Here is a 144,179-nt window from a genome sequence, read left to right as displayed (position 1 = left end):
GCAGTGCACTAGTAATGGTATATTTACAGTGAGTGCAGTGCACTAGTAATGGTATATTTATAGTGAGTGCAGTGCACCAGCAATGGTATATTTAAAGTGAGTGCAGTGCACTAGTAATGGTATATTTATAGTGAGTGCAGTGCACTAGTAATGGTATATTTACAGTGAGTGCAGTGCAATAGTAATGGTATATTTATAGTGAGTGCAGTGCACTAGTAATGGTATATTTACAGTGAGTGCAGTGCACTATTAATGGTATATTTATAGTGAGTGCAGTGCAGCAGTAATGGTATATTTACAGTGAGTGCAGTGCACCAGTAATGGTATATTTATAGTGAGTGCAGTGCACCAGTAATGGTATATTTATAGCGACTGCAGTGCACTAGTAATGGTATATTTATAGTGAGTGCAGTTCACTAGTAATGGTATATTTACAGTGAGTGCTGTGCACTAGTAATGGTATATATAGTAATGGTGCAGTGCACTAGTAATGGTATATTTATAGTGAGAACAGTGCAGTGCACTAGTAATGGTACATTTACAGTGAGTGCACTGCACTAGTAATGGTATATTTACAGTGAGTGCAGTGCACTAGTAATGGTATATTTATAATGAGTGCAGTGCACTAGTAATGGTATATTTATAGTGAGTGCAGTGCACTAGTAATGGTATATTTACAGTGAGTGCAGTGCACTAGTAATGGTATATTTACAGTGAGTGCAGTGCACTAGTAATGGTATATTTACAGTGAGTGCAGTGCACTAGTAATGGAATTTTTACAGTGAGTGCAGTGCACAAGTAATTAGTAATGGTATATTTATAGTGAGTGCAGTGCACTAGTAATGGTATATTTACAGTGAGTGCAGTGCACTAGTAATGGTATATTTATAGTGAGTGCAGTGCACCAGTAATGGTATATTTATAGTGAGTGCAGTGCACTAGTAATGGTATATTTATAGTGAGTGCAGTGCACTAGTAATGGTATATTTACAGTGAGTGCAGTGCAATAGTAATGGTATATTTACAGTGAGTGCAGTGCACTAGTAATGGTATATTTACAGTGAGTGCAGTGCAGTAGTAATGGTATATTTATAGTGAGTGCAGTGCACTAGTAATGGTATATTTATAGTGAGTGCAGTGCACTAGTAATGGTATATTTATAGTGAGTGCAGTGCACTAGTAATGGTATATTTATAGTGAGTGCAGTGCACTAGTAATGGTATATTTATAGTGAGTGCAGTGCACCAGTAATGGTATATTTATAGTGAGTGCAGTGCACTAGTAATGGTATATTTATAGTGAGTGCAGTGCACAAGTAATGGAATATTTACAGTGAGTGCAGTGCAATAGTAATGGTATATTTATAGTGAGTGCAGTGCACTAGTAATGGTATATTTACAGTGAGTGCAGTGCGCTATTAATGGTATATTTATAGTGAGTGCAGTGCAGCAGTAATGGTATATTTACAGTGAGTGCAGTGCACCAGTAATGGTATATTTATAGTGAGTGCAGTGCACCAGTAATGTTATATTTATAGCGAGTGCAGTGCACTAGTAATGGTATATTTATAGTGAGTGCAGTGCACTAGTAATGGTATATTTACAGTGAGTGCTGTGCACTAGTAATGGTATATATAGTAATGGTGCAGTGCACTAGTAATGGTATATTTATAGTGAGTGCAGTGCAGTGCACTAGTAATGGTACATTTACAGTGAGTGCACTGCACTAGTAATGGTATATTTACAATGAGTGCAGTGCACTAGTAATGGTATATTTATAGTGAGTGCAGTGCACCAGTAATAGTATATTTATAGTGAGTGCAGTGCACTAGTAATGGTATATTTATAGTGAGTGCAGTGCACTAGTAATGGTATATTTACAGTGAGTGCAGTGCACTAGTAATGGTATATTTATAGTGAGTGCAGTGCACCAGTAATAGTATATTTATAATGAGTGCAGTGCACTAGTAATGGTATATTTATAGTGAGTGCAGTGCACTAGTAATGGTATATTTATAGTCAGTGCAGTGCACTAGTAGTGGTATATTTACAGTGAGTGCAGTGTACTAGTAATGGTATATTTATAGTGAGTGCAGTGCAGCAGTAAAGGTATATTTACAGTGAGTGCAGTGCACCAGTAATGGTATATTTATAGTGAGTGCAGTGTACCAGTAATGGTATACTTATAGTGAGTGCAGTGCACTAGTAATGGTATATTTATAGAGAGTGCAGTGCACTAGTATAGGTATATTTACAGTGAGTGATGTGCACTAGTAATGGTACATATAGTAATGGTGCAGTGCACTAGTAATGGTATATTTATAGTGAGAGCAGTGCAGTGCACTAGTAAAGGTACATTTACAGTGAGTGCAGTGCACTAGTAATGGTATATTTACAGTGAGTGCAGTGCACTAGTAATGGTATATTTATAGTGAGTGCAGTGCACCAGCAATGGTATATTTAAAGTGAGTGCAGTGCACTAGTAATGGTATATTTATAGTGAGTGCAGTGCACTAGTAATGGTATATTTACAGTGAGTGCAGTGCAATAGTAATGGTATATTTATAGTGAGTGCAGTGCACTAGTAATGGTATATTTACAGTGAGTGCAGTGCACTATTAATGGTATATTTATAGTGAGTGCAGTGCAGCAGTAATGGTATATTTACAGTGAGTGCAGTGCACCAGTAATGGTATATTTATAGTGAGTGCAGTGCACCAGTAATGGTATATTTATAGCGAGTGCAGTGCACTAGTAATGGTATATTTATAGTGAGTGCAGTGCACTAGTAATGGTATATTTACAGTGAGTGCTGTGCACTAGTAATGGTATATATAGTAATTGTGCAGTGCACTAGTAATGGTATATTTATAGTGAGAACAGTGCAGTGCACTAGTAATGGTACATTTACAGTGAGTGCACTGCACTAGTAATGGTATATTTACAGTGAGTGCAGTGCACTAGTAATGGTATATTTATAATGAGTGCAGTGCACTAGTAATGGTATATTTATAGTGAGTGCAGTGCACTAGTAATGGTATATTTACAGTGAGTGCAGTGCACTAGTAATGGTATATTTACAGTGAGTGCAGTGCACTAGTAATGGTATATTTACAGTGAGTGCAGTGCACTAGTAATGGAATTTTTACAGTGAGTGCAGTGCACAAGTAATTAGTAATGGTATATTTATAGTGAGTGCAGTGTACTAGTAATGGTATATTTACAGTGAGTGCAGTGCACTAGTAATGGTATATTTATAGTGAGTGCAGTGCACCAGTAATGGTATATTTATAGTGAGTGCAGTGCACTAGTAATGGTATATTTATAGTGAGTGCAGTGCACTAGTAATGGTATATTTACAGTGAGTGCAGTGCAATAGTAATGGTATATTTATAGTGAGTGCAGTGCACTAGTAATGGTATATTTACAGTGAGTGCAGTGCACTATTAATGGTATATTTATAGTGAGTGCAGTGCAGCAGTAATGGTATATTTACAGTGAGTGCAGTGCACCAGTAATGGTATATTTATAGTGAGTGCAGTGCACCAGTAATGGTATATTTATAGAGAGTGCAGTGCACTAGTAATGGTATATTTATAGTGAGTGCAGTGCAGTGCACTAGTAATGGTACATTTACAGTGAGTGCACTGCACTAGTAATGGTATATTTACAGTGAGTGCTGTGCACTAGTAATGGTATATATAGTAATGGTGCAGTGCACTAGTAATGGTATATTTATAGTGAGTGCAGTGCAGTGCACTAGTAATGGTACATTTACAGTGAGTGCAGTGCACTAGTAATGGTATATTTATAGTGAGTGCAGTGCACTAGTAATGGTATATTTATAGTGAGTGCAGTGCACCAGTAATAGTATATTTATAGTGAGTGCAGTGCACTAGTAATGGTATATTTATAGTGAGTGCAGTGCACTAGTAATGGTATATTTACAGTGAGTGCAGTGCACTAGTAATGGTATATTTATAGTGAGTGCAGTGCACCAGTAATAGTATATTTATAATGAGTGCAGTGCACTAGTAATGGTATATTTATAGTGAGTGCAGTGCACTAGTAGTGGTATATTTACAGTGAGTGCAGTGCGCTAGTAATGGTATATTTATAGTGAGTGCAGTGCAGCAGTAATGGTATATTTACAGTGAGTGCAGTGCACCAGTAATGGTATATTTATAGTGAGTGCAGTGTACCAGTAATGGTATACTTATAGTGAGTGCAGTGCACTAGTAATGGTATATTTATAGAGAGTGCAGTGCACTAGTATAGGTATATTTACAGTGAGTGATGTGCACTAGTAATGGTACATATAGTAATGGTGCAGTGCACTAGTAATGGTATATTTATAGTGAGAGCAGTGCAGTGCACTAGTAAAGGTACATTTACAGTGAGTGCAGTGCACTAGTAATGGTATATTTACAGTGAGTGCAGTGCACCAGAAATGGTATATTTATAGCGAGTGCAGTGCACCAGTAATAGTTTATTTATAGTGAGTGGAGTGCACTAGTAATGGTATATTTATAGTGAGTGCAGTGCACTAGTAATGGTATATTTATAGTGAGTGCAGTGCACTAGTAATGGTATATTTACAGTGAGTGCAGTGCACTAGTAATGGTATATTTATAGTGAGTGCAGTGCACTAGTATTGGTATATTTACAGTGAGTGCAGTGCACTAGTAATGGTAAATTTATAGTGAGTGCAGTGCAGCAGTAATGGCATATTTACAGTGAGTGCAGTGCACCAGTAATGGTATATTTATAGTGAGCGCAGTGCACCACTAACTGTATATTTATAGTGAGTGGAGTGCACTAGTAATTGTATATTTACAGTGAGTGCAGTGCACTAGTAATGGTATATTTACAGTGAGTGCAGTGCACTCGTAATGGTATATTTACCGTGAGTGCAGTGCACTCGTAATGGTATATTTATAGTGAGTGCAGTGCAATAGTAATGGTATATTTACAGTGAGTGCAGTGCACTAGTAATGGTATATTTACAGTGACTGCAATGCACTAGTAATGGTATATTTATAGTGAGTGCAGTGCTACAGTAATTGTATATTTACAGTGAGTGCAGTGCACTAGTAATGGTATATTTATAGTGAGCGCAGTGCAACAGTAATGGTATATTTATAGTGAGTGCAGTGCACTAGTATTGGTATATTTACAGTGAGTGCAGTGCACTAGTAATGGTATATTTATCGTGAGTGCAGTGCACCAGTAATGGTGTATTTATAGTGAGTGCAGTGCACTAGTAATGGTATATTTACAATGAGTGCAGTACACTAGTAATGGTATATTTATAGTGAGTGCAGTGCACTAGTAATGGTATATTTATAGTGAGTGCAGTGCACTAGTAATGGTATATTTACAGTGAGTGCAGTGCACTAGTAATGGTATATTTACAGTGAGTGCAGTGCACTAGTAATGGTATATTTACAGTGAGTGCAGTGCACTAGTAATGGTATATTTATAGTGAGTGCAGTGCTCCAGTAATTGTATATTTACAGTGAGCGCAGTGCACTAGTAATAGTATATTTATAGTGAACGCAGTGCACCAGTAATGGTATATTTATAGTGAGTTCAGTGCACTAGTATTGGTATATTTACAGTGAGTGCAGTGCACTAGTAATGGTATATTTATAGTGAGTGCAGTGCACCAGTAATGGTGTATTTATAGTGAGTGCAGTGCACCAGTAATGGCATATTTACAGTGAGTGCAGTGCACTAGTAATGGTATATTTATAGTGAGTGCAGTGCACCAGTAATGGCATATTTACAGTGAGTGCAGTGCACCAGTAATGGCATATTTATAGTGAGTGCAGTGCACCAGTAATGGTATATTTATAGTGAGTGCATTGCACTAGTAATGGTATATTTATAGTGAGTGCAGTGCACAAGTAACGGTATATTTACAGTGAGTGCTGTGCACTAGTAATGGTATATTTATAGTGAGTGCAGTGCACTAGTAATGGTATATTTATAGTGAGTGCAGTTCACAAGTAATGGTATATTTATAGTGAGTGCAGTGCACTAGTAATGGTATATTTATATTGAGTGCAGTGCAATAGTAATGGTATATTTACAGTGAGTGCAGTGCACTAGTAATGGTACATATAGTAATGGTGCAGTGCACTAGTAATTGTATATTTATAGTGAGTGCAGTGCAGTGCACTAGTAATGGTACATTTACAGTGAGTGCAGTGCACTAGTAATGGTATATTTACAGTAAGTGCAGTGCACTCGTAATGGTATATTTACAGTGAGTGCAGTGCACTCGTAATGGTATATTTATAGTGAGTGCAGTGCACTAGTAATGGTATATTTACAGTGAGTGCAGTGCACTAGTAATGGTATATTTACAGTGAGTGCAGTGCACTAGTAATTGTATATTTATAGTGAGTGCAGTGCTCCAGTAATTGTATATTTACAGTGAGTGCAGTGCACTAGTAATAGTATATTTATAGTGTACGCAGTGCACCAGTAATGGTATATTTATAGTGAGTGCAGTGCACTAGTATTGGTATATTTACAGTGAGTGCAGTGCACTAGTAATGGTATATTTATAGTGAGTGCAGTGCACCAGTAATGGTGTATTTATAGTGAGTGCAGTGCACTAGTAATGGTATATTTACAATGAGTGCAGTGCACTAGTAATGGTATATTTATAGTGAGTGCAGTGCACTAGTAATGGTATATTTATAGTGAGTGCAGTGCACTAGTAATGGTATATTTACAGTGAGTGCAGTGCACTAGTAATGGTATATTTACAGTGAGTGCAGTGCACTAGTAATGGTATATTTATAGTGATTGCAGTGCACTAGTAACTGTAAATCTATAGTGAGTGCACTGCACTAGTAATGGTATATTTACAGTGAGTGCAGTGCACTAGTAGTGGTATATTTATAGTGAGTGCAGTGCACTAGTAACGGTATATTTACAGTGAGTGCAGAGCACTAGTAATGGTATATTTACAGTGAGTGCAGTGCAACAGTAATGGTACATTTATAGTGAGTGCAGTGCACTAGTAATGGTATATTTACAGTGAGTGCAGTGTACTAGTAATGTTATATTTACAGTGAGTGCAGTGCACCAGTAATAGTACATTTAGAGTAAGTGCAGTGCACTAGTAATGGTATATTTATCGTGAGTGCAGTGCACCAGGAATGGTATATTTATAGTGAGTGCAGTGCACTAGTAATGGTATATTTAAAGTGAGTGCAGAGCACTAGTAATGGTATATTTACAGTGAGTGCAGTGCACTAGTTATGGTATATTTACAGTGAGTGCAGTGCACTAGTAATGGTATATTTACAGTGAGTGCAGTGCAGTAGTAATGGTATATTTATAGTGAGTGCAGTGCACTAGTAATGGTATATTTATAGTGAGTGCAGTGCACTAGTAATGGTATATTTATAGTGAGTGCAGTGCACTAGTAATGGTACATTTACAGTGAATGCAGTGCACTAGTAATGGTATATTTACAGTGAGTGCAGTGCACTAGTAATGGTATATTTATAGTGAGTGCAGTGCTCCAGTAAATGTATATTTACAGTGAGCGCAGTGCACTAGTAATAGTATATTTATAGTGAGCGCAGTGCACCAGTAATGGTATATTTATAGTGAGTTCAGTGCACTAGTATTGGTATATTTTCAGTGAGTGCAGTGCACTAGTAATGGTATATTTATAGTGAGTGCAGTGCACCAGTAATGGTGTATTTATAGTGAGTGCAGTGCACCAGTAATGGCATATTTACAGTGAGTGCAGTGCACTAGTAATGGTATATTTATAGTGAGTGCAGTGCACCAGTAATGGTATATTTACAGTGAGTGCAGTGCACCAGTAATGGTATATTTATAGTGAGTGCAGTGCACCAGTAATGGTATATTTATAGTGAGTGCATTGCACTAGTAAAGGTATATTTATAGTGAGTGCAGTGCACTAGTAACGGTATATTTACAGTGAGTGCTGTGCACTAGTAATGGTATATTTATAGTGAGTGCAGTGCACTAGTAATGGTATATTTATAGTGAGTGCAGTTCACAAGTAATGGTATATTTATAGTGAGTGCAGTGCACTAGTAATGGTATATTTATATTGAGTGCAGTGCAATAGTAATGGTATATTTATAGTGAGTGCAGTGCACTAGTAATGAAATATTTACAGTGAGTGCAGTGCACTAGTAATGGTATATTTACAATGAGTGCAGTGCACTAGTAATGGTATATTTATAGTGAGTGCAGTGCACTAGTAATGGTATATTTATAGTGAGTGCAGTGCACTAGTAATGGTATATTTACAGTGAGTGCAGTGCACTAGTAATGGTGTATTTACAGTGAGTGCAGTGCACTAGTAGTGGTATATTTATAGTGAGTGCAGTGCACTAGTAATGGTATATTTACAGTGAGTGCAGTGCACCAGTAATGGTATATTTATAGTGAGTGCAGTGCACCAGTAATGGTACATTTATAGTGAGTGCAGTGAACTAGTAATGGTATATTTACAGTGAGTGCAGTGTACTAGTAATGTTATATTTACAGTGAGTGCAGTGCACCAGTAATACTACATTTAGAGTAAGTGCAGTGCACTAGTAATGGTATATTTATCGTGAGTGCAGTGCACCAGGAATGGTATATTTATAGTGAGTGCAGTGCACTAGTAATGGTATATTTACAGTGCGTGCAGAGCACTAGTAATGGTATATTTACAGTGAGTGCAGTGCACTAGTAATGGTATATTTACAGTGAGTGCAGTGCACTAGTAATGGTATATTTACAGTGAGTGCAGTGCACTAGTAATGGTATATTTACAGTGAGTGCAGTGCACTAGTAATGGTATATTTACAGTGAGTGCAGTGCACTAGTAATGGTATATTTATAATGAGTGCAGTGCACTAGTAATGGTATATTTATAGTGAGTGCAGTGCACTAGTAATGGTATATTTACAGTGAGTGCAGTGCACTAGTAATGGTATATTTACAGTGAGTGCAGTGCACTAGTAATGGTATATTTACAGTGAGTGCAGTGCACTAGTAATGGAATTTTTACAGTGAGTGCAGTGCGCAAGTAATTAGTAATGGTATATTTATAGTGAGTGCAGTGCACTAGTAATGGTATATTTACAGTGAGTGCAGTGCACTAGTAATGGTATATTTATAGTGAGTGCAGTGCACCAGTAATGGTATATTTATAGTGAGTGCAGTGCACTAGTAATGGTATATTTATAGTGAGTGCAGTGCACTAGCAATGGTATATTTATAGTGACTGCAGTGCACCAGTAACGGTATATTTACAGTGAGTGCAGTGCACCAGTAATAGTACATTTATAGTAAGTGCAGTGCACTAATAATGGTATATTTATTGTGAGTGCAGTGCACCAGGAATGGTATATTTATAGTGAGTGCAGTGGACTAGTAATGGTATATTTATAGTGAGTGCAGTGCACTAGTAATGGTATATTTACAGTGAGTGCAGTGCACTAGTAATGGTATATTTACAGTGAGTGCAGAGCACTAGTAATGGTATATTTACAGTGAGTGCAGTGCACTAGTAATGGTATATTTATACTGAGTGCAGTGCACTATTAATTGTATATTCATAGTGAGTGCAGTGCACCAGTAATGGTATATTTATAGTGAGTGCAGTGCACTAGTAATGGTATATTTATAGTGAGTGCAGTGCACCAGCAATGATATATTTAGAGTGAGTGCAGTGCACAAGTAATGGCATATTTATAGTGAGTTCAGTGCACTAGTAATGGTATATTTAGTGAGTTCAGTGCACTAGTAATGGTATATTTATAGTGAGTGTAGTGCACTAGTAATGGTACATGTATAGAAAGTGCAGCGCACGAGTAATGGTATATTTATAAAGAGTGCAGTGCACCAGTAATGGTATATTTAGTGAGTGCAGTGCACTAGTAATGGTATATTTATAGTGAGTGCAGTGCCCTAGTAATGGTATATTTATAGTGAGTGCAGTGCACTAGTAATGGTATAGTTACAGTGAGTGCAGTGCACTAGTAATGGTATATTTATAGTGAATACAGTGCTCCAGAAATGGTATATTTATAGTGAGTGCAGTGCACTAGTAATGGTATATTTATAGTGAGTGCAGTGCACTAGTAATGGTATATTTACAGTGAGTGCAGTGCACTAGTAATGGTATATTTACAGTGAATGCAGTGCCCTAGTAATGGTATATTTACAGTGAGTGCAGTGCAATAGTAATGGTATATTTATAGTGAGAGCAGTGCAGTGCACTAGTAAAGGTATATTTACAGTGAGTGCAGTGCACTAGTAATGGTATATTTATAGTGAGTGCAGTGCACTAGTAATGGTATATTTACAGTGAGTGCAGTGCAATAGTAATGGTATATTTATAGTGAGTGCAGTGCACTAGTAAGGTATATTTACAGTGAGTGCAGTGCACTATTAATGGTATATTTATAGTGAGTGCAGTGCAGCAGTAAAGGTATATTTACAGTGAGTGCAGTGCACCAGTAATGGTATATTTATAGTGAGTGCAGTGCACCAGTAATGGTGTATTTATAGCGAGTGCAGTGCACTAGTAATGGTATATTTATAGTGAGTGCAGTGCACTAGTAATGGTATATTTACAGTGAGTGCTGTGCACTAGTAATGGTAAATATAGTAATGGTGCAGTGCACTAGTAATGGTATATTTATAGTGAGAACAGTGCAGTGCACTAGTAATGGTACATTTACAGTGAGTGCAGTGCACTAGTAATGGTATATTTATAATGAGTGCAGTGCACTAGTAATGGTATATTTATAGTGAGTGCAGTGCACTAGTAATGGTATATTTACAGTGAGTGCAGTGTACTAGTAATGGTATATTTACAGTGAGTGCAGTGCACTAGTAATGGTATATTTACAGTGAGTGCAGTGCACTAGTAATGGAATTTTTACAGTGAGTGCAGTGCACAAGTAATTAGTAATGGTATATTTATAGTGAGTGCAGTGCACTAGTAATGGTATATTTACAGTGAGTGCAGTGCACTAGTAATGGTATATTTATAGTGAGTGCAGTGCACCAGTAATGGTATATTTATAGTGAGTGCAGTGCACTAGTAATGGTATATTTATAGTGAGTGCAGTGCACTAGTAATGGTATATTTACAGTGAGTGCAGTGCAATAGTAATGGTATATTTATAGTGAGTGCAGTGCACTAGTAATGGTATATTTACAGTGAGTGCAGTGCACTATTAATGGTATATTTATAGTGAGTGCAGTGCAGCAGTAATGGTATATTTACAGTGAGTGCAGTGCACTAGTAATGGTATATTTATAGTGAGTGCAGTGCACCAGTAATGGTATATTTATAGCGAGTGCAGTGCACTAGTAATGGTATATTTACAGTGAGTGCAGTGCACCAGAAATGGTATATTTATAGCGAGTGCAGTGCACCAGTAATAGTTTATTTATAGTGAGTGGAGTGCACTAGTAATGGTATATTTATAGTGAGTGCAGTGCACTAGTAATGGTATATTTATAGTGAGTGCAGTGCACTAGTAATGGTATATTTACAGTGAGTGCAGTGCACTAGTAATGGAATATTTATAGTGAGTGCAGTGCACTAGTAATGGTATATTTACAGTGAGTGCAGTGCACTAGTAATGGTAAATTTATAGTGAGTGCAGTGCAGCAGTAATGGTATGTTTACAGTGAGTGCAGTGCACCAGTAATGGTATATTTATAGTGAGCGCAGTGCACCACTAATTGTATATTTATAGTGAGTGCAGTGCACTAGTAATTGTATATTTACAGTGAGTGCAGTGCACTAATAATGGTATATTTACAGTGAGTGCAGTGCACTCGTAATGGTATATTTACAGTGAGTGCAGTGCACTCGTAATGGTATATTTATAGTGAGTTCAGTGCAATAGTAATGGTATATTTACAGTGAGTGCAGTGCACTAGTAATGGTATATTTATAGTGAGTGCAGTGCTACAGTAATTGTATATTTACAGTGAGTGCAGTGCACTAGTAATGGTATATTTATAGTGAGCGCAGTGCAACAGTAATGGTATATTTATAGTGAGTGCAGTGCACTAGTATTGGTATATTTATAGTGAGTGCAGTGCACTAGTAATGGTATATTTATCGTGAGTGCAGTGCACCAGTAATGGTGTATTTATAGTGAGTGCAGTGCACTAGTAATGGTATATTTACAATGAGTGCAGAACACTAGTAATGGTATATTTATAGTGAGTGCAGTGCACTAGTAATGGTATATTTATAGTGAGTGCAGTGCACTAGTAATGGTATATTTACAGTGAGTGCAGTGCACTAGTAATGGTATATTTACAGTGAGTGCAGTGCACTAGTAATGGTATATTTACAGTGAGTGCAGTGCACTAGTAATGGTATATTTATAGTGATTGCAGTGCACTAGTAACGGTAAATCTATAGTGAGTGCACTGCACTAGTAATGGTATATTTACAGTGAGTGCAGTGCACTAGTAGTGGTATATTTATAGTTAGTGCAGTGCACTAGTAATGGTATATTTACAGTGAGTGCAGTGCACTAGTAATGGTATATTTACAGTGAGTGCAGTGCACCAGTAATGGTACATTTATAGTGAGTGCAGTGCACTAGTAATGGTATATTTACAGTGAGTGCAGTGTACTAGTAATGTTATATTTACAGTGAGTGCAGTGCACCAGTAATAGTACATTTAGAGTAAGTGCAGTGCACTAGTAATGGTATATTTATCGTGAGTGCAGTGCACCAGGAATGGTATATTTATAGTGAGTGCAGTGCACTAGTAATGGTATATTTACAGTGAGTGCAGAGCACTAGTAATGGTATATTTATAGTGAGTGCAGTGCTCCAGTAATTGTATATTTACAGTGAGCGCAGTGCACTAGTAATAGTATATTTATAGTGAGCGCAGTGCACCAGTAATGGTATATTTATAGTGAGTTCAGTGCACTAGTATTGGTATATTTACAGTGAGTGCAGTGCACTAGTAATGGTATATTTATAGTGAGTGCAGTGCACCAGTAATGGTGTATTTATAGTGAGTGCAGTGCACCAGTAATGGCATATTTACAGTGAGTGCAGTGCACTAGTAATGGTATATTTATAGTGAGTGCAGTGCACCAGTAATGGCATATTTACAGTGAGTGCAGTGCACCAGTAATGGTATATTTATAGTGAGTGCAGTGCACCAGTAATGGTATATTTATAGTGAGTGCATTGCACTAGTAATGGTATATTTATAGTGAGTGCAGTGCACTAGTAACAGTATATTTATAGTGAGTGCTGTGCACTAGTAATGGTATATTTATAGTGAGTGCAGTGCACTAGTAATGGTATATTTATGGTGAGTGCAGTTCACAAGTAATGGTATATTTATAGTGAGTGCAGTGCACTAGTAATGGTATATTTATATTGAGTGCAGTGCAATAGTAATGGTATATTTATAGTGAGTGCAGTGCACTAGTAATGAAATATTTACAGTGAGTGCAGTGCACTAGTAATGGTATATTTATAGTGAGTGCAGTGCACTAGTAATGGTATATTTATAGTGAGTGCAGTGCACTAGTAATGGTATATTTACAGTGAGTGCAGTGCACTAGTAATGGTGTATTTACAGTGAGTGCAGTGCACTAGTAGTGGTATATTTATAGTGAGTGCAGTGCACTAGTAATGGTATATTTACAGTGAGTGCAGTGCACCAGTAATGGTATATTTACAGTGAGTGCAGTGCACCAGTAATGGTACATTTATAGTGAGTGCAGTGAACTAGTAATGGTATATTTACAGTGAGTGCAGTGTACTAGTAATGTTATATTTACAGTGAGTGCAGTGCACCAGTAATAGTACATTTAGAGTAAGTGCAGTGCACTAGTAATGGTATATTTATCGAGAGTGCAGTGCACCAGGAATGGTATATTTATAGTGAGTGCAGTGCACTAGTAATGGTATATTTACAGTGCGTGCAGAGCACTAGTAATGGTATATTTACAGTGAGTGCAGTGCACTAGTAATGGTATATTTACAGTGAGTGCAGTGCACTAGTAATGGTATATTTACAGTGAGTGCAGTGCACTAGTAATGGTATATTTACAGTGAGTGCAGTGCACTAGTAATGGTATATTTACAGTGAGTGCAGTGCACTAGTAATGGTATATTTACAGTGAGTGCAGTGCACTAGTAATGGTATATTTACAGTGAGTGCAGTGCACTAGTAATGGTATATTTATAGTGATTGCAGTGCACTAGTAACGGTAAATCTATAGTGAGTGCACTGCACTAGTAATGGTATATTTACAGTGAGTGCAGTGCACTAGTAGTGGTATATTTATAGTGAGTGCAGTGCACTAGTAATGGTATATTTACAGTGAGTGCAGTGCACCAGTAATGGTATATTTACAGTGAGTGCAGTGCACCAGTAATGGTACATTTATAGTGAGTGCAGTGCACTAGTAATGGTATATTTACAGTGAGTGCAGTGTACTAGTAATGTTATATTTACAGTGAGTGCAGTGCACCAGTAATAGTACATTTAGAGTAAGTGCAGTGCACTAGTAATGGTATATTTATCGTGAGTGCAGTGCACCAGGAATGGTATATTTATAGAGAGCGCAGTGAACTAGTAATGGTATATTTACAGTGAGTGCAGAGCACTAGTAATGGTATATTTACAGTGAGTGCAGTGCACTAGTAATGGTATATTTACAGTGAGTGCAGTGCACTAGTAATGGTATATTTACAGTGAGTGCAGTGCAGTAGTAATGGTATATTTATAGTGAGTGCAGTGCACTAGTAATGGTATATTTATAGTGAGTGCAGTGCACTAGAAATGGTATATTTATAGTGAGTGCAGTGCACTAGTAATGGTATATTTATAGTGAGTGCAGTGCACTAGTAATGGTATATTTATAGTGAGTGCAGTGCACTAGTAATGGTATATTTATAGTGAGTGCAGAGCACCAGTAATGGTATATTTATAGTGAGTGCAGAGCACCAGTAATGGTATATTTATAGTGAGTGCAGTTCACAAGTAATGGTATATTTATAATGAGTGCAGTGCACTAGTAATGGAATATTTATATTGAGTGCAGTGCACTAGTAATAGTATATTTACAGCGAGTGCAGTGCACTAGTAATGGTATATTTACAGTGAGTGCAGTGCACAGTAATAGTACATTTATAGTAAGTGCAGTGCACTAGTAATGGTATATCTATAGTGAGTGCAGTGCACTAGTAATTGTATATTTATAGTGACTGCAGTGCGCCAGTAACGGTATATTTACAGTGAGTGCAGTGCACAGTAATAGTACATTTATGGTAAGTGCAGTGCACTAGTAATGGTATATCTATATTGAGTGCAGTGCACTAGTAATTGTATATTTATAGTGACTGCAGTGCGCCAGTAACGGTATATTTACAGTGAGTGCAGTGCACCAGTAATAGTATATTTATAGTGAGTGTAGTGCAATAGTAATGGTATATTTACAGTGAGTGCAGTGCACCAGTAATAGTACATTTATAGTAAGTGCAGTGCACTTGTAATGGTATATTTATAGTGAGTGCAGTGCACTAGTAATGGTATATTTATAGTGACTGCAGTGCACCAGTAACGGTATATTTACAGTGAGTGCAGTGCACCAGTAATAGTACATTTATAGTAAGTGCAGTGCACTAATAATGGTATATTTATTGTGAGTGCAGTGCACCAGGAATGGTATATTTTGTAGTGAGTGCAGTGGACTAGTAATGGTATATTTATAGTGAGTGCAGTGCACTAGTAATGGTATATTTACAGTGAGTGCAGTGCACTAGTAATGGTATATTTACAGTGAGTGCAGAGCACTAGTAATGGTATATTTACAGTGAGTGCAGTGCACTAGTAATGGTATATTTATACTGAGTGCAGTGCACTATTAATTGTATATTCCTAGTGAGTGCAGTGCACCAGTAATGGTATATTTATAGTGAGTGCAGTGCACTAGTAATGGTATATTTATAGTGAGTGCAGTGCACCAGCAATGATATATTTAGAGTGAGTGCAGTGCACAAGTAATGGCATATTTACAGTGAGTTCAGTGCACTAGTAATGGTATATTTAGTGAGTTCAGTGCACTAGTAATGGTATATTTATAGTGAGTGTAGTGCACTAGTAATGGTACATGTATAGAAAGTGCAGCGCACGAGTAATGGTATATTTATAAAGAGTGCAGTGCACCAGTAATGGTATATTTAGTGAGTGCAGTGCACTAGTAATGGTATATTTATAGTGAGTGCAGTGCCCTAGTAATGGTATATTTATAGTGAGTGCAGTGCACTAGTAATGGTATAGTTACAGTGAGTGCAGTGCACTAGTAATGGTATATTTATAGTGAATGCAGTGCTCCAGAAATGGTATATTTATAGTGAGTGCAGTGCACTAGTAATGGTCTATTTATAGTGAGTGCAGTACACTAGTAATGGTATATTTACAGTGAGTGCAGTGCACTAGTAATGGTATATTTACAGTGAATGCAGTGCCCTAGTAATGGTATATTTACAGTGAGTGCAGTGCAATAGTAATGGTATATTTATAGTGAGAGCAGTGCAGTGCACTAGTAAAGGTACATTTACAGTGAGTGCAGTGCACTAGTAATGGTATATTTACAGTGAGTGCAGTGCACTAGTAATGGTATATTTATAGTGAGTGCAGTGCACCAGCAATTGTATATTTAAAGTGAGTGCAGTGCACTAGTAATGGTATATTTATAGTGAGTGCAGTGCACTAGTAATGGTATATTTACAGTGAGTGCAGTGCAATAGTAATGGTATATTTATAGTGAGTGCAGTGCACTATTAATGGTATATTTATAGTGAGTGCAGTGCAGCAGTAATGGTATATTTACAGTGAGTGCAGTGCACCAGTAATGGTATATTTATAGTGAGTGCAGTGCACCAGTAATGGTATATTTATAGCGAGTGCAGTGCACTAGTAATGGTATATTTATAGTGAGTGCAGTGCACTAGTAATGGTATATTTACAGTGAGTGCTGTGCACTAGTAATGGTATATATAGTAATGGTGCAGTGCACTAGTAATGGTATATTTATAGTGAGAACAGTGCAGTGCACTAGTAATGGTACATTTACAGTGAGTGCACTGCACTAGTAATGGTATATTTACAGTGAGTGCAGTGCACTAGTAATGGTATATTTATAATGAGTGCAGTGCACTAGTAATGGTATATTTATAGTGAGTGCAGTGCACTAGTAATGGTATATTTACAGTGAGTGCAGTGCACTAGTAATGGTATATTTACAGTGAGTGCAGTGCACTAGTAATGGTATATTTACAGTGAGTGCAGTGCACTAGTAATGGAATTTTTACAGTGAGTGCAGTGCACAAGTAATTAGTAATGGTATATTTATAGTGAGTGCAGTGCACTAGTAATGGTATATTTACAGTGAGTGCAGTGCACTAGTAATGGTATATTTATAGTGAGTGCAGTGCACCAGTAATGGTATATTTATAGTGAGTGCAGTGCACTAGTAATGGTATATTTATAGTGAGTGCAGTGCACTAGTAATGGTATATTTATAGTGACTGCAGTGCACCAGTAACGGTATATTTACAGTGAGTGCAGTGCACCAGTAATAGTACATTTATAGTAAGTGCAGTGCACTAATAATGGTATATTTATTGTGAGTGCAGTGCACCAGGAATGGTATATTTATAGTGAGTGCAGTGGACTAGTAATGGTATATTTATAGTGAGTGCAGTGCACTAGTAATGGTATATTTACAGTGAGTGCGGTGCACTAGTAATGGTATATTTACAGTGAGTGCAGAGCACTAGTAATGGTATATTGACAGTGAGTGCAGTGCACTAGTAATGGTATATTTATACTGAGTGCAGTGCACTATTAATTGTATATTCATAGTGAGTGCAGTGCACCAGTAATGGTATATTTATAGTGAGTGCAGTGCACTAGTAATGGTATATTTATAGTGAGTGCAGTGCACCAGCAATGATATATTTAGAGTGAGTGCAGTGCACAAGTAATGGCATATTTACAGTGAGTTCAGTGCACTAGTAATGGTATATTTAGTGAGTTCAGTGCACTAGTAATGCTATATTTATAGTGAGTGTAGTGCACTAGTAATGGTACATGTATAGAAAGTGCAGCGCATGAGTAATGGTATATTTATAAAGAGTGCAGTGCACCAGTAATGGTATATTTAGTGAGTGCAGTGCACTAGTAATGGTATATTTATAGTGAGTGCAGTGCCCTAGTAATGGTATATTTATAGTGAGTGCAGTGCACTAGTAATGGTATAGTTACAGTGAGTGCAGTGCACTAGTAATGGTATATTTATAGTGAATGCAGTGCTCCAGAAATGGTATATTTATAGTGAGTGCAGTGCACTAGTAATGGTATATTTATAGTGAGTGCAGTGCACTAGTAATGGTATATTTACAGTGAGTGCAGTGCACTAGTAATGGTATATTTACAGTGAATGCAGTGCCCTAGTAATGGTATATTTACAGTGAGTGCAGTGCAATAGTAATGGTATATTTATAGTGAGAGCAGTGCAGTGCACTAGTAAAGGTACATTTACAGTGAGTGCAGTGCACTAGTAATGGTATATTTACAGTGAGTGCAGTGCACTAGTAATGGTATATTTATAGTGAGTGCAGTGCACCAGCAATGGTATATTTAAAGTGAGTGCAGTGCACTAGTAATGGTATATTTATAGTGAGTGCAGTGCACTAGTAATGGTATATTTACAGTGAGTGCAGTGCAATAGTAATGGTATATTTATAGTGAGTGCAGTGCACTAGTAATGGTATATTTACAGTGAGTGCAGTGCACTATTAATGGTATATTTATAGTGAGTGCAGTGCAGCAGTAATGGTATATTTACAGTGAGTGCAGTGCACCAGTAATGGTATATTTATAGTGAGTGCAGTGCACCAGTAATGGTATATTTATAGCGACTGCAGTGCACTAGTAATGGTATATTTATAGTGAGTGCAGTTCACTAGTAATGGTATATTTACAGTGAGTGCTGTGCACTAGTAATGGTATATATAGTAATGGTGCAGTGCACTAGTAATGGTATATTTATAGTGAGAACAGTGCAGTGCACTAGTAATGGTACATTTACAGTGAGTGCACTGCACTAGTAATGGTATATTTACAGTGAGTGCAGTGCACTAGTAATGGTATATTTATAATGAGTGCAGTGCACTAGTAATGGTATATTTATAGTGAGTGCAGTGCACTAGTAATGGTATATTTACAGTGAGTGCAGTGCACTAGTAATGGTATATTTACAGTGAGTGCAGTGCACTAGTAATGGTATATTTACAGTGAGTGCAGTGCACTAGTAATGGAATTTTTACAGTGAGTGCAGTGCACAAGTAATTAGTAATGGTATATTTATAGTGAGTGCAGTGCACTAGTAATGGTATATTTACAGTGAGTGCAGTGCACTAGTAATGGTATATTTATAGTGAGTGCAGTGCACCAGTAATGGTATATTTATAGTGAGTGCAGTGCACTAGTAATGGTATATTTATAGTGAGTGCAGTGCACTAGTAATGGTATATTTACAGTGAGTGCAGTGCAATAGTAATGGTATATTTATAGTGAGTGCAGTGCACTAGTAATGGTATATTTACAGTGAGTGCAGTGCACTATTAATGGTATATTTATAGTGAGTGCAGTGCAGCAGTAATGGTATATTTACAGTGAGTGCAGTGCACCAGTAATGGTATATTTATAGTGAGTGCAGTGCACCAGTAATGGTATATTTATAGCGAGTGCAGTGCACTAGTAATGGTATATTTATAGTGAGTGCAGTGCAGTGCACTAGTAATGGTACATTTACAGTGAGTGCACTGCACTAGTAATGGTATATTTCCAGTGAGTGCTGTGCACTAGTAATGGTATATATAGTAATGGTGCAGTGCACTAGTAATGGTATATTTATAGTGAGTGCAGTGCAGTGCACTAGTAATGGTACATTTACAGTGAGTGCAGTGCACTAGTAATGGTATATTTATAGTGAGTGCAGTGCACTAGTAATGGTATATTTATAGTGAGTGCAGTGCACTAGTAATGGTATATTTACAGTGAGTGCAGTGCACTAGTAATGGTATATTTATAGTGAGTGCAGTGCACTAGTAATGGTATATTTACAGTGAGTGCAGTGCACTAGTAATGGTATATTTATAGTGAGTGCAGTGCACCAGTAATAGTATATTTATAATGAGTGCAGTGCACTAGTAATGGTATATTTATAGTGAGTGCAGTGCACTAGTAGTGGTATATTTACAGTGAGTGCAGTGCGCTAGTAATGGTATATTTATAGTGAGTGCAGTGCAGCAGTAATGGTATATTTACAGTGAGTGCAGTGCACCAGTAATGGTATATTTATAGTGAGTGCAGTGTACCAGTAATGGTATACTTATAGTGAGTGCAGTGCACTAGTAATGGTATATTTATAGAGAGTGCAGTGTACTAGTATAGGTATATTTACAGTGAGTGATGTGCACTAGTAATGGTACATATAGTAATGGTGCAGTGCACTAGTAATGGTATATTTATAGTGAGAGCAGTGCAGTGCACTAGTACAGGTACATTTACAGTGAGTGCAGTGCACTAGTAATGGTATATTTACAGTGAGTGCAGTGCACCAGAAATGGTATATTTATAGCGAGTGCAGTGCACCAGTAATAGTTTATTTATAATGAGTGCAGTGCACTAGTAATGGTATATTTATAGTGAGTGCAGTGCACTAGTAGTGGTATATTTACAGTGAGTGCAGTGCGCTAGTAATGGTATATTTATAGTGAGTGCAGTGCAGCAGTAATGGTATATTTACAGTGAGTGCAGTGCACCAGTAATGGTATATTTATAGTGAGTGCAGTGTACCAGTAATGGTATACTTATAGTGAGTGCAGTGCACTAGTAATGGTATATTTATAGAGAGTGCAGTGTACTAGTATAGGTATATTTACAGTAAGTGATGTGCACTAGTAATGGTACATATAGTAATGGTGCAGTGCAGTAGTAATGGTATATTTATAGTGAGTGCAGTGCACTAGTAATGGTATATTTATAGTGAGTGCAGTGCACTAGTAATGGTATATTTATAGTGAGTGCAGGGCACTAGTAATGGTATATTTACAGTGAGTGCAGTGCACTAGTAATGGTATATTTATAGTGAGTGCAGTGCACTAGTAATGGTATATTTACAGTGAGTGCAGTGCACTAGTAATGGTAAATTTATAGTGAGTGCAGTGCACTAGTAATGGTATATTTATAGTGAGTGCAGTGCACTAGTAATGGTATATTTACAGTGAGTGCAGTGCACTAGTAATGGTAAATTTATAGTGAGTGCAGTGCAGCAGTAATGGTATATTTACAGTGAGTGCAGTGCACCAGTAATGGTATATTTATAGTGAGCGCAGTGCACCACTAATTGTATATTTATAGTGAGTGCAGTGCACTAGTAATTGTATATTTACAGTGAGTGCAGTGCACTAGTAATGTTATATTTACAGTGAGTGCAGTGCACTCGTAATGGTATATTTACAGTGAGTGCAGTGCACTCGTAATGGTATATTTATAGTGAGTGCAGTGCAATAGTAATGGTATATTTACAGTGAGTGCAGTGCACTAGTAATGGTATATTTACAGTGAGTGCAATGCACTAGTAATGGTATATTTATAGTGAGTGCAGTGCTACAGTAATTGTATATTTACAGTGAGTGCAGTGCACTAGTAATGGTATATTTATAGTGAGCGCAGTGCAACAGTAATGGTATATTTATAGTGAGTGCAGTGCACTAGTATTGGTATATTTACAGTGAGTGCAGTGCACTAGTAATGGTATATTTATCGTGAGTGCAGTGCACCAGTAATGGTGTATTTATAGTGAGTGCAGTGCACTAGTAATGGTATATTTACAATGAGTGCAGTACACTAGTAATGGTATATTTATAGTGAGTGCAGTGCACTAGTAATGGTATATTTATAGTGAGTGCAGTGCACTAGTAATGGTATATTTACAGTGAGTGCAGTGCACTAGTAATGGTATATTTACAGTGAGTGCAGTGCACTAGTAATGGTATATTTACAGTGAGTGCAGTGCACTAGTAATGGTATATTTATAGTGATTGCAGTGCACTAGTAACGGTAAATCTATAGTGAGTGCACTGCACTAGTAATGGTATATTTACAGTGAGTGCAGTGCACTAGTAGTGGTATATTTATAGTTAGTGCAGTGCACTAGTAATGGTATATTTACAGTGAGTGCAGTGCACTAGTAATGGTATATTTACAGTGAGTGCAGTGCACCAGTAATGGTACATTTATAGTGAGTGCAGTGCACTAGTAATGGTATATTTACAGTGAGTGCAGTGTACTAGTAATGTTATATTTACAGTGAGTGCAGTGCACCAGTAATAGTACATTTAGAGTAAGTGCAGTGCACTAGTAATGGTATATTTATAGTGAGTGCAGTGCACCAGGAATGGTATATTTATAGTGAGTGCAGTGCACTAGTAATGGTATATTTACAGTGAGTGCAGAGCACTAGTAATGGTATATTTACAGTGAGTGCAGTGCACTAGTAATGGTATATTTACAGTGAGTGCAGTGCACTAGTAATGGTATATTTACAGTGAGTGCAGTGCAGTAGTAATGGTATATTTATAGTGAGTGCAGTGCACTAGTAATGGTATATTTATAGTGAGTGCAGTGCACTAGTAATGGTATATTTATAGTGAGTGCAGTGCACTAGTAATGGTATATTTATAGTGAGTGCAGTGCAGTAGTAATGGTACATTTACAGTGAGAGCAGTGCACTAGTAATGGTATATTTAGAGTGAGTTCAGTGCACTAGTAATGGTATATTTACAGTGAGTGCAGTGCACTAGTAATGGTATATTTATAGTGAGTGCAGTGCACTAGTAATGGTATAGTTACAGTGAGTGCAGTGCACCAGTAATGGTATATTTATAGTGAGTGCAGTGCACCAGTAATGGTATATTTATAGTGAGTGCAGTGCACTAGTAATGGTATATTTATAGTGAGTGCAGTGCAATAGTAATGGTACATTTACAGTGAGTGCAGTGCACTAGTACTGGTATATTTATAGTGAGTTCAGTGCACTAGTAATGGTATATTTACAGTCAGTGCAGTGCTCTAGTAATGGTATATTTATAGTAAGTGCAGTGCACTAGTAATGGTATATTTATAGTGAGTGCAGTGCACTAGTAATGGTATATTTACAGTGAGTGCAGTGCACTAGTAATGATATATTTATAGTGAGTGCAGTGCACTAGTAATGGTATATTTTCAGTGAGTGCAGTGCACCAAAAATGGTATATTTATAGCGAGTGCAGTGCACCAGTAACAGTATATTTATAGTGAGTGCAGTGCACTAGTAATGGTATATTTATAGTGAGTGCAGTGCACTAGTAATGGTATATTTAAAGTGAGTGCAGTGCACTAGTTATGGTATATTTACAGTGAGTGCAGTGCACTAGTAATGGTATATTTATAGTGAGTGCAGTGCACTAGTAATGGTATATTTACAGTGAGTGCAGTGCACTAGTAATGGTAAATTTATAGTGAGTGCAGTGCAGCAGTAATGGCATATTTACAGTGAGTGCAGTGCACCAGTAATGGTATATTTATAGTGAGCGCAGTGCACCACTGATTGTATATTTATAGTGAGTGCAGTGCACTAGTAATGGTATATTTACAGTGAGTGCTGTGCACAAGTAATGGTACATATAGTAATGGTGCAGTGCACTAGTAATTGTATATTTATAGTGAGTGCAGTGCAGTGCACTAGTAATGGTACATTTACAGTGAGTGCAGTGCACTGGTAATGGTATATTTACAGTGAGTGCAGTGCACTCGTAATGGTATATTTACAGTGAGTGCAGTGCACTCGTAATGGTATATTTATAGTGAGTGCAGTGCACTAGTAATGGTATATTTACAGTGAGTGCAGTGCACTAGTAATGGTATATTTACAGTGAGTGCAGTGCACTAGTAATAGTATATTTATAGTGAGCGCAGTGCACCAGTAATGGTATATTTATAGTGAGTGCAGTGCACTAGTATTGGTATATTTACAGTGAGTGCAGTGCACTAGTAATGGTATATTTATAGTGAGTGCAGTGCACCAGTAATGGTGTATTTATAGTGAGTGCAGTGCACTAGTAATGGTATATTTACAATGAGTGCAGTGCACTAGTAATGGTATATTTATAGTGAGTGCAGTGCACTAGTAATGGTATATTTATAGTGAGTGCAGTGCACTAGTAATGGTATATTTACAGTGAGTGCAGTGCACTAGTAATGGTATATTTACAGTGAGTGCAGTGCACTAGTAATGGTATATTTACAGTGAGTGCAGTGCACTAGTAATGGTATATTTATAGTGATTGCAGTGCACTAGTAACTGTAAATCTATAGTGAGTGCACTGCACTAGTAATGGTATATTTACAGTGAGTGCAGTGCACTAGTAGTGCTATATTTATAGTGAGTGCAGTGCACTAGTAACGGTATATTTACAGTGAGTGCAGTGCACTAGTAATGGTATATTTACAGTGAGTGCAGTGCAACAGTAATGGTACATTTATAGTGAGTGCAGTGCACTACTAATGGTATATTTACAGTGAGTGCAGTGTACTAGTAATGTTATATTTACAGTGAGTGCAGTGCACCAGTAATAGTACATTTAGAGTAAGTGCAGTGCACTAGTAATGGTATATTTATCGTGAGTGCAGTGCACCAGGAATGGTATATTTATAGTGAGTGCAGTGCACTAGTAATGGTATATTTACAGTGAGTGCAGAGCACTAGTAATGGTATATTTACAGTGAGTGCAGTGCACTAGTAATGGTATATTTACAGTGAGTGCAGTGCACTAGTAATGGTATATTTATAGAGAGTGCAGTGTACTAGTATAGGTATATTTACAGTGAGTGATGTGCACTAGTAATGGTACATATAGTAATGGTGCAGTGCACTAGTAATGGTATATTTTTAGTGAGTGCAGTGCACTAGTAATGGTATATTTATAGTGAGTGCAGTGCACTAGTAATGGTATATTTATAGTGAGTGCAGTGCACTAGTAATGGTATATTTACAGTGAGTGCAGTGCACTAGTAATGGTATATTTATAGTGAGTGCAGTGCACTAGTAATGGTATATTTACAGTGAGTGCAGTGCACTAGTAATGGTAAATTTATAGTGAGTGCAGTGCACTAGTAATGGTATATTTATAGTGAGTGCAGTGCACTAGTAATGGTATATTTACAGTGAGTGCAGTGCACTAGTAATGGTAAATTTATAGTGAGTGCAGTGCAGCAGTAATGGTATATTTACAGTGAGTGCAGTGCACCAGTAATGGTATATTTATAGTGAGCGCAGTGCACCACTAATTGTATATTTATAGTGAGTGCAGTGCACTAGTAATTGTATATTTACAGTGAGTGCAGTGCACTAGTAATGGTATATTTACAGTGAGTGCAGTGCACTCGCAATGGTATATTTACAGTGAGTGCAGTGCACTCGTAATGGTATATTTATAGTGAGTGCAGTGCAATAGTAATGGTATATTTACAGTGAGTGCAGTGCACTAGTAATGGTATATTTACAGTGAGTGCAATGCACTAGTAATGGTATATTTATAGTGAGTGCAGTGCTACAGTAATTGTATATTTACAGTGAGTGCAGTGCACTAGTAATGGTATATTTATAGTGAGCGCAGTGCAACAGTAATGGTATATTTATAGTGAGTGCAGTGCACTAGTATTGGTATATTTACAGTGAGTGCAGTGCACTAGTAATGGTATATTTATCGTGAGTGCAGTGCACCAGTAATGGTGTATTTATAGTGAGTGCAGTGCACTAGTAATGGTATATTTACAATGAGTGCAGTACACTAGTAATGGTATATTTATAGTGAGTGCAGTGCACTAGTAATGGTATATTTATAGTGAGTGCAGTGCACTAGTAATGGTATATTTACAGTGAGTGCAGTGCACTAGTAATGGTATATTTACAGTGAGTGCAGTGCACTAGTAATGGTATATTTACAGTGAGTGCAGTGCACTAGTAATGGTATATTTATAGTGATTGCAGTGCACTAGTAACGGTAAATCTATAGTGAGTGCACTGCACTAGTAATGGTATATTTACAGTGAGTGCAGTGCACTAGTAGTGGTATATTTATAGTTAGTGCAGTGCACTAGTAATGGTATATTTACAGTGAGTGCAGTGCACTAGTAATGGTATATTTACAGTGAGTGCAGTGCACCAGTAATGGTACATTTATAGTGAGTGCAGTGCAATAGTAATGGTACATTTACAGTGAGTGCAGTGCACTAGTACTGGTATATTTATAGTGAGTTCAGTGCACTAGTAATGGTATATTTACAGTCAGTGCAGTGCTCTAGTAATGGTATATTTATAGTAAGTGCAGTGCACTAGTAATGGTATATTTATAGTGAGTGCAGTGCACTAGTAATGGTATATTTACAGTGAGTGCAGTGCACTAGTAATGATATATTTATAGTGAGTGCAGTGCACTAGTAATGGTATATTTTCAGTGAGTGCAGTGCACCAAAAATGGTATATTTATAGCGAGTGCAGTGCACCAGTAACAGTATATTTATAGTGAGTGCAGTGCACTAGTAATGGTATATTTATAGTGAGTGCAGTGCACTAGTAATGGTATATTTAAAGTGAGTGCAGTGCACTAGTTATGGTATATTTACAGTGAGTGCAGTGCACTAGTAATGGTATATTTATAGTGAGTGCAGTGCACTAGTAATGGTATATTTACAGTGAGTGCAGTGCACTAGTAATGGTAAATTTATAGTGAGTGCAGTGCAGCAGTAATGGCATATTTACAGTGAGTGCAGTGCACCAGTAATGGTATATTTATAGTGAGCGCAGTGCACCACTGATTGTATATTTATAGTGAGTGCAGTGCACTAGTAATGGTATATTTACAGTGAGTGCTGTGCACAAGTAATGGTACATATAGTAATGGTGCAGTGCACTAGTAATTGTATATTTATAGTGAGTGCAGTGCAGTGCACTAGTAATGGTACATTTACAGTGAGTGCAGTGCACTGGTAATGGTATATTTACAGTGAGTGCAGTGCACTCGTAATGGTATATTTACAGTGAGTGCAGTGCACTCGTAATGGTATATTTATAGTGAGTGCAGTGCACTAGTAATGGTATATTTACAGTGAGTGCAGTGCACTAGTAATGGTATATTTACAGTGAGTGCAGTGCACTAGTAATAGTATATTTATAGTGAGCGCAGTGCACCAGTAATGGTATATTTATAGTGAGTGCAGTGCACTAGTATTGGTATATTTACAGTGAGTGCAGTGCACTAGTAATGGTATATTTATAGTGAGTGCAGTGCACCAGTAATGGTGTATTTATAGTGAGTGCAGTGCACTAGTAATGGTATATTTACAATGAGTGCAGTGCACTAGTAATGGTATATTTATAGTGAGTGCAGTGCACTAGTAATGGTATATTTATAGTGAGTGCAGTGCACTAGTAATGGTATATTTACAGTGAGTGCAGTGCACTAGTAATGGTATATTTACAGTGAGTGCAGTGCACTAGTAATGGTATATTTACAGTGAGTGCAGTGCACTAGTAATGGTATATTTATAGTGATTGCAGTGCACTAGTAACTGTAAATCTATAGTGAGTGCACTGCACTAGTAATGGTATATTTACAGTGAGTGCAGTGCACTAGTAGTGCTATATTTATAGTGAGTGCAGTGCACTAGTAACGGTATATTTACAGTGAGTGCAGTGCACTAGTAATGGTATATTTACAGTGAGTGCAGTGCAACAGTAATGGTACATTTATAGTGAGTGCAGTGCACTACTAATGGTATATTTACAGTGAGTGCAGTGTACTAGTAATGTTATATTTACAGTGAGTGCAGTGCACCAGTAATAGTACATTTAGAGTAAGTGCAGTGCACTAGTAATGGTATATTTATCGTGAGTGCAGTGCACCAGGAATGGTATATTTATAGTGAGTGCAGTGCACTAGTAATGGTATATTTACAGTGAGTGCAGAGCACTAGTAATGGTATATTTACAGTGAGTGCAGTGCACTAGTAATGGTATATTTACAGTGAGTGCAGTGCACTAGTAATGGTATATTTATAGAGAGTGCAGTGTACTAGTATAGGTATATTTACAGTGAGTGATGTGCACTAGTAATGGTACATATAGTAATGGTGCAGTGCACTAGTAATGGTATATTTTTAGTGAGTGCAGTGCACTAGTAATGGTATATTTATAGTGAGTGCAGTGCACTAGTAATGGTATATTTATAGTGAGTGCAGTGCACTAGTAATGGTATATTTACAGTGAGTGCAGTGCACTAGTAATGGTATATTTATAGTGAGTGCAGTGCACTAGTAATGGTATATTTACAGTGAGTGCAGTGCACTAGTAATGGTAAATTTATAGTGAGTGCAGTGCACTAGTAATGGTATATTTATAGTGAGTGCAGTGCACTAGTAATGGTATATTTACAGTGAGTGCAGTGCACTAGTAATGGTAAATTTATAGTGAGTGCAGTGCAGCAGTAATGGTATATTTACAGTGAGTGCAGTGCACCAGTAATGGTATATTTATAGTGAGCGCAGTGCACCACTAATTGTATATTTATAGTGAGTGCAGTGCACTAGTAATTGTATATTTACAGTGAGTGCAGTGCACTAGTAATGGTATATTTACAGTGAGTGCAGTGCACTCGCAATGGTATATTTACAGTGAGTGCAGTGCACTCGTAATGGTATATTTATAGTGAGTGCAGTGCAATAGTAATGGTATATTTACAGTGAGTGCAGTGCACTAGTAATGGTATATTTACAGTGAGTGCAATGCACTAGTAATGGTATATTTATAGTGAGTGCAGTGCTACAGTAATTGTATATTTACAGTGAGTGCAGTGCACTAGTAATGGTATATTTATAGTGAGCGCAGTGCAACAGTAATGGTATATTTATAGTGAGTGCAGTGCACTAGTATTGGTATATTTACAGTGAGTGCAGTGCACTAGTAATGGTATATTTATCGTGAGTGCAGTGCACCAGTAATGGTGTATTTATAGTGAGTGCAGTGCACTAGTAATGGTATATTTACAATGAGTGCAGTACACTAGTAATGGTATATTTATAGTGAGTGCAGTGCACTAGTAATGGTATATTTATAGTGAGTGCAGTGCACTAGTAATGGTATATTTACAGTGAGTGCAGTGCACTAGTAATGGTATATTTACAGTGAGTGCAGTGCACTAGTAATGGTATATTTACAGTGAGTGCAGTGCACTAGTAATGGTATATTTATAGTGATTGCAGTGCACTAGTAACGGTAAATCTATAGTGAGTGCACTGCACTAGTAATGGTATATTTACAGTGAGTGCAGTGCACTAGTAGTGGTATATTTATAGTTAGTGCAGTGCACTAGTAATGGTATATTTACAGTGAGTGCAGTGCACTAGTAATGGTATATTTACAGTGAGTGCAGTGCACCAGTAATGGTACATTTATAGTGAGTGCAGTGCACTAGTAATGGTATATTTACAGTGAGTGCAGTGTACTAGTAATGTTATATTTACAGTGAGTGCAGTGCACCAGTAATAGTACATTTAGAGTAAGTGCAGTGCACTAGTAATGGTATATTTATCGTGAGTGCAGTGCACCAGGAATGGTATATTTATAGTGAGTGCAGTGCACTAGTAATGGTATATTTACAGTGAGTGCAGAGCACTAGTAATGGTATATTTACAGTGAGTGCAGTGCACTAGTAATGGTATATTTACAGTGAGTGCAGTGCACTAGTAATGGTATATTTACAGTGAGTGCAGTGCAGTAGTAATGGTATATTTATAGTGAGTGCAGTGCACTAGTAATGGTATATTTATAGTGAGTGCAGTGCACTAGTAATGGTATATTTATAGTGAGTGCAGTGCACTAGTAATGGTATATTTATAGTGAGTGCAGTGCAGTAGTAATGGTACATTTACAGTGAGAGCAGTGCACTAGTAATGGTATATTTAGAGTGAGTTCAGTGCACTAGTAATGGTATATTTACAGTGAGTGCAGTGCACTAGTAATGGTATATTTATAGTGAGTGCAGTGCACTAGTAATGGTATAGTTACAGTGAGTGCAGTGCACCAGTAATGGTATATTTATAGTGAGTGCAGTGCACCAGTAATGGTATATTTATAGTGAGTGCAGTGCACTAGTAATGGTATATTTATAGTGAGTGCAGTGCACTAGTAATGGTACATTTACAGTGAGTGCAGTGCACTAGTACTGGTATATTTATAGTGAGTTCAGTGCACTAGTAATGGTATATTTACAGTCAGTGCAGTGCTCTAGTAATGGTATATTTATAGTAAGTGCAGTGCACTAGTAATGGTATATTTATAGTGAGTGCAGTGCACTAGTAATGGTATATTTACAGTGAGTGCAGTGCACTAGTAATGATATATTTATAGTGAGTGCAGTGCACTAGTAATGGTATATTTTCAGTGAGTGCAGTGCACCAAAAATGGTATATTTATAGCGAGTGCAGTGCACCAGTAACAGTATATTTATAGTGAGTGCAGTGCACTAGTAATGGTATATTTATAGTGAGTGCAGTGCACTAGTAATGGTATATTTAAAGTGAGTGCAGTGCACTAGTTATGGTATATTTACAGTGAGTGCAGTGCACTAGTAATGGTATATTTATAGTGAGTGCAGTGCACTAGTAATGGTATATTTACAGTGAGTGCAGTGCACTAGTAATGGTAAATTTATAGTGAGTGCAGTGCAGCAGTAATGGCATATTTACAGTGAGTGCAGTGCACCAGTAATGGTATATTTATAGTGAGCGCAGTGCACCACTGATTGTATATTTATAGTGAGTGCAGTGCACTAGTAATGGTATATTTACAGTGAGTGCTGTGCACAAGTAATGGTACATATAGTAATGGTGCAGTGCACTAGTAATTGTATATTTATAGTGCAGTGCAGTGCACTAGTAATGGTACATTTACAGTGAGTGCAGTGCACTAGTAATGGTATATTTACAGTGAGTGCAGTGCACTCGTAATGGTATATTTACAGTGAGTGCAGTGCACTCGTAATGGTATATTTATAGTGAGTGCAGTGCACTAGTAATGGTATATTTACAGTGAGTGTAGTGCACTAGTAATGGTATATTTACAGTGAGTGCAGTGCACTAGTAATTGTATATTTATAGTGAGTGCAGTGCTCCAGTAATTGTATATTTACAGTGAGTGCAGTGCACTAGTAATAGTATATTTATAGTGAGCGCAGTGCACCAGTAATGGTATATTTATAGTGAGTGCAGTGCACTAGTATTGGTATATTTACAGTGAGTGCAGTGCACTAGTAATGGTATATTTATAGTGAGTGCAGTGCACCAGTAATGGTGTATTTATAGTGAGTGCAGTGCACTAGTAATGGTATATTTACAATGAGTGCAGTGCACTAGTAATGGTATATTTATAGTGAGTGCAGTGCACTAGTAATGGTATATTTATAGTGAGTGCAGTGCACTAGTAATGGTATATTTACAGTGAGTGCAGTGCACTAGTAATGGTATATTTACAGTGAGTGCAGTGCAACAGTAATGGTACATTTATAGTGAGTGCAGTGCACTAGTAATGGTATATTTACAGTGAGTGCAGTGTACTAGTAATGTTATATTTACAGTGAGTGCAGTGCACCAGTAATAGTACATTTAGAGTAAGTGCAGTGCACTAGTAATGGTATATTTATCGTGAGTGCAGTGCACCAGGAATGGTATATTTATAGTGAGTGCAGTGCACTAGTAATGGTATATTTACAGTGAGTGCAGAGCACTAGTAATGGTATATTTACAGTGAGTGCAGTGCACTAGTAATGGTATATTTACAGTGAGTGCAGTGCACTAGTAATGGTGTATTTACAGTGAGTGCAGTGCAGTAGTAATGGTATATTTATAGTGAGTGCAGTGCACTAGTAATGGTATATTTATAGTGAGTGCAGTGCACTAGTAATGGTATATTTATAGTGAGTGCAGTGCACTAGTAATGGTACATTTACAGTGAGTGCAGTGCACTAGTAATGGTATATTTACAGTGAGTGCAGTGCACTAGTAATGGTATATTTATAGTGAGTGCAGTGCTCCAGTAATTGTATATTTACAGTGAGCGCAGTGCACTAGTAATAGTATATTTATAGTGAGCGCAGTGCACCAGTAATGGTATATTTATAGTGAGTTCAGTGCTCTAGTATTGGTATATTTACAGTGAGTGCAGTGCACTAGTAATGGTATATTTATAGTGAGTGCAGTGCACCAGTAATGGTGTCTTTATATTGAGTGCAGTGCACCAGTAATGGCATTTTTACAGGGAGTGCAGTGCACTAGTAATGGTATATTTATAGTGAGTGCAGTGCACCAGTAATGGCATATTTACAGTGAGTGCAGTGCACCAGTAATGGTATATTTATAGTGAGTGCAGTGCACCAGTAATGGTATATTTATAGTGAGTGCATTGCACTAGTAATGGTATATTTATAGTGAGTGCAGTGCACTAGTAACGGTATATTTACAGTGAGTGCTGTGCACTAGTAATGGTATATTTATAGTGAGTGCAGTGCACTAGTAATGGTATATTTATAGTGAGTGCAGTTCACAAGTAATGGTATATTTATAGTGAGTGCAGTGCACTAGTAATGGTATATTTATATTGAGTGCAGTGCAATAGTAATGGTATATTTATAGTGAGTGCAGTGCACTAGTAATGGTATATTTACAGTGAGTGCAGTGCACTAGTAATGGTATATTTACAATGAGTGCAGTGCACTAGTAATGGTATATTTATAGTGAGTGCAGTGCACTAGTAATGGTATATTTATAGTGAGTGCAGTGCACTAGTAATGGTATATTTACAGTGAGTGCAGTGCACTAGTAATGGTATATTTACAGTGAGTGCAGTGCACTAGTAGTGGTATATTTATAGTGAGTGCAGTGCACTAGTAATGGTATATTTACAGTGAGTGCAGTGCACCAGTAATGGTATATTTACAGTGAGTGCAGTGCACTAGTAATGGTATATTTACAGTGAGTGCAGTGTACTAGTAATGTTATATTTACAGTGAGTGCAGTGCACCAGTAATAGTACATTTAGAGTAAGTGCAGTGCACTAGTAATGGTATATTTATCGTGAGTGCAGTGCACCAGGAATGGTATATTTATAGTGAGTGCAGTGCACTAGTAATGGTATATTTACAGTGAGTGCAGAGCACTAGTAATGGTATATTTACAGTGATTGCAGTGCACTAGTAATGGTATATTTACAGTGAGTGCAGTGCACTAGTAATGGTATATTTACAGTGAGTGCAGTGCACTAGTAATGGTATATTTACAGTGAGTGCAATGCACTAGTAATGGTATATTTATAGTGAGTGCAGTGCTACAGTAATTGTATATTTACAGTGAGTGCAGTGCACTAGTAATGGTATATTTATAGTGAGCGCAGTGCAACAGTAATGGTATATTTATAGTGAGTGCAGTGCACTAGTATTGGTATATTTACAGTGAGTGCAGTGCACTAGTAATGGTATATTTATCGTGAGTGCAGTGCACCAGTAATGGTGTATTTATAGTGAGTCAGTGCACTAGTAATGGTATATTTACAATGAGTGCAGTACACTAGTAATGGTATATTTATAGTGAGTGCAGTGCACTAGTAATGGTATATTTATAGTGAGTGCAGTGCACTAGTAATGGTATATTTACAGTGAGTGCAGTGCACTAGTAATGGTATATTTACAGTGAGTGCAGTGCACTAGTAATGGTATATTTACAGTGAGTGCAGTGCACTAGTAATGGTATATTTATAGTGATTGCAGTGCACTAGTAACGGTAAATCTATAGTGAGTGCACTGCACTAGTAATGGTATATTTACAGTGAGTGCAGTGCACTAGTAGTGGTATATTTATAGTTAGTGCAGTGCACTAGTAATGGTATATTTACAGTGAGTGCAGTGCACTAGTAATGGTATATTTACAGTGAGTGCAGTGCACCAGTAATGGTACATTTATAGTGAGTGCAGTGCACTAGTAATGGTATATTTACAGTGAGTGCAGTGTACTAGTAATGTTATATTTACAGTGAGTGCAGTGCACCAGTAATAGTACATTTAGAGTAAGTGCAGTGCACTAGTAATGGTATATTTATCGTGAGTGCAGTGCACCAGGAATGGTATATTTATAGTGAGTGCAGTGCACTAGTAATGGTATATTTACAGTGAGTGCAGAGCACTAGTAATGGTATATTTACAGTGAGTGCAGTGCACTAGTAATGGTATATTTACAGTGAGTGCAGTGCACTAGTAATGGTATATTTACAGTGAGTGCAGTGCAGTAGTAATGGTATATTTATAGTGAGTGCAGTGCACTAGTAATGGTATATTTATAGTGAGTGCAGTGCACTAGTAATGGTATATTTATAGTGAGTGCAGTGAACTAGTAATGGTATATTTATAGTGAGTGCAGTGCAGTAGTAATGGTACATTTACAGTGAGAGCAGTGCACTAGTAATGGTATATTTATAGTGAGTTCAGTGCACTAGTAATGGTATATTTACAGTGAGTGCAGTGCACTAGTAATGGTATATTTATAGTGAGTGCAGTGCACTAGTAATGGTATAGTTACAGTGAGTGCAGTGCACCAGTAATGGTATATTTATAGTGAGTGCAGTGCACCAGTAATGGTATATTTATAGTGAGTGCAGTGCACTAGTAATGGTATATTTATAGTGAGTGCAGTGCACTAGTAATGGTATATTTATAGTGAGTGCAGTGCACTAGTAATGGTATATTTATAGTGAGTGCAGTGCAGTAGTAATGGTACATTTACAGTGAGAGCAGTGCACTAGTAATGGTATATTTATAGTGAGTTCAGTGCACTAGTAATGGTATATTTACAGTGAGTGCAGTGCACTAGTAATGGTATATTTATAGTGAGTGCAGTGCACTAGTAATGGTATAGTTACAGTGAGTGCAGTGCACCAGTAATGGTATATTTATAGTGAGTGCAGTGCACCAGTAATGGTATATTTATAGTGAGTGCAGTGCACCAGTAATGGTATATTTATAGTGAGTGCAGTGCACTAGTAATGGTATATTTATAGTGAGTGCAGTGCACTAGTAGTGGTATATTTATAGTGAGTGCAGTGCACTAGTAATGGTATATTTATAGTGAGTGCAGTGCACTAGTAATGGTACATTTACAGTGAGTGCAGTGCACTAGTACTGGTATATTTATAGTGAGTTCAGTGCACTAGTAATGGTATATTTACAGTCAGTGCAGTGCTCTAGTAATGGTATATTTATAGTAAGTGCAGTGCATTAGTAATGGTATATTTATAGTGAGTGCAGTGCACTAGTAATGGTATATTTACAGTGAGTGCAGTGCACTAGTAATGATATATTTATAGTGAGTGCAGTGCACTAGTAATGGTATATTTTCAGTGAGTGCAGTGCACCAAAAATGGTAAATTTATAGCGAGTGCAGTGCACCAGTAACAGTATATTTATAGTGAGTGCAGTGCACTAGTAATGGTATATTTATAGTGAGTGCAGTGCACTAGTAATGGTATATTTAAAGTGAGTGCAGTGCACTAGTAATGGTATATTTATAGTGAGTGCAGTGCACTAGTAATGGTATATTTACAGTGAGTGCAGTGCACTAGTAATGGTAAATTTATAGTGAGTGCAGTGCAGCAGTAATGGCATATTTAGAGTGAGTGCAGTGCACCAGTAATGGTATATTTATAGTGAGCGCAGTGCACCACTGATTGTATATTTATAGTGAGTGCAGTGCACTAGTAATGGTATATTTACAGTGAGTGCTGTGCACAAGTAATGGTACATATAGTAATGGTGCAGTGCACTAGTAATTGTATTTTTATAGTGAGTGCAGTGCAGTGCACTAGTAATGGTACATTTACAGTGAGTGCAGTGCACTAGTAATGGTATATTTACAGTGAGTGCAGTGCACTCGTAATGGTATATTTACAGTGAGTGCAGTGCACTCGTAATGGTATATTTATAGTGAGTGCAGTGCACTAGTAATGGTATATTTACAGTGAGTGCAGTGCACTAGTAATGGTATATTTACAGTGAGTGCAGTGCACTAGTAATTGTATATTTATAGTGAGTGCAGTGCTCCAGTAATTGTATATTTACAGTGAGTGCAGTGCACTAGTAATGGTATATTTACAGTGAGTGCAGTGCACCAGTAATAGTACATTTATAGTAAGTGCAGTGCACTAGTAATGGTATATTTATAGTGAGTGCAGTGCACTAGTAATGATATATTTATAGTGAGTGCAGTGCACTAGTAATGGTATATTTATAGTGAGTTCAGTGCACTAGTAATGGTATATTTATAGTGAGTGCAGTGCAATAGTAATGGTATATTTATAGTGAGTTCAGTGCACTAGTAATGGTATATTTACAGTGAGTGCAGTGCACCAGTAATGGTATATTTATAGTGAGTGCAGTGCACTAGTAATGGTATATCTATAGTGAGTGCAGTGCACCAGTAACGGTATATTTATAGTGAGTGCAGTGCACTAGTATTGGTATATTTACAGTGAGTGCAGTGCACTAGTAATGGTATATTTACAGTGAGTGCAGTGCACTAGTAATGGTATATTTATAGTGAGTGCAGTGCACTAGTAATGGTATATTTACAGTGAGTGCAGTGCACCAGTAATGGTATATTTATAGTGACTGCAGTGCACCAGTAATGGTATATTTATAGTGAGTGCAGTGCACTAGTAATGGTATATTTACAGTGAGTGCAGTGCACCAGTAATGGTATATTTATAGTGAGTGCAGTGCACTAGTAATGGTATATCTATAGTGAGTGCAGTGCACCAGTAACGGTATATTTATAGTGAGTGCAGTGCACTAGTAATGGTATATTTATAGTGAGTGCAGTGCACTAGTAATGATATATTTACAGTGAGTGCAGTGCACCAGTAATTCTATATTTATAGTGAGTGCAGTGCACTAGTAATGGTATATCTATAGTGAGTGCAGTGCACCAGTAACGGTATATTTATAGTGAGTGCAGTGCACTAGTAATGGTATATTTACAGTGAGTGCAGTGCACTAGTAACGGTATATTTATAGTGAGTGCAGTGCACTAGTAACGGTATATTTATAGTGAGTGCAGTGCACTAGTAATGGTATATTTACAGTGAGTGCAGTGCACTAGTAACGGTATGTTTATAGTGAGTGCAGTGCACTACTAATGGTATATTTACAGTGAGTGCAGTTCACTAGTAATGGTATATTTACAGTGAGTGCAGTGCACCAGTAATAGTATATTTACAGTGAGTGCAGTGCACCAGTAATGGAATATTTATAGTGAGTGCACTGCACCAGTAATGGTATATTTATAGTGAGTGCAGTGCACCAGTCATGGTATATTTATAGTGAGTGCAGTGCACTAGTAATGGTATATTTATAGAGAGTGCAGTGCACTAGTAATGGTATATTTATAGAGAGTGCAGTGCAATAGTAATGGTATATTTATAGTGAGTGCAGTGCACCAGTAATGGTATATTTATAGTGAGTGCAGTGCACTAGTAATGATATATATATATTTTTTGAGTGCAGTGCACTAGTAATGGTATATTTACAGTGAGTGCAGTGCACTAGTAACGTTATATTTATAGTGAGTGCAGTGCACTAGTAATGGCAAATTTATAGTAAGTGAAGTGCTCTACAAATGGTATATTTACAGTGAGTGCAGTGCACTAGTAATGGTATATTTACAGTGAGTCCAGTGCACCAGTAATAGTACATTTATAGTAAGTGCAGTGCACCAGTAATGGTATATTTATAGTGAGTGCAGTGCACTAGTAATGATATATTTATAGTGAGTGCAGTGCACTAGTAATGGTATATTTATAGTGAGTGCAGTGCACTAGTAATGGTATATTTACAGTGAGTGCAGTGCACCAGTAATGGTATATTTATAGTGAGTGCAGTGCACTAGTAATGGTATATCTATAGTGAGTGCAGTGCACCAGTAACGGTATATTTATAGTGAGTGCAGTGCACTAGTAATGGTATATTTACAGTGAGTGCAGTGCACTAGTAACGGTATATTTATAGTGAGTGCAGTGCACTAGTAATGGTATATTTACAGTGAGTGCAGTGCACTAGTAATGGTATATTTATAGTGAGTGCAGTGCACTAGTAATGGTATATTTACAGTGAGTGCAGTGCACCAGTAATGGTATATTTATAGTGAGTGCAGTGCACTAGTAATGGTATATCTATAGTGAGTGCAGTGCACCAGTAACGGTATATTTATAGTGAGTGCAGTGCACTAGTAACGGTATATTTACAGTGAGTGCAGTGCACTAGTAACGGTATATTTATAGTGAGTGCAGTGCACTAGTAACTGTATATTTATAGTGAGTGCAGTGCACTAGTAATGATATATTTACAGTGAGTGCAGTGCACTAGTAATGGTATATTTACAGTGAGTGCAGAGCACTAGTAACGGTATATTTATAGTGAGTGCAGTGCACTAGTAACGGTATATTTATAGTGAATGCAGTGCATTAGTAACGGTATATTTATAGTGAGTGCAGTGCACTAGTAATGGTATATTTACAGTGAATGCAGTGCACCAGTAATGGTATATTTATAGTGACTGCAGTGCACCAGTAACGGTATATTTATAGTGAGTGGAGTGCACTAGTAATGGTATATTTATAGTGAGTGCAGTGCACTAGTAATGGTATATTTACAGTGAGTGCAGTGCACCAGTAATGGTATATTTATAGTGAGTGCAGTGCACTAGTAATGGTATATCTATAGTGAGTGCAGTGCACCAGTAACGGTATATTTATACTGAGTGCAGTGCACTAGTAATGGTATATTTACAGTGAGTGCAGTGCACTAGTAACGGTATATTTATAGTGAGAGCAGTGCACTAGTAATGGTATATTTACAGTGAGTGCAGTGCACTAGTAATGGTATATTTATAGTGAGTGCAGTGCACCAGTAATGGTATATTTACAGTGAGTGCAGTGCACCAGTAATGGTATATTTATAGTGACTGCAGTGCACCAGTAACGGTATATTTATAGTGAGTGCAGTGCACTAGTAATGGTATATTTATAGTGAGTGCAGTGCACTAGTAATGGTATATTTACAGTGAGTGCAGTGCACCAGTAATGGTACAATTATAGTGAGTGCAGTGCACTAGTAATGGTATATTTACAGTGAGTGCAGTGCACTAGTAATGGTATATTTACAGTGAGTGCAGTACACCAGTAATGGTACATTTATAGTAAGTGCAGTGCACTAGTAATGGTATATTTATCGTGAGTGCAGTGCACCAGGAATGGTATATTTATAGTGAGTGCAGTGCACTAGTAATGGTATATTTATAGTGAGTTCAGTGCACTAGTAATGGTATATTTATAGTGAGTGCAGTGCACTAGTAATGGTATATTTATAGTGAGTGCAGTACACCAGTAATGGTACATTTATAGTAAGTGCAGTGCACTAGTAATGGTATATTTATAGTGAGTGCAGTGCACTAGTAATGGTATATTTATAGTGAGTGCAGTGCACTAGTAATGGTATATAGTGAGTGCAGTGCACTAGTAATGGTATATTTATAGTGAGTGCAGTGCACCAGTAATGGTATATTTATAGTGAGTGCAGTGCACCAGTAATGATATATTTATAGTGAGTGCAGTGCTCTAGTAATGGTATATTTATAGTGAGTGCAGTGCACTAGTAACGGTATATTTATAGTGAGTGCAGTGCACCAGTAATGGTATATTTATAGAGTGCTGTGCACTAGGAATAGTATATTTATAGTGCGTGCAGTGCACCAGTAACGGTATATTGATAGTGAGTGCAGTGCACTAGTAACGGTATATTTACAGTGAGTGCAGTGCACCAGTAACGGTATATTTATATTGAGTGCAGTGCTCTAGTAATGGTATATGTACAGTGAGTGCAGTGCACTAGTAATGGTATATTTACAGTGAGTGCAGTGCAACAGTAATGGTATATTTATAGTGAGTGCAGTGCACCAGTAATGGTATATTTATAGTGAGTGCAGTGCACTAGTAATGGTATATTTATAATGAGTGCAGTGCACTAGTAATGGTATATTTATAGTGAGTGCTGTGCACTAGTAATGGTATATTTATAGTGAGTGTTTTGCACTAGTAATGGTATATTTACAGTGAGTGCTGTGCACTAGTAATGGTATATTTATAGTGAGTGCAGTGCGCTAGTAATGGTATATTTATAGTGAGTGCAGTGCACCAGTAATGGTATATTTACAGTGAGTGCAGTGCACTAGTAATGGTATATTTATATTGAGTGCAGTACACTAGTAATGGTATATTTATAGTGAGTGCAGTGCACTAGTAATGGTATATTTACAGTGAGTGCTGTGCATTAGTAATGGTATATATATAGTGAGTGCAGTGCACCAGTAATGGTATATTTATAGTGAGTGCAGTGCACTAGTAATGGTATATTTATATTGAGTGCAGTACACTAGTAATGGTATATTTACAGTGAGTGCAGTGCAGCAGTAATGGTACATTTATAGTAAGTGCAGTGCACTAGTAATGATAAATTTATAGTAAGTGAAGTGCACTAGTAATGGTATATTTACAGTGAGTGCAGTGCAGCAGGAATAGTACATTTATATTAAGTGCAGTGCACTAGTAATGGTATATTTATAGTGAGTGCAGTGCACTAGTAATGATATATTTATAGTGACTGCAGTGCACCAGTAACGGTATATTTATTGTGAGTGCAGTGCACTAGTAATGGTATATTTATAGTGAGTGCAGTGCACTAGTAATGGTATATTTACAGTGAGTGCAGTGCACTAGTAATGGTACATTTATAGTGAGTGTAGTGCACCAGTAATGGTACATTTATAGTGAGTGCAGTGCACCAGTAATGGTATATTTATAGTGAGTGCAGTGCACCAGTAATGGTATATTTATAGTGAGTGCAGTGCACTAGTAATGGTATATTTATATTGAGTTCAGTACACTAGTAATGGTATATTTATAGTGAGTGCAGTGCACTAGTAATGGTATATTTACAGTGAGTGTTGTGCACTAGTAATGGTATATTTATAGTGAGTGCAGTGCACTAGTAATGGTATATTTATAGTGAGTGCAGTGCACCAGTAATGGTATATTTATAGTGAGTGCAGTGCACTAGTAATGGTATATTTATATTGAGTGCAGTACACTAGTAATGGTATATTTACAGTGAGTGCAGTGCACTAGTAATGGTATATTTACAGTGAGTGCAGTGCACCAGTAATGGTACATTTATAGTAAGTGCAGTGCACTAGTAATGATAAATTTATAGTAAGTGAAGTACACTAGTAATGGTATATTTACAGTGAGTGCAGTGCACCAGGAATAGTACATTTATAGTAAGTGCAGTGCACTAGTAATGGTATATTTATAGTGAGTGCAGTGCACTAGTAATGATATATTTATAGTGACTGCAGTGCACCAGTAACGGTATATTTATTGTGAGTGCAGTGCACTAGTAATGGTATATTTATAGTGAGTGCAGTGCACTAGTAATGGTATATTTACAGTGAGTGCAGTGCACTAGTAATGGTATATTTACAGTGAGTGCAGTGCACCAGTAATGGTACATTTATAGTGAGTGCAGTGCACCAGTAATGGTATATTTATAGTGAGTGCAGTGCACCAGTAATGGTATATTTATAGCGAGTGCAGTGCACCAGTAATGGTATATTTATAGCGAGTGCAGTGCACTAGTAATGGTATATTTATAGAGAGTGCAGTGCACTAGTAATGGTATATCTACAGTGAGTGCTGTGCACTAGTAATGGTATATTTATAGTGAGTGCAGTGCACTAGTAATGGTATATTTATAGTGAGTGCAGTGCACCAGTAATGGTATATTTATATTGAGTGCAGTGCACTAGTAATGATATATATATATATTTTTTGAGTGCAGTGCACTAGTAATGGTATATTTACAGTGAGTGCAGTGCACTAGTAATGGTATATTTAGTGAGTGCAGTGCACCAGTAATAGTACATTTATAGTAAGTGCAATGCACTAGTGATGGTATATTTATAGTGAGTGCAGTGCACTAGTAATGGTATATTTATAGTGACTGCAGTGCACTAGTAATGGTATATTTATAGTGAGTGCAGTGCACTAGTAATGGTATATTTATAGTGAGTGCAGTGCACTAGTAATGGTACATTTATAGTGAGTGCAGTGCACTAGTAATGGTACATTTACAGTGAGTGCAGTGCACTAGTAATGGTATATTTACGGTGAGTGCAGTGCACTAGTAATGGTATATTTACAGTGAGTGCAGTGCACCAGTAATGGTACATTTATAGTGAGTGCAGTGCACCAGTAATGGTACATTTATAGTGAGTGCAGTGCACCAGTAATGGTATATTTATAGTGAGTGCAGTGCACCAGTAATGGTATATTTATAGCGAGTGCAGTGCACCAGTAATGGTATATTTATAGTGAGTGCAGTGCACTAGTAATGGTATATTTATAGTGAGTGCAGTGCACCAGTAATGGTATATTTATAGTGAGTGCAGTGCACTAGTAATGGTATATTTATAGTGAGCGCAGTGCACTAGTAATGGTATATTTATAGTGAGTGCAGTGCACCAGTAATGGTATATTTATAGCGAATGCAGTGCACCAGTAATGGTATATTTATAGTGAGTGCAGTGCACTAGTAATGGTATATTTATAGTGAGTGCAGTACACCAGTAATGGTACATTTATAGTGAGCGCAGTGCACTAGTAATGGTATATTTATAGTGAGTGTAGTGCACTAGTAATGGTACATGTATAGTAAGAGCAGTGCACTAGTAATGGTATATTTATAGTGTGTGTAGTGCACTAGTAATGGTATATTTATAGTGAGTGCAGTGCACCAGTAATGGTATATTTATAGTGAGTGCAGTGCACTAGTAATGGTATATTTATAGTGAGTGCAGTGCACTAGTAATGGTATATTTATAGTGAGTGCAGTGCACCAGTAATGGTATATTTATAGTGAGTGGAGTGTACCAGTAATGGTCTAGTAATGGTATATTTATAGTGAGTGCAGTGCCCTAGTAATGGTATATTTATAGTGAGTGCAGTGCACTAGTAATGGTATATTTATAGTGAGTGCAGTGCACTAGTAATGGTATATTTATAGTGAGTGCAGTACACCAGTAATGATATATTTATAGTGAGTGCAGTGCACCAGTAATGATATATTTATAGTGAGTGCAGTGCTCTAGTAATGGTATATTTATAGTGAGTGCAGTGCACTAGTAATGGTATATTTATAGTGAGTGCAGTGCACTAGTAATGGTATATTTATAGTGAGTGCAGTGCACCAGTAATGGTATATTTATAGAGAGTGCAGTGCACTAGTAATAGTATATTTATAGTGAATGCAGAGCACCAGTAACGGTATATTTATAGTGAGTGCAGTGCACTAGTAACGGTATATTTACAGTAAGTGTAGTGCACCAGTAACTGTATATTTATATTGAGTGCAGTGCACTAGTAATGGTATATGTACAGTGAGTGCAGTGCACTAGTAATGGTATATTTATAGTGAGTGCAGAGCACTATTAATGGTATATTTATAGTGAGCGCAGTGCACTAGTAATGGTATATTTATAGTGAGTGCAGTGCACTAGTAATGGTATATTTATAGTGAGTGCAGTGCACTAGTAATGGTATATTTATAGTGAGTGCAGTGCACTAGTAATGGTATATTTATAGTGAGTGCAGTGCACTAGTAATGGTATATTTATAGTGAGTGCAGTGCACCAGTAATGGTATATTTATAGCGAGTGCAGTGCACCAGTAATGGTGTATTTATAGTGAGTGCAGTGCACCAGTAATGGTATATTTATAGTGAGTGCAGTGCACTAGTAATGGTATATTTATAGTGAGTGCAGTGCACTAGTAATGGTATATTTATAGTGAGCGCAGTGCACTAGTAATGGTATATTTATAGTGAGTGCAGTGCACCAGTAATGGTATATTTATAGTGAGTGCAGTGCACCAGTAATGGTATATTTATAGCGAGTGCAGTGCACCAGTAATGGTATATTTATAGTGAGTGCAGTGCACTAGTAATGGTATATTTATAGTGAGTGCAGTACACCAGTAATGGTACATTTATAGTGAGCGCAGTGCACTAGTAATGGTATATTTATAGTGAGTGTAGTGCACTAGTAATGGTACATGTATAGTAAGAGCAGTGCACTAGTAATGGTATATTTATCGTGAGTGCAGTGCACTAGTAATGGTATATTTACAGTGAGTGCTGTGCACAAGTAATGGTACATATAGTAATGGTGCAGTGCACTAGTAATTGTATATTTATAGTGAGTGCAGTGCAGTGCACTAGTAATGGTACATTTACAGTGAGTGCAGTGCACTAGTAATGGTATATTTACAGTGAGTGCAGTGCACTCGTAATGGTATATTTACAGTGAGTGCAGTGCACTCGTAATGGTATATTTATAGTGAGTGCAGTGCACTAGTAATGGTATATTTACAGTGAGTGCAGTGCACTAGTAATGGTATATTTACAGTGAGTGCAGTGCACTAGTAATTGTATATTTATAGTGAGTGCAGTGCTCCAGTAATTGTATATTTACAGTGAGTGCAGTGCACTAGTAATGGTATATTTACAGTGAGTGCAGTGCACCAGTAATAGTACATTTATAGTAAGTGCAGTGCACTAGTAATGGTATATTTATAGTGAGTGCAGTGCACTAGTAATGATATATTTATAGTGAGTGCAGTGCACTAGTAATGGTATATTTATAGTGAGTTCAGTGCACTAGTAATGGTATATTTATAGTGAGTGCAGTGCAATAGTAATGGTATATTTATAGTGAGTTCAGTGCACTAGTAATGGTATATTTACAGTGAGTGCAGTGCACCAGTAATGGTATATTTATAGTGAGTGCAGTGCACTAGTAATGGTATATCTATAGTGAGTGCAGTGCACCAGTAACGGTATATTTATAGTGAGTGCAGTGCACTAGTATTGGTATATTTACAGTGAGTGCAGTGCACTAGTAATGGTATATTTACAGTGAGTGCAGTGCACTAGTAATGGTATATTTATAGTGAGTGCAGTGCACTAGTAATGGTATATTTACAGTGAGTGCAGTGCACCAGTAATGGTATATTTATAGTGACTGCAGTGCACCAGTAATGGTATATTTATAGTGAGTGCAGTGCACTAGTAATGGTATATTTACAGTGAGTGCAGTGCACCAGTAATGGTATATTTATAGTGAGTGCAGTGCACTAGTAATGGTATATCTATAGTGAGTGCAGTGCACCAGTAACGGTATATTTATAGTGAGTGCAGTGCACTAGTAATGGTATATTTATAGTGAGTGCAGTGCACTAGTAATGATATATTTACAGTGAGTGCAGTGCACCAGTAATTCTATATTTATAGTGAGTGCAGTGCACTAGTAATGGTATATCTATAGTGAGTGCAGTGCACCAGTAACGGTATATTTATAGTGAGTGCAGTGCACTAGTAATGGTATATTTACAGTGAGTGCAGTGCACTAGTAACGGTATATTTATAGTGAGTGCAGTGCACTAGTAACGGTATATTTATAGTGAGTGCAGTGCACTAGTAATGGTATATTTACAGTGAGTGCAGTGCACTAGTAACGGTATGTTTATAGTGAGTGCAGTGCACTACTAATGGTATATTTACAGTGAGTGCAGTTCAATAGTAATGGTATATTTACAGTGAGTGCAGTGCACCAGTAATAGTATATTTACAGTGAGTGCAGTGCACCAGTAATGGAATATTTATAGTGAGTGCACTGCACCAGTAATGGTATATTTATAGTGAGTGCAGTGCACCAGTCATGGTATATTTATAGTGAGTGCAGTGCACTAGTAATGGTATATTTATAGAGAGTGCAGTGCACTAGTAATGGTATATTTATAGAGAGTGCAGTGCAATAGTAATGGTATATTTATAGTGAGTGCAGTGCACCAGTAATGGTATATTTATAGTGAGTGCAGTGCACTAGTAATGATATATATATATTTTTTGAGTGCAGTGCACTAGTAATGGTATATTTACAGTGAGTGCAGTGCACTAGTAATGGTATATTTAGTGAGTGCAGTGCAATAGTAATGATATATTTATAGTGAGTGCAGTGCACCAGTAATGGTATATTTATAGTGAGTGCAGTGCACTAGTAATGATATATGGTATATTTACAGTGAGTGCAGTGCACTAGTAACGTTATATTTATAGTGAGTGCAGTGCACTAGTAATGGCAAATTTATAGTAAGTGAAGTGCTCTACAAATGGTATATTTACAGTGAGTGCAGTGCACTAGTAATGGTATATTTACAGTGAGTCCAGTGCACCAGTAATAGTACATTTATAGTAAGTGCAGTGCACCAGTAATGGTATATTTATAGTGAGTGCAGTGCACTAGTAATGATATATTTATAGTGAGTGCAGTGCACTAGTAATGGTATATTTATAGTGAGTGCAGTGCACTAGTAATGGTATATTTACAGTGAGTGCAGTGCACCAGTAATGGTATATTTATAGTGAGTGCAGTGCACTAGTAATGGTATATCTATAGTGAGTGCAGTGCACCAGTAACGGTATATTTATAGTGAGTGCAGTGCACTAGTAATGGTATATTTACAGTGAGTGCAGTGCACTAGTAACGGTATATTTATAGTGAGTGCAGTGCACTAGTAATGGTATATTTACAGTGAGTGCAGTGCACTAGTAATGGTATATTTATAGTGAGTGCAGTGCACTAGTAATGGTATATTTACAGTGAGTGCAGTGCACCAGTAATGGTATATTTATAGTGAGTGCAGTGCACTAGTAATGGTATATCTATAGTGAGTGCAGTGCACCAGTAACGGTATATTTATAGTGAGTGCAGTGCACTAGTAACGGTATATTTACAGTGAGTGCAGTGCACTAGTAACGGTATATTTATAGTGAGTGCAGTGCACTAGTAACTGTATATTTATAGTGAGTGCAGTGCACTAGTAATGATATATTTACAGTGAGTGCAGTGCACTAGTAATGGTATATTTACAGTGAGTGCAGAGCACTAGTAACGGTATATTTATAGTGAGTGCAGTGCACTAGTAACGGTATATTTATAGTGAATGCAGTGCATTAGTAACGGTATATTTATAGTGAGTGCAGTGCACTAGTAATGGTATATTTACAGTGAATGCAGTGCACCAGTAATGGTATATTTATAGTGACTGCAGTGCACCAGTAACGGTATATTTATAGTGAGTGCAGTGCACTAGTAATGGTATATTTATAGTGAGTGCAGTGCACTAGTAATGGTATATTTACAGTGAGTGCAGTGCACCAGTAATGGTATATTTATAGTGAGTGCAGTGCACTAGTAATGGTATATCTATAGTGAGTGCAGTGCACCAGTAACGGTATATTTATACTGAGTGCAGTGCACTAGTAATGGTATATTTACAGTGAGTGCAGTGCACTAGTAACGGTATATTTATAGTGAGAGCAGTGCACTAGTAATGGTATATTTACAGTGAGTGCAGTGCACTAGTAATGGTATATTTATAGTGAGTGCAGTGCACCAGTAATGGTATATTTACAGTGAGTGCAGTGCACCAGTAATGGTATATTTATAGTGACTGCAGTGCACCAGTAACGGTATATTTATAGTGAGTGCAGTGCACTAGTAATGGTATATTTATAGTGAGTGCAGTGCACTAGTAATGGTATATTTACAGTGAGTGCAGTGCACCAGTAATGGTACAATTATAGTGAGTGCAGTGCACTAGTAATGGTATATTTACAGTGAGTGCAGTGCACTAGTAATGGTATATTTACAGTGAGTGCAGTACACCAGTAATGGTACATTTATAGTAAGTGCAGTGCACTAGTAATGGTATATTTATCGTGAGTGCAGTGCACTAGTAATGGTATATTTATAGTGAGTGCAGTGCACTAGTAATGGTATATTTATAGTGAGTTCAGTGCACTAGTAATGGTATATTTATAGTGAGTGCAGTGCACTAGTAATGGTATATTTATAGTGAGTGCAGTACACCAGTAATGGTACATTTATAGTAAGTGCAGTGCACTAGTAATGGTATATTTATAGTGAGTGCAGTGCACTAGTAACGGTATATTTATAGTGAGTGCAGTGCACCAGTAATGGTATATTTATAGAGTGCTGTGCACTAGGAATAGTATATTTATAGTGCGTGCAGTGCACCAGTAACGGTATATTGATAGTGAGTGCAGTGCACTAGTAACGGTATATTTACAGTGAGTGCAGTGCACCAGTAACGGTATATTTATATTGAGTGCAGTGCTCTAGTAATGGTATATGTACAGTGAGTGCAGTGCACTAGTAATGGTATATTTACAGTGAGTGCAGTGCAACAGTAATGGTATATTTATAGTGAGTGCAGTGCACCAGTAATGGTATATTTATAGTGAGTGCAGTGCACTAGTAATGGTATATTTATAATGAGTGCAGTGCACTAGTAATGGTATATTTATAGTGAGTGCTGTGCACTAGTAATGGTATATTTATAGTGAGTGTTTTGCACTAGTAATGGTATATTTACAGTGAGTGCTGTGCACTAGTAATGGTATATTTATAGTGAGTGCAGTGCGCTAGTAATGGTATATTTATAGTGAGTGCAGTGCACCAGTAATGGTATATTTACAGTGAGTGCAGTGCACTAGTAATGGTATATTTATATTGAGTGCAGTACACTAGTAATGGTATATTTATAGTGAGTGCAGTGCACTAGTAATGGTATATTTACAGTGAGTGCTGTGCACTAGTAATGGTATATATATAGTGAGTGCAGTGCACCAGTAATGGTATATTTATAGTGAGTGCAGTGCACTAGTAATGGTATATTTATATTGAGTGCAGTACACTAGTAATGGTATATTTACAGTGAGTGCAGTGCACCAGTAATGGTACATTTATAGTAAGTGCAGTGCACTAGTAATGATAAATTTATAGTAAGTGAAGTGCACTAGTAATGGTATATTTACAGTGAGTGCAGTGCAGCAGGAATAGTACATTTATATTAAGTGCAGTGCACTAGTAATGGTATATTTATAGTGAGTGCAGTGCACTAGTAATGATATATTTATAGTGACTGCAGTGCACCAGTAACGGTATATTTATTGTGAGTGCAGTGCACTAGTAATGGTATATTTATAGTGAGTGCAGTGCACTAGTAATGGTATATTTACAGTGAGTGCAGTGCACTAGTAATGGTACATTTATAGTGAGTGTAGTGCACCAGTAATGGTACATTTATAGTGAGTGCAGTGCACCAGTAATGGTATATTTATAGTGAGTGCAGTGCACCAGTAATGGTATATTTATAGTGAGTGCAGTGCACTAGTAATGGTATATTTATATTGAGTTCAGTACACTAGTAATGGTATATTTATAGTGAGTGCAGTGCACTAGTAATGGTATATTTACAGTGAGTGTTGTGCACTAGTAATGGTATATTTATAGTGAGTGCAGTGCACTAGTAATGGTATATTTATAGTGAGTGCAGTGCACCAGTAATGGTATATTTATAGTGAGTGCAGTGCACTAGTAATGGTATATTTATATTGAGTGCAGTACACTAGTAATGGTATATTTACAGTGAGTGCAGTGCACTAGTAATGGTATATTTACAGTGAGTGCAGTGCACCAGTAATGGTACATTTATAGTAAGTGCAGTGCACTAGTAATGATAAATTTATAGTAAGTGAAGTACACTAGTAATGGTATATTTACAGTGAGTGCAGTGCACCAGGAATAGTACATTTATAGTAAGTGCAGTGCACTAGTAATGGTATATTTATAGTGAGTGCAGTGCACTAGTAATGATATATTTATAGTGACTGCAGTGCACCAGTAACGGTATATTTATTGTGAGTGCAGTGCACTAGTAATGGTATATTTATAGTGAGTGCAGTGCACTAGTAATGGTATATTTACAGTGAGTGCAGTGCACTAGTAATGGTATATTTACAGTGAGTGCAGTGCACCAGTAATGGTACATTTATAGTGAGTGCAGTGCACCAGTAATGGTATATTTATAGTGAGTGCAGTGCACCAGTAATGGTATATTTATAGCGAGTGCAGTGCACCAGTAATGGTATATTTATAGCGAGTGCAGTGCACTAGTAATGGTATATTTATAGAGAGTGCAGTGCACTAGTAATGGTATATCTACAGTGAGTGCTGTGCACTAGTAATGGTATATTTATAGTGAGTGCAGTGCACTAGTAATGGTATATTTATAGTGAGTGCAGTGCACCAGTAATGGTATATTTATATTGAGTGCAGTGCACTAGTAATGATATATATATATATTTTTTGAGTGCAGTGCACTAGTAATGGTATATTTACAGTGAGTGCAGTGCACTAGTAATGGTATATTTAGTGAGTGCAGTGCACCAGTAATAGTACATTTATAGTAAGTGCAATGCACTAGTGATGGTATATTTATAGTGAGTGCAGTGCACTAGTAATGGTATATTTATAGTGACTGCAGTGCACTAGTAATGGTATATTTATAGTGAGTGCAGTGCACTAGTAATGGTATATTTATAGTGAGTGCAGTGCACTAGTAATGGTACATTTATAGTGAGTGCAGTGCACTAGTAATGGTACATTTACAGTGAGTGCAGTGCACTAGTAATGGTATATTTACGGTGAGTGCAGTGCACTAGTAATGGTATATTTACAGTGAGTGCAGTGCACCAGTAATGGTACATTTATAGTGAGTGCAGTGCACCAGTAATGGTACATTTATAGTGAGTGCAGTGCACCAGTAATGGTATATTTATAGTGAGTGCAGTGCACCAGTAATGGTATATTTATAGCGAGTGCAGTGCACCAGTAATGGTATATTTATAGTGAGTGCAGTGCACTAGTAATGGTATATTTATAGTGAGTGCAGTGCACCAGTAATGGTATATTTATAGTGAGTGCAGTGCACTAGTAATGGTATATTTATAGTGAGCGCAGTGCACTAGTAATGGTATATTTATAGTGAGTGCAGTGCACCAGTAATGGTATATTTATAGCGAATGCAGTGCACCAGTAATGGTATATTTATAGTGAGTGCAGTGCACTAGTAATGGTATATTTATAGTGAGTGCAGTACACCAGTAATGGTACATTTATAGTGAGCGCAGTGCACTAGTAATGGTATATTTATAGTGAGTGTAGTGCACTAGTAATGGTACATGTATAGTAAGAGCAGTGCACTAGTAATGGTATATTTATAGTGTGTGTAGTGCACTAGTAATGGTATATTTATAGTGAGTGCAGTGCACCAGTAATGGTATATTTATAGTGAGTGCAGTGCACTAGTAATGGTATATTTATAGTGAGTGCAGTGCACTAGTAATGGTATATTTATAGTGAGTGCAGTGCACCAGTAATGGTATATTTATAGTGAGTGGAGTGTACCAGTAATGGTCTAGTAATGGTATATTTATAGTGAGTGCAGTGCCCTAGTAATGGTATATTTATAGTGAGTGCAGTGCACTAGTAATGGTATATTTATAGTGAGTGCAGTGCACTAGTAATGGTATATTTATAGTGAGTGCAGTGCACTAGTAATGGTATATTTATAGTGAGTGCAGTACACCAGTAATGATATATTTATAGTGAGTGCAGTGCACCAGTAATGATATATTTATAGTGAGTGCAGTGCTCTAGTAATGGTATATTTATAGTGAGTGCAGTGCACTAGTAATGGTATATTTATAGTGAGTGCAGTGCACTAGTAATGGTATATTTATAGTGAGTGCAGTGCACCAGTAATGGTATATTTATAGAGAGTGCAGTGCACTAGTAATAGTATATTTATAGTGAATGCAGAGCACCAGTAACGGTATATTTATAGTGAGTGCAGTGCACTAGTAACGGTATATTTACAGTAAGTGCAGTGCACCAGTAACTGTATATTTATATTGAGTGCAGTGCACTAGTAATGGTATATGTACAGTGAGTGCAGTGCACTAGTAATGGTATATTTATAGTGAGTGCAGAGCACTATTAATGGTATATTTATAGTGAGCGCAGTGCACTAGTAATGGTATATTTATAGTGAGTGCAGTGCACTAGTAATGGTATATTTATAGTGAGTGCAGTGCACTAGTAATGGTATATTTATAGTGAGTGCAGTGCACTAGTAATGGTATATTTATAGTGAGTGCAGTGCACTAGTAATGGTATATTTATAGTGAGTGCAGTGCACCAGTAATGGTATATTTATAGCGAGTGCAGTGCACCAGTAATGGTGTATTTATAGTGAGTGCAGTGCACCAGTAATGGTATATTTATAGTGAGTGCAGTGCACTAGTAATGGTATATTTATAGTGAGTGCAGTGCACTAGTAATGGTATATTTATAGTGAGCGCAGTGCACTAGTAATGGTATATTTATAGTGAGTGCAGTGCACCAGTAATGGTATATTTATAGTGAGTGCAGTGCACCAGTAATGGTATATTTATAGCGAGTGCAGTGCACCAGTAATGGTATATTTATAGTGAGTGCAGTGCACTAGTAATGGTATATTTATAGTGAGTGCAGTACACCAGTAATGGTACATTTATAGTGAGCGCAGTGCACTAGTAATGGTATATTTATAGTGAGTGTAGTGCACTAGTAATGGTACATGTATAGTAAGAGCAGTGCACTAGTAATGGTATATTTATCGTGAGTGCAGTGCAGTAGTAATGGTATATTTATAGTGTGTGTAGTGCACTAGTAATGGTATATTTATAGTGAGTGCAGTGCACCAGTAATGGTATATTTATAGTGAGTGCAGTGCACCAGTAATGGTATATTTATAGTGAGTGCAGTGCACTAGTAATGGTATATTTATAGTGAGTGCAGTGCACTAGTAATGGTATATTTATAGTGAGTGCAGTGCACTAGTAATGGTATATTTATAGTGAGTGCAGTGCACTAGTAATGGTATATTTATAGTGAGTGCAGTGCACCAGTAATGGTATATTTATAGTGAGTGGAGTGTACCAGTAATGGTCTAGTAATGGTATATTTATAGTGAGTGCAGTGCCCTAGTAATGGTATATTTATAGTGAGTGCAGTGCCCTAGTAATGGTATATTTATAGTGAGTGCAGTGCACTAGTAATGGTATATTTATAGTGAGTGCAGTGCACTAGTAATGGTATATTTATAGTGAGTGCAGTGCACTAGTAATGGTATATTTATAGTGAGTGGAGTGCACCAGTAATGGTATATTTATAGTGAGTGCAGTGCACCAGTAATGGTATATTTATAGTGAGTGCAGTGCACTAGTAATGGTATATTTATAGTGAGTGCAGTGCTCTAGTAATGGTATATTTATAGTGAGTGCAGTGCCCTAGTAATGGTATATTTACAGTGAGTGCAGTGCACCAGTAATGATATATTTATAGTGAGTGCAGTGCACCAGTAATGATATATTTATAGTGAGTGCAGTGCACTAGTAATGGTATATTTATAGTGAGTGCAGTGCACTAGTAATGGTATATTTATAGTGAGTGGAGTGCACCAGTAATGGTATATTTATAGTGAGTGCAGTGCACTAATAATGGTATATTTATAGTGAGTGCAGTGCACCAGTAATGGTATATTTATAGTGAGTGCAGTGCACTAGTAATGGTATATTTATAGTGAGTGCAGTGCACCAGTAATGGTATATTTATAGTGAGTGCAGTGCACCAGTAATGGTATATTTATAGCGAGTGCAGTGCACCAGTAATGGTATATTTATAGTGAGTGCAGTGCACTAGTAATGGTATATTTATAGTGAGTGCAGTACACCAGTAATGGTACATTTATAGTGAGTGCAGTGCACTAGTAATGGTATATTTATAGTGAGTGTAGTGCACTAGTAATGGTACATGTATAGTAAGAGCAGTGCACTAGTAATGGTATATTTATCGTGAGTGCAGTGCAGTAGTAATGGTATATTTATAGTGTGTGTAGTGCACTAGTAATGGTATATTTATAGTGAGTGCAGTGCACCAGTAATGGTATATTTATAGTGAGTGCAGTGCACCAGTAATGGTATATTTATAGTGAGTGCAGTGCACTAGTAATGGTATATTTATAGTGAGTGCAGTGCACTAGTAATGGTATATTTATAGTGAGTGCAGTGCACTAGTAATGGTATATTTATAGTGAGTGCAGTGCACTAGTAATGGTATATTTATAGTGAGTGCAGTGCACCAGTAATGGTATATTTATAGTGAGTGGAGTGTACCAGTAATGGTCTAGTAATGGTATATTTATAGTGAGTGCAGTGCCCTAGTAATGGTATATTTATAGTGAGTGCAGTGCCCTAGTAATGGTATATTTATAGTGAGTGCAGTGCACTAGTAATGGTATATTTATAGTGAGTGCAGTGCACTAGTAATGGTATATTTATAGTGAGTGCAGTGCACTAGTAATGGTATATTTATAGTGAGTGGAGTGCACCAGTAATGGTATATTTATAGTGAGTGCAGTGCACCAGTAATGGTATATTTATAGTGAGTGCAGTGCACCAGTAATGGTATATTTATAGTGAGTGCAGTGCACTAGTAATGGTATATTTATAGTGAGTGCAGTGCTCTAGTAATGGTATATTTATAGTGAGTGCAGTGTCCTAGTAATGGTATATTTACAGTGAGTGCAGTGCACCAGTAATGATATATTTATAGTGAGTGCAGTGCACCAGTAATGATATATTTATAGTGAGTGCAGTGCACTAGTAATGGTATATTTATAGTGAGTGCAGTGCACTAGTAATGGTTTATTTATAGTGAGTGGAGTGCACCAGTAATGGTATATTTATAGTGAGTGCAGTGCACTAGTAATGGTATATTTATAGTGAGTGCAGTGCACCAGTAATGGTATATTTATAGTGAGTGCAGTGCACTAGTAATGGTATATTTATAGTGAGTGCAGTGCTCTAGTAATGGTATTTTTATAGTGAGTGCAGTGCCCTAGTAATGGTATATTTACAGTGAGTGCAATGCACCAGTAATGATATTTTTATAGTGAGTGCAGTGCACCAGTAATGGTATATTTACAGTGAGTGCAGTGCACTAGTAATGGTATATTTATAGTGAGTGCAGTGCACCAGTAATGGTATATTTACATTGAGTGCAGTGCACCAGTAATGGTATATTTATAGTGAGTGGAGTGCCCCAGTAATGGTCTAGTAATGGTATATTTATAGTGAGTGCAGTGCCCTAGTAATGGTATATTTATAGTGAGTGCAGTGCACCAGTAATGATATATTTATAGTGAGTGCAGTGCACCAGTAATGGTATATTTATAGTGAGTGCAGTGCTCCAGTAATGGTATATTTATAGTGAGTGCAGTGCACTAGTAATGGTATATTTATAGTGAGTGCAGTGCACTAGTAATGGTCTAGTAATGGTACATTTATAGTAAGTGCAGTGCACTAGTAATGGTATATTTATAGTGAGTTCAGTGCACTAGTAATGATATATTTATAGTGAGTGCAGTGCACCAGTAATGGTATATTTATAGTGAGTGCAGTGCACTAGTAATGGTATATTTACATTGAGTGCAGTGCACTAGTAATGGCATATTTATAGTGAGTGCAGTGCACCAGTAATGGTATATTTATAGTGAGTGTAGTGCACTAGTAATGGTATATTTATAGTGAGTGCAGTGCACTAGTAATGGTCTAGTAATGGTATATTTATAGTGAGTTCAGTGCACTAGTAATGGTATATTTATAGTGAGTGTAGTGCACCAGTAATGATATATTTATAGTGAGTGCAGTGCACCAGTAATGGTATATTTATAGTGAGTGTAGTGCACTAGTAATGGTATATTTATAGTGAGTGGAGTGCACCAGTAATGGTATATTTATAGTGAGTGTAGTGCACTAGTAATGGTATATTTATAGTGAGTGCAGTGCACTAGTAATGGTCTAGTAATGGTATATTTATAGTAAGTTCAGTGCACTAGTAATGGTATATTTATAGTTAGTGTAGTGCACCAGTAATGATATATTTATAGTGAGTGCAATGCACCAGTAATGGTATATTTATAGTGAGTGTAGTGCACTAGTAATGGTATATTTATAGTGAGTGCAGTGCACCAGTAGTGATATATTTATAGTGAGTGCAGTGCACCAGTAATGGTATATTTATAGTGAGTGTAGTGCACTAGTAATGGTATATTTATAGTGAGTGGAGTGCACTAGTAATGGTCTAGTAATGGTATATTTATAGTGAGTTCAGTGCACTAGTAATGATATATTTATAGTGAGTGCAGTGCACCAGTAATGGTATATTTATAGTGAGTGCAGTGGACCAGTAATCGTATATTTATAGTGAGTGTAGTGCACTAGTAATGGTATATTTATAGTGAGTGCAGTGCACCAGTAATGGTATATTTATAGTGAGTGCAGTGCACTAGTAATGGTATAGTTATAGTGAGTGCAGTGCACCAGTAATGGTATATTTATAGTGAGTGTAGTGCACTAGTAATGGTATATTTATAGTGAGTGTAGTGCACTAGTAATGGTATATTTATAGTGAGTGCAGTGCACTAGTAATGGTATATTTATAGTGAGTGCAGTGCACCAGTAATGGTATATTTATAGTGAGTGCAGTGCACTAGTAATGGTATATTTATAGTGAGTGCAGTGCACTAGTAATGATATATTTATAGTGAGTGCAGTGCACCAGTGATGGTATATTTATAGTGAGTGCAGTGCATCAGTAATGATATATTTATAGTGAGTGCAGTGCACCAGTAATGGTATATTTATAGTGAGTGCAGTGCACTAGTAATGGTATATTTATAGTGAGTGCAGTGCACTAGTAATGGTATATGTATAGTGAGTGCAGTGCACCAGTAATGATATATTTATAGTGAGTGCAGTGCACTAGTAATGGTATATGTATAGTGAGTGCAGTGCACTAGTAATGGTCTAGTAATGGTATATTTATAGTGAGTGCAGTGCACTAGTAATGGTACATATAGTAATGGTATATTTACAGAGAGAGCAGTGCACTAATAGTCCTATTTACAGTACTCTAGTGATGGATATATACAAGAGAGCACTAATAATGGTAACTGTACAGCGAGTGCAGCGCTCTAGAACTGGTGTATTTACAGTGAGTGCAGAACACTAGTAATGGATAGAAATCGGCTGGGGAGACAATGAAGCGCAAATAGGGTCTTATCCGGTATAAAAGAGGGGAAAACAGAAAATCGGTTTATGCTCACCTTGTGGGGTTCTGACAGTCACAACTCCTGTTTTACCTTGTGAGAGCAGAAGGCGGCTCCGGATCCATCGAGGCAGATAAAATGTAGACAAATGGAAACATTGATCTAAAATTGTTCTGCCAATCTCCCACCAGACGATGAAGGGTATTTGGAGCGGTTTTGTAATACATTTCGAAGCATACAACACTTCTTCATAGGGACAAAGCGCTATATTATAGAATAGAAATACGGTATTCTATAATACAGTGGTTTGTCCTGATGGAAGAAGTGTTGTATGCTTTGAAATGTGTTGACAAAAAAAAGCTTCCAAATACCCTTCATCGTCTGGTGGGAGATTGGCAGAACAATTTTAGATCCATCTTTCCATTTGTCTACAGAACACTAGTAGTAATAGTAATTTTTTTCATGAGTGCACTATAATTCCTAGAAATATGAATAGTCATTAACACTTATTGTATCATATTTTGTCCTCAGATTGGATTCCTGCCAGTGTCCTTCATGTAGTCAGGACAGTCTCTGTGATCGGAGTCTGTATAGTCATGACTATGACACTACTCTGAACTCTCTGGGAACAATGTGGTGAATATAATCATCAGCAGAGATCATCTAAAGAGTTTTCAGAAACTTGTGATTTCTGATGTAGATTTCAGGCAAAAGGGACGTGGATCGCATCCTTCATACAGAACTTTATCGCCACTTTATGTGTTTCATCAGCTGCACTTTATATCTCAGCGACAGAGGTGTCTTTTGGAATAATTTGTGTTTCTGGTTTTCTGTTGCCTCAAAGGAGCTGAAAATCGAAAAAAAAGGCAGTTTTGGAGCTGTGTACAATAGATCCTATTGACTATAATGCAGTCTATGGGGTTTCATTAATTAATAATGCAATAATTAGTCTGATTCTATTAATGCCTAATTTTTGTTAGCTTTGGGTTGTGGGAGCGTCCATGATCGGGGTATGAGATCTTGGGTATCAGGGTCCGTCTACTAAAGTGCATATGATTATGGCCTCGGTAACAATGATGAATGGGAGCTTTCTAGTAATTGCACATTTCTCATTGTGTCTGGTGATAACGCTCCGGGTCTGAGGTGGACGGAAATCCAGGATTTGTCATTTTAATATTGAGTAATAAAATCTACAGTAATAAATGTCTGGATCTGGGTGTCAGCACCATCATTCCCCTGACACAAGGCAGGAACATCTGTGCCCTGAGTGTCTGCTGGGGGCAACAATACAGAGTTTCCCTACAGTGATAGAGAAGAGAGACAGATGAGAGGAAAGAGACAGAACAGCCTCACATGGAGAGACAGAGGGTGGGAGGAGGAGGAGACAGGCAGGAGGGGAGCAGAGGAGGAATAAAAGCAGATGAAAGGTGCAGGGAGAAGTGGGAGAGACAGGAGCAAAGTGCTGAACCAGCTCCAGCTGCAAACTAGTGTCTGACTGCCCAGGAGACAGGACAGCCGGGCAGGGGCAACAGAGACCAAGCAAGGGCAAGAGAGCAGGCAGGGGCAAGAGCGAGAGCGAACAGGGGCAACAGAGACCAAGCAAGGGCAAGAGAGCAGGCAGGGGCGAGAGAGAGCAGGGGCCAAGCAAGGGCAACAGAGACCAGGCAGGAGCGAGAGAGAGCAGGGGCAACAGAGACCAGGCAGGAGCGAGAGAGAGCAGGGGCAACAGAGACCAAGCAAGGGCAACAGAGACCAGGCAGGGGCAACAGAGACCAAGCAAGGGAACAGAGACCAGGCAGGGGCAAGAGAGAGCAGACAGGGGCAACAGAGCAGGCAGGGGCAACAGAGCAGGCAGGGGCAAGAGCGAGCAGGTAGGGGCAACAGAGAGGGGCAGGGGTAAGAGAGCAGACGGACAAAGGAGAGCAGTCGGAGGAAACAGAGAGCAGGCAGGGGCAACAGAGACAGGCAGGAATATCAGAGAGCAGGCAGGGGCAAAAGTCCAAAGTAAGGTGGGAATAACAGAGAGCAGACAGGGGCAGCCACAGACAGGAGCAGGGGTACCAGACTGCTGATATAAAGGGGCAGTAAAGTGCAGACTGCAGGCAGAGGAGAGACAGTGGTAAATTGCAGAATCAAGAAAGAGCAGAGATAGCAGAAAGCCAGGGAGCGAGTGTGGAGAGGAAACAGAGAGCAGAGATAGAGAAGAGCAGGGGGTAACAGGCAGAAGCCAGTGGCAGGCAGAGAGAGGGGCAGTAGTGGGACCCCGGTGCAGACAGAGCAGGTCAGGTTGCTGCCAGCCAGTGGACTCCGTGAGCTGCAGGATGTATCTCCCCGGGCACCTGCTGCTCTTCTTGGCCTCGGTGGGCGCCCCATCTTCCTCGGAGGTCCTGTTCCGCTGCCCGCAGTGCACCCCGGAGCGCCTGGCCGCCTGCCCCGCAGCCTCCTCCCGCCCCGCCTGTGTGGAGCTGGTGCGGGCTCCGGGCTGCGGCTGCTGCTCCGTGTGCGCCCGGCTGGAGGGAGAGTCGTGCGGGGTGTACACTGCGCGCTGCACCGCCGGACTGCGCTGCTACCCCAACCCCGGCGCAGAGCTCCCCCTGCAGGCGCTGGTGCAGGGGCAGGGGACGTGCGGCAAGAGGAGGGACGCGGAGTACGGGGCCAGCCAGGAGCGACTCACAGGTACGGGGCGGCCGGGGATGGAGGGTGCAGGGGCCACTGAACTCCAGGGACCCCCTAGTGTAGCAGCATCATCACATTGTCTTCTCTGGGGCATGAGAGCATTTTGGGGTCTTCCTGTTGCTGTGAGAACATTGGGGTTCAGGGCTCCACATACACAGACCTGGTGATATGACAGCACAATTGACATCCTGACTGAGGGTACTGGGTAGTTCAGGGGTCACATTGCAGCTGTACATATTGGGGGGCAGCTGTACCCCTCCCTCTATACTGCAGGTTATGTATTCCCACCATGCAGAATATTATTAGGTTTATTAATGAACAGGATGGAATGGGGGGCAATTAATTTTAGGGGATATTATATTATTGTAAAGTATTATGGGGGGCATTATACTAATCCAGATGCACCCCCAATACAAGCCATAGGCACCTGCACTACCTGCATGCATGACAATATTGGGGTCCTCATGCTGTACCCTCTGTATCTATGATGTAATAATGGATGGTGGAGGGTGTCGGGGGTGGATGCCCACTCGGGTACGTGCTTTAATGCTAGACTTTTATATGACCGTGTGCTCCAGGAGGCAGCGCTGGAATCTGTGCCGTCATTTTCCTACTTTGGTGCTTATTTGTTCCCACAATGAGTTTCTGGTGAGTTTTTAACGTTGTGTATTTTTGAAATAATTGCAAATAACTGGGTACAGAAATGGTGCAGAAAATCTGCAACATCGAATACTCCCCAAAAGCTGATCATGGAAACGTAGCTTCATTCTGTAGGGTTTGTGCTTTAAAGCCCCTGGACAGAGAGGGTCCTGTCCTCATCGTTTGATCCCCTCGGATATGGGATGGAGGTAACAGTGCAGGATTCCCCTCCGCAGAAGCTGCATTGTTGGCCAACAGACGGCCATGAATAGTGAGTGGCACCAGCCCCTGGTCCTGAATTATTAAACCGACCACCATAATGGAGGCCACATTTTCTCTATGGGGGTCTCCTCATCTCATGTTTATATAGGTTGCATTTGCATTAAAGTCAATGAGGAAATAGCTCCACAAAATATGAGACCGGTGGCTGCACTGACACGATATTTGCCAAAAAATGAGCCTCATAACGTTGACGTGCAGATAAAAGAAACAAGATGAGACCAAACTGCCCCCAAGTGCAAAGTGTGAGCAAGACCTAAAGATAATGGGACCCTGCTGAGTAAAGAGGGATAAGGAATGAAGACATCGTTGTGTTCCTGTGCAGTTCAGGTGCATGCAGCGCTCCCCATCAGTGACTTCTATGTACCCCCTTCTTTACAGGGTAGATGCATCCTTCCAAATAGTCATCCATTCTTTTGTTACCTCTTGTTGGGTTATCTCCCGGTGATACATTTCATAGGGGCAGCAGTTTTGGGGGCATACAGTCTATCACTTCACTTTCTTATCTTTGCTGTGGAGGGAGGGAGAATAATTTTCCTTTTCATCCCAGACAACAAAACTTTAGCAGCACCTCTGCCCGGATACCTGGAGGTGCATAGATTGCAGTTATTCCTGAATGTTGGTGCCTGTAGGAGAACTTTGGACCCTGTGTGGACATTAGCACCTTAATAAGCAGGTGAGGAGACCTGATGGGTAGGGATGAGCGGACCCATTAAAGTTTGGGTTCTGGTACCTGACCGAACTTTAGTCCAAAGTTTGGTTCAGGTACCAGAACTTCAGCCTGAACCCAAACCACATTGAAATCAATGGGGACCCAAACTTTGGAGCTGGACAATCAATCTTTCTCTCCTCCATTGACTCCCAAACTGTAAAACGGACTTCCAAGAGAAGTCCATGTTCAGAGTTCAGCATCGGACACTAGATGAACGATATTAACCCCAAACTTTACAGTTCATCTCTACTGATGGGGCCTTATAGAAAAATGTCTTGCCTAGCTATTATTCGTGCCATTGACTTACACAGGAGATTTACCTTTAAACAAGGTAAACAGCACAAAAGTCCAAACCCAGGACTGACCTCATCATCAGGTGAAATGACCTGGAGAGATCAGGTGTTTGGGACAAGAGCTGGACACTGGATGATTGTCCGGTCCTCATTGCTGTAATGTGTCTGTACACTTGTATATGGGGGGGCATATATTTATCTGCTCTGTCTCTCTGCTCCGAATATAATCTGGCATTGCAGCAGTGCAGGGGCGACCTCGATGATGCTGCAGTACAGTCTTTTACTCCAGGCTTCCTTTGTTTCAGTCCTTAGACTGTCTGGCTTTCTTTATAGCGTCTGGAGCAATGTGAGGTGATTTATAAGGTGTTTGCAAATTACTGTACAGAATGGTGCCAGGTGCTCGCCCCATATACAGCGCCTGGATGGTGCCCAGTGCAGATACAGACTAGGGCAATGCATTTATCACTCAGCTTCTTTGTTCTGTTATGTGATTCTAATTGTAGCAAAATACAGAGACTTGGACAAAAATTTTGGGGAATCATGTAACAAAGAAAAGTTATAGTAAATGTCAGAGTCTTGGGGACCATGAGTAGTAACACTGGACACACAGCTCAATGTCCCAGGCCCTGGTGGCCAGTGGTTTGGGAACTCCGGGCTTTAGTTCTTATCTGATAGTTTAATGCCCAAGTCTCTGGTGACCTGTGGACAGTTTAGAGCTCCAGTCTCTGGTGACCTGTGGACGGTTTAGAGCTCCAGTCTCTGGTGACCTGTGGACGGTTTAGAGCTCCAGTCTCTGGTGACCTGTGGACGGTTTAGAGCTCCAGTCTCTGGTGACCTGTGGACGGTTTAGAGCTCCAGTCTCTGGTGACCTGTGGACGGTTTAGAGCTCCAGTCTCTGGTGACCTGTGGACGGTTTAGAGCTCCAGTCTCTGGTGACCTGTGGACGGTTTAGAGCTCCAGTCTCTGGTGACCTGTGGACGGTTTAGAGCTCCAGTCTCTGGTGACCTGTGGACGGTTTAGAGCTCCAGTCTCTGGTGACCTGTGGACGGTTTAGAGCTCCAGGCTCTGGTGACCTGTGGACGGTTTAGAGCTCCAGTCCCTGTGGATGGTTTAGAGCTCCAGTCTCTGGTGACCTGTGGACGGTTTAGCGCTCCAGTCTCTGGTGACCTGTGGACGGTTTAGAGCTCCAGTCTCTGGTGACCTGTGGACGGTTTAGAGCTCCAGTCTCTGGTGACCTGTGGACGGTTTAGAGCTCCAGTCTCTGGTGACCTGTGGACGGTTTAGAGCTCCAGTCTCTAGTGACCTGTGGACGGTTTAGAGCTCCAGGCTCTGGTGACCTGTGGACAGTTTAGAGCTCCAGTCCCTGTGGATGGTTTAGAGCTCCAGTCTCTGGTGACCTGGGGACGGTTTAGAGCTCCAGTCTCTGGTGACCTGGGGACGGTTTAGAGCTCCAGTCTCTGGTGACCTGGGGACGTTTAGAGCTCCAGTCTCTGGTGAACTGTGGTCGGTTTAGAGCTCCTGTCTCTGGTAACATGGGGACAGTTTAGAGCTCCAGTCTCTAGTGACCTGGGGACAGTTTAGAGCTCCAGTCCCTGGGGATGGTTTAGAGCTCCAGTCTCTGGTGACCTGTGGACAGTTTAGAGCTCCAGTCCCTGTGGATGGTTTAGAGCTCCAGTCTCTCGTGACCTGGGGACGGTTTAGAGCTCCAGTCTCTGGTGACCTGGGGACAGTTTAGAGCTCCAGTCTCTGGTGACCTGTGGACGTTTAGAGCTCCAGTCTCTGGTGAACTGTGGTCGGTTTAGAGCTCCAGTCTCTGGTGACCTGTGGACAGTTTAGAGCTCCAGTCCCTGTGGATGGTTTAGAGCTCCAGTCTCTGGTGACCTGGGGACGGTTTAGAGCTCCAGTCTCTGGTGACCTGTGGACGGTTTAGAGCTCCAGTCTCTGGTGACCTGGGGACGGTTTAGAGCTCCAGTCTCTAGTGACCTGTGGACGGTTTAGAGCTCCAGTCTCTGGTGACCTGAGGATGGTTTAGAGCTCCAGTCTCTGGTGACCTGTGGACAGTTTAGAGCTCCAGTCTCTGGTGACCTGTGGACGGCTTAGAGCTCCAGTCTCTGGTGACCTGGGGACGGTTTAGGGCTCCAGTCTCTGGTGACCTGGGGACGGTTTAGAACTCCAGTCTCTGGTGAACTGTGGTCGGTTTAGAGCTCCAGTCTCTGGTGACCTGTGGACGGTTTAGAGCTCCAGTCTCTGGTGACCTGTGGACGGTTTAGAGCTCCAGTCCCTAGGGATGGTTTAGAGCTCCAGTCTCTGGTGACCTGTGGACAGTTTAGAGCTCCAGTCCCTGTGGACGGTTTAGAGCTCCAGTCTCTGGTGACCTGAGGACAGTTTAGAGCTCCAGTCTCTGGGGACGGTTTAGAGCTCCAGTCTCTGGTGACATGTGGACAGTTTAGAGCTCCAGTCCCTGGGGACGATTTAGAGCTCTAGTCTCTGGTGATTTGTGGACGGTTTAGAGCTCCAGTTTCTGGTGACAGTTTAGAGCTCCAGTCTCTGGTGATTTGTGGACAGTTTAGAGCTCCAGTCTCTGGTGATTTGTGGACGGTTTAGAGCTCCAGTCTCTGGTGACCTGTGGTGGTTTAGAGCTCCAGTCCCTGGAGACGGTTTAGAGCTCTAGTCTCTGGTGATTTGTGGACGGTTTAGAGCTGCAGTCTCTGGCGACCTCTGGACAGTTTAGAGCTCCAGTCTCTGGTGACCTGTGGATGGTTTAGAGCTCCAGTCTCTGGTGACTTGTGGACGGTTTAGAGCTCCAGTCTCTGGTGACCTGTGGGCGGTTTAGAGCTCCAGTCTCTGGTGACCTGTGGGCGGTTTAGAGCTCCAGTCTCTGGTGACCTGTGAACGGTTTAGAGCTCCAGTCTCTGGTGACCAGTGGACAGTTTAGAGCTCCAGTCTCTGGTGACCAGTGGACAGTTTAGAGCTCCTGTCTCTGGTGACCTGTGGAGAGTTTAGAGCTCCAGTCTCTGGTGACAGTTTAGAGCTCCTGTCTCTGGTGACCTGTGGAGAGTTTAGAGCTCCAGTCGCTAGTGACCTGTGGGTGGTTTAGAGCTCCAGTCTCTAGTGACCTGTGGACGGTTTAGAGCTCCAGTCTCTACTGACCTGTGGATGGTTTAGAGCTCCTGTCTCTGGTGACCTGTGGACGGATTAGAGCTCCAGTCTTTGGTGACCTGTGGACGGTTTAGAGGTCCAGTCTCTGGTGACCTGTGGACGGTTTAGAGCTCCAGTCTCTAGTGACCTGTGGACAGTTTAGAGCTCCTGTCTCTGGTGACCTGTGGACGGATTAGAGCTCCAGTCTCTAGTGACCTGTGGACAGTTTAGAGCTCCTGTCTCTGGTGACCTGTGGACGGATTAGAGCTCCAGTCTCTGGTGACCTGGGGACGGTTTAGAGCTCCAGTCTTTGGTGACCTGGGGACGGTTTAGAGCTCCAGTCTCTGGTGACCTGTGGACGGTTTAGAGCTCCAGTCTCTGGTGACCTGTGGACGGTTTAGAGCTCCAGTCTCTGGTGACCTGTGGACAGTTTAGAGCTCCAGTCTCTGGTGACCTGTGGACGGTTTAGAGCTCCTGTCTCTGGTGACCTGTGGACGGATTAGAGCTCCAGTCTTTGGTGACCTGTGGACGGTTTAGAGCTGCAGTCTCTGGTGACCTGTGGACGGTTTAGAGCTCCAGTCTCTGGTGACCTGGGACGGTTTAGAGCTCCAGTCTCTGGTGACCTGTGGATGGTTTAGAGCTCCAGGCTCTTGTCTCTTACCATTAAAGTTCCAGTTTTTTCAGTCTCCGTTGTCATGTCGTTTATTGCTTCAGTCCATAGTATCCAGTTATTATTTAGTTATTATTTAGCATGTTAATTGCTGGTTTCCATTGTTTTTGTTCCTCGATGTCTGTGGTATCATAGCCCCTGGTATCCAGTGCTGTAGTATTATTGTCTCTGCTGTTCAGCAGTTCAGTATCATAGTCCTGATATTCAGTGTTTAGTTTCCTAGTCCCTGGTATACAGTGGTGTAGTATTATAGTCCTGGTATACACTGGTGTAGTATTATAGTCCTGGTATACAGTGGTGTAGTATTATAGTCCCTGGTATACAGTGGTGTAGTATTATAGTCCTGGTATACAGTGGTGTAGTATTATAGTCCTGGTATACACTGGTGTAGTATTATAGTCCTGGTATACACTGGTGTAGCATTATAGTCCCTGCTATATAGTGCTGTAGTATTATAGTCCTGGTATACAGTGCTGTAGTATTATAGTCCCTGCTATACAGTGCTGTAGTATTATAGTCCTGGTATACAGTGGTGTAGTATTATAGTCCTGGTATACAGTGCTGTAGTATTATAGTCCCTGGTATACAGTGGTGTAGTATTATAGTCCCTGCTATACAGTGCTGTAGTATTATAGTCCTGGTATACAGTGGTGTAGTATCATAGTCCTGGTATACAGTGGTGTAGTATTATAGTCCCTGCTATACAGTGGTGTAGTATTATAGTCCCTGGTACAGTGGGGGAAATAAGTATTTGATCCCTTGCTGTTTTTGTAAGTTTGCCCACTGACAAAAACATGAACCGTCTATAATTTTAAGGGTAGGTTAATTTTAACATTGAGAGCTAGAATATCCCCAAAAAAATCAAGAAAATCACATTGTATAAATTAGATAAATTTATTTGCATTTTGCAGTGATAAATAAGTATTTGATCCCTCTGGCAAACCACACTTAATACTTGATGGCAAAACCCTTGTTGGCAGCACCACAGTCAGACGTTTTTTGTAGTTGATGATGAGGGTTGCGCACATGTTAGGAGTAGTGATGAGTGAGCATGCTCAATACTGCTCGGAGCTCGCCGAGTACTTGCGAGATGCTCGGGCGGGAGCTCGGGTCTCCTCCCTGCATGTTTGGCGCTCTTTACAGAGCCAATGAACATGCAGGGATTGCCTGCCACTCACTGTAATGCCATAGCCATGTTGGTTGTGGCATTACAGTGATTGGCCGCACAGCGTCATCAGGTGTATATCAGACCTGGCGCCGCCATGCTTGTCACAGTCACTCCGGATCAGACAGTGTAGGGAGAGCTGCTGCTGTGTAAGGGAGAGATTTGCTTGTTTCTAGTTAGTGTAGGTGTACAGACTATATTAGAGACACATATCTATCTTAACAAACAGTCCTTCTGAGGACTAATCCATCTGCAGAGATATCAGGCAGGCAGGGTATACAGTTATATGAAAAAGTTTGGGCACCCCTATTAATCTTAAGCTTAATGTTTTATAAAATTGGTGTTTTTGCAGCTGCTCTTTCAGTTTGATCTATGTAATAACTGTTGGACACAGTAATGTTTCTGCCTTGAAATGAGGTTTATTGTACTAACAGAAAATGTGCAATCTGCATTCAAACAAAATGTGACAGGTGCATAAGTATGGGCCCCTCACCAGAAAAGTGACATTAATATTTAGTAGATCCTCCTTTTGCAAAAATAACAGCCTCTAGTCGCTTCCTGTAGCTTTTAATGGTTTCCTGGATCCTGGATGAAGGTATTTTTGACCATTCCTCTTTACAAAACAATTCTAGTTCAGTTAAGTTTGATGGTCGCCGACCATGGACAGCCCTCTTCAAATGATCCCACAGATGTTCAATGATATTCAGGTCTGGGGACTGGGATGGCCATTCCAGAACATTGTAATTGTTCCTCTGCATGAATGCCTGAGTAGATTTGGAGCGGTGTTTTGGATCATTGTCTTGCTGAAAGATCCATCCCCTGCATAACTTCATCTTTGTCACTGATTCTTGAACATTATTGTCAAAAATCTGCTGATACTGAGTGGAATCCATGCATCCTCAACGTTAACAAGATTCCCGGTGCCGGCATTGGCCACACAGCCCCAAAGCATGATGGAACCTCCACCAAATTTTACTGTGGGTAGCAAGTGTTTTTCTTGGAATGCTGTGTTTTTTTGCCGCCATGCAGAACGCCTTTTTGTTTGACCAAACAACTCAATCTTGGTTTCATCAGTCCACAGGACCTTCTTCCAAAAAGAAATTGGCTTCTCCAAATGTGCTTTTGCATACCTCAGCCGACTCTGTTTGTGCCGTGCTTGCAGAAACGGCTTCTTTCGCATCACTCTCCCATACAGCTTCTCCTTGTGCAAAGTGCGTTGTATAATTGACCGATGCACAGTGACACCATCTGCAGCAAGTTGATGCTGCAGCTCTCTGGAGGTGGTCTGAGGATTGTCCTTGACTGATCTCACCATTCTTCTTCTCTGCCTTTCTGATGTTTTTCTTGCCCTGCCACTTCTGGCCTTAACAAGAACTGTCCCTGTGTTCTTCCATTTCCTTACTATGTTCCTCACAGTGGAAACTGACAGGTTAAATCTCTGAGACAGCTTTTTGTATCCTTCCCCTGAACAAGTATGTTGAATAATCTTTGTTTTCAGATCATTTGACGGTTGTTTTGAGGAGCCCATGATGCCACTCTTCAGAGGAGATCCAAACAGGAGAACAACTTGCAAGTGGCCACTTTAAGTAGCTTTTCTCATGATTGCATACACCTGGCTATGAAGTTCAAAGCTCAATGACGTTACAAAACCAAAAAAAGTGCTTTAGTAAGTCAGTAAAAAGTAGGTAGGAGTATTTAAACCAGAAAATGATAAGGGTGCCCATACTTATGCACCTGTCAAATTTTGTTTGAATGAAGATTGCACATTTTCTGCTAGTACAATAAACCTCATTTCAAGGCAGAAACATTACTGTGTCCAACAGTTATTACATATATCAAACTGAAATAGCTGTTGCAAAAACACCAATTTTTATAAAACATTAAGTTTAAGATTAATAGGGGTGCCCAAACTTTTTCATATAACTGTATAGGCAGGCAGGCAGTGTATATAGCTGACTGCAGTGCATATAGCACAAGAGGCTCCATTCCAGTTCTGCCTTCTGCTGCTGTTAGATATTTCTAGAAATAGGCCCAGGTCTCAGGGGCCAGGAATAATTTTTTTTTAATCTTAATCCTGATTATTTGCTTAAAAGCAATCCAGAGAACACCGCTTTTCTGCGCCATTTGCTTGTTGGCACTGCAGAATACAGCCCGGTCCTTTCCATATTACAGCGCTAAAAATCCAGCTATTTAAAACTGTGGTTTGTCTGTCACACGGATCACATATAATTGCGCTGAAAATACTGCCATTTCTGGCCTCCATTAAAATTTTGTTTCAGTGTTTTGTTTCATTTAAAATGGGCAAGGTGCATGGCAAAGGACGGGTAACTGGACGTAATGGTGATGATGGTGCATGCAGAAGACGAGGCCGTGGGCAAGCTGAAATTGTGCCACAACAAACACTCACATCTTCTCGCCTGACCTTCCTGTCCCAATTAATAGGGGACCGCAGAACACCACTATTGAACCCTGAGCAGTGTCAAAAGGTTGTTGGTTGGATAGCAGATAATGCTTCCAGTCACTTAGCCACCACCACCCTGTCTTCCACACGGTCAAGTCTCAGTAGCCGTGAGTCTGGACCCCATATTCCTCACCCTGATCCTCCTTCTTCCCACCATGCCGAGTGCCCGGAGACAACTGATCCCACATTTGGACACTCTGAAGAGATGTTCACTTTTCCATTTATAGATTCGGGCCTCTCGCCCGGTCCACTTGAAACGGGGCAAGAGGAGATCGCGTGTAGCGATGCCCATATATTTGAGCAGCCACGGTCACACAAAGGCGACGGTGGGAAAGTGTCACAAGAGGTAGACGATGATGAGACACAATTGCCAGAAAGTCAGGAGGAGGACCAGGGGGCGGAAGTGGAAGACGAGGTGGTGGATGATATAGTAACTGACCCAACCTGGCAGGAGGACATGCAGAGCGAGGACAGCAGCACACAGGGGGAGGGAGGCAGAGCACCCCAACAGGCAGGAAGAAGCAGTGTGGTGGCTGCAGACAGAAGGCAGGCAACCGTTCCCTCGTAACACCAACACGAAGGAAGTTGCCAGTACAACTGTTAGGTCTTCCTGAGTCTGGTTATTTTTTAAAGACTCTGCCGATAACTCGAAAAAGTCCATTTGCACCACCTGCCAGGCCAGCATCAGCAGGGGTAGCAAAACTACCAGCCTGACCACCACCAGCATGATCAGGCACATGGCAGCAAAGCACCCGACTTTGTGGGCCGAACCCCAGGGTCCAAGAACAGTGTCTGCCGGTGGCACCACTGCTTGTTCCGCTGTTGTGCATGCAAGCCAATCCCCTGTCCATGGTGCATGCGAAGACTCCTCCTGCCCTGCACCTGTCGTTGCGCACTCTCAAGTAGCAGCATCAGGAATAACGTCCACGTCCTTGTCCCAGCGCAGCGTTCAGTTGTCCATACCCCAGTCCTTGGAACGCAAGCGCAAATACGCAGCCAACGCCCCACAGGCTACACTACTAAATTCTCACATTTCGCAACTGCTTGCACTCGAAATGTTGCCTTTTAGGCTCGTGGAGACGGAAGCATTCCACAACCTGATGGGGGCGGCCGTCCCTTTGTACTCGGTCCACAGCCGCCACTATTTCTTCCGGTGTGCCGTCCCCGCATTACACAAGCATGTGTCCCACAACATTAGCCGTGCCCTCAACAATGCAGTTACAGGGAAAGCCGGAACCTGGTGGCGGCTCTGAGGCGAGGCGAGCTCACACACGTACCATGCCTGGCCCATGTGCTTAACCTCGTGGTTCAGTGCTTTCTCAAATCCTATCCGGAGCTGCCGGATCTGCTTGTTAAAGTACGCCGCCTGTGTACCCATTTTAGAAAGTCAGCTACAGCTTCCGCCGCCCTTGCCGTGCTTCAGCAGCGTTTGCAGCTTCCGGCTCACAGATTTTTGTGTGATGTCCCCACGCGTTGGAACTCTACACTGCAGGTGTTGGGAAGGATTTGTGAGCAGAAGAGGGCAGTTGTTGAGTAACAGCATCAACAAGGCCGTCGGTATTCAGTTCAGACTCCACACATAAGACCTCAGGCGTGGACATGGATGTCAGACATATGTACCATCCTCCAAAACTTTGAGGACTCCACCAAGATGGTGAGCGGCGATGACGCCATAATTAGCGTCACCATCCCGCTTCTCTGTCTTCTGAAACGCTCTCTGCTCACAATCAAAGAGGATGCATTGCAGGCGGCACACAATGAGATGGAGCAAGGAACCATACAGGGTGATTACACACAGCCCAGCCTCATCTCATACCAAGGTGGATTTGGTCACAATGAGGAAGAGGAGAAGGAGGAAGGACAGGAGCTAGTTTCATGCGCTATAGACGGTACTACCTGCACAGCTGTCATACTGTCTGTTCAGCGTGGATGGCCTGAGGACAGAGAGGAGGAGGAGGAGAAGAAGAGCATGGTCAGTCATCCTCTTGGTGAGGACATGGAAGTCTTGCCTGTTAGTAGTCTGGCACGCATGGCTGAGTTTATGTTACGCTGCCTTTCCTGTGACCCTCGCGTTCTCAAAATTTTGGATGACAGTCATTACTGGTTGGTGACACTTCTAGACCCACGCTACAAGGAGAACTTTATATCTCTTATTCCTGAGGCGGACAGGTCTACAAAAATGGGGCAGTACCAGAAAGCCCTTGTTGCGGAACTATTAAAAAAATTCCCATCTGAAAACGCTGGCGGCAGGGGGCACACTTTGTTGGACAACCAAGGAGTACAGGCGAGAGAGACACAACTTTAATCCAGCAGAGGCAGGGGAACACTGTCAAAGTTCTGGGAGAGTTTTCTCAGCCCCTCCCATCGCACAGGCCCTGACGCGCGGGGTACTCTCACAAGGAGTGCGAAGTTTGGGAAGATGCTGAGGGAGTACCTTGCCAACCGTACCAACGTCCTCCGTGATTCCTCTGTGCCTTATAATTATTGGGTATCCAAGCTGGATACGTGGAATGAACTGGCTCTCTATGCCTTGGAGGTCCTGGCCTGCCCTGTTGCCAGCGTTTTATCAGAGCGGGTTTTAGTGCCGCTGGTGGAATTATAACTGATAAGCGCATCCGCCTGTCAACTGAAAATGCTGACAGGCTGACTCTTATAAAAATGAACAAGGGCTGGATTGGGCCAGACTTCTCAACACCACCGAATGATAGCAGCGTAACTGTTACGGATCCGGGTGGTGGAACCTCTGTGCTGCGGTGCAAGGAGGGACCAGAGGGGTGTAACTAGGTATCAACTCGGACCGACCAAGGTCGTACGGCGGCTCAATCGACTCCGTGACCAGGGAAGGACCGAGCAGAGGGACCAGGTGCTACTCTGGGGACCGACCTTGTATGAGAGCAGGTGACTCCCACGGGTCAGAAGGCAGGGACTGACCGGTACAGCAGATGAGCACGGCAGGCAGGCTGACGGACTGTCAGGCACGGCAGGGAACAAGCAGGAGCCTCCAGGTAGGCTGGCTGGTAGGCACGGAAGGTAACAAGCAGGTGCTTCTAGGTAAGCAAGCTGGCAGGCATGGCAGGTAACAGGCAGGAGCCTCCAGGTAGGCTGGCTGGTTGGCACGGCAGGTAACAGGCAGGTGCTTCCAGGTAGGCGGGCTGGCAGGCACGGCAGGTAACGGGCAGGTGCTTCCAGGTAAGCGAGCTGGCAGGCACGGCAGGTAACGGGCAGGTGCTTCCAGGTAAGCAGGCGGACAGAGCCCATAGACAGACAAGCAGGCATACTGGACTTGTAGTCAGGCTGGCGGACTGGACTTGTAGTCAGGCTGGCGGACTGGACTTGCAGTCAGGCTGGTGGACTGGATTTGCAGTCAGGCTGGAGGACTGGACTTGCAGTCAGGCTGGCGGACTGGACTTGCAGTCAGGCTGGCGGACTGGACTTGTAGTCAGGCTGGCGGACTGGACTTGTAGTCAGGCTGGCGGGCTGGACTGGTAGTCAGGCTAGCAGAGGGACCTGAGGGCTGAAGCAGAGTATAACACACAAAGCTACAACCTTGCACGGGCACCTCCATATTGGAGGAGGTGCCTTATATAGGGGAAGTCCTCCGGCCATTGGCCGGGGACTTTTTAGGACTGCGTGTGTGGCCCTTTTAAGAGGGAGGGAGCGTGCGCTCCCTAAGCACAGAGCCGGGGAGGCTGCGTGCACCAGCAGCAGCTGCAGGAAGGCCAGAAGACTCCGGAGCAGGACCGCGGCGGTAAGGGGGACGGCGCCTCTGCCGGGCAGAAGGCAGAGATGCCGATGCTAAAGTAACATAAACTCCAATCCAGTGTCTTTTCTTGGGAGGTGTATTCCCACGCACCTTTTCACACCCACACATGGGTATACGCTTCCTGATTTTGTCTATTTGCTCTTGTCATCCTCCTTCTCCTCATCCACCACCATATCACCAGGATGACCGTGGTCCGTGTTGCAACGCCCACATAATTTTTTTAAAGGGTGTTTATGATGCCCTTAAAAAAAATTTTTTATACTGTATGCTCATATATACCCCCCAAGGGTAAATGTTTGTTAGCCCATACACTTAGTGCATGGGCATTACAAGTATAGGAGGCCCGCTCCTTTCTAATGGGAAAAAAAAATTATGAGGCCCTCCTCCACATCTTTTCCAATGGGCATTGGAGTGCTTCCCAATTTTTGTCAGCCCTTGCATTGACTGCATAGGCTAACACTATGGGAGACCCACTTCCTAATAATGGGAACATTGTTTTCAGGAGGCCGTCCTCTAAGTCTCTTCAAAGGGGTATTGGGGTGCGACCAAATTTTTGGCAGCCCTTGCAGTCACTGGATACGCAATAACAGTATAGGAGACCCACTTTTTAATAATGGGAACAACAAAGCATAGCCGACTGCTGGCCCTTTAAGAATAGTAAGGCTGTAAAAATAGTGTTTGTGACTTTCAGAGTCCCTCCTTCATAAATCAAACACAATGTGTCTGATGATGTGTCACAAACCACTTATGGTTTTGTAGCCCATTCCAGCTTTGTGCAGGTCTATGATCTTGTCCCTGACATCCTTAGAAAGCTCTTTGGTCTTGCCCATGTTGTAGAGGTTAGAGTCTGACTGATTAATGGAGTCTGTGGACAGGAGTCTTTTATACAGGTGACTATGTAAGACAGCTGTCTATAATGCAGGTAACGAGTTGATTAGGAGCGTCTAACTGGTCTGTAGCAGCCAGAACTCATAATGGTTTGTAGGGGTCAAATACTTATTTCTCATTGCAAAATGCAAAAAAAAAAAATGTATCTAATTTATACAATGTGAAATAGAATATCCCAAAAAAATCAAGAAAATCACAATGTTAAAATTAACCTACCCTTAAAATTATAGACTGTTCATGTCTTTGTCAGTGGGGAAACTTACAAAAACAGCAAGGGATCAAATACTTATTTCCCCCACTGTATACAGTTGTGTAGTATTATAGTCCTGGTATACAGTGGTGTAGTATCATAGTCCCTGGTTTACAGTGGTGTAGTATTATAGTCCCTGTTATACAGTGGTGTAGTATTATAGTCACTGGTATACAGTGGTGTAGTATCATAGTCCTGGTATACAGTGGTGTAGTATTATAGTCCCTGGTATACAGTGGTGTAGTATTATAGTCCTGGTATACAGTGGTGTAGTGTTATAGTCCGTGGTATACAGTGGTGTAGTATCATAGTCCCTGGTTTACAGTGGTGTAGTATTATAGTCCCTGCTATACAGTGGTGTAATATTATAGTCCTGGTATACAGTGGTGTAGTATTATAGTCCTGGTATACAGTGGTGTAGTATTATAGTCCCTGGTATACAGTGGTGTAGTATTATAGTCCTGGTATACAGTGGTGTAGTATTATTGTCCCTGGTATACAGTGGTGTAGTATCATAGTCCCGGTATACAGTGGTGTAGTATCATAGTCCCGGTATACAGTGGTGTAGTATTATAGTCCATGTTATACAGTGGTGTAGTATTATTGTCCCTGGTATACAGTGGTGTAGTATCATAGTCCAGGTATCCAGTGGTGTAGTATTATAGTCCCGGTATACAGTGGTGTAGTATTATAGTCCCAGTATACAGTGGTGCAGTATTATAGTCCCGGTGTACAGTGGTGTAGTATTATAGTCCCGGTATACAGTGGTGTAGTATCATAGTCCCGGTATACAGTGGTGTAGTATCATAGTCCCGGTATACAGTGGTGTAGTATCATAGTCCTGGTATACAGTGGTGTAGTATTATAGTCCTGGTATACAGTGGTGTAGTATCATAGTCTGGGTATACAGTGGTGTAGTATCAAAGTCCCGGTATACAGTGGTGTAGTATCATAGTCCCAGTTATACAGTGGTGTAGTATCATAGTCCCGGTATACAGTGGTGTAGTATCATAGTCCTGGTATACAGTGGTGTAGTATTATAGTCCCGGTATCCAGTGGTGTAGTATTATAGTCCCGGTATACAGTGGTGTAATATTATAGTCCTGGTATACAGTGCTGTAGTATCATAGTCTCGGTGTACAGTGGTGTAGTATTATAGTCCTGGTATACAGTGGTGTAGTATTATAGTCCTGGTATACAGTGGTGTAGTATTATAGTCCCGGTATACAGTGGTGTAGTATCATAGTCCCGGTATACAGTGGTGTAGTATTATAGTCCCGGTATACAGTGGTGTAGTATTATAGTCCTGGTATACAGTGGTGTAGTATTATAGTCCCGGTGTACAGTGGTGTAGTATTATAGTCCCTGGTATACAGTGGTATAGTATCATAGTCCCGGTGTACAGTGGTGTAGTATCATAGTCCCGGTATACAGTGGTGTAGTATCATAGTCCCGGTATACAGTGGTGTAGTATTATTGTCCCTGGTATACAGTGGTGTAGTATCATAGTCCCGGTATACAGTGGTGTAGTATCATAGTCCCGGTATACAGTGGTGTAGTATCATAGTCCTGGTATACAGTGGTGTAGTATCATAGTCCTGGTATACAGTGGTATAGTATCATAGTCCTGGTATACAGTTGTGTAGTATTATTGTCCCTGGTATACAGTGGTATAGTATCATAGTCCCGGTATACAGTGGTGTAGTATCATAGTCCTGGTATACAGTGGTATAGTATCATAGTCCTGGTATACAGTTGTGTAGTATTATTGTCCCTGGTATACAGTGGTGTAGTATTATAGTCCCGGTGTACAGTGGTGTAGTATCATAGTCCTGGTATACAGTTGTGTAGTATTATTGTCCCTGGTATACAGTGGTATAGTATCATAGTCCCGGTATACAGTGGTGTAGTATCATAGTCCCGGTATACAGTGGTATAGTATCATAGTCCTGGTATACAGTGGTGTAGTATCATAGTCCTGGTATACAGTGGTGTAGTATCATAGTCCTGGTATACAGTGGTATAGTATCATAGTCCTGGTATACAGTGGTATAGTATCATAGTCCTGGTATACAGTGGTATAGTATCATAGTCCTGGTATACAGTGGTATAGTATCATAGTCCCGGTATACAGTGGTGTAGTATCATAGTCCTGGTATACAGTGGTGTAGTATCATAGTCCTGGTATACAGTTGTGTAGTATTATTGTCCCTGGTATACAGTGGTGTAGTATTATAGTCCCGGTGTACAGTGGTGTAGTATCATAGTCCTGGTATACAGTTGTGTAGTATTATTGTCCCTGGTATACAGTGGTATAGTATCATAGTCCCGGTATACAGTGGTATAGTATCATAGTCCTGGTATACAGTGGTGTAGTATCATAGTCCTGGTATACAGTGGTGTAGTATCATAGTCCTGGTATACAGTGGTATAGTATCATAGTCCTGGTATACAGTGGTATAGTATCATAGTCCCGGTATACAGTGGTGTAGTATCATAGTCCTGGTATACAGTGGTGTAGTATCATAGTCCTGGTATACAGTTGTGTAGTATTATTGTCCCTGGTATACAGTGGTGTAGTATTATAGTCCCGGTGTACAGTGGTGTAGTATCATAGTCCTGGTATACAGTTGTGTAGTATTATTGTCCCTGGTATACAGTGGTATAGTATCATAGTCCCGGTATACAGTGGTGTAGTATCATAGTCCCGGTATACAGTGGTATAGTATCATAGTCCTGGTATACAGTGGTGTAGTATCATAGTCCTGGTATACAGTGGTATAGTATCATAGTCCTGGTATACAGTGGTATAGTATCATAGTCCTGGTATACAGTGGTATAGTATCATAGTCCCGGTATACAGTGGTGTAGTATCATAGTCCTGGTATACAGTGGTGTAGTATCATAGTCCTGGTATACAGTGGCTGAGTACCGTTGTCCTTTGGATGAAGTGGTGTTGGGGAGATTTCCCATGAAGACTATTGGACGATTTCTTTATTTTATTCTCAGTGAATAGTGGTAATAACTTACAGCGGCTGAATGATCCGGAGCCTCTGCTCTCCTCTGTCATCAGCCTGCTCTTATAGAATGTATGGAGGTCGGCAGCCGGCCTCGCTGTGTCTGGCCTCATAGGGAGGCAGATGACTGGAGGCTGAATGTATTTCATGCAGCTCATAAACTGAAAAGTGAATTTTATTAATCTTAGTCCCTTCTGGCCCCGGATTACGTAATCGGTTATAATAGACGATGAGCAGACAGATCGGATACTGAGGGTCTGCGGACACAGGCTGGGTGTATAGTGTAAGCAGGAGTGTGAGATCTGCAATTATATACACTGTCATGACGTGGTTATGACGCGCCCCCTGGGTCGTGGGGTACTCGGTGCCGGGCCGGTCGGTGCAGGGGATGTCACAGTGGCGGTGACCCGGTCAGTGACCCAGGGCGGTCAATAAAAGGGGAATTATTGAAAGGGAATATAGTTTTTATATAAAGTTTGTGATGCCACCTGTGGTATGCGGCTATAGGTAGCCACCGCTGCGGAGCAGGTCCTCTGGAGCTGATGATGACGCAGCAGAGTTGGTTCAGCTCTCCACAGGTAGAGCTTAGCTCCAGGGCAGTGTAGATGTTGTAGTGAAGTAGATGATGCTGGGCGGTGTAGTGCAGGGGATGGCGCAGTCAATAATCAGTCCACAACTTAATGGCGGTTTCCTCTTATCTTTACTTGCGGTGGTTAGGCAGACCGGGGCACGGGTACTAGCTGGTAGTAGAGGTCCGGGCGGCCTGGAAGCAAGTTGGGAATCCACCTCGGCAGGTGAAGCTGGAGGCCTTCCCTTTGCGCTAATCTCTTTGGCCCTGCTGCGTATAGCTGTGCTGTGGCCCTCGTCCCTGAGTAAAACGTCTTTGTGCTCACCCGTATGGCAGGCAGCTCGGGCCTTCCTGGAGTGTCGCTCCCACATGGCGGTGCTGGGCCCTATCGTGCTGCTGAGCCTCCGGGCGTCTGATGGGGCCAGGATACCTGCAGTATCCTGCCCTCTGGTTTCTGCTGCTGGACCTTCGATGCCCCACAACCTCGGACTCCGGTGTCCGGTTCTTCTGCGCTTCCCTCTGGGGTGAACTGCCGCGCAGCTCCACTCCCCAGGTCTTTCCTCGTCGACGTCCTGACTTCAACTCCTCTCTGCTCTCCTCACACTAACTAACCCCGCCTCCAGATTCCAGTTGCCAAGACGAGGAGCTCCCCTTGCTGGTCTGGAGCCAGGAAAGTGTTGCATGCTGGTAAACCTGATTAGGGGACCCCTGCTTGCTTCCAGGCATGGCATCACCCCCTTGTGAGGGAGGCAATGCCACTGTGGCAGCTGGACCCCTGGGGTGCCACAATTGTGTATGGGATACATTATAATGATATATGTGTTACTGCACTGCTTCTGTTTACAGCTATTTATAAGAGACATCAAACTCTCACCACTGCTCCTATATGAGGTTCTGCAGCAGCTGGGACTCGGTGATACATAATGTACCTCCTATCTGCTACAGAACCTCATAGCACTCACCTAAACTGCTGCAGAACCTGAATATATATATATATATTATATATAATCTAGATCTACAGTATAATATAACCGGGGATGCGTCCCTCTGTCTGAAGCCTCGATAGACTGCTCATGTGCGACGCGCAGTCTGGCTCCAGACAGAATCAGGCATCCAGCCGTTACAGGTAAGAGGAGTGTATGGCGCCGGAGATGGCGGTATGTGTAGACACTGAACGCATACTGCGATCTCCGGCGCCATACTTACCTGACCGGGAGGAGCGTTGCCGCGGCGCCTCTCTTCGCCGGAGACCAGGGCAGGAGTGAGGCGTCGGATTGGCATAGCGCTATCCAGAGCCGCACTGCTCCCCCGGCCTCCCGGCAGAACAGGACGCAGCAGCGCTGGAGCACAGAGAAGAAAGGTGAGTATAAGTGTTTATTTTTTTGTATGTGTGTACAGCGTGAAAGGAATGAGGGGGGCCACACATACCGAGATTGGGGGGTGCCACACATACAAGGATTAGGGGGTGAGGGGACCACGCATACAAAGATTGGGGGGTGAGGGGACACGCATACAAGGATTGTGGGGACCACGCATACAAGGATTGGGGGGTGAGGGGACCACGCATACCAGGATTGGGGATGAGGGGAGCCATGCATACAAGGACTGGGGATGAGGGGAGCCATGCATACCGGGATTCGGATGAGGGGCCATGCATAACAGGATGTGGGATACCATACATACCAGGATAGGGATGGGGTACCACACATACCAGGATTGGGGGTGAGGGGTGCCATGCATACCAGGATAGGATGGTAGGGACAGCACAAATACCAGGAGGGGGGGCAGCACATACCAGCATGGGAGACCATATACCAATAAAAATGCTCGCCACACGGGCGTAGAACGGGTTCAATAACTAAGTGTGTGTATATATGTATATCATTCATCTTCTCCAGAAGTGCATAATGGGCACCTCAGCTGCTGCAGAACATCATCATATACACCTCAACTGTGCCAGAATCATAAAAGACAGACCTTAGCTGCTGCAGAACCTCAGGAGACACTTCTCAGCTGCTGCAGAAGATCATGTTACACACCTCAGCTTCTGCAAAATCTCAAGTTTACACACCTTAGCTACTGCAGAACATCATTATATACAACTCAGCTGCTGTAGGCCATCATTATAGACATCTGAACTGCTGCAGAACATCATTATATATAATTTAGCTGCTGCAGAACCTCATTACAGAGACCTCAGTTGCTGCAGATCATAATACACCTCAGCTGCTGCAGAACATCATTATACACACATCATCTGCTGCAGGGCCTCACAGGTACACTTCAGCTGCTGCAGAACCTCATGATACATACGTCAGCTGCTACAGAACATCATAACCCATATCTCAGCTGCTGCATAACATCATTATACACACATCATCTGCTGCAGAGCCTCACAGGTACCCCTCAGCTGCTGCAGAACCTCATGATGCATTCTCCAGCTGCTGTAGAACACCATTATGCACAGTTCTGATCCTATATATCGGTACTTCTGACTTCCTGCGCAGTTTGTGTATCTGGGCCTTGCACCTCTCGCTCGCTATCATCCCTGAGCTGCGCCTGTAATTAGTGCAGACAATCCGGGGATTACATGGGATGGTCTGATGGAAAACGTGCTATTAGCAGTTCTGTATAATTGCTCGCCTGGTGCCAGACAGAAGTACTGAAATGTTATTAGAGCCACACTTTCTAATATACTCTGTGCTTCCTCTTCTTATAACATCTCTGCTTGCTGTCAGCTATTTGGAATATTTAATGATACAACTAGAGCCTAAAAACCATTCTGACCGAATTCTTCTCACAGCTGCGGTTTTGCTACAATTGTACCCTGTCTATTCAAATCTCCAGGAGCCCAACATCCTAAATTCCCTGCTGATACAATTCATAATGATACACTGTAATAAACCTACCAGGTCAGGAGAGTGATTTGTACACAGGTGCCAGGCTTGCATAGTATGGTCTGAACTGGATGCAGAAATATAGATTTGCAATGGTTTTCAGTTTGTTGTGATAAGCAGGACGTTTGTTAATCACTGACAGCAAAACTGAGATTTTGGAAATGATGAGGTATTAAAGTCCAAAGAATATAAGAAAGTTGCAGATTAGGCTTTTACTTACATAAAGCCTAAAACATTTTTATCAATCAAATAAAGTGCTGCGCTGAGTGCGGCCACCAGGTGGCGATGTAGAGTGGACTGATGCAGGATCTGGACCTTTTGCACATTCCATTAAGTCTCATTTATATATTTTTTTTCCGTTAATTTTGTGAAAGTAATTTTTATAAGAATATTAGTAAAAGCATGATACTGTGGGTGATTTCAGCATATGGTGGCATTATGTCCAATGAGTAGGTTTTGGGCAGTGCAGCCATAAGAAGGGAAAGACATCTGTGCTGGTCTATAAACATACAGCAACTGATATGAACAAGATTGGGATAAATATGTCTCCTTGAAGGTTCATATCATATTTTGAATCAATGCTTCTTATGGTTTCAAAGGAAAGTAACCTTATAGTGAAGTGTGACATAGACGTCTCTAAAAACATGTTACAGTTTATATATAAAATAAATCTACATAAAAAGTTAAGGAACGTTGTAAATATATTACATTATTGATTAAGTACTGATCCTGAATTACATCCTGTACCATATGCCAGAGCTGCACTCACTATTCTGCTAGTAGAGTCACTGTGTACATACATTACATTACTGATCCTGAGTTACATCCTGTATTATACTCCAGAGCTACACTCACTATTCTGCTGGTGCAGTCACTGTGCACATACATTACATTACTGATCCTGAGTTACATCCTGTATTATACTCCAGAGCTGCACTCACTATTCTGCTGGTGCAGTCACTGTGTACATACATTACATTACTGATCCTGCGTTACCTCCTGTATTATACTCCAGAGCTGCACTCACTATTCTGCTGGTGCAGTCACTGTGTACATACATTACATTACTGATCCTGAGTCACATTCTGTATTATACTCCAGAGCTGTACTCACTATTCTGCTGGTGCAGTCACTGTGTACTTACATTACATTACTGATCCTGAGTTACCTCCTGTATTATACTCCAGAGCTGCACTCACTATTCTGCTGGTGCAGTCACTGTGTACATACATTACATTACTGATCCTGAGTTACATCCTGTATTATACTCCCGAGCTGCACTCACTATTCTGCTGGTGCAGGCACTGTGTACATACATTACATTACTGATCCTGAGTTACATCCTGTATTATACTCCATAGCTGCACTCACTATTCTGCTGGTGCAGTCACTGTGTACATACATTACATTACTGATCCTGAGTTACATCCTGTATTATACTCCAGAGCTGCACTCACTATTCTGCTGGTGCAGTCACTGTGTACATACATTACATTACTGATCCTGAGTTACATCCTGTATTATACCCCAGAGCTGCACTCACTATTCTGCTGGTGCAGTCACTGTGTACATACATTACATTACTGATCCTGAGTTACGTCCTGTATTATACTCCAGAGCTGCACTCACTATTCTGCTGGTGCAGTCACTGTGTACATACATTACATTACTGATCCTGAGTTACATCCTGTATTATACTCCAGAGCTGCACTCACTATTCTGCTGGTGCAGTCACTGTGTACATACATTACATTACTGATCCTGAGTTACATCCTGTATTATACTCCAGAGCTGCACTCACTATTCTGCTGGTGCAGTCACTGTGTACATACATTACATTACTTATCCTGTACTGATCCTGAGTTACATCCTGTATTATACTCCAGAGCTGCACTCACTATTCTGCTGGTGCAGTCACTGTGTACATACATTACATTACTGATCCTGAATTACATCCTGTATTATACTCCAGAGCTGCACTCACTATTCTGCTGGTGCAGTCACTGTGTACATACATTACATTACTTATCCTGTACTGATCCTGAGTTACATCCTGTATTATACTCCAGAGCTGCACTCACTATTCTGCTGGTGCAGACACTGTGTACACACATTATATTACTGATCCTGAGTTACATCCTGTATTATACTCCAGAGCTGCACTCACTATTCTGCTGGTGCAGTCACTGTGTACATACATTACATTACTTATCCTGTACTGATCCTGAGTTACATCCTGTATTATACTCCAGAGCTGCACTCACTATTCTGCTGGTGCAGTCACTGTGTACATACATTACATTACTTATCCTGTACTGATCCTGAGTTACATCCTGTATTATACTCCAGAGCTGCACTCACTATTCTGCTGGTGCAGACACTGTGTACACACATTATATTACTGATCCTGAGTTACATCCTGTATTATACTCCAGAGCTGCACTCACTATTCTGCTGGTGCAGTCTCTGTGTACACACATTACATTACTGATCCTGAGTTACATCCTGTATTATACTCCAGAGCTGCACTCACTATTCTGCTGGTGCAGTCTCTGTGTACATACATTACATTACTGATCCTGAGCTACATCCTTTATTATACTCCAGAGCTGCACTCACTATTCTGCTGGTGCAGTCACTGTGTACATACATTACATTACTGATTCTGAGTTACATCCTGTATTATACTCCAGAGCTGCACTCACTATTCTGCTGGTGCAATCACTGTGTACATACATTACATTACTGGTCCTGAGTTACATCCTGTATTATACTCCAGAGCTGCACTCACTATTCTGCTGGTGCAGTCACTGTGTACATACATTACATTACTGATCCTGAGTTACATCCTGTATTATACTCCATAGCTGCACTCACTATTCTGCTGGTGCAGTCACTGTGTACATACATTACATTACTGATCCTGAGTTACCTCTTGTATTATACTCCAGAGCTGCACTCACTATTCTGCTGGTGCAGTCACTGTGCACATACATTACATTACTGATCCTGAGTTATATCCTGTATTATACTCCAGAGCTGCACTCACTATTCTGCTGGTGCAGTCACTGTGTACATACATTACATTACTGATCCTGAGTTACCTCCTGTATTATACTCCAGAGCTGCACTCACTATTCTGCTGGTGCAGTCACTGTGTACATACATTACATTACTGATCCTGAGTCACATTCTGTATTATACTCCAGAGCTGTACTCACTATTCTGCTGGTGCAGTCACTGTGTACATACATTACATTACTGATCCTGAGTTACATCCTGTATTATACTCCCGAGCTGCACTCACTATTCTGCTGGTGCAGGCACTGTGTACATACATTACATTACTGATCCTGAGTCACATTCTGTATTATACTCCAGAGCTGCACTCACTATTCTGCTGGTGCAGTCACTGTGTACATACATTACATTACTGATCCTGAGTTACCTCCTGTATTATGCTCCAGAGCTGCACTCACTATTCTGCTGGTGCAGTCACTGTGTACATACATTACATTACTGATCCTGAGTCACATTCTGTATTATACTCCAGAGCTGCACTCACTATTCTGCTGGTGCAGTCACTGTGTACATACATTACATTACTGATCCTGAGTTACCTCCTGTATTATACTCCCGAGCTGCACTCACTATTCTGCTGGTGCAGGCACTGTGTACATACATTACATTACTGATCCTGAGTTACATCCTGTATTATACCCCAGAGCTGCACTCACTATTCTGCTGGTGCAGTCACTGTGTACATACATTACATTACTGATCCTGAGTTACGTCCTGTATTATACTCCAGAGCTGCACTCACTATTCTGCTGGTGCAGTCACTGTGTACATACATTGCATTACTGATCCTGAGTTACCTCCTGTATTATACTCCAGAGCTGCACTCACTATTCTGCTGGTGCAGTCACTGTGTACATACATTACATTACTGATTCTGAGTTACATCCTGTATTATACCCCAGAGCTGCACTCACTATTCTGCTGGTGCAGTCACTGTGTACATACATTACATTACTGATCCTGAGTTACATCCTGTATTATACTCCAGAGCTGCACTCACTATTCTGCTGGTGCAGTCACTGTGTACATACATTACATTACTGATCCTGAGTTACATCCTGTATTATACCCCAGAGCTGCACTCACTATTCTGCTGGTGCAGTCACTGTGTACATACATTACATTACTGATCCTGAGTTACGTCCTGTATTATACTCCAGAGCTGCACTCACTATTCTGCTGGTGCAGTCACTGTGTACATACATTACATTACTGGTCCTGAGTTACATCTTGTATTATACTCCATAGCTGCACTCACTATTCTGCTGGTGCAGTCACTGTGTACATACATTACATTACTGATCCTGAGTTCCATCCTGTATTATACCCCAGAGCTGCAGTCACTATTCTGCTGGTGTAGTCACTGTGTACATACATTACATTACTGATCCTGAGTTACATCCTGTATTATACTCCAGAGCTGCACTCACTATTCTGCTGGTGCAGTCACTGTGTACATACATTACATTACTTATCCTGTACTGATCCTGAGTTACATCCTGTATTATACTCCAGAGCTGCACTCACTATTCTGCTGGTGCAGTCACTGTGTACATACATTACATTACTGATCCTTAATTACATCCTGTATTATACTCCAGAGCTGCACTCACTATTCTGCTGGTGCAGTCACTGTGTACATACATTACATTACTTATCCTGTACTGATCCTGAGTTACATCCTGTATTATACTCCAGAGCTGCACTCACTATTTTGCTGGTGCAGTCACTGTGCACATACATTACATTACTGATCCTGAGTTACATCCTGTATTATACTCCAGAGCTGCACTCACTATTCTGCTGGTGCAGTCACTGTGCACATACATTACTTTACTGATCCTGAGTTATATCCTGTATTATACTCCAGAGCTGCACTCACTATTCTGCTGGTGCAGTCACTGTGTACATACATTACATTACTGATCCTGAGTTACCTCCTGTATTATACTCCAGAGCTGCACTCACTATTCTGCTGGTGCAGTCACTGTGTACATACATTACATTACTGATCCTGAGTCACATTCTGTATTATACTCCAGAGCTGTACTCACTATTCTGCTGGTGCAGTCACTGTGTACATACATTACATTACTGATCCTGAGTTACATCCTGTATTATACTCCCGAGCTGCACTCACTATTCTGCTGGTGCAGGCACTGTGTACATACATTACATTACTGATCCTGAGTTACCTCCTGTATAATACTCCAGAGCTGCACTCACTATTCTGCTGGTGCAGTCACTGTGTACATACATTACATTACTGATCCTGAGTCACATTCTGTATTATACTCCAGAGCTGCACTCACTATTCTGCTGGTGCAGTCACTGTGTACATACATTACATTACTGATCCTGAGTTACCTCCTGTATTATACTCCCGAGCTGCACTCACTATTCTGCTGGTGCAGGCACTGTGTACATACATTACATTACTGATCCTGAGTTACATCCTGTATTATACCCCAGAGCTGCACTCACTATTCTGCTGGTGCAGTCACTGTGTACATACATTGCATTACTGATCCTGAGTTACCTCCTGTATTATACCCCAGAGCTGCACTCACTATTCTGTTGGTGCAGTCACTGTGTACATACATTACATTACTGATCCTGAGTTTCCTCCTGTATTATACTCCATAGCTGCACTCACTATTCTGCTGGTGCAGTCACTGTGTACATACATTACATTACTGATCCTGAGTTACATCCTGTATTATACTCCAGAGCTGCACTCACTATTCTGCTGGTGCAGTCACTGTGTACATACATTACATTACTGATCCTGAGTTACATCCTGTATTATACCCCAGAGCTGCACTCACTATTCTGCTGGTGCAGTCACTGTGTACATACATTACATTACTGATCCTGAGTTACGTCCTGTATTATACTCCAGAGCTGCACTCACTATTCTGCTGGTGCAGTCACTGTGTACATACATTACATTACTGGTCCTGAGTTACATCTTGTATTATACTCCATAGCTGCACTCACTATTCTGCTGGTGCAGTCACTGTGTACATACATTACATTACTGATCCTGAGTTACATCCTGTATTATACCCCAGAGCTGCAGTCACTATTCTGCTGGTGTAGTCACTGTGTACATACATTGCATTACTGATCCTGAGTTACATCCTGTATTATACTCCAGAGCTGCACTCACTATTCTGCTTGTGCAGTCACTGTGTACATACATTACATTACTGATCCTGAGTTACATCCTGTATTATACCCCAGAGCTGCACTCACTATTCTGCTGGTGCAGTCACTGTGTACATACATTGCATTACTGATCCTGAGTTACCTCCTGTATTATACCCCAGAGCTGCACTCACTATTCTGTTGGTGCAGTCACTGTGTACATACATTACATTACTGATCCTGAGTTACATCCTGTATTATACTCCAGAGCTGCACTCACTATTCTGCTGGTGCAGTCACTGTGTACATACATTACATTACTGATCCTGAGTTACATCCTGTATTATACCCCAGAGCTGCACTCACTATTCTGCTGGTGCAGTCACTGTGTACATACATTACATTACTGATCCTGAGTTACGTCCTGTATTATACTCCAGAGCTGCACTCACTATTCTGCTGGTGCAGTCACTGTGTACATACATTACATTACTGGTCCTGAGTTACATCTTGTATTATACTCCATAGCTGCACTCACTATTCTGCTGGTGCAGTCACTGTGTACATACATTACATTACTGATCCTGAGTTACATCCTGTATTATACCCCAGAGCTGCAGTCACTATTCTGCTGGTGTAGTCACTGTGTACATACATTGCATTACTGATCCTTTGTTACATCCTGTATTATACTCCAGAGCTGCACTCACTATTCTGCTTGTGCAGTCACTGTGTACATACATTACATTACTGATCCTGAGTTACATCCTGTATTATACTCCAGAGCTGCACTCACTATTCTGCTGGTGCAGTCACTGTGTACATACATTACATTACTGATCCTGAGTTACATCCTGTATTATACTCCAGAGCTGCACTCACTATTCTGCTGGTGCAGTCACTGTGTACATACATTACATTACTTATCCTGTACTGATCCTGAGTTACATCCTGTATTATACTCCAGAGCTGCACTCACTATTCTGCTGGTGCAGTCACTGTGTACATACATTACATTACTGATCCTGAATTACATCCTGTATTATACTCCAGAGCTGCACTCACTATTCTGCTGGTGCAGTCACTGTGTACATACATTACATTACTTATCCTGTACTGATCCTGAGTTACATCCTGTATTATACTCCAGAGCTGCACTCACTATTCTGCTGGTGCAGACACAGTGTACACACATTATATTACTGATCCTGAGTTACATCCTGTATTATACTCCAGAGCTGCACTCACTATTCTGCTGGTGCAGTCACTGTGTACATACATTACATTACTTATCCTGTACTGATCCTGAGTTACATCCTGTATTATACTCCAGAGCTGCACTCACTATTCTGCTGGTGCAGACACTGTGTACACACATTATATTACTGATCCTGAGTTACATCCTGTATTATACTCCAGAGCTGCACTCACTATTCTGCTGGTGCAGTCGCTGTGTACACACATTACATTACTGATCCTGAGTTACATCCTGTATTATACTCCAGAGCTGCACTCACTATTCTGCTGGTGCAGTCTCTGTGTACATACATTACATTACTGATCCTGAGCTACATCCTTTATTATACTCCAGAGCTGCACTCACTATTCTGCTGGTACAGTCACTGTGTACATACATTACATTACTGATTCTGAGTTACATCCTGTATTATACTCCAGAGCTGCACTCACTATTCTGCTGGTGCAATCACTGTGTACATACATTACATTACTGGTCCTGAGTTACATCCTGTATTATACTCCAGAGCTGCACTCACTATTCTGCTGGTGCAGTCTCTGTGTACATACATTACATTACTGATCCTGAGTTACATCCTTTATTATACTCCAGCGCTGCACTCACTATTCTGCTGGTGCAGTCACTGTGTACATACATTACATTACTGATCCTGAGTTACCTCTTGTATTATACTCCAGAGCTGCACTCACTATTCTGCTGATTCAGTCACTGTGTACATACATTACTTTACTTATCCTTTACTGATCCTGAGTTACATCCTGTATTATACTCCAGAGCTGCACTCACTATTCTGCTGGTGCAGTCACTGTGCACATACATTACATTACTGATCCTGAGTTATATCCTGTATTATACTCCAGAGCTGCACTCACTATTCTGCTGGTGCAGTCACTGTGTACATACATTACATTACTGATCCTGAGTTACCTCCTGTATTATACTCCAGAGCTGCACTCACTATTCTGCTGGTGCAGTCACTGTGTACATACATTACATTACTGATCCTGAGTCACATTCTGTATTATACTCCAGAGCTGTACTCACTATTCTGCTGGTGCAGTCACTGTGTACATACATTACATTACTGATCCTGAGTTACATCCTGTATTATACTCCCGAGCTGCACTCACTATTCTGCTGGTGCAGGCACTGTGTACATACATTACATTACTGATCCTGAGTCACATTCTGTATTATACTCCAGAGCTGCACTCACTATTCTGCTGGTGCAGTCACTGTGTACATACATTACATTACTGATCCTGAGTTACCTCCTGTATTATACTCCAGAGCTGCACTCACTATTCTGCTGGTGCAGTCACTGTGTACATACATTACATTACTGATCCTGAGTTACCTCCTGTATTATCCTCCAGAGCTGCACTCACTATTCTGCTGGTGCAGTCACTGTGTACATACATTACATTACTGATCCTGAGTCACATTCTGTATTATACTCCAGAGCTGCACTCACTATTCTGCTGGTGCAGTCACTGTGTACATACATTACATTACTGATCCTGAGTTACCTCCTGTATTATACTCCCGAGCTGCACTCACTATTCTGCTGGTGCAGGCACTGTGTACATACATTACATTACTGATCCTGAGTTACATCCTGTATTATACTCCAGAGCTGCACTCACTATTCTGCTGGTGCAGTCACTGTGTACATACATTACATTACTGATCCTGAGTTACATCCTGTATTATACTCCAGAGCTGCACTCACTATTCTGCTGGTGCAGTCACTGTGTACATACATTACATTACTGATCCTGAGTTACATCCTGTATTATACCCCAGAGCTGCACTCACTATTCTGCTGGTGCAGTCACTGTGTACATTACATTACTGATCCTGAGTTACATCCTGTATTATACTCCAGAGCTGCACTCACTATTCTGCTGGTGCAGTCACTGTGTACATACATTACATTACTGATCCTGAGTTACCTCCTGTATTATACCCCAGAGCTGCACTCACTATTCTGCTGGTGTACATACATTACATAACCTATCATGGTATAATTGTGTAGATGGGGAAGGGTCTGTGTCTGTTATCAGAGTGACGGCTCGCTGTGCATTATTCAGTTGTGCTATTGATTTCCATGAGAACTGTATAATTCTTCATTTCTCCGGTTGTTGGGAAACTGATCCGTTGCTTCCCGTTCTTATCATATTTTACTGCTCTTCCCGGCAGGAGACTCGCTGATTGTTTTGTTTTTGGACCTTTCCAATAAGAAGTGAACATTAAAATCCCCTTTCTGCGTCAGTACCTGGATTGTCCATGTTGAGCATGGCCGCCTCGGTGTCTGACAATCGCCATCATATTATTGTAGGACATTTCTCAGCAGGATGAGAACCTTCGCTGTAAGTTCCTCCACTGAGGCTCCGGGGCTGATGATTGCCCTGGACTGATGATTGCCCTGGACTGATGATTGCCCTGGACTGATGATTGCCCTGGATGATGCCAAGGACTGGAGATACCTGTGATCAGCACAGGCGCTGAGCTTTTCATTGTGGAGCGGCACCACATTGTGACAACCAGCATGGCTGCCATCACATTTCCCGTAGGAGTTGTCACCTAGCTCTACTACAGTCCTAGATGTGCCGCCCTATGGGAATAGGAGTCTAATAGGGACAGATATTATATGGAGTCTACTGTGTCTTCATCTTGTGCCTCTCCACATTTTGACTGTAAGGGCATGCTGGGAGTTGTAGTTTCACAGTTTGTTTATTCACCATAAACCGCTCTTGTATCATGACGATTTGTTACAATGTATCAGTGAAGGTAAGACCTGTCCACATTGAGAGGATATGTGCTGCTGAGGTGTTACTCTGTTTCTAGGCTGGATGCAATGTTACCAAACCCTCTGCTGTATTACATATTAGATCAGTCCGAAGATCTTGAAATTGCTGATGAATTAAAAGAAAAAGTATAATAAAGTAGTTGCACATTATGATACAATTAATGAGCTATTTTTTAAGACCAGTCAATACCTGTAAGTCAGGTTGGTAGAAGGAGACACACAGGCTCAGGTATGAGCTTCTTGCTTATTATTGGTCTTTGGCGAGATGCCATTATTTAGGACAATCACAAAAAGTTCTGCAAAATGTTTCAGCTCCGTCCCTTGTGTCACTGCAGTCTCAGAAAACCACATAGAATAGCGATGTCGTGGCGTGCTGGCTTCATTACTGTCACACTGACCTGAGCACCATGTACTCTCATCATCCCCGCACCAGTTATCTTACGTATCTGCTCTGAATGTCATAAATCTAACCCTCTGCCACCTCCTAAATTTTATTTTTTCTGAATCTGCGGCTTTGGTCTCCAACACGTGGCGTCTCAGTTCTTGCAGAACATTTCCTTACCTTATGTGGTTGGCAACGCATGTTGAGAGTTATAGTTTTGAAAAATAAATTGAGCGGCCTCTTGCCCTATGAGATTGCATTCAGTTTCACTACCTGTGTTATTCAATACGTCTATTACTGCTATAGACTGCTTCCCTGACATGATGAGAATTAACACGTACATAACATCGGGGGGCGATTTCTCCTACTCCATGAGCCTATGTGGAGTCAGATCACCTTTAGTACCTAGAGGTAAAATGTCACAAATAATCAATAAATGCAACAGCAAAAAATAAAGAAAAAACAGCACACCGGCCCCTAACCCCATGAGGATGCCAGAGGCTGGCGAAACATTTAGTAGAGGCTTAGCGTATTTAGTTATTAATATATCAGAATCTCAAAGTAGAGATTTCTCTAGAAAATTAGCTACTTCTTCCCAGTGAGGGACGTTTGAGACGGAATGCCAGTGAAATGTAGAGTATATAATATAACTCATTGATGCATATTAGAGGCATCTGTGGCCGCCTTAGATTTCTGCGCTGCACTGGAAAATACTTGGAAATATTAATATATTGTGTAAACTTCACATATGACTTACACAATGTGGCAAAATAATGATCAAGGAGTAATTCGAAACGCATAGTATGTTCTAGTTCACATGCAGCAATAGCAACACATGGACCAGCTGACTATTTTTTTTTAATTTGCAGTATTATAGTAGTTATATTCTTGTACATAGCAGCAGTATTATAGTAGTTATATTCTTGTAAATAGGAGCAGTATTATAGTAGTTATATTCTTGTACATAGGGGACAGTATTATAGTAGTTATATTCTTGTACATAGGAGCAGTATTATAGTAGTTATATTCTTGCACATAGGGGGCAGTATTATAGTAGTTATATTCTTGCACATAGGGGGCAGTATTATAGTAGTTATATTCTTGTACATAGGGGGCAGTATTATAGTAGTTATATTCTTGTACATAGGAGCAGTATTATAGTAGTTATATTCTTGTACATAGGAGCAGTATTATAGTAGTTATATTCTTGTACATAGCAGCAGTATTATAGTAGTTATATTCTTGTACATAGGAGCAGTATTATAGTAGTTATATTCTTGTACATAGGGGCAGTATTATGGTAGTTATATTCTTGTACATAGGAGCAGTATTATAGTAGTTATATTCCTGTACATAGGGGGCAGTATTATAGTAGTTACATTCTTATACATAGGGAGCAGTATTATAGTAGTTATATTCTTGTACATAGGGGGCAGTATTATAGTAGTTATATTCTTGTACATAGGGGGCAGTATTATAGTAGTTATATTCTTGTACATAGGAGCAGTATTATAGTAGTTATATTCTTGTACATAGGAGGCAGTATTATAGTAGTTATATTCTTGTACATAGGGACAGTATTATAGTAGTTATATTCTTGTACATAGGGGGCAGTATTATAGTAGTTATATTCTTGTACATAGGGGGCAGTATTATAGTAGTTATATTCTTGTACATAGGGGGCAGTATTCTAGTAATTATATTCTTGTACATAGAGGGCAGTATTCTAGTAGTTATATTCTAGTACATAGGGGCAGTATTATAGTAGTTATATTCTTGTACATAGAGGGCAGTATTATAGTAATTATAGTCTTGTACATAGGAGCAGTATTATAGTAGTTATATTCTTGTATATAGGAGAAGTATTATAGTAGTTATATTCTTGTACATAGGAGCAGTATTATAGTAGTTAGATTCTTGTACATAGGGGGCAGTATTATAGTAGTTATAGTCTTGTACATAGGAGCAGTATTATAGTAGTTATATTCTTGTACATAGGGGGCAGTATTATAGTAGTTATATTCTTGTACATAGGCTCAGTATTATAGTAGTTATATTCTTGTACATAGGAGCAGTATTATAGTAGTTATATTCTTGTACATAGGGGGCAGTATTATAGTAGTTATATTCTTGTACATAGGGGGCAGTATTATAGTAGTTATATTCTTGTACATAGGAGGCAGTATTATAGTAGTTATATTCTAGTACATAGGAGCAGTATTATAGTAGTTATATTCTTGTACATAGGGAGCAGTATTATAGTAGTTATATTCTTGTACATAGGGGGCAGTATTATAGTAGTTATATTCTTGTACATAGGGGGCAGTATTATAGTAGTTATAGTCTTGTACATAGGAGCAGTATTATAGTAGTTATATTCTTATACATAGGGGGCAGTATTATAGTAGTTATATTCTTGTACATAGCGGCAGTATTATAGTAGTTATATTCTTGTACATAGGGGGCAGTATTATAGTAGTTATAGTCTTGTACATAGGAGCAGTATTATAGTAGTTATAGTCTTGTACATAGGAGCAGTATTATAGTAGTTATATTCTTGTACATAGGGGGCAGTATTATAGTAGTTATATTCTTGTACATAGGCTCAGTATTATAGTAGTTATATTCTTGTACATAGGAGCAGTATTATAGTAGTTATATTCTTGTACATAGGGGGCAGTATTATAGTAGTTATATTCTTGTACATAGGAGGCAGTATTATAGTAGTTATATTCTAGTACATAGGAGCAGTATTATAGTAGTTATATTCTTGTACATAGGGGGCAGTATTATAGTAGTTATATTCTTGTTCATAGGGAGCAGTATTATAGTAGTTATATTCTTGTACATAGGGGGCAGTATTATAGTAGTTATATTCTTGTACATAGGAGCAGTATTATAGTAGTTATATTCTTGTACTTTGGGGGCAGTATTATAGTAGTTATATTCTTGTACATAGGAGCAGTATTATAGTAGTTATATTCTTGTACATAGGAGCAGTATTATAGTAGTTATATTCTAGTACATAGGAGCAGCATTATAATAGTTATATTCTTGTACATAGGGAGCAGTATTATAGTTATTATATTCTTGTACATAGGGAGCAGTATTATAGTAGTTATATTCTTATACATAGGGGGCAGTATTATAGTAGGTATATTCTTGTACATAGGGGGCAGTATTATAGTAGGTATATTCTTGTACATAGGGGGCAGTATTATAGTAGTTATATTCCTGTACATAGGGGCAATATTATAGTAGTTATATTCTTGTACACAGGGGCAGTATTATAGTAGTTATATTCTTGTACACAGGGGCAGTATTATAGTAGTTATATTCTTGTACATAGGAGCAGTATTATAGTAGTTATATTCTTGTACATAGGAGCAGTATTATAGTAGTTATATTCTTATACATAGGGGTAGTATTATAGTAGTTATATTCTTGTACATAGGGGGCAGTATTATAGTAGTTATATTCTTGTACATAGGAGCAGTATTATAGTAGTTATATTCTTGTACATAGGGGGCAGTATTATAGTAGTTATATTCTTGTACATAGGAGGCAGTATTATAGTAGTTATATTCTTGTACATAGGAGGCAGTATTATAGTAGTTATATTCTTGTACATAGGAGCAGTATTATAGTAGTTATATTCTTATACATAGGGGCAGTATTATAGTAGTTATATTCTTGTACATAACGGGCAGTATTATAGTAGTTATATTCTTGTACATAGGAGCAGTATTATAGTAGTTATATTCTTGTACATAGGAGCAGTATTATAGTAGTTATATTCTTGTACATAAGGGGCAGTATTATAGTAGTTATATTCTTGTACATAGGAGCAGTATTATAGTAGTTATATTCTTGTACATAGGGGCAGTATTATAGTAGTTATATTCTTGTACATAGGAGCAGTATTATAGTAGTTATATTCTTGTACATAGGGAGCAGTATTATAGTAGTTATATTCTTGTACATAGGAGCAGTATTATAGTAGTTATATTCCTGTACATAGGAGCAGTATTATAGTAGTTATATTCTTGTACATAGGGAGCAGTATTATAGTAGTTATATTCCTGTACATAGGAGCAGTATTATAGTAGGTATATTCTTGTACATAGGAGGCAGTATTATAGTAGGTATATTCTTGTACATAGGGGGCAGTATTATAGTAGGTATATTCTTGTACATAGGGGCAGTATTATAGTAGTTATATTCTTGTACACAGGGGCAGTATTATAGTAGTTATATTCTTGTACATAGGGAGCAGTATTATAGTAGTTATATTCTTGTACATAGGGAGCAGTATTATAGTAGTTATATTCTTGTATATAGGAGAAGTATTATAGTAGTTATATTCTTGTACATAGGTGGCAGTATTATAGTAGTTATATTCTTGTACATAGGGGGCAGCATTATCATAGGTATATTCTTGTACATAGGGGGCAGTATTATAGTAGTTATATTCCTGTACATAGGGGCAGTATTATAGTAGTTATATTCTTGTTCACAGGGGCAGTATTATAGTAGGTATATTCTTGTACATAGGGGGCAGTATTATAGTAGTTATATTCTTGTACATAGGGAGCAGTATTATAGTAGTTATATTCTTATACATAGGGGGCAGTATTATAGTAGTTATATTCTTGTACATAGGAGCAGTATTATAGTAGTTATAGTCTTGTACATAGGAGCAGTATTATAGTAGTTATATTCTTGTACATAGGGGGCAGTATTATAGTAGTTATATTCTTGTACATAGGAGCAGTATTATAGTAGTTATATTCTTGTACATAGGGAGCAGTATTATAGTAGTTATATTCTTATACATAGGGGGCAGTATTATAGTAGTTATATTCTTGTACATAGGGGGCAGTATTATAGTAGTTATATTCCTGTACATAGGGGCAGTATTATAGTAGTTATATTCTTGTACACAGGGGCAGTATTATAGTAGTTATATTCTTGTACATAGGAGCAGTATTATAGTAGTTATATTCTTGTACATAGGAGCAGTATTATAGTAGTTATATTCTTATACATAGGGGCAGTATTATAGTAGTTATATTCTTGTACATAGGGGGCAGTATTATAGTAGTTATATTCTTGTATATAGGAGCAGTATTATAGTAGTTATATTCTTGTACATAGGAGCAGTATTATAGTAGTTATATTCTTGTACATAGGAGGCAGTATTATAGCAGTTATATTCTTGTACACAGGGGACAGCATTACAATACTATTTCTCCATATGTGCAATATTATTTGGGCAATAGTATATTACGTGTATTGTGATAGCATCATTCATAACAAATATCAGTAGTAAGGCAATATTTTCATTTTACCTCTATACACTTAAGAAAGTGTTTGGTGCTATAGGTCCATGTGAAAAAAACAGAAGGTGACTGTTCAGCTTTGGATCTATAACTAGCAAGCTCAGTTAGTGACCGGCAGTGTTGTCATAGGCCTGTAAAATATTTCCGTCAGTTCACATTTGATATCCTAGCGATCTGTGATTTTATGACCACTCGGTCAGTTCTAACAGTGGGAAAAAGAGTAAAAAAAAAAAACAAACAGCGGCTCAGCTTTGACGACACGGCTGATACTGTAAGTTCTGTCCTTGTTCTCTGGGGTTCGGATTTACCTTTTATGACTTTATATGTTCAGCTGTTGACGACCTGCACGGCTCGGCTGAACATGGACTGCTGGACATTGACCGCTTGTAGTGAAGACTCATGCAAAAAGTTCGAAAAAAGTCTTTGCATTTGCAATGATACATAATGTAAGAAGCAATGAGAACTGTTAGAAAACTACAACTCCCAACATTCTCTGTAATTCTGTTATGTTGGCCCAGTTAAAATAGGTCGGAATCCCTTGTTTCTTCTCTCAGTCACCAACATAGTCAAATTCTTATGGTCTTCAGACACCACAAGGGGGCGCTTAGGAAATTACTGTATACAATATGTTCTTCTGGAATAAAGGGGTTGTACCAAATATGTAATTATATGGGATAATTTATATATTGGTTTAGGGGCACGGCCGATGAGATCCCTAAAGATCTCAAGAAAATAGTCCTGCATAGTCACATCTGAAGGGAGTAGAGGGCAAACATGGGCTTCTAGGCTCCTTTCATTTTCTGTGGGACTGGCGGAATTTGCGGTGATAAATTCTATCACCACATGTCAGACAATTTACCAGTCGGTGCAGTAGATTGTAAGAAGACCCCCAGACTCCGCATTCATGATCTGCAGGTTTCTGAGTCTGTGTATGTGAATAATTAATTGTACAGGGAGTGTTCAATATAATAGCAGTGTGGAGGTCAATCATTCTGTGAGGAAACAGAGTGTGAATCAGGCGGCCCTTATCTACACTGTGTTCCAAATTGTTATGCAAATAATATTTTCTCAGATTTTCCCAAATTACCTATATGAATTGCAGTCATTGTAATTTTCCAGTCAAATAACTATTAGAGACAATTGAAAGGTTTTTGTACAAACTGCCTATGATAACAGGATATTTTTTAAAAAATAAAAAACTCAAACTGCACTCACAATGCATGTTCCAAATTATTATGCACAGCAGAGTTTTCAACCTTTTCATTTTAATAAAGAACAAAAAAATGGTCATTTGTGAAATTATAAGCATTAGCAGGTTATTACACACTGAAATCTAACAGTTTTCAACTCAAAACTTTATTCTAGGTGATGTTACATTTGCACATAGGACCCCTTGTTGGAAAGGAGCTTCTGAACTCTCTCGTCCATTGAATTTGTCAGGTTTTGGATGGTTTCTGCTTCAATTGTTTTGCATGAGGACAGAATACCCTCCCAGAGCTGTTGCTTAGATGTGAACTGCCTCCCGCCATCATAGACACTCCTTTTGATGATGCTCCAGAGGTTCTGAATGGGGTTGAGGTCAGGGGAGCATGGGGGCCACACCATAAGTTGTATCCCAAAATCCCTCTCTCATTCTGCCTCACAAAAGCGTCAGTCTTTACTGAAGTTCTGGAATTCTATTTATTAAGGTTTACAAAGAGCAGGTCTATGGGTCCTGTCTACTGTACTGTGCCTAAGGAAAATGTTACTGATGTACTTACAGTAATTTGCTTCATATATCTAGCTCCCGAATATTTTCAACAACACCAAAGGATGATTGATAGGTGGGTGGTTAGGTAGATAGATACAATGATAGATAGAAAATATGTACAATACTGTTCAAAATAATAGCAGTGTGTTCAGAAACACGAATTACGCACAAAATCCTTATACTGGTTTTTATTTCCAGCATCGGGAACATTGCTCGCTGTTTTCTAATTCACAACATGGCGAGAAATGCAGATAATTTTTAACTATTTTACAGAAAATAACAAAAAATTAACATTGTTCTGTTCTAAAAAATATCAGTGTCTACATTTGTCTTTACAAACTCACAATATATTTCTATTTTTGAGGATTTAGCATTCACTAACCACTAACCTAATCACTAACCTAATATTTAGTTGTTACCCACAGTTTTTTAGAACTGCTTCACATCCATGTTGCATAGAGTCAACCAACTTCTGGCCCCTGTCAGCTGTTATTCCAGTCCAGGAGGCTTTCACTACATCCCACAATTTTTTGGCATTTATCTGCTTTGCCTCAGAAACGGCATTTTTGATGTCACCCCACAAGTGTCCTATTGGATTAAGGTCCGGGGATTGGGCTGGCCGCTCCATAACCTCAATTTTGTTGGACTGTAACGAAGATTTTGCTCATTTACTGGTGTGTTTAGGGTTGTTGTCTTATTGAAACACCCATTTCAAGGGCATATCCTCTTCAGCATAAGGCAACATGACCTCTTCAGGTATTTTAATATCTGCAGACTGGTCCATGATCCCTAGTATGTGGTAAATAGGTCCGGCACCATAGTATGAGAAACATGCCATATCATGATGCTTCACCACCATGCTTCACTGTCTGCAGCGTGTACTGTGTCTTGAATGCAGAGTTTGGGGGTCGTCTGATGAACTGTCTGCGGCCCTGGGACCCAAAAAGAACAATTTTACTTTTATCAGTCCACAAAATGTTTCTCCATTTCTCTTTAGGCCAGTTGATGTGATCATTGGCAAATTGTATCCGCTTCAGTACATGTCTTTTTTTTAACAGTGGGACTTTGCGGGGACTTCTTGCTCAGAGATTAGCTTCACACAGGCGTCTTCTCACTGTCACAGTCCTCACAGGTAACTGGAGACTGTCTGTGATCATCCTGGAGCTGATCATTGGCTGAGCCTTTGCCATTCTGGCTATTCTTCCATCCATTTGAATGGTAGTCTTCGGTTTTCTTCCACGTCTCTCTGGTTTTTCTTTCCATTATAAAGCATTGGAGATCATTATAGCTGAAACAGCCGATCATTGTCTGCACTTCTTTATAAATTTTACCTTCTCCAATCAACTTTTTAATCAAAGTACGCTGTTCTTCTGAACAATGTCTGGAACGACCCATATTTCTCAGGCTTTCAAGGAGAAATGCATGTACAACATGTGCTGGCTTCACCCTTACACTGTGTTCCAAATTATTATGCAAATAATATTTTCTCAAATTTTCCCAAATTACCTATATACAACAGGGTCTGTTCACAGGAGGGTGACAACCCAGATATACTCTGTAATGTTTGGCCGTTTTTTGTTGTCAGATTAGGATATTTCAGAGGGATGAGGCATCTATTTGGAGGGTCTTTACCTGCTCCCCTGAAGAGGTTGAATCTGGGAGGTTTGGGGCTTTTCTCCGTTTGGGCTTTGACAAAGAAGCAGTTTCGGTTCACTTGGTTTGTTTATGAGGCCGGGAAACTCCCCAGTAATAGTCATTGCTCTGACAGCCCGTTGTGTGCCCGCAGGGCGTACTTACTTATCGTACTGATCAGGATGATGGTTCGATGAAGCACAAAAATAATATTTTGCTTCACTTGCCAAAGGGATCCCAGCCCTGGAGACGTCCAACGTGTCCCAACAGCAAAAGCCGGGAAAACAGTTACGCCTGAAATTAGTGCGCCGCTTTCAACTTTCTCCTCGTTGACAGATGAGCCTTGAAGGAACTTGTAGGTCAGAATCCGCGCTCCTAGAAGATGGATTAATATCAGCATTTCCCTCACTGCGATCGTGTTCATCACATCCTCGACCTGCAATCAAACACTTCTGATCCTTCTGATCTGAACGCTTCTTCACTGATTTTTAAAGGGGTTGTATCATGTTCTTTAATGGTTGAAATTGTAAAATCGAGCAGCTGAGCAGATTACTTGTTATTTTGAAAATCCTCTCCATTCTCAAGAACAGATTGTTCATCTTATTGTTCACTGCTCATGCATCCCGGTGCCAGTCCTGCTATCAGTGGTTGCAGATCCTGCACAGCGCTTACAGGCTGTTTCCATATAGCTTGTAAGTGCTGCTTCCAGTCTGGCCAGCTTCAGTCCCCCTGTGTTTCTCCAGTGGTGAAGAGACAAAACTGCCTCTGCAGCATCAGGCACGCGCAGTGCAGGCAGGCGTTGTGCAGGCAGGCGCAGTGCAGGCAGGCGCAGTGCAGGCAGGCGTTGTGCAGGCAGGCGCAGTGCAGGCAGGCGTTGTGCAGGCAGGCGTTGTGCAGGCAGGCGCAGTGCAGGCAGGCGTTGTGCAGGCAGGCGCAGTGCAGGCAGGCGTTGTGCTGGCAGGTGCAGTGCAGGCAGGCGCAGTGCAGGCAGGTGCAGTGCAGGCAGGCGCAGTGCAGGCAGGCGCAGTGCAGGCAGGCGCAGTACAGGCAGGCGTTGTGCAGGCAGGCGCAGTGCAGGCAGGCTTTGTTCGGTTTTGCGCAGTTCGGGCAGACGTAATTCGGGCTGGCGCAGTTTGGACCGGCACAGTCCGGGCTGGCGCAGTTTGGACCGGCGCAGTTCCAGCTGGCGCAGTTTAGACCAGCACAGTCCGGGCTGGCGCAGTTTGGACCGGCGCAGTTCCAGCTGGCGCAGTTTGGACCAGCACAGTTCGGGCTGGCACAGTTTGGTCTGGCGCAGTTCAAGCAGGCGCAGTTTGGACCGACGCAGTTTGGGCTGACGCAGTTTGCACCGGCGCAGTTCCGGCTTGCGCTGTTTGTACCGGTGCAGTTCAAGTTGGCACAGTTTAGACCAGTGCATTTTGGCCTGGTACAGTTTGGACCAGCGCAGTTCAGACTGGCGCAGTTTGGGCTGACCCAGTTTGGTCTGGGGCAGCTTGGGCTGGTGCATTTTGTACCAGTGCAGTTCGGGCAGGTGCAGTTCGGACAGGCGCAATTGGGGCTGACGCCAATCAGGCCGACATTCAGGCAGTTGGGGCTGGCGCAGTTGGGGCCAGCGTTGTGTCAATGCTGCTAGTCTGAACTGTCACTCTAGCACGAATACTGGAGACAAAGGAGCGATGTTCTCCTGCAGAAAAAATGAGACAAACCCTTTAAAGAGTGACTACTTCATAAAGGTTCACAAAAAGTTCAATTACTTTTACATACTCCAGTCACATCCAGAGCTGCATTGAAAATTCTATCTATTGCCCTTAGAATTAGACATCATAGCTCCACCCCTGTGTCTGACTTGTGACTGTGTCTGACTGATACCTTCCATCTGAGCCCCCACAATGCTCTATTATGTGCTAACCTGTATTGGGGGGGCTTTAAAGGGATCAGTTGTGTATGGAGACTTATTGGCTCCATGGGAAAATATGCAAATGAGCAAAGGGCAGAAATCTTTCTCTGTGTGCCAATTTTTGGGGGATCCAGTATCCGCCCTATAAGTCAATGTCTGCATCATAACTGGGGATAATCCGTCTGCAGACGAGGGGCGAGGACCCAGGAGCAGCTTTGTGCTTTATCAACTACAGTCTGATCAATCATTTCTCGTCCACATCCAGGATTTCTTCTAATTAGAAGGAGCTGCAGGCTGAGAAAAGAGGTGTCAAGAAGATCCTAGACACCCGCGGCTGCCACAATGTAGAAACCAGAGTGTAACACTGAATATAGAGGGACCATGAGCTGTATCAGGATGGAGAATATACCAGCAGGAAGAGGAGCTGATACATTGTGACAGATGGAACTGGGGGCATCACCTTCTCTGAGTCTTTGGTGTATTTACAGTATGTGATTGAATTCTTTATGTGGGGGGGAGTGACAACCATTAGAGGACATCAGGCTTAGAATTGTGGTTGTCACTAATCGAGAGCTTGTAGCCATCAGCTCACCCAATAAAGTCTTTTCTCTGTAAATCACAAGTCTCTGCTCAAATGTCCTTTACGTTTTATGGGGAGTTTGGCTGTAAGAGATTTCTTAGGTGTCGTGTTTCCATCCGGCTCCTGTCACCAAATTCCTTCCATTGTTAACCAGATCGTCCCATTCTGCGGCAACTCACGTAGAGTCCGTGACATCCGCTGACACTGTCCCCTGCCTGATGTCACACGGATCACCTGTCAGTCCACCTCTCAGATCAGTATTATTAGGGACACAATAAGCCTATTCCCATAAGTAGTCACTAAAAGGGGATGTCCATCTAAGAGCATCATGTCACAGCTTCTACAAATTATTACATAAAAAGAAGCAGCTCTCACTGTGTACATACATTACATTACTGATCCTGTATTGATCCTGAGTTACATCCTGTATTATACTCCAGAGCTGCACTCACTATTCTGCTGGTGCAGTCACTGTGTACATACATTACATTACTGATCCTGAGTTACATCCTGTATTATACTCCAGAGCTGCACTCACTATTCTGCTGGTGCAGTCACTGTGTACATACATTACATTACTGATCCTGAGTTACATCCTGTATTATACTCCAGAGCTGCACTCACTATTCTGCTGGTGCAGTCACTGTGTACATACGTTACATTACTGATCCTGAGTTACCTCCTGTATTATACTCCAGAGCTGCGCTCACTATTCTGCTGGTGCAGTCACTGTACATACATTACTGATCCTGAGTTACATCCTGTATTATACTCCAGAGCTGCACTCACTATTCTGCTGGTGCAGTCACTGTACATGCATTACATTACTGATCCTGAGTTACATCCTGTATTATACTCCAGAGCTGCACTCACTATTCTGCTGGTGCAGTCACTGAGTACATACATTACATTACTGATCCTGAGTTACATCCTGTATTATACTCCGGAGCTGCACTCACTATTCTGCTGGTGCAGTCACTGTGTACATACATTACATTACTGATCCTGAGTTACATCCTGTATTATACTCCAGAGCTGCACTCAGTATTCTGCTGGTGCAGTCTCTGTGTACATACATTACATTACTGATCCTGAGTTACCTCCTGTATTATACTCCAGAGCTGCACTCACTATTCTGCTGGTGAAGTCACTGTGTACATACATTACATTACTGATCCTGAGTTACATCCTGTATTATACTCCAGAGCTGCACTCACTATTCTGCTGGTGCAGTCACTGTGTACATACATTACATTACTGATCCTGAGTTACATCCTGTATTATACTCCAGAGCTGCACTCACTATTCTGCTGGTGCAGTCACTGTGTACATACATTACATTACTGATCCTGAGTTACATCCTGTATTACACTCCAGAGCTGCACTCACTATTCTGCTGGTGCAGTCACTGTGTACATACATTACATTACTGATCCTGAGTTACATCCTGTATTATACTCCAGAGCTGCACTCACTATTCTGCTGGTGCAGTCACTGTGTACATACAATACATTACTGATCCTGAGTTACATCCTGTATTATACTCCAGAGCTGCACTCACTATTCTGCTGGTGCAGTCACTGTGTACATACATTACATTACTGATCCTGAGTTACATCCTGTATTATACTCCAGAGCTGCACTCACTATTCTGCTGGTGCAGTCACTGTGTACATACATTACATTACTGATCCTGAGTTACATCCTGTATTATACTCCAGAGCTGCACTCACTATTCTGCTGGTGCAGTCACTGTGTACATACATTACATTACTGATCCTGAGTTACATCCTGTATTATACTCCAGAGCAGCACTCACTATTCTGCTGGTGCAGTCACTGTGTACATACATTACATTACTGATCCTGAGTTACATCCTGTATTATACTCCAGAGCTTCACTCACTATTCTGCTTTTGCAGTCACTGTGTACATACATTACATTACTGATCCTGAGTTACCTCCTGTATTATACTCCAGAGCTGCGCTCACTATTCTGCTGGTGCAGTCACTGTGTACATACATTACATTACTGATCCTGAGTTACATCCTGTATTATACTCCAGAGCTGCACTCACTATTCTGCTGGTGCAGTCACTGTGTACATACAATACATTACTGATCCTGAGTTACATCCTGTATTATACTCCAGAGCTGCACTCACTATTCTGCTGGTGCAGTCACTGTGTACATACATTACATTACTGATCTTGAGTTACATCCTGTATTATACTCCAGAGCTGCACTCACTATTCTGCTGGTGCAGTCACTGTGTACATACATTACATTACTGATCCTGAGTTACATCCTGTATTATACTCTAGAGCTGCACTCACTATTCTGCTGCTGCAGTCACTGTGTACATACATTACATTACTGATCCTGAGTTACATCCTGTATTATACTCCAGAGCTGCACTCACTATTCTGCTGGTGCAGTCACTGTGTACATACGTTACATTACTGATCCTGAGTTATATCCTGTATTATACTCCAGAGCTGCACTCACTATTCTGCTGGTGCAGTCACTGTGTACATACATTACATTACTGATCCTGAGTTACATCCTGTATTATACTCCAGAGCTGCACTCACTATTCTGCTTGTGTAGTCTCTGTGTACATACATTACATTACTGATCCTGAGTTACCTCCTGTATTATACTCCAGAGCTGCGCTCACTATTCTGCTGGTGCAGTCACTGTGTACATACATTACATTACTGATCCTGAGTTACATCCTGTATTATACTCCAGAGCTGCACTCACTATTCTGCTGGTGCAGTCACTGTGTACATACAATACATTACTGATCCTGAGTTACATCCTGTATTATACTCCAGAGCTGCACTCACTATTCTGCTGGTGCAGTCACTGTGTACATACATTACATTACTGATCTTGAGTTACATCCTGTATTATACTCCAGAGCTGCACTCACTATTCTGCTGGTGCAGTCACTGTGTACATACATTACATTACTGATCCTGAGTTACATCCTGTATTATACTCTAGAGCTGCACTCACTATTCTGCTGCTGCAGTCACTGTGTACATACATTACATTACTGATCCTGAGTTACATCCTGTATTATACTCCAGAGCTGCACTCACTATTCTGCTGGTGCAGTCACTGTGTACATACGTTACATTACTGATCCTGAGTTATATCCTGTATTATACTCCAGAGCTGCACTCACTATTCTGCTGGTGCAGTCACTGTGTACATACATTACATTACTGATCCTGAGTTACATCCTGTATTATACTCCAGAGCTGCACTCACTATTCTGCTTGTGTAGTCTCTGTGTACATACATTACATTACTGATCCTGAGTTACATCCTGTATTATACTCCAGAGCTGCACTCACTATTCTGCTGGTGCAGTCACTGTGTACATACATTACATTACTGATCCTGAGTTACATCCTGTATTATACTCCAGAGCTGCACTCACTATTCTGCTAGTGCAGTCACTGTGTACATACATTACATTACTGATCCTGAGTTACATCCTGTATTATACTCCAGAGCTGCACTCACTATTCTGCTGGTGCAGTCACTGTGTACATACATTACTGATCCTGAGTTACATCCTGTAGATCTTTTATTATAAAAATGAAAAACATAACAATAATAATAACAGAAACATAACAAAATTAATAACCAGAAAATAAACAATGTAATGAACTGGTCCAGCCGCTCCCTCTCTCCTCACACACATATTATACATATATACACAATAATAACTACCTACACCATGACATCTGGTCCGGTTACCAAACAAAAAATAACAATATAATAAACAATAACCGACAAATTATATACAAACTAATATATACATTCTTTTTTTTTTTTTTTTTTTTTTTTTTTTTTTTAATAAATAAAATAAATGCTAACTATACAAATATATACAAGACAAAACAAAACCCCCCACACTCGAGCCCACCAGTCCCTCCCCGGCACTGACCTGAGAGCTGGTCCTGCGTCTCATGCCTCAGTCCATGTCCAACGTCCATAGGCCAGATCAGGCAGTGCCAGTTTTTCACCCAAATAACCAGTGTCCCACAAGATGAACCCACCTCCCCCCTTTCCCTCCACCCAACCTAACACCTACACCCAAACCCATATATACAATATATACAGAAACAAACAATACAATAACCACAACTGACAAAGCCCAAGTTCGGCGCCTGCAGCCCTACATCACTGTCTACTGATCAAAAACAAAAATCTATGGTGTCAGCAGCAGCCCACCACCAGGAGAGGAGATGACCAGACTAGGGCACACTAAAAGAAAAGCCCCTCCAGAGGAGAGCGGCCCTCCGTGTACCCAGTCTCTCATACTCCAGAGAACGCACCTTCACCAGGTCACCGAGTATGGTCCTAAACGCATCGTCCACTGGGAGGATTTTCCGCTGCGTCGATACTAAGCACCGTGCGTTCCACGTGTGATACCTAACCACTGCGCTAACTAGAAATAAGGTGCAGCGGTCCCGACCACCCAGGTCCCCGAATGCTCCATAGGCCCATTCCGCATAAGAGAGACCGGCCAGCCGGGGCCAGCCAATGGAGGCGCCCACCCTGTTGTACACCTCTGTGTTAAAGGGACAATGAAGCAGGAAGTGGTCCATGCTTTCAAGCATGGTACCACAATGCTCCCGAGGACAGTTCCTGTCCTCAGAGCTCCTACACTTCAGATTGTCCCTCACACACAGTTTCCCATGGAAGCAGCGCCAAGCCAAGTCCCAAACCTTCGAGGGGATCCTGATAGAATTCAAAAGATGCAGACCCACCCCAAGATCCCGACTTGGGCAATCCCTGAGCGCCAGAGGCCTCTGAAAATGGGTCAACAGAACCCTTTTGTCAAGGAGCTTCCTTGGCAGAGTCCTGACCTCCCACATTCCCAGACCCCACCGGCGAATTACCTTCAGAACCACAGTAGCGTAAGCCGGGAGATGTCCATGCGGTGTGCGGAGATCCTTCACTTGCCCTCCTGTCTCCCATTCCTGGAAGAAAGGCTGAAACCATCCCTTACAGGAGAATACCCACAGAGGAGCCCTCTCTTTCCAGAGGTTTGCAATATTGATCTTAATGAAGGTATTCACAAGGAATACCACAGGGTTGACCATACCCAACCCTCCTAGTCTCCTCGTACGGTAAGTAACCTCCCTCTTGACCAGGTTCAGTCTATTCCCCCATAACAGTTGAAAGAACAAACTGTAGACCCGAGTCCAGAGAGGCTCTGGCAAGATGCACACACTGCCCAGATAGATCAGCAAAGGGAGCAGGTAAGTTTTGATCAGGTTTACCCTTTCCCTTAGGGTCAAAGACCAACCCTTCCATTGGTTCACCTTCTGAGTGGCGATCTCTAGCCTGCTGTCCCAATTTTGTTTGGGGTAATCCCCCTGGCCAAATTCGATGCCAAGAACTTTTGCAGAGACTTTGGGTTCTGGAAGGGTGTCCGGGAGATCAAAACCAGGATCTCCTCCTCCCAGCCAGAGACTCTCACACTTATCCCGGTTGATCTTAGACCCGGATGCCTCCGAGTAGCGATTTACCTCTGACATCAGCCATTCTGCCTCCCCATCAGAGGAAACAAAAACGGTGACGTCATCGGCATACGCCACCACTCTCAGAGTGGCTTCCGGTGCTGCCCGGTCCATCCCGATCCCAGCTAACGGTCCACGCTCCACCCTCCTAAGAAGTGGGTCAATCGAAAACGCGTACAGTAGCGGGCTCAAGGGACAACCCTGGCGAACACCATACCCAACCTCAAAAGAGCTGCCAATCCAACCGTTCACAAGCGGGAAACTCTCTGCCCCAGCGTACAAGGTCTTAAGCCAATCAACGAACCCCCCCGGCAGGCCATACCTCAGAAGGACAGACCAGAGGTACTCATGATTAACCCGATCAAACGCTTTTGCCTGGTCCAATGACAGCATGTACCCCTTCCAGTGGCCAGCCCTACCCTGCTCCACCGCCTCTCGGACACAGAGTACAGCACTAATTGTACTGCGGCCCGGAACAGAGCAATGCTGGGCCCCCGAAAGGAGCTGGGGTGCAAATTTCACCAGCCGATTAAACAGCACCTTTGCCAAAACCTTCCTGTCTGCATTGAGAAGCGCTATGGGACGCCAATTCTCAATGCAAGATGGGTCCTTACCCTTTGACAAGATGATCAGGGCAGACCTCCTCATTGACTTTGGCAGAGTGCCCGAGGAAAGACACTCATTAAATACCTCAGTCAAGAGGGGAACCAAGGCGTCCTTAAAGGTCTTATAGAATTCAGATGTTAAGCCATCCGGACCGGGAGATTTCTTCAGGGCAAGCCCTTCAATCGCCAACTTAACTTCCTCTTCCCTGATCATCTCTGTCAAAACGCCAAGAGAGGGGTCTACCCCTGGTTCGGGGACGGCTTCAGCCAGAAAAGCCGACATCTCATCCCAATCCAGATCCCTCTTCCCCAAGAGGTGCGAGTAGAAGGATCTGACGACCTCCAGGATCCCCGATCTGGATCTTTTCAGGGACCCCGCAGTGTCAACCAGTCCTGTAACAACTTTACTATTCACTGACATCTTGCAGTTTCTGTAAGGGTCGGGCGAGCGGTACTTCCCGTAATCCCTCTCAAAAACCAAAGATGCGTGTCTATCATACTGACACCTCATTAGCAAAGATTTCACTCTGGAGATCTCCTCGCGGCTACCTCCAGTTGAGACAAGATGCTCGAGTTTCCTCCTCAGGCCCTGATAGAGGCGATACCTGTCCAGGCTCCTGAGGCTCGAGAGCTGGCGGAAGAATCTCGCCACCCTTTTCTTGAACATCTCCCACCACTCTGACTTACTACTACAAAGATCCAGTAAGGGTACCTGGCTCTGAAGAAAATCCTCAAAGGACTGTCTTATCTCCGCTTCTTCCAAGAGAGACGAATTGAGCCTCCAAAAGCCTCTTCCCATCCGGGGGGTCTCTGTAACATTCAGGGAAAACAAAATCAAACAGTGATCGGAGAACTCCACCTCAACAACAGATACTGCTGAAGAGACGGCTTCCTCCTTTAAATAAAACCTGTCTATCCTGGACCTACAGTTACCTCTATGATAGGTGAACCCCTCGTGGCCTGGGGTGTGCCGGATGTGGACATCCACCAGGCGAGCCTCACTAGCTATACTATTAAGGGCGACGCTATCATAAGTCAGCTTGTCTCTGGAACCTCCTCTATCCCGGGGCCTCGTGACAGTGTTGAAGTCCCCTCCAAAGACGACCTGCCGACTCGTAAAAAGGTAGGGCTTGATCCTTGTAAAGAGACACTTCCGGTCCCACTTAGATTGGGGACCATAAATGTTAATGAGCCGAAGCTCCTGTCCCTTCATGAGGACATCTAATATCAGGCACCTCCCCATTTCTAACTCAATAACCCGTCGGCATTCTACTGGTGCGGTAAAAAGGACCGCCACTCCGCTATACGGCTCGGCCGCAAGAGACCAATAGGAGGGCCCGAGTCTCCACTCCCTCTTAGCTATAAACACCTCTGCCATATTTGGCAGCCTGGTCTCTTGCAAAAAGAAAATGTCAGCTTCAACCCGGCTGAGAAAATCAAAGGCCGCAAATCTATCCTTATTTGACTTAATGCTGGCGACATTAATGGAAGCCAGCGTCAACGGAGTGGGTACCGCCATCATTGGTGATTGAGTTAGATGGCTTTCTTCTTCCCACTCCCCTAACCCTCTGCCTCAGAGGAGGAATCCTTCCCCCTCTTTAATGACACAGAGGTGTCCATTCCCACATTTTTCCTTCTTTTCTCGTCCTCGTCTCCGGACTCTGGGCCAGTCCCTCCCCCCAAGGACCCTGCATCCCCAGGAGAAGGAGACTCGGCACCCCCTGTAAGCTCCGCTGAAGCCGAAACCTCACCCTCGGCCTCCTCCTCAGAGGAAGAGATGTTATCAAGGGCTTGGAACCGGTTAGAAAGACCAACCAGAGGGGAGTCAGTTTTACCTTCCTTAGGTACCTTGGTCAGAGCGGGAGAAGATGTTTTATCTCCCTTCTTTTTCTTCTTTTTGGTGCCGAGCTTACGCTTGTGCTCTAGCCACCGCTTATTATCCTCATCCATACTTTCATAATGGGAGGATTCTGAGGCAGAGGCGGTTTCCTCCCTGTGGATCCTCCTGACCTCCTCATCCAACTCATCATCCCTCGGGGCCTCAGCAGCAAGACTGGCATCCAGGACAGGGGCTGCCCCGGTAGTCTGGGGCTCGCCCCGCTCCCTCTCCTGTCTGCGCTTGTCTAGACGCCTCAGCTGGGCAGGCGTCTTTTTATTGCTTTTCTTCCCTGGCCCCTCGGCTCCCCCACCCCTGCTAATCCCCTCCCCAGCAGAATCGGCCTCACGGCTTACTCCCACCGGGGTCTCGACTGCATTAGCGAAGGAGCGAGGACAACGGCTGAATGGGTGACCTAACTCACCACACAGGTGGCACCTAATCTCCACACAAGAGGCGGCAAGATGGCCGACACCCCCACACAACGCGCATTTCTGCACGGTGCAGTTTGCACTGAAGTGTGTGGGGTCGCCGCACCTGTGACAGAGCTTCGGTTGCCCCTGGTAGTAGACCAGGATACGATCCCTACCCAGGAAGGCAGACGATGGAATGTGGGCAACCGTACCACCTGAACGCTTAAGTTTTACCATAAACGTCCAGGCCCCTGACCAGATACCAAACTCGTCGCGGTTTTTCTTTGGCATCTCCACCACCTCTCCATACCGACCAAGCCACGTCATGATGTCATAGCAAGAAAGCGACTCGTTACGAGTCATCACGGTCACTTTCTTGATCTGGTTTTGGCGAGACACTGCCTGAACGGCAAAGTCTCGCCAGCCGGGCTCATTTTTTGCCAGCTCATAATTCGCCCAGAAGAGCTCAAGCCCCTCCGGCCGAACAAAGCTGACATCAAACTCAGGCGTGGAATAGGGATGTATCAAGGCGTAGATGTCAATCGCCTTGAAGCCCATCCTCAGCAGGAGCTCCACAACTTTAGACCTTGGAGGACATGCATCACTGCCCCTCCACCGAAGACGGACCACATTCCTATGTACACTGCCTGGCCCGGCTGTTGGGAGGGACCACACTGTATCCCCCCCTTTTTGCTCTCGGAAGGCCCCGAGGCCATGCCTCTCTATCCAGAAGGATAGATCAACCTCTCGACCCTCTACCATTAGTGATCTCTCCCCCTTCTTTAGAGCCTCCAGAAGGCGCCGTTGCAACATGCCGTCCCCAAAGCCCGGAGACAAGGAGGATGCCCTATTTGCCCCGGAGGTGACACTGGCATAACTCTGGACAGGTGTTGCCACCCCCGGGGGGGCAACCGGACCAGTGACCACATCAGCCCGAACAGCAACACCATTACCCACCTCCATCTCACCCTCCACCAAACCAGCAACCACACCACTAGACAATGAATTAGCCTCATTCACCCCCACCACCACATTCATTCCTGCTGGACCAGTAACAATGGCGGATGACATTTTGACCTCCGCATCAGGCACAAGGGGCTCAGTCACCTCCATAGAACTGGAGGCGACCTCACCCCCGGTCTTATGTGTGCCCTCCACATCATTGGTCGGTAATTTCCGCTGTTTGGCATTCGGAATAATGTGCCGCTGATCTTTAGCATCAGGATCTTCCGGACCAGCGACGCCAACACAAAATAGCACTTTCGTGGGAGGACCGGAACGCTCAGCCCCGACAGCCCCCTCACACTGCCGTCGCTTCTCAACTAAGTGATCAGCGGCAACAGCATTCAGAGGTGCCGAGGCTACCGGAGCTGTCCCCGACACCAGGCTGCTCCGCCCTCCCACTGAGGAGCGCACCACAGCATCGTGGCCTGATGGAACGCCCGCCGCCGGGCCGCCCTCACTGTCCAGCCTCTCTGCTGATGCACCTCCTGCTGCGTCCCCACTACTACAAGCAGAGACGGAGCTCTGCGCCTCACTACCGCGCTCTGTAATATCCCCGCGCCTTTGCACCGGATCCACAGCAGAACCCGAGCTGGGCTGGGCAACGGGGCTTATACAGCGAGCTGAGCCTGCCGCCGACTCGGGGTACAGGGAGGGGGGTATATACGTATCTTACCGCCTCCTGCAGCTTTGGCCTGGTCTTCTTTGCCTTTTTGTGGCCCCCAGGTGCCTCTTCTGGTAGATCGTCACCAAGATGGAAGTTTTGGAGGCACACTGGGGACTCCAGGAGCTTAATCTCCGCCATTAGCGCCCCTCCCTGGCCGCTGCTGTCACTGTCCTCCCCAGAGCCGACAGAACTGCGACCGGATGTCACTGTCGCCTGTCCTGCAGGGAGCTCGCTGCACGTGGCCTGCGGGTGACTTTGCAGGCTGCCAGGTGGGGCTTCCTGCTGGTCATCATCACTCTCATCATCCACCTGGCTCTCAGGCTGCAGCCCCATCTGCCTTTGCTCTCTGGTATCAGCCATTTCTCTAAAGCGGTCTTCATTTATTAGTTTTTCTTTAAAATGACCACTCTGCTCCCTGATGTCAGCTTTCCTCAGTTCCAGCAGGTGAATCTCGCTGGTCAGTCGCTTTACCTCGGCCTGGAGTTTAGCCTTGCTCTGTTTGGAGGCCCCCGCAGCTTTGGCGCTTGTGCAGCACAGCTCCTCCCGGAGCCTCCTGATGAGCTTACTGGCATCTTCATACTCACGGAGGCGGATCATGACCCGGGAGGCATAGGTGGACACAGACTCCCGGGGTCCCTGCAGCGCCCAACCCCCCTCAGGGAGGTCGGCCTCACCTCCGTGAGCACTCCGCTTTCCTCCGGAAGGAGCACCATCATGCACGCCGCTGTCAGGCTTTACCTCCATGCTGGAAGCCTTGCGGCTTCTAGGGGTTTCCACAATCCCGGGAGGAGTAGGAGCCACATTGCTGCGACTCCTGGTGCAGCGTCTCACCCCCGAGTCCTCTGATGTGCAGGCCGGTTGCTGGTTTCTTCTGCCCCCCGCCGGCCTGGTTCGGGAAGCAGAAGCCTGGGGCTTGGCTCCTTCACTCATCCCAGAAACCAGCTCTCCCTCCGGGAAAGAGAGAGAGCAGGTCCCCAGGTGGAGAGGTGTTGGTTCTCAGAGATCAGGAGCTCACAGCAGGATCTGCAGCCACCACACCCGCAATCACCACACTGACTAGCAGCTGATCAGAGCTGCACCCAGTATGCTGCTGGTGGAGTCACTGTGTACAGACATTACATTACTGACCCTGAGTTACATCCTGTATTATACTCCAGAGCTGCACTCACTATTCTGCTGGTGCAGTCACTGTATACATACATTACATTACTGATCCGGAGTTACATCCTGTATTATACTCCAGAGCTGCACTCACTATTCTGCTGGTGCAGTCACTGTGTACATACATTACATTACTGATCCTGAGTTACATCCTGTATTATACTCCAGAGCAGCACTCACTATTCTGCTGGTGCAGTCACTGTGTACATACATTACATTACTGATCCTGAGTTACATCCTGTATTATACTCCAGAGCTGCACTCACTATTCTGCTGGTGCAGTCACTGTGTACATACATTACATTACTGATCCTGAGTTACATCCTGTATTATACCCCAGAGCTGCACTCACTATTCTGCTGGTGCAGTCACTGTGTACATACATTACATTACTGATCCTGAGTTACATCCTGTATTATACCCCAGAGCTGCACTCACTATTCTGCTGGTGCAGTCACTGTGTACATACATTACATTACTGATCCTGAGTTACATTCTGTATTATACTCCAGAGCTGCGGTCACTATTTGCTGTGAGGATGGTGAGTGTATGTGACATCTGCATTGCTTTAATTTGATAATAGAAAAGTAGAATGTTCCAGTATAAGGTGCAGTGTCCCCAGCAGCACAGAGTATTTTTATGTGCTTTTGGGAAGCCACAAACAAAGTTGCATAATGAAAGTAGCGGGGTCTCCCAGCAGCACAGAGTATTTAGCAAACAGGGAAATCTATGGGGAATATATGTTTTCTCTGCAATAACCTCAAGTTTCAGGGGGTGCACATACTTTTAATCCCAGCATTTTAATGCTGTTGTAAACAAGAAGTCACAGGTCTGATGTCTTTCTCTGTGTTTCTTTGGGACCCTGGGGGCGGTTAGAGTGTCAGCGCTGCACAGGAATGTTCTCAATGTGCCGATGGCGATGGAGCCCGGCCATATTCTGTAATCGCTGTGTAAACACTGGATAATCCCAGGATTGTGCTGGCGCTGAGCGACGATTAACTGTTCTTTCAGACACTCACGAGATGTATAGAGATGACTGCGAGCAGGTTCCTGCAGGCTTCACCCCTATAGAAATGCACCCTAAAGAATGCACCCGCCATGCCCAGACCCCGCACACTGCCAGCTACATGCCCGCCACTGGTGACAGACCTCCTTATCTCCCATTGTGCCCTCCTATAGCCTCCTACTGCCTCTCTGGTCTTCATAACAGCCCATGGAGCTATCACCAAACAGATATCCATCCGGCTATGAGTACACTGAGATTTTTTTAGGAGTTTTTGGAGCAGAAACTAAGCGGAGAATCACAAAATCCTCCTCCAAATCTCCAAAAATAGTTTTACTTTCCTGAAGCTTCTTCGAGGAGTTTTTGGAGCAGAAACTGAAAGTAAATTGAGTGAAAATTCTCAAAATCTCAAAACTCCTTAAAAGCCGTGCGTTTCCACTCACTTTTCTGCTCCAAAAACTCAGCAAAAAGACACAGACCTGACTGGTGCTGGATGCAGGATCCCAACATGGCTCCTGTCCGTGTTCCCATCTGTTCATTTTTCTGTGCAATGCAAATGAAATAATCCATCAAGCTGGAAAACGTCAGCAAGCAGGTTCGTGGCTGCTGTTGACTGATTGTTTCTAGCTGGATATTATAGGGAACCTGTCGGATTGAAAATGCAATCCAATCTGCAGAAAGTATTGAATGCAGCGGAATGAGAAGTTATTTTGTAGGAAAACATTCAGAATAACCTGCGCTTTATTCATTCAAACTTTTTTCTGCACATTTTGGGGCTTTTTAGTCAAGTGGGCGGTCCTTCTCATAGGTGCAAATGCAATAGTAAATGGGGCCTTTGGCGTGAAGCAAAGGGTCTCGCAGCAGGACACCATCGCTTACTACCAGCAGCAGCATGCTGACAGTTTCCACATGCGGTATATTTGTATTTAATACAACAAAACAAGTGAAGATCTGGAGTTCTAGAACCACACGGACCCCTGTAACATATCACGGATTCATGGTCCTGACTGTTTCAGCATCGCTTAGCAGAATCTGGGTCAGAAGGTGATAACCAGCCGCTGTGCCTTGGGAGACATTGTGAAACCGTGTATTTGACCTTATGTGACTGGGACAACAGTAACTGCCAGATACATGATCCCTTTTATGAGTCGATCTCCTGATCTATTGCTAAATATCTTCTTATTGACTTAGTGATACATTGTATTTTGTAGTTATTTGTTGACTCTATTAAATAGTATGTTCTTCCTCGCCGTCCAACTTGTGGCAAAGGAAGGATGTGCTCACGATAAGAATGATGAAGATTCCTTTCTCACTTGGCTCAGCTGCTGGTTTGTGACCCCATGCTTTACACTGCAGCTCTGCTTGTGTTCAGATTGACTGCCGGCAGTGAGAAAAAGAAGGTTGTCAAGAGACCGCCGTGCATATGAAGGAGCACAATGAGGGCATCGTTGCTGGTTAAGCAAATAATATGTGTTTCTGCAGATATTGAGAGACAGTACATGATTATGTATCATAGGGGGCGTGGAGTTTGAAGCTTTGCAAAATATCTGCATTTTCTGTGCTACTCTCTCCAGACCCCTGAAACATAGACCCTGATGCTGTGCACCACAACAGAGTTCAAGTATCACAATGTAAGGCCACGGCCCCACTATCAGTATTCGGTCAGTGTTCGGTCAGTATTTGTTCTCAGGAGTGGGAACCAAAACCAGGTGAGGAACAATCAGAGAAAAGGTAGAATAGAAACAAGTCACCAATTCTGCATTTATCACCCGCTCCTGAGAAAAATACTGACCGGATACTGACTGAATACTGATAGTGGGGCCGTGGCCTAACAGTAATAATGCGAGTAGGACTTCTGAGCACCTCGTTAACCATCACCCACATGTCAGAGCTCCGCTGCTTTTACTGTTTAAGTCCCAAAGAAAAAGACGTTTCATCTACATGGAGTTAAAGGGGAAAGTATCATCAGATTCGTACTATGGGCAGCATGAATCAGACCCTGGATACAATATTGCAGCCAGTTATATCTTACTCTGAAATGCTGCGGCACATCAGTCAGCATACTGTGAAAAGCCGGCCGAGGACTACGGGTCTCAGCTAACTAGCCCAATGTGACTGACAGCTCTCTCCTTATGTTTGTCAGTTAAAGGGATTGGGGCGGGAAGAATTCAGCTTGGACCCATCTCGGATTAGTTCGCTGAGACACTCAGTCCCCGGCCGGCTTTTCAAAGTGTTTTTATTCTGAAATGTCGCATTGTTTCAGAATAAAACATAACTGGCTGCAATAATGCTGGTTCATGCTGCTTGTGAATCTGCTGACGGGTTCCCTATAATAGGATATGCTTCCTATTAGAAGATGATTAATTAAAATAGTGTAAAATATACATACAGATTTATACAGCCACCACTAGAGGGAGCTAATTACATACAGATTTATATAGCCACCACTAGGGGGAGCTCACTACATACAGATTTATACAGCCACCACTAGAGGGAGCTCACTGCATACAGATTTATACAGCCACCACTAGAGGGAGCTCACTACAAATAGATTTATACAGCCACCACTAGAGGGAGCTCATTACATACAGATTTATACCGCCACCACTAGGGGGAGCTCACTACATACAGATTTATACAGCCACCACTAGAGGGAGCTCACTACATACAGATTTATACAGCCACCACTAGACGGAGCTCACTACAAATAGATTTATACAGCCACCACTAGAGGGAGCTCATTACATACAGATTTATACCGCCACCACTAGGGGGAGCTCACTACATACAGATTTATACAGCCACCACTAGAGGGAGCTCACTGCATACAGATTATACAGCCACCACTAGGGGAAGCTCACTGCATAAAGATTTATACAGTCACCACTAGAGGGAGCTCACTACATACAGATTTATACAGCCACCACTAGAGGGAGCTCACTACATACAGATTTATACAGTCACCACTAGAGGGAGCTCACTGCATACAGATTATACAGCCACCACTAGGGGGAGCTCACTACATACAGATTTATACAGCCACCACTAGAGGGAGCTCACTGCATACAGATTATACAGCCACCACTAGGGGAAGCTCACTGCATAAAGATTTATACAGTCACCACTAGAGGGAGCTCACTACATACAGATTTATACAGCCACCACTAGAGGGAGCTCACTACATACAGATTTATACAGTCACCACTAGAGGGAGCTCACTACATACTGATTTAAACAGCCACCACTAGGGGAGCTCACTACATACAGATTTATACAGTCACCACTAGGGGGAGCTCACTACATACAGATTTATACAGCCACCACTAGGGAGAGCTCACTACATACAGATTTATACAGCCATCACTAGGGGGAGCTCACTACATACAGATTTATACAGCCACCACTAGGGGTTGCTCACTGCATACAGATTATACAGCCACCACTAGGGAGAGCTCACTACATACAGATTTATATAGCCACCACTAGAGGGAGCTCACTACATACAGATTTATACAGCCACCACTAGAGGGAGCTCACTACATACAGATTTATACAGCCACCACTAGGAGGAGCTCACTACATACAGATTTATACAGCCACCACTAGAGGGAGCTCACTACATACAGATTTATATAGCCACCACTAGGAGGAGCTCACTACATACAGATTTATACAGCCACCACTAGAGGGAGCTCACTACATACAGATTTATACAGCCACCACTAGGGGGAGCTCACTACATATAGATTTATACAGCCACCATTAGGGGGAGCTCACTACATATAGATTTATATAGCCATCACTAGGAGGAGCTCACTACATACAGATTTATACAGCCACCACTAGGAGGAACTCACTACATATACATATATACAGCCACCACTAGGAGGAGCTCACTACATATACATATATACAGCCACCACTAGGGGAAGCTCACTGCATAAAGATTTATACAGTCACCACTAGAGGGAGCTCACTGCATACAGATTATACAGCCACCACTAGGGGAAGCTCACTGCATAAAGATTTATACAGTCACCACTAGAGGGAGCTCACTACATACAGATTTATACAGCCACCACTAGAGGGAGCTCACTACATACAGATTTATACAGTCACCACTAGAGGGAGCTCACTACATACTGATTTAAACAGCCACCACTAGGGGAGCTCACTACATACAGATTTATACAGTCACCACTAGGGGGAGCTCTCTACATACAGATTTATACAGTCACCACTAGGGGGAGCTCACTACATACAGATTTATACAGCCACCACTAGAGGGAGCTCACTACATACAGATTTATACAGTCACCACTAGAGGGAGCTCACTACATACAGATTTATACAGCCACCACTAGGGGGAGCTCACTACATACAGATTTATACAGCCATCACTAGGGGGAGCTCACTACATACAGATTTATACAGCCACCACTAGGGGTTGCTCACTGCATACAGATTATACAGCCACCACTAGGGAGAGCTCACTACATACAGATTTATATAGCCACCACTAGAGGGAGCTCACTACATACAGATTTATACAGCCACCACTAGAGGGAGCTCACTACATACAGATTTATACAGCCACCACTAGGAGGAGCTCACTACATACAGATTTATACAGCCACCACTAGGAGGAGCTCACTACATACAGATTTATACAGCCACCACTAGAGGGAGCTCACTACATACAGATTTATACAGCCACCACTAGGGGGAGCTCACTACATATAGATTTATAAAGCCACCATTAGGGGCAGCTCACTACATATAGATTTATATAGCCATCACTAGGAGGAGCTCACTACATACAGATTTATACAGCCACCACTAGGAGGAGCTCACTACATATACATATATACAGCCACCACTAGGAGGAGCTCACTACATACAGATTTATACAGTCACCACTAGGGGGAGCTCACTACATACAGATTTATACAGCCACAACTAGGAGGAGCTCACTACCTACAGATTATACAGCCACCACTAGGAGGAGCTCACTACATACAGATTTATACAGCCACCACTAGAGGGAGCTCACTACATACAGATTTATACAGCCACCACTAGGGGGAGCTCACTACATATAGATTTATACAGCCACCATTAGGGGGAGCACACTACATATAGATTTATACAGCCATCACTAGGAGGAGCTCACTACATACAGATTTATACAGCCACCACTAGAGGGAGCTCACTACATACAGATTTATACAGCCACCACTAGGGGGGGCTCACTACATACAGATTTATACAGCCACCACTAGACGGAGCTCACTACAAATAGATTTATACAGCCACCACTAGAGGGAGCTCATTACATACAGATTTATACAGCCACCACTAGGGGGAGCTCACTACATACAGATTTATACAGCCACCACTAGAGGGAGCTCACTGCATACAGATTATACAGCCACCACTAGGGGAAGCTCACTGCATAAAGATTTATACAGTCACCACTAGAGGGAGCTCACTACATACAGATTTATACAGCCACCACTAGAGGGAGCTCACTACATACAGATTTATACAGTCAGCACTAGAGGGAGCTCACTACATACTGATTTAAACAGCCACCACTAGGGGAGCTCACTACATACAGATTTATACAGTCACCACTAGGGGGAGCTCACTACATACAGATTTATACAGTCACCACTAGGGGGAGCTCACTACATACAGATTTATACAGCCACCACTAGAGGGAGCTCACTACATACAGATTTATACAGCCACAACTAGAGGGAGCTCACTACATACAGATTTATACAGTCACCACTAGAGGGAGCTCACTACATACAGATTTATACAGCCATCACTAGGGGGAGCTCACTATATACAGATTTATACAGCCACCACTAGGGGGAGCTCACTACATACAGATTTATACAGCCATCACTAGGGGGAGCTCACTACATACAGATTTATACAGCCACCACTAGGGGGAGCTCACTGCATACAGATTATACAGCCACCACTAGGGGGAGCTCACTACATACAGATTTATATAGCCACCACTAGGAGGAGCTCACTACATACAGATTTATATAGCCACCACTAGAGGGAGCTCACTACATAAAGATTTATACAGCCACCACTAGAGGGAGCTCACTACATACTGATTTATACAGCCACCACTAGGGAGAGCTCACTACATACAGATTTATATAGCCACCACTAGGAGGAGCTCACTACATACAGATTTATATAGCCACCACTAGAGGGAGCTCACTACATACAGATTTATACAGCCACCACTAGAGGGAGCTCACTACATAGAGATTTATACAGCCACCACTAGGGGGAGCTCACTACATATAGATTTATACAGCCACCATTAGGGGGAGCTCACTACATATAGATTTATATAGCCATCACTAGGAGGAGCTCACTACATACAGATTTATACAGCCACCACTAGGAGGAGCTCACTACATATACATATATACAGCCACCACTAGGAGGAGCTCACTACATACAGATTTATACAGTCACCACTAGGGGGAGCTCACTACATACAGATTTATACAGCCACAACTAGGAGGAGCTCACTACATACAGATTTATACAGCCACCACTAGGAGGAGCTCACTACATACAGATTTATACAGCCACCACTAGAGGGAGCTCACTACATACAGATTTATACAGCCACCACTAGAGGGAGCTCACTACATACAGATTTATACAACCACCACTAGGGGGAGCTCACTACATATAGATTTATACAGCCACCATTAGGGGGAGCTCACTACATATAGATTTATACAGCCATCACTAGGAGGAGCTCACTACATACAGATTTATACAGCCACCACTAGGAGGAGCTCACTACATATACATATATACAGCCACCACTAGGAGGAGCTCACTACATACAGATTTATACAGCCACCACTAGGAGGCGCTCACTACATATACATATATACAGCCACCACTAGGGTTGATCACTACATACAGATTTATACAGTCACCACTAGGAGGAGCTCACTACATACAGATTTATACAGTCACCACTAGGGGGAGCTCACTACATACAGATTTATACAGTCACCACTAGAGGGAGCTCACTACATACAGATTTATACAGCCACCACTAGAGGGAGCTCACTACATACAGATTTATACAGCCACCACTAGAGGGAGCTCACTACATACAGATTTATACAGCCACCACTAGAGGGAGCTCACTACATACAGATTTATACAGCCACCACTAGAGGGAGCTCACTACATACAGATTTATACAGCCACCACTAGGGGGGGCTCACTACATACAGATTTATGCAGCCACCACTAGGAGGAGCTCACTACATACAGATTTATACAGCCACCACTAGAGGGAGCTCACTACATACAGATTTATACAGCCACCACTAGGGGGAGCTCACTACATACAGATAAATACAGCCACCACTAGGAGGAGCTCACTACATATAGATTTATACAGCCATCACTAGGAGGAGCTCACTACATACAGATTTATACAGTCACCACTAGGAGGAGCTCACTACATACAGATTTATACAGCCACCACTAGGAGGAGCTCACTACATACAGATTTATACAGCCACCACTAGAGGGAGCTCACTACATACAGATTTATACAGCCACCACTAGGGGGAGCTCACTACATACAGATAAATACAGCCACCACTAGGAGGAGCTCACTACATATAGATTTATACAGCCATCACTAGGAGGAGCTCACTACATACAGATTTATACAGTCACCACTAGGAGGAGCTCACTACATACAGATTTATACAGTCACCACTAGGAGGAGCTCACTACATACAGATTTATACAGCCACCACTAGGAGGAGCTCACTACATATACATATATACAGCCACCACTAGGGTTGATCACTACATACAGATTTATACTGTCACCACTAGGAGGAGCTCACTACATACAGATTTATACAGCCACCACTAGAGGGAGCTCACTTCAGACATAATATACAGCCACCACTAGGGGCGCTCACTACATACAGATTTATACAGCCACCACTAGGGGGAGCTCACTACATACAGATTTATACAGCCATCACTAGGAGGAGCTCACTACATACAGATTTATACAGCCACCACTAGAGGGAGCTCACTACATACAGATTTATACAGCCACCACTAGAGGGAGCTCACTTCAGACATAATATACAGCCATGTTGTACTCACATATCGCTATCACCCTTTGCAGAGAAACACCTACAGCAGCAATGAGCCTCAGTCATTGCTCACACCGCTGAGGCTAAATGAAAGCTGAGCTGATTGGTAGCTCTGATAACATGAAAGCTGTGCTGTGATTGGTTGCTGATAACTGTGCCCATTGGTTGAGCCTCATTACACGTCTTCTTTCGCCAGATATTCTGGAGGAGCGCTCGGACGGCATGCTGATGGATAACAACTTGGAAGCAGGAACGATGGTGACCGATAATCAGCCAAAACCTCCCTCAAAAAATCCGGTAAAGGAAGATGCTGTAAACCGCAGGAGAGCCAGCGAAAATCACCGCTCAAAAGTCAACAAACTTAATGATGAGAAGAAGAACCAGAGACAGTCAGCACAAAGGGTGAGATGCCCAAGAGCAGCGGGTAAAGGCCTGCAGCTCCTGGAGGGCCCGGCGGCCAAGGGCCCCGTCACTGTCATTATGCAGCATGGTAGGATGGTTGTCAGCTCCTAACCCGTCTAAGATCAGCGACGCTTCAGCCTTAATTCATCATTTGCATTTTTTTTTAAACTTCCTCCTTTTTTTTTTGTCTTTTATTCATTGACATTTTTTTTTTCATTGCCCACAGCGGTGAACATTGAAAAACAAACAAAAAAAACAGGTGAACACATAAAATAGACTTTAAAATGGCGTAAATTAAAAGAGGAATTAGGCACAAAGGAAAAAACAGGTGAAAAGTACCAAAAAAAACAGACAAAGAACGGCACCAATTGATTTGGGCCCACTGGGGCGTTTATTTTGGGCTAGAAATCATTTTTGAAAATGGATTCGTGAAACGTTTTGCACCATTTGCCTTCTGTGGCCTTTATGTTGCACTGTTTATTTCTGGCTGCGGAATGAGTGAACTGAGAATCCATTAGTAAGCCGGTAGGACGGTCTAGTAAGGAGTTTGTAACTTTTTTATCTGTCTTTTGCTAAATTCCGCTCAGCTGATTTATGCCGCATCAAAATTGAATGTGCAGTGAAATATAAATATAAATGCCTGAATAGGGAAAATATATATTCTTGTACCGTGTTAGCCAGTAGATAGAAAAATATTTAGATTTCAGAGTCCTCAGTGGTTGATACCTTTTAATGGCTAACTGAAAAGATAGTTATAAAAATTGCAGCTTTCAAGACTACTCTTCATCAGGCATAGTGTAACATAAAATCTGAAGAGTCAAATACACAACAGGACACAGAAAAAATGCAATAGATGAGACAAGTGACGCAAAGCAGAACTTTGAGTATAAGAGAGACGTAAATATTGGAGAAGTTCATAGATAAGGACTGTGAAAGTATTATTGTTCGGTGATTGAGGTCTGGTCGAGTTTTGAAGTGCACATTCCTTAGTTGATGTAGAATGACATCAATTCTTCATGTCACTTGTCTCATCTATTGCATTTATTTCTGTGTCTTATTGTGTGTTAATATGTGACTCTTCAGATTTTCTGCTATACTTTGCCTGATGAAGAGACCTGAGTAGTCTCGAAAGCTTGCAATTTGTTACCATCTTTTCAGTTAGCCATTAGAAGGTATCAACCACTGAGGACTCTCAAATCTAAAAATTTTTGAAGAATGACCCCAAAGATGAACAACCCCTGCACCACAATCACCAGAGGAAGAGGGGGATAAATGCCGAGAACGTAGGACATACAAGATACAAAGTGCATCATATAAATGAGGCAACACATAAGAAGGAAACACAGTTGATGGGCTCGTTACAATGTATCTGTGTAGATAAGGCCATATAATGTTTAGTGAGAGATTGGTCCAATATTGCACAGATCTTACAGGCTTCGCCCCCATTTTCAGAGTCTGTGTCAGCAGCAGTTGGATCAGGTTTTGGAGCGGATTTCCTCCATGAATCTCCCTGATGAGCGAGCACCGCTGGAACATCTCTACTCCCTTCATATCCCGAACTGCGACAAGAACGGTCTCTTCAACCTCAAACAGGTGCGTCCATGCTGGATTCGCCGGACCCCCGGAAAGCTTCATGATTCTATAATGGGAACATCTGCGGCTTCAATATACCTTGTTTCAGTTCCTTATCTTCTACTTCTGCACGACCTCTGCTTGCTATCAGTGAATGGGAACACGCATGCTTACATTTAGAGGTTAAACCGCTGAGGAGAGCTGCTTCTCACAGCTGGAGGTTTGCTACAATTACATCCAGATTAGACTATGCTCTGTTAGATAGCCACATTGGCTGCACAGATTTCTCTGCTGATCGTTTGCTACAATGCGTTACTGCTGGTAAATTAAGATAGCGCTGTATACACTGATACTGCCATTATATGGGCTTTTTACCTCTGAAAGCAACCAAACATATTGACATTATACATAAACTATTGGGAAAATTGCAAAACTTTTCAGTAAAGTGCGGATCAAAAGATTTTCCAATATTTATAAATTGTGCAAAGCATTTCACTGCGGTGTCATTTACTAATCTGCGACTGTGAGCCCCCCGTAAGCCGGTGTCACATACCCGTCTCCTACTCTACACATATACGAGATGTGGTATCTCAGCTGTCTCTTTTCTCATGTCTCCTCCTCACATCGGTGCTTTCCGTCTCCCAGTCTAGTTGTCACATAGAGATAGATATCGCAGTCAGTGAGCACCAGAGCGAGGACTAATCTGTAATAGAGGTGGCCGGGTGCAGACAGCTGTAAATGGAGACAATGCCTCTGCAGAATAATCACGGAGACGATCCTCCAGTAATCCCATCAACAGCGAGCAGCATAAAAACACCTGTGCTGCACAGAGCTGGAAATCTAAACCCATTTAAAGGGAACCTGTCATCTTGGAAAATGCTATTTACCTGCAGATATAGGGTTAATTTGCAAGTAAATAGCATAACAATGCTGCCCACCGCCTTACTGAAGTGTGACGACCGGGAGAAAATGAACGTATTTCCGTCACAGAGCCTATTACGGAGCTGCTACGGTCAGCGTTCACTATACTGCGTACTATACTGTGAGCGGCGCTGTCAGCACGCGCCCGCACATTGATTGACAGCTCGCTCGCTCGCTCTGCATAGTTGCAGTGCACCACAAGCTGTCAATCAAAGTGCTGGGGCGTGCTGACAGTATAGTACGCAGTGTAGTGAGTGGGAACTAAAGCTGCTCCATGCACACCTCAATGACTGAAAGCTGGAGGCTCCAGGAAGGAAATAAGTTCATGTTCTCCCGGTAGCGACACTTTCTATAAGGCGGCCGGGCAGCATTGCTACATTATATATTACCGGCTGATTAACCCTATGCCTAAAAGTAATAATAGTTATTGTGTTTTCTGAGGTTCACTGTAAGTATGTAGCAATAAGTATATAAAAGTTATGTGGTTTATACTTTACTGACATCTCTTCTCTCGTCTCCCGCCATAGTGTAAGATGTCCCTGAACGGTCAGCGAGGAGAATGCTGGTGTGTCAACCCCAATACTGGAAAGATGATTTCTGGAGCTCCTACGATTCGAGGCGACCCAGAGTGTCACCTGTATTACACGCACCCCGAAGAGGAGCGCAAGCAGCGCGCCCACTAATTGACTGTCCAGGCAATCCCCCGCACGCTGCCAGCTGCTCTCAATCTCCCTATTTATACCATAGGGTCACTGGCAGTTTTGTAAGTGGGCTGGTTCATGTCTGAGCTCTTTGCCAAATCTCGTGCCAACAGGTGCCATATTTCTTAAGACCATCCCAGTTCCAAAACTCGACCGACATGACCCCCTAAATGACAAACAGCACAGGTTTACACCCAAACCAGCACCTTCCAGCCGTGAGCTGGGAGACCGGCACAATAGTTTTCCCAGCATTGAATCTACATTTCCAAAGACCGTTCAGTCAGATCCGGCATCTCTAGGGCCGACGGTGTCCGTGCCTGGTCCATAACCAGTAGTGGAAGGCCGCCATGCCACGTGCCACCTTTCAATCATAGCTATGAAACAATGTATCATTCTTGCTTGTTGTTTATTATATCATTGCAAATGTTGGATTCTGTGAGATTCATTACAGGTTGTCGACGTTACTTTCTATAGTTGCTCTCAGTGTATTTGGTAAATTATGGGTCAGGGGTTCAGCAATTGTAGTTAACTGCAACCTCAAAGAAACTTTCCAGCAGAACCATCTCCAAGCAAACGGCAGGTGTCTTAAAGCAACAACTTGCTGGGTGTGATACTTTCCTGCGTGGGAATAAGGAGGCTGCACTACACAGGTTGGGGGTCAGCTGCTGTAGACACTGTCATATTCAGGTATCACTGGTTACTAAAGCAGAATGCAAGAGACTAACAATCTCATCATTGCTAGTAATAATATCATATGCTGAAAAGCACAGAGGTTTGCTCATCATTTCCATTATGGCTAATGATACCAGGAGAAGAATCCCTGGCCATAAGATTGTAATGCTTAATGTATCAGTGATGTACCAAGAAAAGGATGCATTAGCCTTAAATTGATACATAGTCTCAAGTGAGAACCTTCCTAACATCCACCTGAAATACATTAATACATTACATTTTTAGTTATTTCTTGATCATTTATTAGTATCGGGGGGACACAAAATGAGAAGATCCCCTCCAGGTGTATGTCCACCTTATCATACTGCTACCGTTTGTTTCTGCCACCATTGTGGGGTCTGTGGGCAGGGAAGCCCAGTGTGGCAGAGAAGAGGTTAACTAACTGCTTCTTTCCCCCACTTTTATCAGCCCTCATAGCATCTGCTTTGGCTTTAAATAAATATATATATATATATATATATATATATATATATATATATATAGAATAGATTCAGACACAAATGCAGAGAAGTTTGTCCTAAGGAAATGGAGCAACGAGTCCACAAAGTGACCTCATAATATGGCGTCGTAGTAAGATACTATGTAACACAGTATGATTTAGGCTTCATGATAAGACATATTTAATGCATACTTGTATGTTATTAGATACAAACCTATATACCTCTTGTTCTTTAAGCAAAAATTGCTGAATGGTGTTCATTGTTTTCAATAGCCGAAAGTGAATCTCCACAATTAGTTTTCATATGTTCAACAATCTGTGCATCTTTTTAGTGGCCAAAGCTGTGTTTTTTTGATGCACAGTATCAAATCCCCTCAATGGACTTATATAGACTCTCTATGTACAGAGATACCAGATGCAATTCTGTCTGCAGCCACCACTAGGGGGAGCTCCCTGTATACAGAGATACATGATAAGATCCTGTCTGCAGGCACCACTAGGGGGAGCTCTCTATATACAGAGATACATGATAAGATTCTGTCTGCAGTCACCACTAGGGGGAGCTCCCTGTATACAGAGATACATGATAAGATTCTGTCTGCAGTCACCACTAGGGGGAGCTCCCTGTATACAGAGATACATGATAAGATCCTGTCTGCAGCCACCACTAGGGGGATGTTCACTGTATACAGAGATACATGATAAGATCCTGTCTGCAGCCACCACTAGGGGGAGCTCTCTATATACAGAGATACATGATAAGATTCTGTCTGCAGCCACCACTAGGGGGAGCTCCCTGTATACAGAGATACATAAGATCCTGTCTGCAGCCACCACTAGGGGGAGCTCCCTGTATACAGAGATACATGATAAGATCCTGTCTGCAGCCACCACTAGGGGGAGCTCCCTGTATACAGAGATACATGATAAGATCCTGTCTGCAGCCACCACTAGGGGGAGCTCTCTATATACAGAGATACATGATTAGATCCTGTCTGCAGCCACCACTAGGGGGAGCTCCCTGTATACAGAGATACATGATAAGATCCTGTCTGCAGCCACCACTAGGGGGATGTTCACTGTATACAGAGATACATGATAAGATCCTGTCTGCAGCCACCACTAGGGGGAGCTCCCTGTATACAGAGATACATGATAAGATCCTGTCTGCAGCCACCACTAGGGGGAGCTCCCTGTATACAGAGATACATGATAAGATCCTGTCTGCAGCCACCACTAGGGGGAGCTCTCTATATACAGAGATACATGATTAGATCCTGTCTGCAGCCACCACTAGGGGGAGCTCCCTGTATACAGAGATACATGATAAGATCCTGTCTGCAGCCACCACTAGGGGGATGTTCACTGTATACAGAGTTACATGATAAGATTCTGTCTGCAGTCACCACTAGGGGGAGCTCCCTGTATATAGAGATACATGATAAGATCCTGTCTGCAGCCACCACTAGGGGGAGCTCTCTATATACAGAGATACATGATAAGATCCTGTCTGCAGCCACCACTAGGGGGAGCTCCCTGTATACAGAGATACATGATAAGATCCTGTCTGCAGCCACCACTAGGGGGAGCTCCCTGTATACAGAGATACATGATAAGATTCTGTCTGCAGCCTCCACTAGGGGGAGCTCCCTGTATACAGAGATACATGATAAGATCCTGTCTGCAGCCACCACTAGGGGGAGCTCCCTGTATACAGAGATACATGATAAGATCCTGTCTGCAGCCACCACTAGGGGGAGCTCCCTGTATACAGAGATACATGATAAGATCCTGTCTGCAGCCACCACTTGGGGGAGCTCCCTGTATACAGAGATACATGATAAGATCCTGTCTACAGCCACCACTAGGGGGAGCTCCCTGTATACAGAGATACATGATAATATCCTGTCTGCAGCCACCACTAGGGGGAGCTCCCTGTATACAGAGATACATGATAAGATCCTGTCTGCAGCCACCACTAGGGGGAGCTCCCTGTATACAGAGATACATGATAAGATCCTGTCGGCAGCCACTACTAGGGGGAGCTCCCTGTATACAGAAATACATAAGATCCTGTCTGTAGCCACCACTAGGGGGAGCTCCCTGTATACAGAGATACACGATAAGATCCTGTCTGCAGCCACCACTAGGGGGAGCTCCCTGTATACAGAGATACATGATAAGATCCTGTCTGCAGCCACCTCTAGGGGGAGCTCCCTGTATACAGAGATACATGATAAGATCCTGTCTGCAGCCACCACTAGGGGGAGCTCCCTGTATACAGAGATACATGATAAGATTCTATCTGCAGCAACCACTAGGGGGAGCTCCCTGTATACAGAGATACATGATAAGATCCTGTCGGCAGCCACTACTAGGGGGAGCTCCCTGTATACAGAAATACATAAGATCCTGTCTGTAGCCACCACTAGGGGGAGCTCCCTGTATACAGAGATACACGATAAGATCCTGTCTGCAGCCACCACTAGGGGGAGCTCCCTGTATACAGAGATACATGATAAGATCCTGTCTGCAGCCACCTCTAGGGGGAGCTCCCTGTATACAGAGATACATGATAAGATCCTGTCTGCAGCCACCACTAGGGGGAGCTCCCTGTATACAGAGATACATGATAAGATTCTATCTGCAGCAACCACTAGGGGGAGCTCCCTGTATACAGAGATACATGATAAGATCCTGTCTGCAGCCACCACTAGGGGGAGCTCCCTGTATACAGAGATACATGATAAGATCCTGTCTGCAGCCACCACTAGGAGGATGTTCACTGTATGCATGACGCTCCTGAGCTCCCTCTAGTGTTGGCTGATAGCAGATTTTTATCACTTTTCTCTAAGTGTGTGCTCCCTTCTGTGTTTTCCCATAAACTCATAACCCATAGTTGCAGGGAAAGTCTTCCACCTTGACCGTTGGCTTTTGCATCCTTAAATCTATTACTAAGAAATCCTGAAACGTTTGCGGTTTGTAACGTGGTGTTGATTAAATAAATGCTGCTTCTTGACGATTGTTCTACTTCGCAGTGGAAACGTATTCTGTATTCTTGTGTGCGATGTTTGCCTGCCCCATGTGCATCTTTTTAATAAAATGTATTTGTACAGTCCCCTAGGGGGGAGATTATGTGATGTGGACCCAGCCCATTCTCATTACTTCCAGACAATCACCGTATTTGCAGGGACTTGTGTCTGTGCAGATCTGTTCTTGTTTCTGCTTCAGTTAATGGATTGTCTTATGTTATATATATTATGCTTTATCTGTATTTTTGTATCTAGTGGACCTTAAAGTGCAAGTTTCATCCACAAAAGAAAAATACTCTGACCAGGTCGGATCGACATTCTTACCTGTAGGGGGCAGTATAGCGGGCTGTGATGGTGGAGTAAAGACATTCAGCTTGTGTAAAACAGTGATAGGCAGAAATGTGCTCAGAGTAATTGTCACTTCCCTTCCCCCACTCTTGCAAGATAAGCATCAGGGGGCAACACTGAGCAAAGAAAAGCCCCTCTTAGTGTATGGAGAGAGTGCAATCTGCTCTCCATGCCAAGTCATAATGGGAAGGACATTCAGAATTAACTAATTGAAGGGATTGTCGTAAGCTTGCACTTCATCAGACATCCAAAGATAGGTCATAAGGTGCTGATTGGTTGGGGTCTCACTTATGGGCTCCGTCACCAATCACAAGAACACAGTTATGGAGTCTTCTGAATTGACACTCATTGATTTTTCTGGTATCCTGTCAATGTTTAGGTTTCTTCCTGCAGTGTTCCCTCCTCCATGATAAGCCTGGTAAAAAAAAAGGGTAAAAAAAAAACCATCAACCCCCCCATTTAATTTGGAATTGCCTAATATAATTACAGATGCAGTCTGTACATTGACCACAAGGTGGCATCTCTGAGTGCCCCATGTACATTCTCAGGGGGCTTCTTTTTTTTACTTGCAGTTCTGTATTGATCTGTAACTGTAAACATTTGATGAAATCTTTGCATGCTGATAAAGTTTAATGATTATTGGCACTGCAGAACATGCAGCTCCCTGCACTTATAAGGACATGGAATAAACTTTTTCACAAGTTGGTTGCTGTAGTCATTCCGTTTAAATTATATATTTTTCAGGTAAAATCGTAGTAAAATATCAAACATTCAACCACTCCTGTAATTTCAGAATGAGCTCCTGTGTGTACAAGAGGAATAACACTATTTCTGGCCATTATATCTATCACTGGTGTTCTGCATTTACCGTTTTTCCCCTTTGCAGGCTCTGTCTCTAACTTTCAGTTGTCTCTGAGCTGGTGGGTGTAGAAGAGCGGCTATGATGTCTCCCATACACAGCACACACGGACACGAGGGATTCCTGCTCTTCTGTCTTGATGTAGAACATATTCGGAAGCAGCAGCAGCAGCATGGAGGACATTATACAGCAGTACTGAGCATTGTAGCTATGAATCCAGCTCTCGGTTGAGAGAAAACACTTACTATAAAGCATCAACATGGGGGCATTATACAGCAATACTGAGCAGCCCAACTGTGAATCAAGCACTGGGGTGAGATAAAACATTTACTAGAAATCAGCAGCATGGAGGACAGCATATAGCAGTACTAAGCATTGTAGTTGTGAATCCAGCTCTGTGCACCTCTCTTTCGTTCTGCTCCTTCCTTCTCCAATCTTCATAGGCTTTAATAAGCAACAGTAATCTTATTCCCCTTGAGCTGGAAGTTTGTCTTGTCTGAGGAATAAATGAGTTCAAGAGGCAAGAAAATGAGAAGAAGAGGCTTATACGTGAGGAAAGAAGCTGATTTCCCTGATGAGATTTATTACAAAATTATTTATTCACTTGTAAAATCCATTCGTGCAGTTTATTGAAACAACAGTGACCATTTGAAGAGCCTTTATAAAACGCTCATATAGTTCACGTATCATACTGCCATATTGTTCCCATAAAAAGCCGTCATAAATCACCTGCATAATACTGTCACATAAACCCTACCGTATTATTCCCATAAAATTATGCCCTATAATTCCTTTATACCACCATTCAGTTTCTAAAGGGGCATTTCAAGCCATCTTGGATAATCCCCTTGAACATAGACGATTCTTGGGCTGCAGCAGCCCCGCACAACTATCTGTTATCAGCCATGGTGATCTGTAGGTAATCCTATGTGCTCTGAATGACAGATGTCTATGGGGGACTGAGCGATAGCACAGGTGGGCTGGGTCCTCCACCGATACACCGCCCCCATTCTGGAGGATAGAGGGGGACACCTGATCATTGGACTCCTCTTTGCGGCCTTCTTATGCCATAATAGGTCACAAGGACTAGGACCGCTGACCACCACTCGGCACTTGAGGACCACTTTTTCATTTTCCATAGAAGTCATCAGGGATATAAAGCAGCTCGGCAGGCTTCTCCTCCCTTCAGAAGTTTCCTGATAATCTGATTTGTTGCTTGTGGTTTATAATCATCCTGTCCTTACTGTAATAGAAATCCCTTCTCTATGCAGTGAGTTACTGCTGAGCTGGTGCTGATACAAAGCAGTAAAACTGAACTAGCAGAGCTGCAGTGTAAAGCATAGGGGACATAGTAGCTTCACAGAAGAAGGATTTCGAATTACCCAGTGTCCTATAGACAATACTTTAGGCACTGAGCTTATTGATGGAGCCATAAACAGTTGACACAGAGCCCATCATTAACCGGTGATGGTGAAATCCTATATAATTTATGAATTCTGCATAGTCCCGGAGCCGCCAATACTCCGGATCAGGAGGACTCATGGAGGCAGAGCGCGGTGTCGCACTGGATGATGTTCTCCGAGCTGACAGGTTGCGCCCTTATTCCTCCAGCAAGTCTGAATCTGCATAATCCTCCATACAGTGAAGGGGAAGCAAACAGCCAGGAGCGACCCGGGCAGGAAACAGCGGGGAGACGAGAGCGAGCTGACTCATATCCCCAGCGGGGGGATTCATCCATAATCACAGGGTCCCTATGGGAGAGGGGCCTGCGGTATAACAAAGGGGAAAATGATTCCAAAAGGAATCATCCAATGTAAACGATTGCAATATTTCAAATATTTACTGTATCAATGTACATTCCATTCAAAGATGCGATGCTCTGCATGATCTTACACCTTTCTATCATACTGAAGCTGCGATGCTCTGCATGATCTTACACCTTTCTATCATACTGTAGCTGCGATGCTCTGCATGATCTTACACCTTTCTATCATAGCTGCGATGCTCTGCATGATCTTACACCTTTCTATCATAGCTGCGATGCTCTGCATGATCTTACACCTTTCTATCATAGCTGCGATGCTCTGCATGATCTTACACCTTTCTATCATAGCTGCGATGCTCTGCGTGTCCTGACACCTTTCTCTTTGCTGACACATAAGAACGGTGCAGGTACAGGAGTATATGTATGTATATATATTTTTTTTTGTTTGTTTGTTTTATTTATTGCTAGGAAGGGGAGACATACACAATGGCCGGACTGTGACGCCCTCAAGAGCATCCTGAGAGTTGCCTATATTAATGCGGATGTGAAGCACCACATTGTATATACTGTATATAAGAATATATATGAACAAGACTTGTGTCAGTCTCCTTTGGGGTCTGCGCCGATACATTGGTGGTAGATTTATTGAGTCCAGTGAGCTGTGGCCTCCGACAATCAGACACATCAAATAAATGACCAATCAGATTAAGACCGAGCTCATCAATGAGTTACAACATATGTGACTGATATCAGCCTCTTATAACGCTCCAGTACTGATATAACCTCCAGACATTACATCATATGTGACTGATATCAGCCCCTCTTATAACGCTCCAGTACTGATATAACCTCCAGACATTACATCATATGTGACTGATATCAGCCCCTCTTATAACGCTCCAGTACTGATATAACCTCCAGACATTACATCATATGTGACTGATATCAGCCCCTCTTATAACGCTCCAGTACTGATATAACATCCAGACATTACAACATATGTGACTGATATCAGCTCCTCTTATAACGCTCCAGTACTGATATAACCTCCAGACATTACATCATATGTGACTGATATCAGCCCCTCTTATAACGCTCCAGTACTGATATAACCTCCAGACATTACATCATATGTGACTGATATCAGCCCCTCTTATAACGCTCCAGTACTGATATAACGTCCAGACATTACAACATATGTGACTGATATCAGCCTCTTATAATGCTCCAGTACTGATATAACCTCCAGACATTACATCATATGTGACTGATATCAGCTCCTCTTATAACGCTCCAGTACTGATATAACCTCCAGACATTACACCATATGTGACTGATATCAGCCCCTCTTATAAAGCTCCAGTACTGATATAACCTCCAGACATTACACCATATGTGACTGATATCAGCCTCTTATAACGCTTCAGTACTGATATAACCCCCAGACATTACACCATATGTGACTGATATCAGCTCCTCTTATAACGCTCCAGTACTGATATAACCTCCAGACATTACACCATATGTGACTGATATCAGCCTCTTATAATGCTCCAGTACTGATATAACCTCCAGACATTACACCATATGTGACTGATATCAGCTCCTCTTATAACGCTCCAGTACTGATATAACCTCCAGACATTACATCATATGTGACTGATATCAGCTCCTCTTATAACGCTCCAGTACTGATATAACCTCCAGACATTACACCATATGTGACTGATATCAGCTCCACTTATAACGCTCCAGTACTGATATAACCTCCGGACATTACATCATATGTGACTGATATCAGCCTCTTATAACTCTCCAGTACTGATATAACCTCCAGACATTACACCATATGTGACTGATATCAGCCCCTCTTATAACGCTCCAATACTGATATAACCTCCAGACATTACATCATATGTGACTGATATCAGCCCCTCTTATAACGCTCCAGTACTGATATAACCTCCAAACATTACATCATATGTGACTGATATCAGCTCCTCTTATAACGCTCCATTACTGATATAACTCCAGACATTACATCATATGTGACTGATATCAGCTCCTCTTATAATGCTCCAGCACTGATATAACCTCCAGACATTACACCATATGTGACTGATATCAGCCCCTCTTATAACGCTCCAGTACTGATATAACCTCCAGACATTACATCATATGTGACTGATATCAGCCCCTCTTATAACACTCCAGTACTGATATAACCTCCAGACATTACATCATATGTGACTGATATCAGCTCCTCTTATAACGCTCCATGACTGATATAACTCCAGACATTACATCATATGTGACTGATATCAGCTCCTCTTATAACGCTCCAGTACTGATATAACCTCCAGACATTACACCATATGTGACTGATATCAGCCCCTTATAACGCTCCAGTACTGATATAACCTCCAGACATTACATCATATGTGACTGATATCAGCCCCTCTTATAAAACTCCAGTACTGATATAACCTCCAGACATTACACCATATGCGACTGATATCAGCCTCTTATAACGCTCCAGTACTGATATAACCTCCAGACATTACATCATATGTGACTGATATCAGCCCCTCTTATAACGCTCCAGTAATGATATAACCTCCAGACATTACACCATATGTGACTGATATCAGCCTCTTATAACGCTCCAGTACTGATATAAGCTCCAGACATTACACCACATGTGACTGATATCAGCCTCTTATAACGCTCCAGTACTGATATAACCTCCGGACATTGCACCATATGTGACTGATATCAGCCTCTTATAACGCTCCAGTACTGATATAACCTCCAGACATTACATCATATGCGACTGATATCAGCCCCTCTTATAACGCTCCAGTACTGCTATAACCTCCAGACATTACACCATATGTGACTGATATCAGCCTCTTATAACGCTCCAGTACTGATATAACCTCCAGACATTACACCATATGTGACTGATATCAGCCCCTCTTATAACGCTCCAGTACTGATATAACCTCCAGACATTACACCATATGTGACTGATAACAGCCTCTTATAACGTTCCAGTACTGATATATCCTCCAGACATTACATCATATGTGACAGATATCAGCCCCTCTTATAACGCTCCAGTATTGATATAACCTCCAGAAATTACACCATATGTGACTGATATCAGCCTCTTATAACGCTCCAGTACTGAAATAACCTCCAGACATTACACCATATGTGACTGATATCAGCCTCTTATAACGCTCCAGTACTGATATAACCTCCAGACATTACACCATATGTGACTGATATCAGCCCCTCTTATAACGCTCCAGTACTGATATAACCTCCAGACATTATACCATATGTGACTGATAACAGCCTCTTATAACGTTCCAGTACTGATATAACCTCCAGACATTACACCATATGTGACTGATATCAGCCTCTTATAACGCTCCAGTACTGATATAACCTCCAGGCATTCCATCATATGTGACTGATATCAGCTCCCCTTATAACGCTCCAGTACTGATATAACCTCCAGACATTACATCATATGTGACTGATATCAGCCTCTTATAACGCTGCAGTACTGATATAACCTCCAGACATTACATCATATGTGACTGATATCAGCCCCTCTTATAACACTCCAGTACTGATATAACCTCCAGACATTACACCATATGTGACTGATAACAGCCTCTTATAACGTTCCAGTACTGATATAACCTCCAGACATTACATCATATGTGACTGATATCAGCCTCTTATAACGCTCCAGTACTGATATAAACTCCAGACATTACACCATATGTGACTGATATCAGCCCCTCTTATAACGCTCCAGTACTGATATAACCTCCAGACATTACACCATATGTGACTGATATCAGCCTCTTATAAAGCTCCAGCACTGATATAACCTCCAGACATTACATCATATGTGACTGATATCAGCCCCTCTTATAACGCTCCAGTACTGATATAACCTCCAGACATTACATCATATGTGACTGATATCAGCCTCTTATAACGCTCCAGTACTGATATAACCTCCAGACATTACATCATATGTGACTGATATCAGCCCCTCTTATAACGCTCCAGTACTGATATAAATTCCAGACATTACATCATATGTGACTGATATCAGTCCCTCTTATAACGCTCCAGTACTGAAATAACCTCCAGACATTACACCATATGTGACTGATATCAGCCTCTTATAACGCTCCAGTACTGATATAACCTCCAGACATTACACCATATGTGACTGATATCAGCCTCTTATAACGATCCAGTACTGATATAACCTCCAGACATTACATCATATGTGACTGATATCAGTCTCTTATAAAGCTTCAGTACTGATATAACCTCCAGGCATTACATCATATGTGACTGATATCAGCTCCCCTTATAACGCTCCAGTACTGATATAACCTCCAGACATTACATCATATGTGACTGATATCAGCCTCTTATAACGCTGCAGTACTGATATAACCTCCAGACATTACATCATATGTGACTGATATCAGCCTCTTATAACCTCCAGGCATTACATCATATGTGACTGATATCAGCTCCCCTTATAACGCTCCAGTGCTGATATAACCTCCAGACATTACATCATATGTGACTGATATCAGCCTCTTATAACGTTCCAGTACTGATATAACCTCCAGACATTACATCATATGTGACTGATATCAGCTGCTTATAACGCTCCAGTACTGATATAACCTCCAGACATTACATCATATGTGACTGATATCAGCCCCTCTTATAACGCTCCAGTACTGATATAACCTCCAGACATTACACCATATGTGACTGATATCAGACTCTTATAACGTTCCAGTACTGATATAACCTCCAGACATTACATCATATGTGACTGATATCAGCTGCTTATAACGCTCCTGTACTGATATAACCTCCAGACATTACATCATATGTGACTGATATCAGCCTCTTATAACGTTCCAGTACTGATATAACCTCCAGACATTACACCATATGTGACTGATATCAGCCCCTCTTATAACGCTCCAGTACTGATATAACCTCCAGACATTACACCATATGTGACTGATATCAGCCTCTTATAACGCTCCTGTACTGATATAACCTCCAGACATTACAACATATGTGACTGATATCAGCCTCTTATAACGTTCCAGTACTGATATAACCTCCAGACATTACATCATATGTGACTGATATCAGCTCCCCTTATAACGCTCCAGTACTGATATAACCTCCAGACATTACATCATATGTGACTGATATCAGCCTCTTATAACGCTGCAGTACTGATATAACCTCCAGACATTACATCATATGTGACTGATATCAGCCCCTCTTATAACACTCCAGTACTGATATAACCTCCAGACATTACACCATATGTGACTGATATCAGCTCCTCTTATAACGCTCCAGTACTGATATAACCACCAGACATTACATCTTATGTGACTGATATCATCCTCTTATAACGCTCCAGTACTGATATAACCTCCAGACATTACACCATATGTGACTGATATCAGCCTCTCTTATAACGCTCCAGTACTGATATAACCTCCAGACATTACACCATATGTGACTGATATCAGCCTCTTATAACGCTCCAGTACTGATATAACCTACAGACATTACACCATATGTGACTGATATCAGCCTCTTATAACGCTCCAGTACTGATATAACCTCCAGAGATTACACCATATGTGACTGATATCAGCCTCTTATAACGCTCCAGTACTGATATAACCTGCAGACATTACACCATATGTGACTGATATCAGCCTCTTATAACGCTCCAGTACTGATATAACCTCCAGACATTACATCATATGTGACTGATATCAGCCCCTCTTATAACGCTCCAGTACTGATATAACCTCCAGACATTACATCATATGTGACTGATATCAGCCCCTCTTATAAAGCTCCAGTACTGATATGACCTCCAGACATTACACCATATGTGACTGATATCAGCCCCTCTTATAACGCTCCCGTACTGATATAACCTCCAGACATTACACTATATGTGACTGATATCTGCCTCTTATAACACTCCAGTACTGATATAACCTCCAGACACTACATCACATGTGAGTGATATCAGCCTCTTCTAACGCTCCAGCACTGATATAACCTCCAGATATTAAATCATATGTGACTGATATCAGCCCCTCTTATAACGCTCCAGTACTGATATAACCTCCAGACATTACATCATATGTGACTGATATCAGCCCCTCTTATAACGCTTCAGTACTGATATAACCCCCAGACATTACATCATATGTGACTGATATCAGCCTCTTCTAACGCTCCAGTACTGATATAACCTCCAGACATTACACCATATGTGACTGATATCTGCTCCTCTTCTAACGCTCCAGTACTGATATAACCTCTAGACATTACATTATATGTGACTGATATCAGCTCCTCTTATAACGCTCCAGTTCTGATATAACCTCCAGACATTACATCATATGTGACTGATATCAGCCCCTCTTATAACGCTCTATTACTGATATAACTCCAGACATTACATCATATGTGACTCATATCAGCTCCTCTTATAACGCTCCAGTACTGATATAACCTCCAGACATTACACCATATGTGACTGATATCAGCCTCTTATAAAGCTCCAGCACTGATATAACCTCCAGACATTACATCATATGTGACTGATATCAGCCCCTCTTATAACGCTCCAGTACTGATATAACCTCCAGACATTACATCATATGTGACTGATATCAGCCTCTTATAACGCTCCAGTACTGATATAACCTCCAGACATTACATCATATGTGACTGATATCAGCCCCTCTTATAACGCTCCAGTACTGATATAAATTCCAGACATTACATCATATGTGACTGATATCAGCCCCTCTTATAACGATCCAGTACTGAAATAACCTCCAGACATTACACCATATGTGACTGATATCAGCCTCTTGTAACGCTCCAGTACTGATATAACCTCCAGACATTACACCATATGTGACTGATATCAGCCTCTTATAACGCTCCAGTACTGATATAACCTCCAGACATTACATCAAATGTGACTGATATCAGTCTCTTATAAAGCTTCAGTACTGATATAACCTCCAGGCATTACATCATATGTGACTGATATCAGCTCCCCTTATAACGCTCCAGTACTGATATAACCTCCAGACATTACATCATATGTGACTGATATCAGCCTCTTATAACGCTGCAGTACTGATATAACCTCCAGACATTACATCATATGTGACTGATATCAGCCCCTCTTATAACACTCCAGTGCTGATATAACCTCCAGACATTACACCATATGTGACTGATATCAGCCTCTTACAACGTTCCAGTACTGATATAACCTCCAGACATTACACCATATGTGACTGATATCAGCCTCTTATAACGCTCCAGTACTGATGTAACCTCCAGACATTACATCATATGTGACTGATATCAGCCTCTTATAACGCTCCAGTACTGATATAACCTTCAGACATTACATCATATGTGACTGATATCAGCCCCTCTTATAACACTCCAGTGCTGATATAACCTCCAGACATTACATCATATGTGACTGATATCAGCTCCCCTTATAACGCTCCAGTACTGATATAACCTCCAGACATTACATCATATGTGCCTGATATCAGCCTCTTATAACGCTGCAGTACTGATATAACCTCCAGACATTACATCATATGTGACTGATGTCAGCACCTCTTATAACACTCCAGTGCTGATATAACCTCCAGACATTACATCATATGTGACTGATATCAGCCTCTTATAACGTTCCAGTACTGATATAACCTCCAGACATTACATCATATGTGACTGATATCAGCTGCTTATAACGCTCCAGTACTGATATAACCTCCAGACATTACATCATATGTGACTGATATCAGCCCCTCTTATAACGCTCCAGTACTGATATAACCTCCAGACATTACACCATATGTGACTGATATCAGCCTCTTATAACGTTCCAGTACTGATATAACCTCCAGACATTACATCATATGTGACTGATATCAGCTGCTTATAACGCTCCTCTACTGATATAACCTCCAGACATTACATCATATGTGACTGATATCAGCCTCTTATAACGTTCCAGTACTGATATAACCTCCAGACATTACACCATATGTGACTGATATCAGCCCCTCTTATAACGCTCCAGTACTGATATAACCTCCAGACATTACACCATATGTGACTGATATCAGCCTCTTATAACGCTCCTGTACTGATATAACCTCCAGACATTACATCATATGTGACTGATATCAGCCTCTTATAACGTTCCAGTACTGATATAACCTCCAGACATTACATCATATGTGACTGATATCAGCTCCCCTTATAACGCTCCAGTACTGATATAACCTCCAGACATTACATCATATGTGACTGATATCAGCCTCTTATAACGCTGCAGTACTGATATAACCTCCAGACATTACATCATATGTGACTGATATCAGCCCCTCTTTTAACACTCCAGTACTGATATAACCTCCAGACATTACACCATATGTGACTGATATCAGCTCCTCTTATAACGCTCCAGTACTGATATAACCACCAGACATTACATCTTATGTGACTGATATCATCCTCTTATAATGCTCCAGTACTGATATAACCTCCAGACATTACACCATATGTGACTGATATCAGCCTCTCTTATAACGCTCCAGTACTGATATAACCTCCAGACATTACACCATATGTGACTGATATCAGCCTCTTATAACGCTCCAGTACTGATATAACCTACAGACATTACACCATATGTGACTGATATCAGCCTCTTATAACGCTCCAGTACTGATATAACCTCCAGAGATTACACCATATGTGACTGATATCAGCCTCTTATAACGCTCCAGTACTGATATAACCTGCAGACATTACACCATATGTGACTGATATCAGCCTCTTATAACGCTCCAGTACTGATATAACCTCCAGACATTACATCATATGTGACTGATATCAGCCCCTCTTATAACGCTCCAGTACTGATATAACCTCCAGACATTACATCATATGTGACTGATATCAGCCCCTCTTATAAAGCTCCAGTACTGATATGACCTCCAGACATTACACCATATGTGACTGATATCAGCCCATCTTATAACGCTCCAGTACTGATATAACCTCCAGACATTACACTATATGTTACTGATATCTGCCTCTTATAACACTCCAGTACTGATATAACCTCCAGACATTACATCACATGTGAGTGACATCAGCCTCTTCTAACGCTCCAGCACTGATATAACCTCCAGATATTACATCATATGTGACTGATATCAGCCCCTCTTATAACGCTCCAGTACTGATATAACCTCCAGACATTACATGATATGTGACTGATATCAGCCCCTCTTATAACGCTTCAGTACTGATATAACCCCCAGACATTACATCATATGTGACTGATATCAGCCTCTTCTAACGCTCCAGTACTGATATAACCTCCAGACATTACACCATATGTGACTGATATCTGCTCCTCTTCTAACGCTCCAGTACTGATATAACCTCCAGACACTACATCATATGTGACTGATATCAGCTCCTCTTATAACGCTCCAGTTCTGATATAACCTCCAGACAATACATCATATGTGACTGATATCAGCCCCTCTTATAACGCTCTATTACTGATATAACTCCAGACATTACATCATATGTGACTCATATCAGCTCCTCTTATAACGCTCCAGTACTGATATAACCTTCAGACATTACACCATATGTGACTGATATCAGCCCCTGTTATAACGCTCCAGTACTGATATAACCTCCAGACATTACATCATATGTGACTGATATCAGCCCCTCTTATAACTCTCCAGTACTGATATAACCTCCAGACATTACATCATATGTGACTGATATCAGCCCCTCTTATAACGCTCCAGTACTGATATAACCTCCAGACATTACACCATATGTGACTGATATCAGCCCATCTTATAACGCTCCAGTACTGATATAACCTCCAGACATTACACCATATGTGACTGATAACAGACTCTTATAACGTTCCAGTACTGATATAACCTCCAGACATTACATCATATGTGACTGATATCAGCCCCTCTTATAACGCTCCAGTACTGC

General features: G+C 41.6%; 1 protein-coding gene across 1 annotated transcript; it reads left to right on the top strand.

The window, feature by feature from the left end:
- Nucleotides 1-58,851: 58,851 nt before the first annotated feature.
- On the top strand, nucleotides 58,852-131,105 carry IGFBP2 (insulin like growth factor binding protein 2). The gene is made up of 4 exons (XM_073647457.1): nucleotides 58,852-60,132; nucleotides 123,417-123,622; nucleotides 125,075-125,215; nucleotides 126,643-131,105. The coding sequence occupies exons 1-4, from the start codon at nucleotides 59,778-59,780 to the stop codon at nucleotides 126,796-126,798; spliced, it is 858 nt and encodes a 285-aa protein (XP_073503558.1). The 5' UTR covers nucleotides 58,852-59,777; the 3' UTR covers nucleotides 126,799-131,105.
- Nucleotides 131,106-144,179: the final 13,074 nt, after the last annotated feature.

The sequence above is a fragment of the Phyllobates terribilis genome, unplaced genomic scaffold (assembly GCF_046119375.1).
Source record: "Phyllobates terribilis strain yellow unplaced genomic scaffold, ASM4611937v1 Scaffold_9__5_contigs__length_417890890, whole genome shotgun sequence".
In the NCBI taxonomy this organism is placed as follows: Eukaryota; Metazoa; Chordata; class Amphibia; order Anura; family Dendrobatidae; genus Phyllobates; species Phyllobates terribilis.
The sequence above is the reverse complement of the archived record's forward strand: the minus strand, read 5'-3'. Positions and strand labels throughout refer to the sequence as shown.

What these genes read in the sequence shown, in the direction of transcription:
- IGFBP2 (XM_073647457.1), top strand. Translation starts at nt 59,778, where the DNA reads ATGTATCTCCCCGGGCACCTGCTGCTCTTCTTGGCCTCGGTGGGCGCC. An exon ending in CAGCCAGGAGCGACTCACAG is followed by an intron (nt 60,133 to 123,416) that starts GTACGGGGCGGC and finishes TTCTTTCGCCAG; the next exon opens with ATATTCTGGAGGAGCGCTCG. An exon ending in AGAGACAGTCAGCACAAAGG is followed by an intron (nt 123,623 to 125,074) that starts GTGAGATGCCCA and finishes CCCCATTTTCAG; the next exon opens with AGTCTGTGTCAGCAGCAGTT.